The sequence below is a fragment of the Hordeum vulgare genome, chromosome 7H (assembly GCF_904849725.1).
Source record: "Hordeum vulgare subsp. vulgare chromosome 7H, MorexV3_pseudomolecules_assembly, whole genome shotgun sequence".
Lineage (NCBI taxonomy): Eukaryota > Viridiplantae > Streptophyta > Magnoliopsida > Poales > Poaceae > Hordeum > Hordeum vulgare.
In genome coordinates, this window is record NC_058524.1 from 334,674,696 (window position 1) to 334,818,874 (window position 144,179).

General features: G+C 45.3%; 1 pseudogene; it reads left to right on the forward strand.

Moving 5' to 3' along the window:
• Nucleotides 1–144,144: 144,144 nt before the first annotated feature.
• LOC123408842 overlaps nt 144,145–144,179 on the forward strand; it is an 888-nt pseudogene continuing 853 nt past the window's right edge.

The following is a 144,179-nucleotide window of genomic DNA, read 5'->3' on the forward strand; positions in this document are numbered from 1 at the left end:
AGTACTTGCTATACTAGATGCATCAATTTATATGCTCAAGTCATGGTCAAAGGGTTGATTGCCTTGGTCAGCTAGGTATCCGGGGTCTTCGAGGTCTTCCGCTCCAAATCCTTCGTCACTCGGTAATTCTATCGTCGAGAATAGAATAAATAAGAAATAGCTCACACAAAAACAGATCACAAATCACTTTTAAAAATGTTGCAAAACTTGGTTAAATTCAGGTTGTTAATTTGAAAAATATCTTCTCTTAGTTTTTACTAGCTAAGCATTTTTAATTATTACTAAAGAGGGGCAAACTATTGCCTTTAATGCCTTTATATTATTATAAAACAGATTCGGTTTTTCAAAAATGCCAACAATGGCAGAATCAAATACTACTCATTTTTAGAAAAATATCAGTGGAAGAATTATATTTTTCCACTGGGTAGTTATTTTTACAAAAATCATTTTAGTCACTATTTCAAAAATAAAAGAAAAAGGCCAAAGTCTGGCTTGGGAAGCAGGCCGGCCCAGCCAGCCAGCAGGCTGCCAGGCGCGTGCGCGCGCCAGGTTCGAACCTGACGTGCGGGCCCTTGGGGTCAGCGGGTGTGGCTGCGCGCGGGGGCTGCTCCAGGACGATGATAGGTGGAGCCCACCTGTCGGGTTCTTCCCCTACCACCGACCAGGGAGGAGGAGATGAACTCCGGCGAGGCTGCCGTCGTACTTGGGCCTAGCAAACGGCATGAATGGGTTCAGCGTGCCTCCGCCTACCTGCAGGTGGTTGGGACAGCACCGAAGAGGCTTGGAGTCACCGGCGACGAGGTGGCCTTGGCGGAGGGGTTTCGGGACGTGGTTGAACTGGTACCTAGGGGCATGGAATCGCTCGGGGCAGTTGGGAGAAAGGTTCCTGTTGTCGAGGGGAGTGCTATGGTGGGTCGAGTGTCGCAGGAGTCGGCGTGTAGCCGGAGATCGACCGGAGCTCCGAGGCGGAGGGGCCTCGGTCGATCTCGAGCACCGAGGCCCTACGAGCTTGATTGGGTGGCTAGGGAGGAGCTAGTGGTCATGCAGAGGCTACTGGAGGGGTGCTAAGGCGCCGGGGAGGCCTATTCATAGGCTCACGACGGTGAGCCGACTCGGTGCGCCGGTGACTCACCGTGGCGCACGTGCGTGCACAGTGAGGAGCTGGCTGCGAAACCACGGTCTCTCGACGTGGTTTGGGACGCTCTAAAGCATCGACCGCAGAGGGAGAGGGCGTGGGGTCGAGCTGCAGCGTATGTGGATGCTCGGCCGAGTCGGGTGCGCACGGGCACGCGTCGCCCGAGCTCTAGCGCGGGAGAGGAGGGTCCCTGGCGGCTTCTTTACACACACGGGTTGTCTGGGGAGGTCTTGGACACTTCGGGGGAGGTTTGGACCGGCCGGGAGCGTCGTCCCCTTCATGATGGCTCCCTGTAGCGCGTCCAGAGCGCAGTTTTGGCATGACACGGCATGCTGGCGCGCTCTGGGGCACTTTAGACGTGTCCCTCATGTCCTGGGTGTTGCTGGGAGTGTTTCTAGCCGTTGTATGCTAGTGAGAGCACTGGCTGGTCAAGGGGGACAAGTTTCACTAGTGCTGTCAGCCCTGATCTGTGGCATAAATTGGGGTTCTTGTCACTTGTGCTTTGAACTAGGGAGGGGCCAGTTGACTGGGTGTTTAGGTTAATCTGAGGCACTAATACACCAAGTTTGAGGCTTTGACATTGGGTAAAACAGTGGCTAGGTGGGTTTTTACCTTCCTGTCAGAAGGTGTTCGACAATGGTTTGGGGTGCTTCCACTCCACCACTGGAACTGCAACTTAACATGTTTGGTCTTGGGGTTAAAGTAGGGGTTTCCACCAATTTTGAGCTCCATTGAACAAGTTTAGCTTTGTAAACTTGAAAATGCATCAAAGTGGCCAGATCTGTCCTCTCCAAAGGGAGTGTGACTAAACAAAATCTTGCAAATCTCATTTTTGGTGTGGAGTCCTCATTTGAGGTGCCAAACACCCCAGCAAAGTTCCAGCCCCATTGGACAAACTTTTCTATTTAGAGTTGTTCCAACTCTATTCTGGACAAAGAGGGTTTTAGGCTCATTTGGTGACCCTTCCCCACCTTGGATCAAGATGAGATTTTATGTGGGCACCAAATATGGCTTGAAGAGGCTCCTGTAATTTAATGGGATTTTATTGAGAGTATTTCCTTTGGAAATATCTAAAAAGGTTAAAACAGACAGGAATGGTTTTCAGGGTTTTATTCAAATAATTATAATATAAAATAGGGTTGAAAATCTTATATATGGAAAATATATGTCCTTCTGAGTTTCCATGATTTTACTCAGAATTTTCTAAGGCAGAGAAGCATTTTTCCTTGTGGGAATATCATTCGTGGCCTTAGAAACAGACATGTATTTAAAATAGAAAAATAATGTTTTAAATCATTAATTAATGTTTTTGGTAAATAATAATAGTATTTGAGTTCAGATCACCAACTTTGGTTGGGAGTGCTACTAGGCATCATGAGCTAGTAGTGTAACCCAAGCAAGGTAGAGGTGATCTGGTGTCAAAGAAAAAGAGCTTTGGAAATTCATTTAAAAATAAATTTATCATGGGTTTTGGATCAACAAGCAAAAAAGCATACATTCATACAAGACATTCATAGCATTCACAACATCATTAGAAAAAGTTTTAACAAGCTCTCATTTTTGCAACTTAAAACATTGGTGGTGAAAAACAGGGTGTGACACCTTTGCATTTGATCTTCCTTTCCCTACCCTCTACTTACATTTGCATGCCTTTGCTTTCCGCTCATATACTCATAGATATGCATGTGTAGGGTGTACTTGACGAGTCACAAATTGCTAAAACTCGCCCACAACGAAAACTGGAAAAAGACTAAGTTTTTATTTGGTCAAGTAGTCTAATCACCCCCCCTCTAGACATATTTCGGATCCTACGGCCGCAATTCTAAGCGTAAAGCATGACACATGTTCACAACATCCAGAGACGATGTTTGAGGGGGTGGCGCATCGAGCGGTGCATCAAGGACATAAGCCTTTTGTGCAGCAATGAGGACAATCCTCAAATCATGGGCTCAATTCACATAAATTCTACCATCATCTTTCAACTTACTCTTCTCTATGAACTTATCAAAATATAGGTGAGCTACAACTCGAGCTATTGATCTACAACATGATTTGCAAAGACATTTTGACTATGTTCATGATAATTAGTTCAGTTAATCAAATTACTAATGAACTCCCACTCAAATTAACACCCCTTAGGTTGTCTAAGTGTGACATGATCCAAATCTAGCAACCTAAGTTTGATCATCATGCGAGATGAGGTGGTTTCAATGGTGAACATATCCATGTTGATCATACCTACTATGTGACTCATCTTCGACCATTCGGTCTCTGTGTTCCCAGGAAATGTCTCTACATGCTAGGCTCCTCAAGTTTAACCCAAATATTTCGCATGTGTAAAACTAGCTTACACCCGTTGTATGCGAATGAAGAGTCTATCACATCCAATCATCATGAGGTGCTTCGAAACGATGAACTTTCACAACGTTGCATACTTGGGGAGAACACAATTTTATCTTGAAATTTAGTGAGGGACATATTATAATGCTACTGTTATCCTAAGCGAAATAAGATGCATAAAAGGATAAACATCACATGCAAATCATATAAGTGACATGATATGGACATCATCATCTTCTGCTTTTGATCTCCATCTCCGAAGCACCGACATGATCTCCATCATCACTGGCATGACACCATGATCTCTATCATCATGATCTCCATCATCGTGTTGACATGTGGTTGTTGCGCCAACTATTGCTTCTACAACTATTGCTAACTCATAGCAATAAAGTAAATAAAATGAAAATAAATAAATTAAGACCACCCTATGGCTCATGCCGGTTGTCGTACTCATCGACATGCAAGTTGTGATAAACTACTACAAAACATGATCGTATCATACATCACACATATCAAATCATGTCTTGGCCATATCACATCACAACATGACGTGCAAAAACAAGTTAGACATTCTCTACTTTCTTGTTGCAAATTTTATGTGGATGTTATGGGCAACTAGCAAGAATCGTTCTTACCTACGCAAAGCCACAACAGTGATATTCAAGTTGCCTTTTAACCTTCTACAAGGACCACCTCTGTTGAATACGAGTCAACTAAAGTGGCAGAGACAAACACCCGCCAACCACCTTTATGCAAAACAAGTTGCATGTCAATTGGTGGAACCGGTCTCTTGTGCGAGGACAAGTAAGGTTGGTCTGAGCCGCTTCATCCCACAGTACCACTAATCAAAATAAGACTAAGGAGGTAAGCAATCTGAACATCAACGCCCACAAACACTTTTAATTCTACTCGTGCATATCATCTATGCATAAATCTAGCTCTAATACCACTATTGGGTAACATTTCATGGGAAACGAAAATTTACCTACGCACACGCAAGATATATCCATGGAGATGCATATCAATGAGAGGGAAGAGTGTGTATATGTACCCTCGTAGACCATTAAGTGGAAGTGTATATAATACTATTTGTGTAGTCGTACTCTTCACGATCCAATCATGAGCCAATCCAATCTAGCGCCGAACAAACGACACCTCCGCGTTCAACACATGCGCGGCTCAATAACGTATATGCCTCCTCGATCCAGCGAGGGAGGGTAGAGTAATAGATGGTTTCTTTGACAGCGCGATGGCGTGGTGGAGGTGGTGGAGGAGCTAGTCGAGCAGGGATTTTCCAAGCACTACTGGAACGAGGAACGGAGGAGTGATACTTCTCAAACGTATCTATAATTTTTGATGGTTTCACGCTGCTATCTTGCCTTCTTCGTATGTTTTATGTATCTTTTTATATCTTTTTTGGGACTAACTTATTGATTCAGTGCCAAGTGCCAGTTCCTGTTTTTCCGTTTTTTTGACTCTTCTCAGATCTGATTTTGGAATGGAGTCCAAACGGAAGAAAAACCCCGAAATGATTTTTTTCCCGAACGGAAGAAGTCCAAGGGGCTTTTGGGCAAAGCCAGGTGGGCTCCAGGGAGCCCACAAGCCCCACTCCGCCACCAGGGGGAGGCGGCAGTGGGCAGGCTTGTGGCCTCCCTAGCCGCCCCCTGACCTAGGTCTTGCGCCTATATATTCCCAAATATTCTGCAAAAAATCCGGGGAACCTCAAAAATACTTGTCTGCCGCCGCAAGCTTCCGTTTCCAAGAGATCTCATGTGGAGACCCTTCCCGGTGCCCTGCCGGAGGGGACTTTGGAGGTGGAGGGCTTCTTCATCATCGTCATCACCCCTCCAATGACTTGCGAGTAGTTCACTTCAGACCAACATGTCCGTAGTTAGTAGCTAGATGGCTTCTTCTCACTCTTGGATCTTCGATACAAAGTTCTCCATGATCTTCATGGAGATCTATCCGATATAATCTTCTTTGGCGGTGTGTTTGTCGAGATCCAATGAATTGTGGACTTGTGATCAGATTATCTATGATATATATTTGAGTTTTTGATGATTTCTTATATACATGATTTGTTATCCTTGTAAGTCTCTCCGAGTCTTGGGTTTTGTTTGGCCAACTAGATCTATGATTCTTGCAATGGGAGAAGTACTTGGTTTTGGGTTCTGCCATGTGGTGACCTTTCCCAGTGACAGTAGGGGCAGCAAGGCACACATCAAGAAGTTTCTATCAAGGGTAAAAAGGTGGGGTTTTTATCATTGGTTTGAGATTATCCATCTATATCATGTCATCTTGCTTAAGGCGTTACTCTGTTCTTATGGACTTAATACACTAGATGCAAAAAGTATCGGTCTACTTGTTTCGGACGTGATGCCTATAGAAGTAATCATTGCATAGATATCATCACGACTCTGGACAGTTCTATCAATTGCTCGACAGTAATTTGTTCACCCACCGTCTACTTGCTTTTATGAGAGAAGCCACTAGTAAACACTACGGCCCCCGGGTCTATTCACATCCATCGTTTACAACTCCGCTTTTACTTTGCTTTTTTACTTTGTTGCTTTCAGTTCTCACTTGGCAAACAATCTATAAGGGATTGACAACCCCTTCATAGCATTGGGTGCAAGCTTTTTGTGTTTGTGCAGGATCTTGAGATAATCTTCCACCGGATTGATACCTTGGTTCTCAAACTAAGGGAAATACTTACTGTCGCTGCGCTACATCACCCTTTCCGCTTCGAGGGAACACCAGCGCAAGGCTCCAAGGCCACGGGGAAAATCCTTTGCATACTTGCCTAGGAAGTCCCCTAAGGCGTAGCCGCAGCTGAAGGATTCCTGGTGCCGTCGACACAACTATTTCCGTCGCCGTTGCAAGGGATACACAGCAGCCATCAAGGAGCTACGGAGTAACACGAGAGTGAGGTGTGCCAAGGTCTTGGTATGTTCTTGGGGTTCCCCCTCCCCTCTATATATAGGTGGAGGGGTGTGTAGGACAGTCCCTACAATCCCTAGGGGTGTAGCCAAGGGGGAGGAGGTGGAATTCTAGTCCCCCTCCTTCCCTTTCATACAAGGTGGACTTTCCACCTTTCCGAGTTGCATGGGCATTGTGGGACTTGTGCGCCTGGACCAATAAGTCCATGTTGCCTCCGCTCAACCCATGCTGCCCCTTGGGACATGATGGAACTCTTAGTGGACTTTGGGACTCCTCCGAAAGTTTCTGGAACCATCTAGAAGCTTTTCGGTACAATACCGGCAAAACCCAAAACTTTTCCGCTAGAGAAAATATGACTTCCCATATATAAATCTTTACCTCTAGACCATTACGGAGCTCCTCGTGACATTGATATTATCCGTGACTCCAAACAACATTCGATCACCAAAATACATAACCCAAAAATACTATATCGTCACCGAACATTAAGCGGGTGTACCCTATGGGTTCGAGAATCATGTGGACATGACCGAGACACTTCTTCGGTAATTAACAAATAGTGGGACCTGGATGCCCGTATTAGTTCCCACATATTCCACGAAGATCTTTATTGATCAAACCATGATGCCAAAGCTTCAATTAATCTTGTATGCATTGCTTGCAAGCTTCTTGTGATGTTGTATTACCCAGACGGCCCGGAGATAGCTCTTCGTTCTACGGAGCGACAAATCCGAGTCTCGATCCATGCCAACCCAACAGACACCCTTGAAAAATACCTATAGAGCACCTTATGATCACGCAATTATAAAGTGACATTTGATACGCACGAGACATTCCTCTGATGTCAGGGGCTTGCATGATATCATGGTCTAAGGAATGCATACTTGACATGAAAAAACAATACCAACAAACTAAGTGATACGATGAAATGCTATGCTTACGGATGGGTGTTCTCAATCACATAATTCTACTAATGATGTGATCCCGCCATAAAATGACTACTCATTTCTATGGTTAGGAAACCTTAACCATCTTTGATCAACGAGCTAGTCTAGTAGAGGCTCACTAGTGACACGGTGTTGTTTATATATCCACACATGTATTTAAGTTTCCGTTCAATACCATTCTAGCATGTATAATACACGATGATCATGAATAGGTAAATATGATAATAACAAATTTATTATTGCCTCTAGGGTATATTTCCAACATTAAAGTATTGCTGAAGCAAAGCAATTCACTGGACGTCTCCGAAGGAAATGACTGCAGCCGAGAAGTTAAAGACGACATGAAGACGTAGTATTCATTTCGTTTTTGTTCTGTATCATTAAGTCATAGGATAAACATACTATTAAGAGGGGTACAAGTTCTCGAAGCTTAGGTTCATTGTGATTCTTAACCAGAACCCATCAGAGATCGAGAGAAATCTCTTCATGCTTCGAATGATTATAGGTAAGCACAAGATGATGTTCTTTGGTGCTTGGTACTTGTGATCTGCGTTGGGTTTTCTGTGAATAGGAATGGGTGATGGAGCATAATATACATAAATATTTCCCTAAGTAGAGAACCAAGGTTTATCGAACCAATAGGAGTAACAACTGACCCAGCCTTCAGCGACTACACACAAGAGAAACAAACGCTTGCACCCGATACGGCAAGAGGGTTGTCAATCCCCTTGTCTCATTATTTGCAAGAAAGTAGTGTAGTTGCAAGTTGCAAAGTCCAAAATAAATAAAAATTAAATGAAGGCAGTGAGGAAATCTTGCATTTGTAAACTTATAGTGAACAAACCCTAGGGACATAGTTTTCCCTAGTGGCATCTCTCATGAAAGCAAGCATACGATGGGTAAGCAAATTAATGTTGGGCAATTGATAGAAAAGCGCATAGTTATGTGATATTAACGCCATGATCATGTGTATATAGGCATCATGTCCTTAAGCAAAAAAGGCCGACTCCTGCCTGCACCTATTACTATTACTCCACCCATCGACCGCTATCCAACATGCATATAGACTATTAAGTAGAATAGAGTAATGCTTGGAGAACATTGACATGATGTAGAAAAAGAGAATTCAATTAATATGAACTAACCCCATCGTTTTATCCTTAGTGTCAGTAATACAAAGATGTATCTTGTCCCCTATTATGTCACTTGGATATAGAAATTCGTCACACTGGACCCACTATAACGCACCCCTCTCACTGAAGAAAGATCAATCTACTTGACCAAAGCAAATCAATAGATCGAAAAGATTTATGAAGCTATGATGATCATGCATAAGAATCATATTTAGAATTCAGAGAAGAATCAAATATTTGTCATGAACAATCTGAACATAAACCCACAATTCATCAGATCCCAACAAACGCATCACACAAAAGAGTTACATCGAATAGATCAAAGTGAAGATGCGATGATCATTGTATTGAAGATCAAGATAGAGAGAGATATCCATCTAGGTACTAACTGCAGACCCATAGGTCTATGGTGAACTAATAACACATCACCATGGGAGAATCTAGGATGATGTAGAGGACCTCCGTGATCGATCCCCCAACAGCAGGGCACCAAAAAAGGGCTCCAGATGGGCACACGGCGGAACAGAGACTTGTGGCGGCAAAAAAGTGTTTTGGGAGGATCTCTATGGTTTTGTGGATATAAGCAAATTTATAGGACGAAGAGGTACACCAGGAGGCAACCGAAGGGAGCAAGAGTCAACACGGCGCGCCCTAGGCCCTGGCCTCACCCTGTTGGCTCGTGCCTCGCTCATGAGGCTTCTGGCCTCCTCGTGAGGCTTCCTCGTCTTCTTTTAGTTCAAAAAAATAATAAAAAAGTTTTATGGCAATTGGACTTCATTTGGTACTGTAAATCTAAAAAGCCAAAAACATTCCAAAGACAGGAACTGGCACTGAGCACTGGGTCAATAGGTTAGTGCTCAAAAATAATAATAATTGGTGTATAAACTCCCAAAAGTAGAATGATAATATTATAGCATGGAGCAATAAAAAAATATAGATAAGTTGGATACGTATGAGTGACGCATGAGAGATCTTTCGGTCTGAGGAGTTATTATTTCTTTCTCAACAAGGAATGTTACCATTGTGCTCAATTTTCGACCGTTGGACTTGTAGCATTCGGCCATTGGAGGATATCCATGTCCAGTTTGGTCATTTCCCTTGAGGGAAGGTTGCAGCTATAAATAGCCACCCCGCTCCAGCGATGTTAGTTGGCTGCTCTGCTTAAATATTTTTGAGAAGATTGATTGAGCATCCCCTCTTTGATAGATTTGAGTTTAAAATCCACCGAAAGAAAATCAAGAGCCAAACTTAGAGAGTGGTTAAGCATCATAGTAGAGCCAAGTTGGTGTTCTTGTGCTTATTACTCTTGAGACCTGCACATTCTCTAGACGGATAGGCATCAGCCTCAATGACGAAGAGTAATTGTCATTTCAACGTTAGTCTTCGGAACCAAGAGTAGTTGTGGTTCGAAGTGTGACCAAGAGTGATTATGGTTGCCGAAGACAAAGTTTGTCGAAGGTTTGGAGATCACTGAAAAGTATTTACCATGAGTAAAATCAACTGAACTCTAATCAGCTTCGAGTCGAGGGAGAATAGAATGGAGAGAGTTTTGCTCTTGTATTATATCACAAGTCCCTCCAACCAAGCATAACTCTTTTGCAGAAGAGTGAACTCGTCTACCAAATCATCTGCCGCCATCAAGCACTATAGGATCGAAAGTATGTCTAGAGGGGGGGTTATTAGACTACTTGACAAGATAATTTTTTGCCTATTCCCAATTTTAGTTGAGGGGTGGTTTTGTCAGTTATAGCAAGTCAAGTACACCCTACACATGCAGTTCTAAGAGTGTAGAGAGGAAAGTAAAACATGCAAGGTAAAGTAAAGGAGTAAGGTAGGGAGATCAAATGCGTGAGGTTGACACGATGATTTTTGGCATGGTTCCGATAGGTTGTGCTATTGTACATGTTAGTGGAGAATTCAACCCGCGGAGGGTAACGGCTACGAGAGTCCATGAAGGGCTCCACCCACAAGGGGTCCACGAAGAAGCGGCCTTGTCTATTCCACCACGGCTTCCGCCCACCAAGGACTAGCTTTACTCACGGTAGATCTTCACGAAGTAGGAGATCTCCTTGCCCTTACAAACATCTTGGTTCAACTCCACAACACGAAGTAGGAGGCTCCCAAGTAACACCTAACCAATCTAGGAGGCACCACCCTCCAAAATGTAATAGATGTGGTAGATCAATGAAATCCTTGCTCTTGTGCTTCTAAAGATAGTCTCCTCAACACAAAATCACTCTCTCACAAAATAGGCATGGGTAGGAGAGATTGATTTGGTGGAAAGCAGTTTGGGGAGGCTAGAGATCAAGTTTCAAATGGTCGGATTGGAATATCTTGGTCTCAACACATGAGTAGATGGTTCTGTCTCAGAAAGTGGATCTGGCAATGAAGTGTGTGTTCTAAGTGCTTCTCCCACGAATGAGAGGTGGGTGAAGGGGTATATATAGGCAGCACACAAAATCCAACCGTTACACCTAAAGTGGCAAACTCGGTGACACCAAAGTCATAAACTCAGTGGTACCGATTCACACAAAAGGCGGTTACTTTTCAATCTCGGTGGGACCGATATACACAACTGATTGGCACCGAAAAGGTAGCTAACAGTGAGATGGACAAACTCGGTGGCACCGATACTCAAACTCGGAAATTCCGGTTTTGTGTATCGAGGCATAATAAAGTTGGTCACCATGAACTCGGTAGCACCGATATGGATTCGGTTGCATCGATTTGGTGGGCATGGCTAGGGTTTTTGTGTGAGGTCAAACTCGGTGGGTCCGAAATATGGAAGTTGGTGACACCGAATTGGAGTGTGTGGAATTGGATAGAATGGTTATACGGGAAAAATGACTGAGTACTTTGGTGGCAAACTTTGAGCACTTGAGCAACCAATTCATTTTACTACGTCACCCCCTTTTAATAGTATTGGCTTTCCTCTGGACTATGACTTCTCACAAATATAAAATGAAGAGTCTTCTAGCTTGAAGCTTGAGCCAATCTTATTCCCTTCTTGCATCAAGGGGCATCTCCGCATAAGCCTTTAGCCAAAGCATCTTTTGAACTTTTTTGTAATATACTTGGAAAACATATTAGTCCAATGATGCATATGTTATGATCAATTATCAAAACCACCCTAGGGAGCAATTGTTCTTTCAATCTCCCCCTTTTTGGTCATGGTTGACAACATATAGATCAAAACTTCGGCAAAAGATATAATCTATGATTAGCATCGATGCTTTGAGAAGTATGTGAAAAGCAAGAGCTCCCCCTAAATTTGTGCATTATCCTAGAATTTGTGTTTGAATGCAAATGCACAATCAATTAGGATCATGGGTCACTCTTCCATGTCACATACATCTTGGTGGTGCGCATACAAGATAAGAATGAATAGTAATGCACATGACACCAACAAGATAAGTGAATGATCATCACATAGATAGCTAAAAGGATAATAATGTAGCTTCAACCAATCAAAGTGTATGAACAAACACAGATAATGGGATAAAGTCATCCAAAAGACCAAAGTTTTAAAACCAAATGAGAGCAAATAAAGTCAAAAGCTCTCTCTCTCTCTCTCTCGAAGTCTACGATCTATACATTTCTCTCCCTTTGGAAACAAGTTACCAAAAAGTTCAAAACGTATAGAGCTACTCGTCTCTCTGGGCAGTTGATGACGGAGTCGACAGAAGAGCATCCACGAAGGCATGTGTTGAGTGTACTGGATCTGGAGGAGTAGATACTAGAGGTGCTTGAGCTGGAGCTGGTGCTAAAGGTGCAGACGCTTGAGCTCATGAAGTCTATCTTGTCTCCTAAGCAGGTACAATAGCTGATCTAGGTTGGGTGTTGAACTGTGTCGTAGTGAGAGGAGGTGACTCTTCGTCATCGTCATCATCATCATCTGAGTGTGGTATCTCCACTGAGTCAACTTCATGTTGAAGTTGTTTGACTATAGTGGTCAACTTCGTTACCTTCACATCCATGTCATGAAACTTCATTTCCACGACTCTCTCAAGGCTTTTCTAACTTTGCAGCATCTCCTGGATATTCCTCTCCATACCTTGGACAGAGCTAACTAGAAATGTCATTTGCTCAACTTGAGTTCTGAGTTGTGGAACTGGTGATGGCTCAATTTTAGCTGCCTCAGCTTCTGCTGCCTCTGCTGCCATTCTTGCTCCAGCTGAGCTGGGATCATTTTCATCCATCATAGCGACGTTGTCTTCAAATTCTGGCTAAAGGGGTAGATGGGGATGATCAAGGAGATATGCATGCTTGCCTAGCTTGGCATTGATAAGCATCTGAATGTAAGGGGCATATCCACATGATCGTTTCTGATTAGCAGCAGTCCTCCGGATAGTCTCTACTATCAAGTCCATCACTCTGAATCTAGTGTGAGAGCCCAAATGGTGCAGCAGATTATTGGAGTGTGCTCGGATCATCCTATCATCACCTGATTTAGGCATCAAGGTGTGTCTCAGAATGGTGTTAGTTTTGGGTATCCCTGCTTGCAAGACGTATACTGAGCCCATCTTGTGACTAGCCAAATACTTGTGAAAAACTGGCTTGTACATATTGGCAATGGTGTTGTGGATCATCTTTGCTTCAAAATACACATCCACATCACTCTCCTTCTGCTTGGGGGCACCAATGATAGTGGCCCACTTATCAATCATAAACTCATATTTGTGACCATCAGTCATCATGACAATAGAACCATCTCCATAAAAATGAATAGTTGAGTAAAATTGCATGATCAGCTCATCATTCCATGGGGTCATCTCTTTTCCAACAAAATCTTCAATATCCACTAGCCTAAAAATTTCTTGCACGTGGGTAAAGAAATTTCCATTGGCTTTGATGTAAGCCCAGTCGACATATATCATATTGACAGCTGGACTCTTCTCATACAAGACAGTCTCATAGAAATCTTGTTGTTCCATGGTGTGAAATCTTGGATCAACAACAGTTCTTCTCCTTATGGCATATGGATCTGCAGCTCTCCATTTCCTCAAACCTGCATCTTTCCTCTTTCTCATATCTTCAGCTACTGGGTGATCAGCATTGTGCACTGGCAGATTTGGTTGGAGCTTTCTCCTTGGCAGCTATAGGAATATCCTTTGTAGTCTTCCTATGAGCTACAAGCTTCTTTGCTTTGGAAGGAGGCTTAGGAGCAGATTTCCTAGGCATGGCATCAGCCATGAGCATCTTCTTCTTAGGAGGAGTTGGGATCTCATATTCGCCAGCATCATCTTCAACGTCCTCATACATAGAAGTTTGTCTCCCAGTAACATGAACTACCCTCTTCGTGGCTCTCTTCACACCAGCCTTCTAGTTCTTGGCAGGTTTATCAGTGGAGAGTGTTGTGCTCTGCCTTGCAGATGTAGGAGCTCTAAGATCAGTAGGTCTTGCATACTCTTTCCTGATAGTCTTCTTAGGAGCCTATGGAGGAGTTGAAGTTTTATCTGGCACAAAGTCTGAGACTTCTTCATCCGGTTTTAGTTTCTTCCTCTGCCTGGTGGCTGCCTTGGGCAAGCAATGGGAGCTGTAAGATCGAGTGTCAGAGTCAGTCTTCTCAGGAGTAATGCATGAGTCCATCTCAGCACTTTTCTGTGTGAAATCATTCTGGCTATCTTTAGATTCACACATCTTGGCACACAGGCAACAACTCAGCAGCAAACAGCAAACCTATGAAGTAGATATAGGAAAAGCAGAATGGTTGAGCATCACAAAACACAAAAGGATTTTTTTTTAATTTGAAGTCTAAAACTTAGGGTATGATCTTCTGCAGGATGTAAATCGGTGGCACCAAGTTGGCAATTTCGGAGTCACCGAGAAGGCTTACTCGAGTAACAGAAACTTGGCAATCTGTTTCGGTTGGACCAAAAGGATCTTCTCGGTCTCACCGAGTTGCTTCTCAGGAACCCTAAAAGGGAAATCGGTGGAACCAATACTACAAACTCGGTCTCACCGAGTTGCATGCTGCGGCAGATTAGATCCAAAATTTCATCTTTCTCTATGAGACGAGATACTCTCGTGGAAGGTAAGGGTTTGCACATGGTGGCTTGTAGATAAAAATTTCCAAATGCGTATGAGTTGGACAGGGGAACACAGAAGAAGATCGGATACGTACCCTAACTTGGTGGTGGTCCGGCTACGGCGGCGAGGATTCCGTCGATGGCGGCGATTCCCAACGGTGGAGGTGCTCGGGAAGGCAAAGGCGACGACCAGGGGTCCTCGAGGCAGCTTAGGGTTTTGTGGCGAAAGGTTATTGACGATCCGAGTTCAAAGACTCGTCCGTTGGAATATATAACCATTCGCTATCAGTGTCACCGAGATTACGAAATCGGTGTCATCGAGTTCCTAGGAATTGTGATGAAGCATGAATATAACTTGAGATGAGATAGCATAGATAGCTAGAGAAGGGTCCTAGGAATTCTTGTCCATCAAATTGGCAAAAGATAAATCAAGAGCCAAATAACAACAATTGGATGTCCTCGAACGAGCAAACACATGCAGACCAACATGCTCACACAATAAGATGATAGAAATAATATGGTGAACATGCAAAAACATCCTAGCAGTTATCAAGCACTTGGGTGATGACAAAGTCATCTATATATGAGTATATTGACTTAGGATCCAAGTAAGGATACATGATCATAGGTCATACTCATCGTTAAGCACAAGTGGGGTTACCACTTTTACATAAGCATTAATGTGCTCATATCCTTAGGAGATGCTTATACTCAAGATTTAGAGTAAAGATCCCCATTGATATGGCATCCCCCCTAAGAGGGATAAACTAACCTTGGGATTTGCCGTAGAAGACTTCAAGTAGGTGAAGTATGGTGGATGCTCAATGTTGATGAAGATCATCTTGAGTTGGGAACAATCCTTGTTGATTCTTACTCCTCACCTACATGGGTTAGTCCCAAAGCAAAAGGAACATATGCAAGAATATCTATGGACATGGAGTGAAACACACATGTGTTGATGTCCAAAGATGCATTAATTACCTTGTTCCTTGCTTACCTTTGAGGGAATGTGTGACTCCTTGAGCTGATGCATATGGTTGAGGTTGATTGCATATAGTTCTTGCCAAAATGAATAAGAGTGAATTTCATTGGTGCAGTCACCCCTCGAGAACTTTCTAGTTCTTCCTCTTGGGGATCCACATCAATTTGATGGGAATCCTTGGAGTTGTGGTAGCATTAGATGAGGTAGTGCTAGTAGTGTCCTTGGGAATCCACTTGACCTTGACTTGGGGTTCTTCTTCAAATAAGTCAATGTCATCTCGAAGCTTGCCCTTTTCCCTTCTGGTCTTGTGGTAGAAGGCCATCTTGTGAGATTGTTCCTTTGGGAGGAGTGGGATCATACTTCTCCTCTTGGGGAACAAACTTAGGAATGGGATATGGACCTTCTTCCCAATCATCTCTATTGACGTTGAAGTAACCAAGGCCTTGTTTATTCCGATGTCCTCCTTGCTTGCGCACAATTTCCTCAAATTGCTTACTTCCGGCAAGACTCTTGTAGACACCTCTCTCTATAATCCCTTTCAATAAATAGTTTTCTTGCCAAAGTGTAACTTGGCTAAGAGAATCACTAGTGGAATCAAGAGAGCTACTAGCAACAACATTATTGGATTTAGCTTTAGCATTGTTGTTACTAGATGAAGAAACTTTCTTGCCTTTGTTACTAGTGTTCCTAGGTTTAACTTGTGGAACAAAATTAGACAAGAGTAATCCTTTGGCTAGATAAGAAGAACTCTTCTTTCGAAGATCATCATTGACCGCTTTTAGGAACTCATGCTCTAGATCCAAATTGAGCTTCTCGAAGTGTAGCTTCTCATGAGTTCTTGCAAGCTCTCTATGATCTTCTAGAGTAGTCTCATGATCTAACTTAAGAGTTTTTAATTCTTGAGTTAGTCATTCAATCTCTTTCTTATCGTCATCACTTGATTTATCTTGACTAGCATTATAATTAGCAAGTTCATTTTCATTGCAATCACTAGTTTTCTCAAAGACCAAGTCATCTTGTCTTAACAAGTCATCCTCATCACTATTAAAATCAAGATACTCTGGGTGTGATACCTTGGGGCCTTTAGCCATGAAGCCGTTTTCGAACCCTCATTTGGTGAAGAAAATAGGTCGTAGGAATTGGAGGAAACAAGTGGAATGCAGGCAACACCTTCATCTTAACTATAGTTGGAGTTGGAGTGATAGCTTCTCTCGGAATGGTTGTCAAATTCGGAGACAGAAACCCATTCACCAACATGAGCTTGATGCCTCCTTCTTGAGCTGCTCTTGGTGTATTTGTCCTTCTTCTCTGATTCCTTGCCTCTCCGTGAGTGCCTTCGTTCATAACGATCTTCTCTACTCCTTCTCTCTTTGTGAGGTGACTCATCTCTTGAGCTTAGTGTTTGAGGTGACTCTTCTCTTTGTTTGTAGGGATCTGAGCACTCATTGGAGTACTGTCCGGGCTTCCCATGATTGTAGTAGTTTCGGTCATGACTTGATGAATGCTTCTCATCATGTCTTGATCTCGAGCTTCTCTCTTTGCCTCTACTCTTGTAGGACTTGTTGAATTTTATAACCATGAGGCTATCTCTTCATCGGTGACAAGATTATACTTTGAAGTAGCGGGAGCATCACATGAAGCTTTGTAAGCACCGCTTGACTTGTTGTGCGGCTCACCTTTGTCCTTGAGTGACATCTCATGAGCGACAATCCTACCAATGACCTCAGTTGGCTTGAGATCTTTGTAGTTTGGCATCATTTGGATCAATGTGCACATGGTGTCATACTTTCCATCAAGATCTCTAAGTATCTTCTTGATGATGAATTTGTTGGTCATATCTTCGCTTCCTAAGCCGACATTCTCATTGGTGATGAGAGCTAGCCTAGAGTACATTTCAGCGACACCTTCACCATCCTTCATCTTGAACTTGTCAAGTTGACTTGGGAGCACATCCAACTTAGATTCTCTAACAAAATCAGTACCTTCGTGCATATCGATCAAAGTATCCCAAATTTCTTATGCATTCTCAAGGCAGCTGATTTTGTTGAATTCTTCGGGGCATAGGCAGTTGAAGATGATGTTGCAGGCTTGAGCATTGAGTTGCAACATCTTCAGTTCATCAGCTGTCACATCGCGATACGGTTCATACCCTTCTCCAAAAAAGTTACCTTGCACACCAATACGAATAACAGCCCAACATGAGGATTAAAGCCAAGAATATGCATTTTCATCTTATGCTTCCAACAAGAAAAAATACTGCCATCAAAATATATACCTCTACGGTGATAATTTCCCTCACTAGACGCCATACTCTCCTAGGTTGTGAAACCAGTGCAATGGAGACCAAAGTTGTGATACCACATGTAGGATCGAAAGTATGTCTAGAGGGGGGTGGTTAGACTACTTCACAAGATAATTTTTTTGCCCTTCCCAATTTTAGTTGAGAGACAACTTTGGCAGTTATAGCAATTCAAGTAAACCCTACACATGCAGTTCTAAGAGTGTAGTAGCGGAAAGTAAAACATGCAAGTGTAAAGTAAAGAGTAAGGTAGGGAGATCAAATGCATGAGATTGACACGATGATTTTTGGGGTGGTTCCGATAGGTGGCGCTATCGTACGTCCATGTTAGTGGAGACTTCAACCCACGGAGGGTAATGGCTGCGAGAGTCCATGGAGGGCTCCACCCATTGGGGGTCCATGAAGTAGCGGCCTTGTCTATTCCACCATGGCTTCTGTCCACGATGGACTAGCCTTACTCATGGTAGATCTTCATGAAGTAGGCAATCTCCTTGCCCGTACAAACATCTTGGTTTAACTTTGCAACACGAAGTAGGAGGCTTCCAAGTGACACCTAACCAATCTAGGAGGCACCACCCTCCAAAAGGAAATAGATGTGGTAGATCAATGAACTCCTTGCTCTTGTGCTTCTAAAGATAGTCTCCTCAACACAAAATCAATCTCTCACATAATAGGTATGGGTAGGAGAGATTGATTTGGTGGAAAGAAGTTTGGGGAGGCTAGAGATCAAGTTTCAAATGGTTGGATTGGAATATCTTGGTCGCAACATATGAGTAGGTGGTTCTCTCTCAAAACATAAATGTGGCAATGAAGTGTGTGTCGTGAGTGCTTCTCCCACGAATGAGAGGTGGGTGAAGGGGTATATATACGGAACACACAAAATCCAACCATTACACCTAAAGTGGCAAATTCGGTGACACCAAAGTCATAAACTCGGTGGTACCGATTCACACAAAAGGCAATAACTTTTGAATCTCGGTGGGACCAATACACATAACTCGGTGGCACCGAAAAGGTGGCTAACGGTCATATGGCCAAACTCGGTGGCACCGATTCTCAAACTCGGAAATTCCGATTTTGTGTACCGAGGCAACAAAAAGTTGGTCACCCTGAACTCGGTAGCACCGATATGGATTCGGTTGCACCGATTTGGTGGGAATATCTAGGGTTTTTGTCTGAGGTCAAACTCGATGGGTCTGAAATATGAAAGTTGGTGACACCGAATTTGAGTATGTGAAATTGTACAAAATGGTTATGTGGGAAAAATGACTGAGTATTTTGGTGGCTAACTTTGAGCACTTGAGCAACCATTTCATTTTACTACCTCACCCCCTTCTAATAGTATTGGCTTTCCTATGAACTCAAAAGTGATTTCTCACAAATACAAAATGAAAAGTCTTCTAGCTTTAAGCTTGAGCCAATCTTATTCCTTTCTTGCATTAAGGGGCATCTCCACATAAGCCTTTAGCTAAAGCATCTTTTGAACTTTTCTGAAATATACTTGGAAAAACATATTAGTCCAATGATGCATATGTTGTGATCAATTATCATAATCACCCTAGGGAGCAATTGTGCTTTCAAGCACCACTGGTTCACTTTCTCCACTCATTTAGCTTTGCTAAGTATTACTTGCTATGTTTTGTGTGTAAGATCTATTAAGATTCATTGCTTGAATAGCTTTCGCTCTTCCTTGTTCTTCAGTCTTATATTGGCTCGGTAAAACTCTGTTATCCACCTTATCTCTCAGGCACTCATTGTAATGATAGCTAAAACATTGTACTAGTGTGTCACAATCATATATGTGAAAATTATTTGACGTTATGCTAAAGGAGTTATCAAGTATTTCCTTCATAAATTTTCTCCTCATCCACTTTAAGTTACATTTCACATATCATTTTATTTTGTCCCTGTCAATAGTTGTCCACTTTTGTGCTTCTTTACATTGCAGTGTTTGAGTCAAATTTTGAATCCCCCATTCACCCCCTCTAGTCGATATACTCTCCGTCCCTACATTTTCTATCATGTGGCGAAGTCGTTGGTGACCTTCACGAAGGCTACCATTGATGTAAGATTTCCTGCTCCTGTTTTCTTTCTGAGCTTGTGCCTAAACAGGGGGGTCTTGTGCGTTGTTCATGAATACTTTGATGGTTGTGTTGTCGGAGATGCTGGAGAGTGTATTTTTTCAGCCATTGTGCGACATAGTCACAGGCTAACTCCTTGTCGTCGTGGATGATATTGTGGAGGTCGGGCTTGCTCACTGTTGGTGGTTGGTTCCTTCAAAGTTGTTGAGGAAAATGTGCTCCAAAGCCGTCCACTTATGAATCGAATTCAGTGGGATCCTAGTGAGCTAGGAGCGTGCATGCCGTGGCAAGCACAAAGGTATGTGTATCAGGGCGTTGCATATGCCGCCGTTGGCAATCTTAGTTGTTGTCACGTAGTCGTTTAGCCAATGCTCTGTTTTGGTGTCGCGTGAGTACTTCTCGACGCCATGAATGATGATTGGGGAACATATGAGCTATTACTTATTTCCCGAAACATGCCAACACAATGCTTGATCTGAGCCCCGGAGTTTAGTCTGTGAGTCTCTGCTGCTCGTGTCCATATGTCGTGTTGATCGTCTGGCCGTCCTTCTAGGCTGGGATCGTTGGTGGCAAGGATGCTCGTTGTTGCAGAGCAATGGCTGATATGGGTTGTCACGGATTTGTGGCCCGGGCCATCGATACGGCCTCTCGTTATTATACTGATTCTCGTGCATGCTCGTGGGCTGGATGATTGGCAGTGGATATGGAGGTGTTAGTGCATGCGAGCCCGTCCCTCGAACGAGAGATGTTATCCTAAATTTTCACCATCCTGTGGAGTACGTGGGTTAGGTCAGCCAATAATTTGGTATCTTGTGGCGTGTCCTAGAGCCGGTGCGCCAGTGTCACCGTTGCTTGGAGGCCGCAAGATGGAGTTGGTAGTGGTGGGGCCTTCTTTGTTGGTTCAGTTAATCATGTGCCCTGCATTCGACCGCGGTTGACGAGATCGATGACGAGTTTCCACGGTCACCAGGGGCGCGACGTAGGCCTTTGCGTGTTACTCTCTTGTTCCAACACGCCATGCACATTGAGGACTCGAGTGACCATTGTTGGAGTTTGAGCGACGTGTTTAGTTGGGACACGTGAAAGGATCGATATGGTTCACTAGAGGGGGGTGAATAGGCAATTACCAATTTTTAGCTTTTCTTAACAAGTTAGGGTTAGCAACATAAAGGTTCTCTAAAATAATAACTAGGTGAGCAACCTATATGATGCTACCAACTATAACCGCTAAAGCAAGTAAGAAATACTCTACAACAATAACATACACAATGTAAAGGTAAGAGATAACCACAAGTGGAACCGATGAAGACGAGGATGTGTTACCGAAGTTCCTTCCCTTTGACAGGAAGTACGTCTCCGTTGGAGCGGTCTGTAGGTACAATGCTCCCCAATAAGCCACTAGGGCCACCGTATTCTCCTCACACCCTCACACAATGCAAGGTGCCGTGATTCCACTATAGGTGTCCTTGAAGGCGGCGACCAAACCTTTACAGACAAGGTTGGGGCTATCTCCACAAAAACCTTGGACGCTCCCAACAAGACCACGGAGCTTCACCACAATGGAATGTGGCTCCGAGGTGACCTCAACCGTCTAGGGTGCTCAAACACCCAAGACTAACAAGATCCACAAGGTATTAGTGGGGGAATCAATTTTCTCTTGGTGGAGGTCTAGATCTTGGCCTTCTCAACCAATCCCTAGGAAATCAACAAGTTTGATTGGCTAGGCAGAGAGATCGGGCACATATGAGCTTAGGGAGTAACAATGGAGTCTTGGAGGGTCAAAGGTAGGGTTCACGGAGTGTAAGAACCCTTTATATAGTGGGGGAACAAAACCAACCGTTACCCCCACTTACTGCACGAGCAGAGCGGTACTACAGCTCAGGGGTAGCGGTACTACCACTACCACCAGCGGTACTACTGCAAGCTCCAGCGGTACTACCAATAGGACAAGAGCGGTACTACCGCTTTACCCACGGTAGTGCAAGATCTACTACCGGGCCTACCACCGCTAAGGAAGTCTTCGCAAAAAGTCCGACGTAGCAAAACCGCTACGAGAGCGATACTACAGTCTTGGAGCGGTACTACCGCTAGCCAGGGGGCGGTACTACCGCTTACTAGCGGTACTACCGCTCACCTCTAGCGGTACTACCGCTAGAGCCTTTTTGCCAAGAGAGAGAGAAAGAACAAGGTGGGGGCTCCATAGCATCAAGGGAAAAGAGGTGGAGATAAAATGTGTGTGTGAGAGTTTGATTCCACCCAAACCTTTCCGACATGGATCCCCTCTTAATAGTATGGCTCCTACGACTCAAAACCACCAAAGAGAACCATAGAAGCCACCGTGCTTCTAATCCACGGAGGGGTTCCAAAACGTCTTGTACCTTTGTCATGTATTATCTGAAATGCTCAATGCACACGATTAGTCCGTTGAGGTACTATCATCAATCACCAAAATCACTTAGGGATAAATAGGCCCTAACAATCTCCCCCTTTTTGGTGAATTGATGACAATACCAGATTTACACAAAAAGAAAGTATACTGAATACAACTGCAAACCCAAAGTCTATGGTCTAGGGAGTGGCTCCCCCTAGATGAGTGCATGATTTAGGTTACTGCTATGAACAGCAGTGCACTCAGTCCAAGGGGAAAACTCCCCCTAGAAATCATAGGCTAGTACTCCTTGCAATGACCTGATACAACATTAAGTGAGGAAGCAAGGTAAAGCATGTGAGCATGAAGATAATTAATAAAGGTAATGTAAGGATGGCATATGACTAAAACAAAGTCTCACAACCATGAAAGGTAATCGAACATGATAAGACCAACCAAGTTCAACACAGAAAGACTTAGAAAATGATAAAGCAAAGAAAATCCAAATCCCTACACCTCTCCCCCTTTGGCATCAAGACACCAAAAAGGGCAGAGAGGACACCTAGGATAAAGGTGGTAGTCCAGGCATCCGCATCAGACTCATCCGTAGCATCCTCATCCTCATCCTCCTCAGTCGGCTCCTCCTCCTCAGCATCCTCGTCACATGCCTCCTCCTTAGCGTCGGACTCAACCCACTGGTAGTCTCGAGCCTGCATCCAGTCAGCCTCTAGAGTGATGATGTCCTCAGAGCCGCTCGAAATATGCACATAAAGCGTCCTCAAGACACGCTTGTGCCTATAATGGTTCTCCTTTTGGGCCACATGAGTCTGATACTGTCCCTTGGCATGCATGCAGAAGAGGGTCTTCATCTGGTCCTTCAGCTTCCTGGCACAAGATGGCACAGTAGAGGAGCGGGTATGCGAGTCAGGGCCTCCCTCAGCAGCAGCAGTCTCCCTGTCAGTCTCCATGCGTTGAGCAGAACTTGAAGTTGAGGTGTTGGCCCACTTCTCCTTATGGCGCAGCTTGATAGGATCATGGCTGACACACCCAGAGCCAGCAGGAAAGAGCACTTGCGGAAAGGACTCTGCCCACTTTTTCTTAATGAAAAAGAACAAGTAAGGCCCATAGATGGGGACCTTACGGTGAGAGATCGATCTCTTAAGCTCAGAGAACATCACATCAGATATGTCGAGTGGCACAGTGTTCTTTGTCCTTCCCTCCTCACACATCAGAAGCATGTCCACCAGATAGGAATGAACCTCGTCTTTGTTGCCAACACGAGGAAACAGCGTGTTGCGGAAGATCCGGTGCATGATATCCAAGAGAGGGGGAAGCACATTCTTCCTCACATAGAGATGTTGCAGCTTCTTCTTGGGGGTGGCACCAGGTTGGGCATGAGGGCGCAAGCCAACAATAGTCCACGGCCCCTCGTTAGGCACATTCAGAAGCTTCATGAACTCTATCCAAGTTCCAGTCATTCTCTGGCATTCGTCATCCAAGTCGTAGTACGATCCTCATCACTAGGAAAGTGGACAGTGACATAGAATTGAGCCACAATCTCCGGATCGAAGTCATGATGGAAGGTGATGACGTCCTCAATACCAAGTTGATTAATCAAAGAGAGGGCCTCTCCAAAATAATCAGGATACCTCTGGAGATGATGGAGATGATGGAGATCAATCCACTTCACAGGGACATAGATCTTCTTGAAGGACAGGATGACATCTTGATAAATCAGGGCTTGCTGCTTTGTCTAGAACAAATCACAGCCTTTGAGCTGAACTCTCTCATTGACATAAGGATTGATCCCACGGTGCCGCATAAAATCTTTAGGAGGCATAGTGTTGTAGTCAATGTTGGCCTCCTTTTCCTTTGATGCAGTCTTGTAGAAATGGCGCTTTGGAGGATTGGGATTGGAACTTACTGAACCTTCTGGGTGGTCGGGATTGCGGAACCTGTTCGACTGGGTGTCACGGACCGAGTTACAACGACGGCAACCACCACCTGTGACACACAACACAAACACGCAGAAAAAGCGACAAAAAGAGTCATGGCAAGGTCCAGAACACATAAGTAGAAGCACAAGATGCCAAAGTAAATAAGCCATAGATGGCACAGCGCTAGTACCGCTAGCCGAGGGGCGGTAGTACCACCAGGAAAGCGGTAGTACCGCTGCCCCGAGCGGAAGTACCGCCCTGGTGCAGCGGTAGTACCACGCGGTGCTGGATTTTTCGATGGGATCCACATCTAAACCACATTCATAACAATTTTGACAAGAACCAGCAGATTTTAAAACATGTAGAACTCTTGGGCATGTCAGATTGATTCAAGTAAAAACATTGGACCTAAAATCTCCTAAGATTTCTCCTCCATTCCATCCAAAAACTAAGCATACATCATAACAATGAATCTAGTACATCAAGCTCCTAACCCTAGAAGCAAGAACACCAACCAAGAGAGGAAGGAGAGGAGATGTACCGGAATCCATAGCACCCTAAGGAGGAAGGAGGAGGGGGAGCAATCCCTCCAACTGGAAAGGGAGGAGAAGCTCCGCGGAGGAAGATCAGATCTGGGGGATTACGGGATAGAGAGAGAGCTCCATGAAGAAGAAGCAAATGGGGCAGAGAAAACAGCGCCCTCCCTTTATATACCCCCTAGGTCACGGGCAGGGCAGTAGTACCGCTCGGGCCATAGGGGTAGTACCGATGGGCTGGCGGTAGTACCGCTGGGCTGGCGGTAGTACCGTTCGTGTCATGGGTTGTAGTACCGCTCCCCCTGGCAGTAGTACCACTTCCTCTGAACGGTAGTACCGTTCCAGAAAACACTCAGAGTTTTAGAACTTGCCAGAAAAGCGTGAAATCATCGTGGCCACCGACTAGTCAGTATGGGAGAAAAAAATCACAAGAAAAATATACTGACTAGCCATATTATAACCTTCCTTTATCGGGAGAGAAAGGGGGCGGTGGCCGGAGCCACCTATATTTGAGACAAACTGTATGACACCGTGAAGAAGTATCCTTGGATTCATGACCAATGCTCATCTTTGAAGCACAAGTGCCATCAATAATGGCGATGTGAAAGACTTGATCGATTTATGCATAATGGGGGGAGGGAAAGTTCATTGAGAGAACAACACTCCCCCTATGTCCATGCCTACACCTAGAACGAGATATAATATTGAATGAGGTGCAGAGTGCCTAGTTTCAATCCACATTACTTGAATCAATGATATTTAGCTCATGCCTTAACTCCCGGAACCTTGCTTCATCTAGGGGCTTAGTGAAAATATCTGCAAGTTGCTCTTCAGTGTTGATGAAGTGAACCTCAATATCACCATGCTTGATATCCTCACAACTGAAGTGATGGCAAATATCAATGTGCTTGGTCTTGCTATGTTGTACCGGATTGAGGGAAATCTTGATAGCACTTTGATTGTCACATAGAAGAGGCACTTTGTCACAAGTGACAATGTAATCCTTTAAAGTTTGCCTCATCCATAGCAACTGTGCACAGCAACTCGCAGCTGCAGCATACTCGGCTTTGGTGGAAGACAATGAGACACAGTTCTGCTTCTTTGAAGACCAACTTACCAGTGAACGACCAAGAAATTGACATCCTCCGGAAGTTGACTTCCTCTCCACACAGTCTCCTGCCCAATCTGAGTAAAAATAGCCCACTAGGTTGAAGCTTGCTCCTCTGGGATACCATAGGCCAAAGTTTGGGGTATGATCCAAATATCGAAAGATTCATTTGACAACCATAAAATGACTTTCCTTTGGTGCAGATTGAAACCGTGCACAAATCCCTACACTCAACATGATATCCGGTCTAGATGCACAAAGGTCAAGAAGGGATCCAATCATGGAGCGATATACCTTTTGATCCACTGCTTTACCATTGGGATCACTGTCAAGCTTGCATCTCGTTGGCATGGGAAACTTGACCGGCTTGACATCCTCTAGCTCGAACCTCTTGAGCATGTCTTCGGTGTACTTGGCTTGTTTGATGAAGATTCCTTCTAAACCTTGTTTAATCTCGAACCCGAGGAAGAACTTCAACTCACCCATCATTGACATCTCAAATTTCTCGGTCATTAGTGCGGCAAATTCTTCATTGAAAGATTCGTTAGGAGAACCAAAAATAATATCATCAACATATAGTTGGCATACGAACGAATCCCCTTTGACATTCTTGGTAAAAAGAGTGGGATCAATCTTCCCAATTTCAAACCCACGATCTTGTAGTAACTCGGTAAGGTACTCATACCACGCATGTGGGGCTTGTTTAAGGCCATAGAGTGCCTTATTAAGTTTATATACGTGATTGGGGAGCTTGGTATGTTTGAATCCCGGGGGTTGTTTGACATATACCAACTCATTTAAAGGACCATTAAGAAAAGCACTTTTCACAACCATTTGTTCTAATTTGAAATCATGATGAGATGCAAATGCAAGTAGCATGTGGACAGATTCTAAACGAGCAACACGGGCAAAAGTTTCACCGTAGTCAATACCCTCGACTTGATAGTAGCCTTGAGCCACCAATCTTGCCTTGTTTTGAACCACAATTCCATTGGCATCTTGCTTGTTTTTGAAGATCCATTTGGTCCCGATGACATTATGTTCCTCCTTTCGTCTTGGCACTAATTTCCAGACTTGATTTTGCCCAAAGTTGTTGAGTTCTTTATGCATGGCCATAAGCCAAACCTCATCATCGAGCGCTTCCTGTACCTGTTGAGGTTCACAATGCGAAACAAACGTGTGATGCTCACAATAATTTGAAATTTGTTGACGAGTGGATACTCCCCTTTTTAAACTTCCAAGCACGTTCTTCATAAGATGTGATTTGACTCTCAGCTTGGATGCAATCTTGGCTGCGCGACGCTCCTAGAGCTATGCGCTTGATAACTCGGGAGCATCAACTTGATCACGTTGCTTGGCCTTGAGTTTTGATCCTTCCTTGGCACCTCGACCCCTCTTAGGTGTTGCAGAAGGAAATTGAGAAGCAGCATCCTGATCGACTTGATTTTCGTCTTGAGCAGGCTCACTGGTTTGTTCTTGATCTTGTGGCTCCTCTTGATCTTGATCTTGTGGTTGCACTTGATCTTGATCTTGTGGTTGCACTTTATCTTGATCTTGAGCAGATTCGGAACCCTGTGTAAGCACTTGGACATCATGTGGTGCATCACTATCTTTGAGTGGTTGATCTTGCCCTTGATCCTGTTTAGCTGGTTGAGGGTTTTCTCTTTGTTCATCGGAAGCGTGTGGGGCTTGCGAGGGTGATGGCTCCACTTGATTAGACCATTGTCCTTCTCCTTCGGCCACAAGGGGTTCCTCAATGGGGCGTATTTGACCAATCCCCATTCTTCTTATGGCTTGGGGAGAAATTTCATCACCTACATCACAAAGACCACTTTGCTCCATGATACGTCTCCAACGTATCTATAATTTTTTATGGTTTCATGTTATTATCTTGTCAAACTTTGGATGTTTTGTATGCCTTTTATATCTTTTTTGAGACTAACTTATTAACTCAGTGCCAAGTGCCAATTCCTGTTTTTTCCGTGTGTTTGACCCCTTTCAGAGGAGGATTTTAAACAGAGTCCAAACGGAATAAAACTTCTGAAAAGATTCTTTGCGAAACAGAAGACGATCAGGAGACTTGAGAACCAAGGCAGAGGGCCACGAGGGACCCCAGAAGCCCCCTAGCCGCGGCCAGGGGGTGCGCCTCCCAGGCTTGTGGGCTCCCTGGGCCTCCTCTACCCTAGGTCTTTCGCCTATATATTCCCTAAAATCCCATAAAAAATCAGGAGATCCACGAAAATACTTTTCCGCCACCGCAAGCTTCTGTCTCCGCAAGATCCCATATGGGGCACGTTCTGGTGCCCTGCCGGAGGGGGGATTCGGATACGGAGGGCTTCTTCATCAACACCATGACCTCTCCGATGATGCGTGAGTAGTTCACCATAGACCTACGGGTCCATCGCTAGTATCTAGATGGCTTCTCTCTCTTGGATATTCAATACAAAGTTCTCCATGATCTTCATGGAGATCTATCCGATGTAATCTTCTTTCGCGGCGTGTTTGTCGAAATCCGATGAATTCTGGATTTATGATCAGATTATCTACGAATCTTATTTGAGTTTCTTCTGATCTCTTATATGCATGATTTCATATCCTTGTAATTCTCTTCGAGTTGTGGGTTTTGTTTGCCCAGCTTGATCTATGATTCTTGCAATGGGAGAAGTGCTTGGTTTTGGGTTCATACCGTGCGGTGACCTCAGCCAGTGATAGAAGGGGTAGTGAGGCACGCATCATGCTGTTGCCATCAAGGGTAAAAAGATGGGGTTTTCATCATTGGTTTGAGTTTATCCCTCTACATCATGTCATCTTGCTTAAGGCGTTACTCTGTTCTTCATGAACTCAATAACACTAGATGCATGCTGGATAGCGGTCGATGTGTGGAGTAATATTAGTGATATTACAATAGATTACCCTCTGATCCAGAGAGTAATACCAAAGAGTTTATCAACTCGCAAAAGATTTTCAATGCGTCCATAGAGGAAAAACTACGCAAAATTGATGATTTGGCTAGGAGCGTTGATAGAATGTCTAGTGATATTGATACTTTGAAAGTTAGATGTGTTCCTCCCAAGATCAATATGGATGAAACTTTGATAGCTATGCGTGTTTCCATGAGTGAGAGCAAAGAAAGAACCGCCCAAATTCCTGCTAGACATGAATGGCTTAAAAAGGCGTGTTCTCATGATAAGAATCACGAAGATCTTAAAGTGCTTGGTGTCACTCCCATTGAATCTTTGTTTTCTTGTGTCTAACCTAATGATTATGGGGCTGGATATGAATCCACCTTGGTTGAAAAACGCCTCAATGATTCGGAGTCCATCTATCTTGATGCTAAAAGCATTGAAAGTGGAGTAAAAGATATTAAAACTTTGAGTAGTAATGAAATTACTACTTTGGATTTCAAGGAATTCAATTATGATAGTTGCTCCTTGATTGAATGCATTTCCTTGATGCAATCCATGCTAAACTCTCCACACGCTTATAGCCAAAACAAGGCCTTTACCGATCATATCGACGAAGCTATGATAAAATCTCTTGAAGAGAAACTTGAATTGGAAGTTTCTATCCCTAGAAAGCTTCATGATGAGTGGGAACCTAATATCAAAATCAAAATCAAAAACTATGAAAGCAATGCTTTGTGAGATTTGGGTGCTAGTGTTTCCGCGATTCCAAAGTCTTTATGTGATGTTCTGGGTTTTAATGAGATTGAGGAGTGTTCTCTTAATTTGCATCTTGCGGATTCTACTGTCAAGAAACCCATGGGAAGGATCAATGATGTTATTATTATTGCAAATAGTAACTATGTACCCATGGATTTCATTGTGCTTGACATTGATTGCAATCCTACATTCCCTATCATTCTTGGTAGACCTTTCCTAAGGACTATCGGTGCTATCATCGATATGAAGGAAGGGAATATTAGATTTCAATTTCCTTTAAAGAAGGGCATGGAACACTTTCCTAGAAATAAAATAAGATTTCCCTATGAATCCATGATGAGGGATACTTATGGTTTGAGCACCAAAGACGACGATACGTGATTCTATCGCTTTATGCCTAGCTAAGGGCGTTAAACAATGGCGCTTGTTGGGGGGCAACCCAATGAATTTATCTTTTTATTTCTGTTTTGTTGCGTCCACACTATCATAATTCTGTTATGATTGTGTCTTTTTGTGTTTCTTTTTGTGTTTGAGCCAAGCAAAACCTTTATGACTAGTCTTGGTGATGGTTGTTTGATCGTGCTGGAAAAAGACAGAAACTTTTCGCTCACAAGATTATTTGTCATTTTTATTAAGAAAGATATTTTGAGTTGATTCTTTTTGCTGCTGGTTGATATAGCTTTTTCCCAGGCAGTCGTAATTTGTCAGAATTTTTGAGGTACCAGAAGTATACGAAGTATACATATTGCTTTAGACTGGTCTGCTTTTGAGAGATTCTGTTTTTGTTGAGTTGGTTGCTTGTTTTGATGAAACTATGGATATTATCGGGGGGTACTAGCCATGTAAAAGTGAGAATAAAGTAATCTAACACTAGTATGAATAGAATTCAAGTTTCCTAAAGTACCTAAAGAGGTGGTGGTTTGTTTTCTTGTGCTAATGATATCACGAGTTTCTGTTTAAGTTTTGTGTTGTGAAATTTTCAAGTTTTGGGTGATGTTCTTATGGACAAAGGGATAAAGAGTGGAAAGATCTCAAGCTTGGGGATGCCCAAGGCATCCCAAGCCAAATTCAAGGACACCAAAAAGCCTAAGCTTGGGGATGCCCCGGGAAGGAATCCCCTCTCTCGTCTTCAATCCATCGGTAACATTACTTGAAGCTATATTTTTATTCACCACATGATATTTGTTTTGCTTGGAGCGTCTTGTATCGTAGGAGTCTTTTCTTTTTGTTGTGTCACAATCATCCTTTCTGCACACCTTTTGAGAGAGACATGCACTCATCGTGATTTTGCTAGAATGCTCATCGTGCTTCACTTATATCTTTTCAACTAGATAATTTTGCTCTATGTGCTTCAGTTTGATCTTTTAGAGCACAGCGGTGCGTGACTTGGTAGTTGGCTTGTGCTATGAAAGTAGTCCCAAAGGTGATAGGTATCCAAAAAGGATACAAAAACCTCCATCTTCATGTACATTGAGTAGAAAGAGAAGTTTTGATTCCTCTCAATTAGTTTTGAGACGTGGATTTGGTAATATTAAGAGCTATGTTAGTAGGGTGTTGTGAATCTAGAAATACTTGTGTTGAAGTTAGTGATTCCCGTAGCATGCACGTATAGTGAACTGCTATGTTAGGAAGTTGGAGCATAATTTATCTATTGATTGTCATCCTTTGTGTTGAGGTCGGGATCGTGCGATGGTTAATACCTACCAACCCTTCCCCTAGGAGTATGCGTTTAGCACTTTGTTTTGATTACTAATAAAAACTTTCACAACAAGTATGTGAGTTCTTCATGACTAACGTGAGTCCATGGTATAGATGCACTTTCACCTTCCACCATTGCTAGCATCTCTAGTGTCGCGCAACTTTCACCGGTGCACAAACCCACCATATGCCTTCCTCAAAATAGCCACCATACCTACCTACTATGGCATTTTCATAGCCATTCCGAGATATATTGCCATGCAACTCCCACCGTTCCATCTCATGACTTGTGCCGTCACTCTCATATTGCTATTGCATGATCGTAAGATAGCTAGCGAGATGTTTCAACGTCATACACCAAGCTAGATCGTTGCACATCTCGGTACACTGCCGGAGGCATTTCCTATAGAGTCATCATCGTTCTGAGCTTTGAGCTGTGAGTAAATAAAAGTGTGATGATCATCATTATTAGAGCATTGTCCCATGTCAGGAAATAAAAAAAATAGGCCAAAGTTTCCCACATAAGAAAAAAGAGGCCAAAGAGCCCAAATAAAAAAAAGAGAAAAGAGAGAAGGGACAATGCTACTATCTTTTTCCACACTTGTGCTTCATAATAGCACCATGTTCTTCATGATTGAGAGCCTCTCATTTCGTCACCACCATATGCTAGTGGGAATCTTTATTATATAACTTGGCTTGTATATTCCAATGATGGGCTTCCTCAAATTGTCCTAGGTCTTCGTGAGCAAGCAAATTGGATGCACACCCACTAGTTCTCCTTTTGAGCTTTCACATACTTATAGCTCTAGTGCATCCTTTGTATGGCAATCCCTACTCATTCACATTGATATCTATTAATGGGCATCTCCATAACCCTTTGATAACTCGAGTCCATGTGACCATCTCCTCCTTTTTTGTCTAACAACCACCACCACATTCTATTCCACCTATAGTGTTATATCCATGGCTCACACTCATGTATTGCGTGATAGTTGAAAAAGTTTTGAGAAAGTAAGAGTGCGAAAACAATTACTTGGCCAATACCGGGGTTGTGCATGATTTAAATTAGTTGTGTGGGGATGATGGAGCATAGCCAGATTATACGATTTTGTAGGGATAACTTTCTTTGGACGTGTTATTTCGAAAGTTCATGATTACCTTGCTAGTTTGCTTGAAGTATTATTGTTTTCATGTCAATAGAAAACTAGTGTTTTGAATCTTACGGATCTGAACATCCATGTCACATGAAAGAAGTTACAAAGGACAACTATGCTAGGTAGCATTCCACATCAAAAATTCAGTCTTTATCACTTCCCTACTCGAGGACGAGCAGGAGTTAAGCTTGGGGATGCTTGATACGTCTCCAACGTATCTATAATTTTTTGATGGTTTCATGTTATTATCTTGTCAAACTTTGGATGTTTTGTATGCCTTTTATATCTTTCTTGAGACTAACTTATTAACTCAGTGCCAAGTGCCAGTTCCTGTTTCTTCCGTGTTTTTGACCCCTTTCAGAGGAGGATTTTAAACGGAGTCCAAACGGAATAAAACTTATGAAAATATTTTTCCCGAAACAGAACACGATCGGGAGACTTGAGAACCAAGCCAGAAGGCCACCAAGGACCCCACAAGCCCCCTAGCCGCGGCCAGGGGGGCCCGCGCCTCCTAGGCTTGTGGGCTCCCTCGTCCTCCTCTGCCCTAGGTCTTTCGCCTATATATTCCCTAAAATCCCAGAAAAAATCAGGAGATCCATGAAAATACTTTTCCGCCGCCGCAAGCTTCTGTCTCTGCAAGATCCCATCTGGGGCATGATCTGGTGCCCTGTCGGAGGGGGGATTCGGATACGGAGGGCTTCTTCGTCATCACCATGACCTCTCCGATGATGCGTGAGTAGTTCACCATAGACCTACGGGTCCATAGCTAGTAGCTAGATGGCTTCTTCTCTCTCTTGGATCTTCAATACAAAGTTCTCCATGATCTACATGGAGATTTATCCGATGTAATCTTCTTTTGCAGTGTGTTTGTCGAGATCCGATGAATTGTGGATTTATGATCAGATTATCTATGAATCTTATTTGAGTTTCTTCTGATCTCTTATATGCATGATTTCATATCCTTGTAATTCTCTTCGAGTTGTGGGTTTTGTTTGCCCAGCTTGATCTATGATTCTTGCAATGGGAGAAGTGCTTGGTTTTGGGTTCATACCGTGCGGTGACCTCACCCAGTGACAGAAGGGGTAGCGAGGCATGCATCGTGTTGTTGCCATCAAGGGTAAAAGGATGGGGGTTTTATCATTGGTTTCAGTTTATCCCTCTACATCATGTCATCTTGCTTAAGGCGTTACTCTGTTCGTCATGAACTCAATACACTAGATGCATGCTGGATAGCGATCGATGTGTGGAGTAATAGTAGGAGATGCAGAAAGTATCGGTCTACTTGTGTGGGACGTGATGCCTATATGTATGATCATTGCCTTAGATATCGTCATGGCTTTGCGCGGTTCTATCAATTGCTCGACAGTAATTTATTCACCCACTGTAATATTTGCTATTTTGAGAGAAGCCTCTAATGAACACTATGGCCCCTCGGTCTACTTCACATCATATTTTCAGCTTTACACTTTTACTTCATTGCACTTTCCGCCTTCAGATCTCACTTTGCAATCAATCTTGAAGGGATTGACAACCCCTTTATAGCGTTGGGTGCAAGCTCTTTTGTGTTTGTGCAGGTACTCTGGACTTGACACGATTCTCCTACTGGATTGATACCTTGGTTCTAAAACTGAGGGAAATACTTACTTCTCCTGTGCTGCATCGCCCTTTCCTCTTCAAGGGAAAAACCAAGGCAAGCTCAAGAGACGACAGAAGATTTCTGTCGCCGTTGCACTCCACTTGGGAGCCATTATTTTAATCAAACTCCACGTTACATGTTTCCTCAATGAGCCCGGTGGACTTGTTGAGGACACGGTAAGCATGAGAGTTTTTGGCATAACCAACAAAAATGCCCTCTTGAGCTCTACAAACAAATTTAGCTAAATATGCACCTTTCTTGAGAATGAAACACTTACACCCGAATACCCTGAAGTACTTGAGATTGGGTTTATTTCCGGTGAGAATCTCATATGGGGTCTTGTTCATGCCTTTGCGGATATAGAGCCGATTGGATGCATGACATGTTGTGTTGATGGCTTCGGCCCAAAAGTTATACGGAGATTAGAATTCCGCCATCATTGTTCTTGCCGCCTCCATGAATGTCCGGTTCTTCTTCTCCGCCACACCATTTTGTTGAGGGGTGTATGGTGTTGAATATTGATGCTTGATTCCCTCATCACTAAGAAACTCATCCAAGGTGTAGTTCTTGAACTCGGTGTCATTGTCACTTCTGATCATCAAAATCTTTGCTTCATGTTGACGTTGAGCTTCATTAGAAGAGTTGATGACGGTTTGTTGAGTCTCACTCTTCCTCTTGAAGAAATATACCCAAGTGTATCTTGAGTAATCATCAACAATCACCAAGTAGTACTTTCTTCCCCCAAGACTATCAAAAGATGGAGGGCCAAAGAGATCCATATGAAGGAGCTCCAAGGGCCTCTTAGTGTAAATGAGAGGCGTTGGACGATGAGCGGTTTCGTGAATCTTCCCTTCAATACAGGCACTACAAGCACGATCTCTGGCAAAACTCACATTCGTTAGTCCACGAACATGGTCCCCTTTGAGGAGACTTTGCAAAGATCTCATATTGACATGAGCTAGTCGGCGATGCCAAAGCCAGCCCACATAAACTTTAGCCATTAGACAAGTCGTAGTCTTAGTGGGTCGCTGTGAAAAGTTCACCACATAGAGACCATTTTCGACATATCCAACATAGGCTACTTTAAGATTCTTGCTCCACAAAAGGACCACGCTATCAAGATTAAAGAATGTGGCAAAGCCCATAATTGCAAGTTGATGAACAGAAAGTAAATTTTAAGCAAGGGACTCAACAAGCACGACCTTCTCAATAGATAACTCTTGAGAGATGAACGCCTTACAAATCCCAATACCTTGGACATTGAAGCATCAGCAAATTGGACATGGGTGGACATAGATGGGGAAGGATGCACGTCCACCACTAAGTCCTTGCTTCCGGTTATATGATTTGTTTCTCCACTATCGAGCAACCATGACACCCCACCGGAAGCAAACTCCTGCAATAGATCAAGGCTTGGTTTTAGGTACCCATTTTTGGATGGGTCCTTTTGATGTTAGAAACAAGGGTCTTAGGAACCCAAATAGCCCATTCAATGGACTTATAGTAAGAACCAACAAATCTGGCATAAACATGCCCATCACCAGCATGACATAAAACATAATATGGATTAAATTTGCCGGATGTGTTGGTAGGAATGGTTTTGCCCTTCTTGACGCTACCATCCTCAACCTTGTTCCTGTTCTCCTTCTGAGTCCCTTGGTAGGAAAGATGTCCATGAGGGTAGGAGATCGCTTGTTCTTGTTCTTCCTTTTCCTTTTCGACTTGGATGTAAGTCCAAGTCCCTCCTTTCCTACAACTCCCTTTTGATTACTCAAAAGGTCGTTTAGGTTCTTCTCGCCTTGGATGCATGACACAAGGCCCTTCTCAAGTTGATCCTTCAACTTAGCATTTTCCTCCACAAGATATACATGCTCACAACAAGGGTTAGTTGCACAAGCATTATCAATTATAACAAAAGGAGGACAGGTAGAGATCTCCTTGGTAAGCTTTGCTTGGAGTTGATCATGAGACTCTTTCAGGGAGAAATGAGCACCTTTCAAGACCTTGTGAGCCTTGTCAAGTGTATCAAACTCCTCCTTGAGTCTGTCATGGCCAACCCCAATTGCAGCCTTTTCAGACTTAAGGACACGTGTAAGTACAATAGTCTGATCTAGCTCTTTTTGTAATTTAGCACAATCATCGTTGTGTGACTCCTCAAGAGCCAAACGAATACTGCACTCTATTTCTAGAGCAATAGATAATTCAACAATCTCATCGGCATAGTCACGACCATGTCCTTGCAGCTCGGAGATAGTCTCCTCATGAGACTCGATGTGGTCATTAGCCTCACCGAGTTGTTCCAAAAGAGCAACAAAGTGCTTCTTGGATTCTCCTTTGATTATACACAGAAATTTGTCAAAATCATGCTCATTAAGTTCCACAACATCACTATCATCAACACAGTTTAACAATGAACGAGCAGTAGTGATAGTGGTATTAATGTTGGGTGTTACCTGATCGATACCTTTGTCCATAAGGCACTTGGCGATGCGGTTATCGTTGGGGCGCCGAAGAGAGACACCTTGGGAGAGGGGGTGGCAATGGCAACAGTAGCTGTTGCCACCATATCATCATCGTCATCATCATCGGAGGGGTACTCTTCAAGTGCCATCATACCCTTTGGATGGAGTTTCTTGAAAAAGTTGTTCTTGTTTGGGAAAGACTTGGCTTTTTCTTTGCGAATGAGCTTGCCCCCATTGTATTCCCTCTTCTCATAGGGACACTCTGCCACGAAGTGACTCACATTGTCGCAGTTATAGCACGTCCTCCCATGCTGCTTGGTCTTGACCCCACTTGAGTTATTCTTGGAGAAATTGGGCCTTGAGTTTCGCTTGCTTCCCCAGAATTGCCTTGATGCAAGAGCCATGTGCTCGTGATAAGCATACTTAGTGTATTCAGGGAAGCCTTCCTCTTCCTCCTCCTCTTCTTCTTCTTCCGAAGCAGCCTAGGCTTTTAAGGCAAGGTTGGGTGAAGCTGTCTTTGACCAAACGCGAGCAAGAGCATTATCACCGGTCTTGTTCATGATAGACATTGCAATGAATTCATCCAACACATCACTTGAGGACAAGGAGTAGAAATCTGGCCGTTGGCGAATGATGGATGACATGGTTTTGTTGAATGGCATGATGGCCTTGAGAAACTTGCGCTTGGTCCATGTGTCATCCACATCCTTGCTTCCATGATCCTTGAGTGCAACAACAATAGCAGTCACCCTTCGATAGAGATCTCGAGGGTCCTCATCTTCCTTCATCACATACTCATCGGTCGCATCAAGAACCACTTCATAGTTGGAGCGTTGAATGTTTGAGATTCCCTTGTACAGCACCATGATGTGATCCCAACAGTCCTTAGCCTGAGTGAAGGGGCGCAAGTGAGGAAGATCTTCAGGAGGCACTACGTACTGGAGAATGAATAATGCGGAGTGATTGCATTGATTGTCCGCTTCTTCTCTTCGAGTGAGGTTGCTTGGGTCATGCGGATAGTAGCCTTTCTCAATGATTCTCCATAAGTTTGTTGAGCTGTGATTCAAATGAGACTTAATGGAAAACACCAAGTTAGCAAAATCACCCTTAACAAGCTTAGGAGGAGGACTGACGGGATTGATACGCGGTGTAGGAACCGGTCCTCCATAGACCAGGGGAGGTGGAACTGAGAAATAGGTTACAGTCCCATTATTGTCGAGAGGGAAGAAGGTCGCATACCTTTAGCCGCTTCCTTGGAGGAATTGGCCTCTGAATCCGTGTTGGCGGGTTTAACCACCAACACTGGTTCGGGAGAACTTTTAATCCCCTCAATTAATTCTTTAAGCATGGTCTTGACTTCATTCATCAGGGACTGAGTTTGGCCATAGCCACATTCAAGTCGTCCCTTGTGACTGAAGTCAAGGCCACGGCCTCGATGGTCCATGGACTCCCCCTTCATCGTCATCCATACTCTTCGGGTGGTGAAACCATTAATAAAGAGACGTGGCTCGGATACCAATTGAAAGGATCGATATGGTTGACTAGAGGGGGGTGAATAGGCAACTACCATTTTTTAGCTTTTCTTAATAAGTTAGGTTAGCAACATAAAGGTTCTCTAAAATAAAAACTAGGTGAGCAACCTATATGATGCTACCAACTATAACCGCTAAAGCAAGTAAGAAATACTCTACAACAATAACATACACAATGTAAAGGTAAGAGATAACCACAAGTGGAACCGATGAAGACGAGGATGTGCTACCGAAGTTCCTTCCCTTTCACAGGAAGTACGTCTCTGTTGGAGCGGTGTGGAGGCACAATGCTTCCCAATAAGCCACTAGGGCCACCGTATTCTCCTCACGCCCTCACACAATGCAAGGTGTCGTGATTCCACTATAGGTGCCCTTGAAGGCGGCGGCCGAACCTATACAAACAAGGTTGGGGATATCTCCACACACAGCTTCGAGGCTCCCAACAAGACCACGGAGCTTCACCACAATGGAATGTGGCTTCGAGGTGACCTCAACCGTCTAGGGTGCTCAAACACCCAAGAGTAACAAGATCTAGAAGGGATTAGTGGGGGAAATCAATTTTCTCTTGGTGGAGGTGTAGATCTTGGCCTTGTCAACCAATCCCTAGGAAATCAACAAGTTTGATTGACTAGGGAGAGAGATCGGGCACATATGAGCTTAGGGAGCAACAATGGAGTCTTGGAGGGTCAAAGGTAGGGTTCACGGAGTGGAAGAACCTTTATATAGTGGGGGGACAAAACCAACCGTTACCCCCGCTTACTGCACGAGCAGAGCGGTACTACCGCTCAAGGGTAGCGGTACTACCGCTGCCACCCCCCTAACGATACTACCGCAAGCCCCAGCGGTACTACCGCTAGGACTAGAGCGGTACTACTGCTTTATCCACGGTAGTGCAAGAGCTACTACCGGGCCTACCACCGCTGAGAAAGTCTCCGCAAAAATTTCGACATAGCACAAACGCTATGAGAGCGGTACTACAGTCTTGGAGCAGTACTACCGCTAGCCAGGGGGCGGTACTACCGCTCACCTCTAGCGGTACTACCGCTAGAGCCTTTTTGCCAAGAGAGAGAGAAAGAACAAGGTGGGGGCTCCATAGCAGCAAGGGAAAAGAGGTGGAGATAAAATGTGTGTGTGAGAGTTTGATTCCACCCAAACCTTTCCGATACGGATCCCCTCTTAATAGTACGGAATTCCTACGACTCAAACCCACCAAAGAGAACCGTAGAAGCCACCGTGCTTCTAATCCACGGAGGGGTGCCGAGACGTCTTATGCCTTTGTCATGTATTATCTGAAATGCTCAATGCACACGATTAGTCCGTTAAGGTATTGTCATCAATCACCAAAATCACTTAGGGATAAATATGCCCTAAAAACACACTAATGGCCTCCAGTGTACTGGACGTCGGACCAGTGCTGGTGATGGTCGTCGTGAGGTAGTTCAGGGAGTATCATGGTATGGATGGCGACGTGGATGTCGCGCTCCTTAAGGCCGATGTAGTGTTGGGAAATCCTGCCGGTGAGCTTACTGGGAGGCCCGTGCTGACTTGATGTGAAGTAGCGCGACGGGTTTGGTGGGCGGTTGCCTCATGACGGCCACCGGCCCCGTCGTAGGCAGGTGTGAGGCAAAGGGCCATGTCACTACTGGCGCCTAAGGTACGCTCGTGATTAGTTCCAACATCATGACTTGATGGACGAGTATCATCGATGGAGCCATTGACTCAGATGTCTCCTTGTTGGTGGTGTCGCCGGCCTATGAGATCGGGGGCGGAGGATTTCAACTTCCCCTAGATGTCGGAGTAGGTCACTTAATTTATGGGTTGGAAGCCCGCATTTTCGTCCTTGTTGGCGAGGTAGAGTGGCCCCTTGTTCCTGCTTTCATTGTCAAAGGCTGAGATGACATCAACGAGATTGGTACCATCACTAGTGTTGAGCTCGGCGGAGAGACAGTCTTCTAGTGCGTGGGTGAGGCGACAATTGCCACCCACCATCGCCACGATTTGAAAGTTGGTGCAGGCTCCTGTGGGTATGTGTGGCTGAGGTGACATGTTGATCCTGATGCCAGTGTAGGCCCTTGAGATAAGGAGCAGCCAGTGTGGGCTCTTGCTGAAGATCGTGGTGTGAGATCGATAGAAGAGGTGTCTAGAGGGCATGAATAGACTACTTGCATAAATTTAAATCCTAGCCTTTTCCCAATTTAAAGGTTGGTAGATTTTAACGATTCTAACAAATCTAGTGCACCCTACACATGCTAGTCAACAAATATGGCAGCGAAAAGTAAAGACTTTGCACATGTAGAAAGGAGTAGAGTTTATGAAGATCAAACACGAAGAAGTTGACATGACGATTTTTGGCATGGTTCCGATAGGTGGCACTATCGTACATGCATGTTATTGGAGACTTCAACCCACACAGGGTAACAATTACAAGAGTCCGCGGAGGGCTCCACCCATAAAGGGTCCACGAAGAAGCGGCCTTGTCTATTCCACCACAGCTTTCGTCCACACAAGAGTAGCCTCACTCACAGTAGATCTTCACGAAGTAGGCGTTCTCCTTGCCCTTACAAACATCTTGGTTCAACTCCACAACACGAAGTAGGAGGCTCCCAAGCGACACCTAACCAATCTAGCAGGCACCACCCTCAAAAAGGTAATAAATGTGGTAGAACGATGAACTCCTTGCTCCTGGGCTTCTAAAGATAGTCTCCTCAACACTCAATCACTCTCTCTCATATTTGGTAGGGGTAGGAGAGATTGATCTTGTGCAAAGCAACTTGGGGAGGCTAGAAATCAAGGTTCAAATGGTTGTAATGGAATCTCTTGATCTCAACACATGAGTAGGTGGTTCTCTCTCAGAAAAATGGATCTCACAAGTGTGTGTGTGTGTTTGTGAGTGTTTCCTCTGCGAATGAGAGCTAGGTGGAGGGGTATATATAGGCACCAAAATGAATCTCGGTGGTACCGAGTTGCACTAAATATGAATCCAACCGTTACAACATTATTTCCTAACTCGGTGACACCAAAATGAATCTCGGTGGTACCGAGTTGCACTTAATGTGGCAACTTTTGAATTCTCGGTGAGACCGGTATAGGAATCTCGGTGGTACCAATACGATGACCTATACTAGTTTCCAAAACTCGGTGAGAGAAATTTCAAACTCGGAATTTCGATTCTTGAAATCTTCTCAACAGAAATGTTGGTCACTCAATCTCGGTAGCACCGATAGGACTGTTGGTGGTACCGAGATGGTAGGGTTTGCCATAGGTTCTCTCAAGTGTAAAATCAGTAGGGTCGAATGGAAATTGTTGGTGGCACCGATTTTGCTGGTTTGGGTTTGGATAGAGATATTTTGTGGGAGAATGACTGAGTATTTTTGGTGGTTACCTCTAAGCACTTGAGCAACCAAATTCATCATAATACCTCATCCCCTTTTAATAGTATTGGCTTTCCTATGAACTCAAAGTGATTTCTCATAAAGTATAAAATGTAGAGTCTTCTTTCTTGAAGCTTGAGACAATTCTATTCCTTCCTTCATCAAGGGGCTTCTCCTCACAATCCTATAGCTAAAGCTCTCTATGGACTATACCTGAAATATACTAGGTAATATTGTTAGTCAAAGAGACAATGTATGTTGTCATGAATTATCAAAACCTCCAAGGGAGCATATGTTCTTTCAATCACCCCCTCTTTGGTAATTGATGACAACATACAATCAAAGCTTCAAATAAAGATAAGCATTAGAATATGACAGCTTTGAAAGATATATTACTAGTACAAGCTCCCCCTAAAAGTGTGTAATCCCTATTAAAGGATAGTTGCTTTGGACTGCATGGGCACACACATGGTAGAAGGACAAGACAAGTCATAAAAATATTAGCTATATGCATCAAACATATGTGAATGAAGAACTTACATGTTCAAAACTCACTCTTGCAAACAATATGTGCAAGAGACAAGAGACCATCATGAACAAGGATATGATGCATATACTTACCTTGAGGTTCTTGAGCGTCTTAGGAGTAGGAGTACACTTGGGAAAATAAATGTTAGATAACACAAGAGTACTCTATTGTAAATATGCAAAGAGCTTCAAAGGTACCAAGATATTGAAGACATATGAGAAATCTGATTGGATGATAGATATGTCTCCAAGAGATTTAGAACTTTCTCCCCTAAGGATGAATATGTAAGAATCTCATCTCCCCCCCCCCCCCGAATCATAGCATGTAGATAATGGGAGTAGGTAGGGTAAGACAAGTTCAATCCAAAGATAGTGAAAAACAAATATATTTATCTCTCTCCCTTAATGGTGTTACTCCACATGAGTGTATAAGGTTTGATATATCTCCCCTTAGGTAGACCTTCCTTTAGGAACATGTATCTCCCCTTTTATGTAAGCTTATTGGTGATATTTCTTCCCTTTATGTAAGCTTATTGGAAGCTTTGATATTTCTCCCCCTTTGGCATTATTTTACAAAGATGTCAGAGGGTAAGCGCTCATTAGAGAAAGGGATCCTTGATTCTTCTCTCTTGATAAGAGTTCCTTGAATTTGACTTTTCTCCCCCTAAAGAATAGATAAGAGTTCCTTGAACTATCTCCCCCTGGGTTAGGGATCCTAGATGATTCTCCCTCTTATATTTTATGGGACCACTGAGGATTTCTCCCACTCAAGAATATCCTCCCCCCCCCCCTCGAAAATAACCCTAAAACTAATTTTGTTTCCCAAAATGTTCAATAAGATCTTAGAAGGTAATGAAACTTGGGATCATTGAAAATCTTTCTCCCCCTAAAACAAAAGTCTAGTAAATATCTAAAATATCTAAAAAATAGGCAGAGATAAATTTAAGAGTCACCGAGGCGATATGGTTCGATAAAACCGAGAATGACAGCACACCTGTGAGAGAAATTGGTTGGACCAAGTTTCCTAGATCGGTGAGACCGAGTTGCATTGAAAATCAACTCCTTAACTCAAAATAGACAGAAAATATCCACAAACTTTGAAAATGAATCTATGCATAGATAAAAGGAATAAGAGAAAACAATTTTGTTTGTGTTTTTGAGAATATATACATACATATAGATGAGAGTTGTATGGTTCCAAGAAGGCATGCAATGAAAAATGTGAATCATACAAGAATATCCATCTAGATGTGGGGCGGTGACTAGGTCACCTAACTTAGAGTATTTGACTTGAGGAATCAAGCATGATTGCTTGATCATAGGTCATGCTCATCGTTAAGCACAAAATGGGGTTACCATTTTTCGATTAAGCTTTTAATGTCTTCATATCACTTGAGTTGCTTTACCTCATGTATTGGTGCAATGCTTTATCAAGGATATGAGTTGATGGTGTGGCATGTAGGTGAACTTGTCGTGGATGCTCAACGTTGATGAAGATCATCTTGTGTTGGGCTCCATCCATGTTGTTTTGGTTCACTTTTCACCTACAATGGTTAGTCATGCAAGGAAGAACATAATATATCCAAGTGACATGAGTGAATTACGTCATCATATAATTGTCAAGGATATGATTTTTTTGTCTTCTTCCTCCATCTCTGGAGAAGGGGTTGTTGATACTTGGCTATGACAAGATTGCTCTTGATGTGAGTTGCCGGCAATCTTGTGAAGTGTATTTCTTACAAGTACCTACAAAAGGTTAGATGCAATACAAGGGAGCATAGTTTTCCAAGATATAAGATAGTGTCATATCAATAGCATCATGGAATAGACAATCAAGCTCATGCCCTTGCATGCATCCGAGTGAGTCTAGCTCAAGTTTGAAGCATCAATAATGTTCAACTCACTCCTCAAATGACAAAATACTTTCTCATCAAGTGGTTTGGTAAAGATATCAGCTAATTGTTTGTCGGTATGAACATGCTTAAGATCTATATCTCCTTTACCAACATGATCATGAATGAAATGATGTCGCACTTGAATATGTTTTGTTTGGGAATGTTGACAGGACTATAGGCAAATTTAATATCACTTTCATTGTCACACAATATCGGAACATTTTTAACATGAATGCCATAATCCTCAAGAGTTTGAGTCATCCATAGTAATTGTGCACAACATGGTCCGACGGCTATATATTCAGCTTCGGCAGTAGATAAAGATACCTAGTTTTGTTTGTTGGATGACCAAGACACAAGAGATCTCCCAAGAAATTGACATGTACCTGAGGTGGATTTTCTATCAACCTTGTGTCTCACCTAGTCCGAGTCGGAATAGCCAACAACATTAAAAGAAGATCCCTTGGGATACATATGCCAAAGTTTGGTGTATGTATTAGGTATCTCACGACTCTTTTAACACCCAATAGATATCACTCTTTAGGTGCCGCTTGGTATCGGACGCACATGCAAACACTCAACATGATGTTAGTGAAAGGATCGATATGGTTGGCTAGAGGGGGGGTGAATAGACAACGACCACTTTTTAATTAATCTTAGCAAGTTAAGGTAAACACTATACGGGTTCACAAATAATATGACAATGAGGTGAACCCTATAGAAGCTAACAACGAGAGCTATTAAGACAAGTAAGATATAGTCACAAGCATAAGCAAATACAAAGTAAAGGATAGAGATAACCACAAGTGGAACCGATGGAGACGAGGATGTGTTACCGAAGTTCCTTCCCTTTGACAGGAAGTACGTCTCCGTTGGAGCGGTGTGGAGGCACAATGCTCCCCAAAAAGCCACTAAGGCCACCGTATTCTCCTCACGCCCTCGCACGATGCAAGGTACCGTGATTCCACTATAGGTGCCCTTGAAGGCGGCGACCGAACCTTTACAAACAAGGTTGGGGCAACTCCACACAAAGCTTGGAGGCTCCCAACTAAACCACGAAGCTTCACCACAATGGAATATGGCTTCGAGGTGACCTCAACCGTCTAGGATGCTCAAGCACCCAAGAGTAACAAGATCCGCAAGGGATTGGTGGGGGAATCAACTTTTCTCTTGGTGGAAGTGTGGATCTAGGCCTTCTCAACCAATCCCTAAAGAATCAACAAGTTTGATTGGGTAGGGAGAGAGATCGGGCACTTTTGAGCTTGGGGAGCAACAATGGAGCTTAGAGAGGTAAGAGATAGGGTTCCTCAGCTAGAAGAACCCTTTATATAGTGGGGGGAAATTCAGACCGTTTTCCCACTCTCTGCCCGAGCTCCAGCGGTACTACCGCTGAACAGGAGCGGTACTACCGCTGGATGCAGCGGTACTACCGCTGCGCCTCCAGCGGTACTACCGCTGGCCCCTTGGTAGTGCACAAACACTACTACCGCCGAGAAAGTCTTCGCAAAGGGTCCGTCCACGAACTACCGCTAGGTAGGTGGAACAAGGCACCTGGAGCGGTATTACCGCTGACCAGGGGCGGTACAACCGCCAGCTAGCGGTACTACCGCTGGCTGCAGCGGTACTACCGCTAGCAGTCCAGCGGTACTACCGCTGGGGACCATTTTGCAGATATGCTCAAAACAAATAGGCGAGGGCCGCTCCAAAGATAAAGGAAAGGGAGAATGTGAAGAGTGCATGTGTAAAGATAGATTCCACCCAAACCTATCCACTACGGATCCCCTCTTAATAGTACGGCTTTCCTATGACTCAAATAAAGAGAATCGCAGAGAGCGTCGTGCTTCCGTTCCATGAGAGAGGAGACGAGTCGTCTTGTGCCGTTGACGTGTGTTATCTGAAACCTTAACACACACACGGTTAGTCCTGTATGGTACTGTCATCAATCACCAAAATTACTTAGGCATAAACTATGCCCCAACAATCTCCCCCTTTTTGGTGGATTGATGACAATACCGGATTTGCATAGAGAATAATATGAGAACAAAAAGATAGAGATATATGACAATACGGGGCATATGACTCACAGCATATGATGGAAATAAATCTCACATAAGATCATGTCTAACAAAAGATAGCAAACTAGAAGCAAACCAAGTTCGAAGCAAACCATACGAAATAAAGCAAAGCAATGCAAAGTTCGAATATGAAAGCAAATCCTAGACTCTCTCCCCCTTTGGCACAAGACACCAAAAAGGGGCACACCTAATGCCACAGGTAACTACTCCTCGTCTTCAGGATCACCAGACTCGTCTGTCCCCTCCTGGTCGGTCTGCTCCTCCTCTTCCGCCTCATCGCCAGACCACTGGTACCCCTGAGCCTGCATTCAAGTAGCCTCAGGAGTGATGTCATCCTCTGAGCCGCTGGAGATGTCCACATCCAAGGTCCTGAGAACACGCTTATGCCTCTGGCGGCTCTGCTTCTGAGCCACGTGTGTCTGGTACTGACCCTTGGCCTGCATACAGAAAAGCGTCTTCATCTTGTCCTGCAGTTTGATAGCCCAAGATGGCCTGGCAGACGAGCGGGACTGAGAGGTAGTTCCTCTGTCAGCAGCAGTCTCTGTATCAGTATCCATGTGCTGAGAGGATGTAGATGGGTTGGCCCACTTGTCCTTGACGCGAAGCCTGATCGGGTCATGCACAATGTAATCAGACTGAGCGTAGAGCAGCTCCTCCGGAAAAGCCTCTTGCCACTTATGGCGAATGTATGCGAACAGGTAAGGCCCGTAGATAGGAACCTTACGCATGATGATGCAGTTCCAGAGCTCTGTGAACATCACATCAGAAATATCCAGCAGAGCAGACTCCTGAGACATAGCCTCCTCACAAAGTAGCAGCATCTTAGCCAAGGAGCCATGGACCTCATCGAAGTTACCACTCTAAGGGAAGAGGGTGTTGCGAAAGATCCGATGCATGATGTCCAGGTGCTTGGGAAGCACCCCCTTCCTCAGATGCAGTTTCTGCAGTCTGTCCTTTGCGGGGGCCCTATCGGTGGGGGCTGCAGCATGAGGACGCAGCCCAAGAGGAGTGTCAGCACCCTGAAAGTCAATGTGAAGGAATTGCATGAACTCGGTCCAGGTACCGGTCATCTTCTTTGACCCAGTCATCCACACCATGGAACGTTGTTCATCAGGAGAAAAATGGACTGTGACATAAAACTGAGCAACTACAGTGGGATCAAAGTCCGTCTTGAAGGTGATGATGTCCTTGATGCCCAGTTTGTCAACCAGAGAGAGGGCATCACCAAAGTACTCCATGTTCCGCTGAAGATGTGCCAGATCAATCCACTGAACAGAGACATAGTTCTTCTTGAAATGAGCAACAACATCCCGGTAGATCATGCACTGGTCCTTTGCCCAGACATGGTCAACATCCTTGATCACATCCCTCTCGTTGAGATAGTGGTTCTTGGTGCGAAACTACAGAAAGTCCTTGGGGGACATTGTTCGGACATTTACCCGCTTATCCTTGTGAGCAACCTTCTTGAAGGACTTCTTCTTTGGTGGCAGACCTGAGGTAGCAGACCCCTCGGGCGCCTCTTGGTTGCGATACTGTTTGGACTAAATGTCCCGTGGGGGGTTCGAACGGCGAGAAGAGCCACCTGTGACACGGAACACATAGCGAAAAAGAGGCGACAAGAAGAGTCAAGGCAATGAATCTTGAAAACGCAAAACAAGTAAACACTCATTGCTAAGCAAAGACACAGAAAATACATAGTGAATGCCCATGGCGGTAGTACCGCCACCCCTGGCGATAGTACCGCTACCCCTGGCGGTAGTACCGCTGGGGGTCATAGCGGTAGTACCGCTACCCCTGGCGGTAGTACCGCTGGGGGTTTGACTTTCAGATCTGACATATAGGAATCGTTTTCGAGGGCATGGGCTGAATATGAACACTAAGACTTACACCCCAGCCCTACTGTCATGAGGAACACTTAGTAACACGAAATAAGTACATGCCTAGGCAAGAGAGAGCACGTTTTAGATCTAATCCAAAAGTTCAAGTGCTAGATCTAAAACGAGTAAATCCTAGGACATGGCAACAAACTCAACAACAAACCATAGGACCTATACTCCCCTCAAATATCTCCTTCATGCCATCCAAGAACTAGCCATAAGATCAAAGATATGGATCCAATCCCCATTGCTCCTAACCCTAGAACACGAACAACAACCAAATAGAAGAAGGGAGGAGCTTTACCGGGATTCATGGCTCTTGGAGGAGGAAGAGGAGATGAAGCAACCCTTCCAAACCAACGGGGAGAAGGAGCTCCACGAAGTGAGATCCAATCAGGGATTTTTTTGGGCTAGGGGAGGGAGGAGCCGCGAGGAAGAAGAAACAGATGAGAAAATCGGGCTCCCCCTCCCTTTATATAGCCCAAGGGGTACGGGCCAGCGGTAGTACCGCTGGGGTGCAGCGGTAGTACCGCTGGGGTGCAGCGGTAGTACCGCTGGCGTCCTGGCGGTAGTACCGCTCTTCCTGGCGGTAGTACCGCTCCCCCCTTGAAACCCTAGAAATTTTCTAGCCGGTCGTGTTAGGTTTTGAATCCTGGCGGTAGTACCGCTGGGGTCCTGGCGGTAGTACCGCTACCCCTGGCGGTAGTACCAATGGGGTCCTGGCGGTAGTATCGCTACCCTGGCGGTAGTACCGCTGTAAATGTTGCAACACGGCTAAGGAAAAAGGAGGAACTTGGGCACATGACAAGTGAGTAAAAAGAGATGGCAACCAAGAAAATGTATTGACTTGTCATTGTATATCCTTTCTTCTATACGCAAGAAAGGATGGAGGGGCGGTGGCCGAGGCCACCTATGTTTGAGACAATGGTATGACACCGCGAAGAATTATCCTTGGGTTCATGACCAATGCTCGTCTTTGAGGCACAAGTGCCATTTGACAATGGCTAAAGTGAAAGACTAGATTGATTTACGCATAATGGGGGGAGGGAAAGTTCATTGAGAGAACAACACTCCCCCTATGTCCATGCCTACATCTAGACCAAGATGGAATGCAAAGAGAGGTGCAATATGCCTAGTTTCAATCCACATTCCTTGAATCAATGATATTTAGCTCATGCCTTAACTCCCGGAACCTTGCTTCATCTAGAGGATTAGTGAAAATATCTGCAAGTTGCTCTTCAGTGTGGATGAAGTGAACCTCAATTTCACCTAGCTTGATATGTTCACGAATGAAGTGATGACGTATATCAATATGTTTGGTTTTGCTATGTTGCACTGGGTTGAGGGAAATCTTGATGGCGCTTTGATTGTCACATAGAAGAGGCACTTTGTCACAGTGACACCATAATCCTTTAAAGTTTGCCTCATCCATAGCAATTGTGCACAACAACTTGCAGCTGCCACATACTCAGCTTCGGTGGATGATAAGGAGACGCAGTTCTGCTTCTTTGAAGACCAACTTACCAAAGAGCGACCAAGTAATTGGCATCCTCCAGACGTTGACTTCCTCTCCACACAATCTCTAGCCCAATCTGAGTCAGAATAGCCAACTAGATTGAAGTTTGATCCTTTGGGATATCAGAGGCCAAAGTTTGGGGTATGAGCCAAATATCGAAAGATTCGTTTGACATCCATGTAATGACTTTCTTTTGGTGCGGATTGAAACCGTGCACATATCCCTACACTCAACATAATATCCGGTCTAGATGCACAGAGGTAAAGGAGGGATCCAATCATGGAGCGGTATACCTTTTGATCCATTGCTTTACCATTGGGATCACTGTCAAGCTTGCATCTGGTTGGCATGGGGAACTTGACCGGTTTGACATCTTCGAGCTCGAACCGTTTGAGCATGTCTTGAGTGTACTTGGCTTGTTTGATGAATGTCCCGTTTAGACCTTGTCTAATCTCGAACCCGAGGAAGAACTTCAACTCTCCCATCATGGACATCTCAAACTTCTCAGTCATTAGTGCAGCAAATTCTTCATTGAATGAAATGTTAGGGGAGCCAAAGATAATATCATCAACATATAGTTGGCATATGAACAAATCCCCTTTAACCCTCTTAGTAAAAAGAGTGGGATCAATCTTCCCAATTTCAAACCCACGATCTTGTAACAACTCAGTAAGATACTCATACCACGCGCGTGGGGCTTGTTTAAGGCCATAGAGTGCCTTATTGAGTTTGTGCACATGATTGGGGAGCTTGGGATGTTCCAATCCCGGGGGTTGTTTGACATAGACCAACTCATTCAAAGGATCATTAATAAATGCACTTTTCACATCCATTTGCTGTAATTTGAAGTTATGATGAGAAGCAAATGCAAGTAACATGTGAATAGATTCTAGACGAGCAACAGGGGCAAAGGTTTCACCGTAGTCGATACCCTCGACTTGGGAGTAGCCTTGAGCCACCAATCTTGCCTTGTTTCGAATCACAATTCCATTTGCATCTTGCTTGTTCTTGAATATCCATTTGGTCCCGATGACATTATGTTCCTCCGTTGGCCGAGGCACTAAATCCCAGACTTGGTTGCGCTCGAAGTGGTTAAGTTCTTCGTGCATGGCCATAAGCCAATCCTCATCATCGAGCGCTTCCTGTACCTGTTGAGGTTCACAATACGAGACAAATGAGTGATGCTCACAATAATTCCAAAGCTGTTGACGGGTGGATACTCCCTTTTTTAAACTGCCAAGAACATTCTTCATAAGATGTGACTTGACTCTCAGCTTGTTCGCATTCTTGGTTGCTCGACGCTCCAAGAGTTCTTCATTAGATAACGGGGGAGCATCGACTTGTTTCTTTTGTTTGCCCTTGTCTTGAGCCGGTTGTTGGAGCTCCAGACGGGAATTGTGAGACAGTTTCCTGGTCATCTTGTCCTTCGACTTGAGCAGGTTCACTAGTTTGATCTTGTATTAATGTTTGCTCTTGATCTTGATCTTGTGCTTCTACTTGTTCTGGATCTCGGGGTTGCACTTGATCTTGATCATGAGTAGGTTCGGGGTCTTGGGGTAGTGCTTGAATAACATGGGGCACATCACCATTGTTAGGCAATTGATCTTGACCGAGAGCTTGATCAACTTGTTGAGAGTCTTCTCTTTGTTCATCAGAAGCGTGTGGGGCTTGTGGGGGTGATGGCTCCACTTGAGTAGAGCATTGTCCTTCTCCTTCGGCCACAAGGGGTTCCTCAATGGGGAGTATTTGACCAATCCCCATTCTTCTTATGGCTTCGGGAGGAATTTCATCACCTATATCACAAAGACCACTTTGCTCCACTTGGGAGCCATTATTTTCGTCAAACTCTACGTTACACGTCTCCTCAATTAGTCCGGTGGACTTGTTGAGGACATGGTAAGCATGAGAGTTTGTAGCATAACCAACAAAGATACCCTCATGTACTCTAGAATCAAATTTAGCTAACCGAGCTCCCTTTTTGAGAATGAAACACTTACAACCGAATACCCGGAAGTACTTGAGATTGGGTTTGTTTCCAGTTAGAATCTCATACGGAGTCTTGTTCAAGCCTTTGCGGATGTAGAGCCGATTGGACGCATGACATGCTGTGTTGATGGCTTCTGCCCAGAAGTTGTATGGAGATTTGAATTCTGCCATCATTGTTCTTGCAGCGTCTATCAAGGTCCGGTTCTTCCTTTCTGCCATGCCGTTTTGCTGAGGGGTATATGGTGCAGAATATTGGTGCTTTATTCCCTCATCACCTAGAAACTCATCTAGGGTGTAGTTCTTGAACTCGGTGCCGTTGTCACTCCTAATCATCAAGATCTTTGCTTCATGTTGACGTTGCGCTTCATTAGCAAAGTTGATGACCGTTTGTTGAGTTTCACTCTTCCTTTTAAAGAAATATACCCAGGTATATCTTGAGTAGTCGTCAACAATCACTAAGCAATATTTTCTGCCTCCAAGACTATCAAATGTTGGAGGACCAAACAGATCCATATGGAGGAGTTCCAATGGCCTCTTAGTGTAGATAAGAGTCGTTGGACGATGATCAGTTTCATGAATCTTTCCTTCAATGCAAGCACTGCAAACACGATCTTTAGCAAAGCTCACATTTGTTAGTCCACGAACATGGTCCCCTGTCAGAAGACTTTGCAAAGATCTCATATTGACATGAGCTAAACAGCTATGCCAAAGCCAGCCCACGTCAACTTTAGCCATTAAACATGTCGCAGTCTTGGTGGGTCGCTTTGAGAAGTTCACCACATAGAGACCATTTTCGACATGTCCAACATAGGCTACTTTAAGAGTCTTGCTCCTTAGGAGGACCACAGTGTCAATATTAAAGAATGTGGAAAAACCCATGATTGCAAGTTGACGAACCGAAAGTAAATTGTAGGCAAGTGACTAAACAAGCATGACCTTCTCAATAGATAAATCTTGAGAGACGACCACCTTACCAAATCCTAATACCTTTGACGAGGATGCATCGGCGAATTGGACATGGGTGGGCATAGATGGAGAAGGATGCACATCCACCACTAAGTCCTTGCTCCCGGTCATATGATTTGTTGCTCCACTATCGAGCAACCATGACACCCCAGCGGAAGCAAACTCCTGCAATAGATCAAGGCTTGGTTTTAGGTACCCATTTTTTAATGGGTCCTTTCATGTTAGAGACAAGGGTCTTAGGAACCCAGATAGCCCATTCAATATCTTCATCGTAGGAACCAACAAATCTGGCATAAACATGCCCATCACTAGCACAACATAAAACATAAGAGGAGTTGAGTTTGCCGGCTGTGTTAGTAGGAACGGTTTTTCCCTTCTTGGGGTTCCCATAGTCCACCTTGTTCCTGTTCACCTTCTGAGTCCCCTCACCCTCTTTGACAAAGATGTCCATGAGGGTGAGAGATCGTTTGTTCTTGTTCTTCTTTTACCTTTTGACTTGGAGATAAGTCCAAGTCCTTCCTTTCCTACAACACCCTTTTGAGTGCTCGAGAGATCGTTCAGACTCTTCTCACCTTGTCTGCATGCCACAAGGCCCTTCTCAAGTTTCTCCTTTAACTTGGCATTTTCCTCCACAAGATTAACATGCTCACAACAGGGGTTAGTTGCACAAGTATTATCAATTAACACAAAGGGAGGACAAGTAGAGATCTCCTTGGTAAGCTTTGCTTGGAGTTGATCATGAGACTCTTTCAGAGAGAAATGAACACCTTTCAAGGCTTTGTGGGCCTTGTCAAGTATGTCAAACTCTTCTTTGAGTCTGTCACGGCCAACCTCAAGAGCATACTTTTCAGATTTAAGCATGCGAGTAAGAACAACATCATGATCTAGTTTCTTTTGCATTATAGCGCAGTCATCGTTATATGACTCCTCAAGAGCCAAACGAAGAGTGCGCTCTTCTTCTAGAGCACTAGATAATTCGGCAATTTCATCGGCATAGTCACGACTATGTCCCTGAAGCTCGGAGATGGTCTCCTCATTAGACTCAATGAGGTCAGTGGCCTCACCCAGTTGTTCCAAGAGAGCAACAAAGTGCTTCTTGGTTTCTCCCTTAATAGTGCACAGAAACTTATCAAGATCATGCTCATTAAGTTCTCCAACATCACTATCTTCAACACAATTTAACAATGAAGGAGCAGAAGCAATGTTGGTCTTAATGATGGGAGTTACCTGATTGGTACCTTTAGCCATGAGGCACTTGGTGATGTGGTTCTCGTTGGGGGCTTTGAAGAGAGACACTTTCTGGGAAGAGGTAGTGGCAATAGCGACAGTCGCCGTTGCCACTGTATCATCATCATCACCATCATCATCGGAAGGATACTCCTCCAGGGCCACCATCCCTTTTGGGTGAGGTTTCTTCACAAAGTTGTTCTTGATAGGAAATGATTTGGTTTTGTCTTTGCGAATGAGCTTGCCTCAGTTGTCTTCCCTTTTCTCAGAGGGACATTCTGCCACGAAGTGACTCACGTTGCCACAGTTATAACATGTCCTTACTCGTTGTTTGGGTTTGAATCCACTCGAGTTGTTCTTGGTGAAGGTGGGTCTTGAGTTCCTTTTATTTCCCCAGAATTGCCTTGATGCAAGAGCCATGTGCTCATGATAAGCATACTTTGTGTCTTCAGGGCAGCTCTCCTCTTCCTCATCTTCTTCTTCTTCTTCAAGCATTGCTCTTGCTTTCTATGCAAGTTTGGGTGAAGTTGTCTTTGATCGAACACGAGCAAGTGCATTGTCGGTTGTTTCATTCATGATTGACATTGCAATGAACTCATCCAACACTTCACTGGAAGACAAGGAGTGGAAGTCTGGCCGCTGACGAATGACAGATGAAATGGCTTTATTGAAAGGCATGATGGCTTTGAGAAACTTGCGCTTGACCCATGTATCATCCACATCCTTACTCCCATGATCCTTTAGTGCCATAGCAATAGCAGTCACCCTCCGATAGAGATCACGAGGGTCCTCGTCTTCCTTCATCACAAACTCATCGGCCTTATCAAGTATCACTTCATAGTTGGATCGTTGAATACTTGAGCTTCCCTTGTACAGCACCATAATATGCTCCCAACAATCCTTGGCCAATGTGAAGGGACGTAAGTGGGGAAGATCTTCAGGTGGCACAGCAGACTGGAGAATAAACAACGCAGAGTGATTATATTGATTGTCTGCATCTTCTCTTGGAGTGAGGTTGCTTGGGTCATGGGGATAATATCCTTGCTCGATAATTCTCCACAAGTTTGTTGAGCTGTGATTCAAATGAGACTTAATAGAAAAAAAAACCAGTTAGCAAAGTCACCTTTCACAAGTTTAGGAGGAGGACCAACAGGATTAAGACGAGGTGCGAGAACGGGTCCTCCATATGCCATGGGAGGTGGAACTGAGGCATATGTTCCAGTCCCATCCTTTTCGTGAGGTGAAGCAGGTCGCATACCTTTAGCCGCTTCCTTAGAGGAGTTGGCCTCTGAATCGGAAATGGTGGGTTTAACCACTAAAGCCGGTTCGGGTGAACTTTTAAGACCATCAATTAATTCTTTAAGCATGGTTTTGACTTCGCTCGTCAAGGACGTCTTGAGGGCTGCCATAGCCGTATTCAAGTCGTCCCTTGTGACCGAAGTCAAGTCCATGTCCTCGGGTTGCCCACGGTTAACTTCCTCTCCGCCTTCCATACTCTTCGGGTGGTTAAACCCTTAATAAAGAGACGTGGCTCTGATACCAATTGAAAGGATCGATATGGTTGGCTAGAGGGGGGGGTGAATAGATAACGACCACTTTTTAATTAATCTTAGCAAGTTAAGGTAAACACTATACGGGTTCACAAATAATATGACAATGAGGTGAACCCTATAGAAGCTAACATCGAGAGCTATTAAGACAAGTAAGATATAGTCACAAGCATAAGCAAATACAAAGTAAAGGATAGAGATAACCACAAGTGGAACCGATGGAGACGAGGATGTGTTACCGAAGTTCCTTCCCTTTGACAGGAAGTACGTCTCCGTTGGAGCGGTGTGGAGGCACAGTGCTCCCCAAAAAGCCACTAAGGCCACCGTATTCTCCTCACGCCCTCGCACGATGCAAGGTACCGTGATTCCACTATAGGTGCCCTTGAAGGCGGCGACCGAACCTTTACAAACAAGGTTGGGGCAACTCCACACAAAGCTTGGAGGCTCCCAACTAAACCACGAAGCTTCACCACAATGGAATATGGCTTCGAGGTGACCTCAACCGTCTAGGATGCTCAAGCACCCAAGAGTAACAAGATCCGCAAGGGATTGGTGGGGGAATCAACTTTTCTCTTGGTGGAAGTGTGGATCTAGGCCTTCTCAACCAATCCCTAAAGAATCAACAAGTTTGATTGGGTAGGGAGAGAGATCGGGCACTTTGGAGCTTGGGGAGCAACAATGGAGCTTAGAGAGGTAAGAGATAGGGTTCCTCAGCTAGGAGAACCCTTTATATAGTGGGGGGGGGGAATTCAGACCGTTTTCCCACTCTCTGCCCGAGCTCCAGCGGTACTACCGCTGAACAGGAGCGGTACTACCGCTGCGCCTCCAGCGGTACTACCGCTGACACCAGTGGTACTACCGATGGCCCCTTGGTAGTGCACAAACACTACTACCGCCGAGAAAGTCTTCGCAAAAGGGTCCGTCCATGAACTACCGCTAGGTAGGTGGAACAAGGCACCTGGAGCGGTATTACCGCTGACCAGGGGCGATACTACCGCCAGCTAGCGGTACTACCGCTGGCTGCAGCGGTACTACCGCTAGCAGTCCAGCGGTACTACCGCTGGGGACCATTTTGCAGATATGCTCAAAACAAATAGGCGAGGGCCACTCCAAAGATAAAGGAAAGGGAGAATGTGAAGAGTGCGTGTGTAAAGATAGATTCCACCCAAACCTTTCCACTACGGATCCCCTCTTAATAGTACGGCTTTCCTATGACTCAAATAAAGAGAATCGCAGAGAGCACCGTGCTTCCGTTCCATGAGAGAGGAGACGAGTCGTCTTGTGTCGTTGACGTGTGTTATCTGAAACCTTAACACACACACGGTTAGTCCTGTATGGTACTGTCATCAATCACCAAAATTACTTAGGCATAAACTATGCCCCAACAGTTAGGACGGGAGGCACATAGATATAGCAATCAACCAATCATTGATCGATAAATTCTTTGATCAACCGGTTTGTCCTCCTTAGTGAGGTCAATATGTCCACTAGTAGGCATGGGGGTTCTCATACCTTTGCACTCTTGCATATTGTAATTACTGATTAAGTCCTTGGTCTACTTGGTTTGAGAGATAAACGTACCATCTCTCCACTGTTTGATTTGCATTCCAAGGAAGAATTTCAGCTTGCACATCATTGACATCTCATATTTCTCTCACATCAACCTTCCAAATTTCTCACTAAAATGTGGGTTAGTAGAACCAAAGATAATATCATCCACATATATTTGGCACACAAATAGTTCTCCATTAACTCTTTTAGTGAATAAGTTTGCATCAATTTTACCAATCTCAAAACCCTTATCAATGAGAAACTTCGTTAGGCATTTGTACCAAGTTCTAGGGGCTTGTTTAAGACCATATAAAGCTTTATGAAGTTTGTAAACATGATTGGTTTCTTGGGATTCACAAAACCTGGAGGTTGTTTGACATAAACCTCCTCCTCAATTTCACCATTTAGAAAAGCACTTTTGATATCCATTTGGTAATGAGTGATATCATGGTGATTGGCATAAGCGAGAAGAATGCAAATGGCTTCAAGTCTAGCAACTGGGGCATAAGTCTCACCGTAGTCCATACCTTCAACTTGCATGCATCCTTGTACTACAAGACGGACCTTGTTGCGTACAACTTGTCCATCTTCATCTTGCTTGTTCCGAGACACCCATCTTGTACCGATGATGTTGTGCTCGTCTTCGAGCTTTTCAACAAGTGTCCACACTTGATTCCTCTCAAAGTTGTCTACCTCTTCGTGCATGTCATTCACCCAATATAGGTCTTGAAGGGCTTCTTCTACCTTAAAACCTCAATGCTAGAGATAAAAGAATAATGCTCGCAAAAATTTAGCTAAACGAGATTTAGAGCGAGTGATTCTCCCAGTTTGTATGTCACCGAAGATTTGATTCAGCGGATGATCTTTCTCCACTCTTGCTTGAACTCGTGACAGATTCTCCTTGTTCGATGGTGGAGCTTCTTCTTCATCATCTTGTATGGTATCATTAATGGTGTCATCTCCTTGACATGGTGGTGAGGAAGGTTGAGGTGGATCATCACGATGTACTTCTTCCTCTTCTTCATCATCTCGTGTACTGCTTGTGGATGCCTCCATGTCATTTTGTGGTTCGCCTTGACGCAAGGTAGGAGATTCCACTTGAATAGATGAAGTAATTTCCTTCACCTCCATGGGACCAATCTTGTCGATAGATAAATCTTGGATGGCTTCCTAAGGTTCCTCATCTCCTACATCAGTTGGCAATTGTTCGACTTGCGAACCATTAGATTCATCAAACTTCACATCTACCGTCTCTTCAACTTTTCAAGTGAATTTGTTGTAGACATGGTAAATGTGTGAGTTTGATCTATAACCAAGTAGGAAACATTCATGAGATTTAGGACCAAATTCAGTGCGACGATGCTTATCAAGAATGTAGCGATTTGAGCCGAATACTCGAAAGTATCCAACTTGGGGTTTGTTACCGATGAGTAGCTCCTATGTCGTTTTACCAAGAAGCTTGTGTAAGTAGAGTCAGTTTATGTCATGACAAGCTGTTTCCACGGATTCTGCCCAAAAGTGCCCTGGCATCTTGTATTCGTCAAGCATCGTTCTGGCCATCTCTATGAGAGTCCGGTTCTTTCTCACAACAACTCCATTTTGTTGAGGTGTGTACGTCGCCGAGAACTCATGTGATATACCTTCTTCGTCAAGAAAAGTATCCACATTTGTGTTCTTGAACTCTGTTCTGTTGTTGCTCCAAACTTTCTTGATCTTCACTTCAAACTGATTTTGGGCTTTCCGAGTGAAGTTCTTGAATATCTTTTGTACCTGTGACTTATCATCAAGAAATAATACCCACGTGAATTTGGAAAAATCATCAACAATGACTATACCATAAGAATTTCCAGCGAGGCTCTTGTAAGCATTGGGACCAAAAAGATCCATGTGAAGCAACTCGAGTGGCCTTCTTGTAGTCATGATGTTCTTCAGGGGATGACTTCCACCGACTTGCTTTCCTTCTTGACAAGCACTACAAAGTCTATCTTTGTCAAAGATAACATCTCTAACACCAAGAATATGATCACCTTTGATAAGCCTGTCAAGGTTACGCATACCTACATGTCCTAACCTTCTATGCCATAACCAACCTTTCGAACATTTTGCAATAAGGCATGTACGGGGTTTGGATTTTTTGGTGAAATTTCCAATGTATAGATAACCTCTATGGAAACGAGTAAAGACCAAGTTATGATTGTCACTACAAAACACTTGGCAGTCAACTTTCATAAAATAGCACATTGAAACCAAAGTCAGCTAGTCTAGATACGGAAAGAAGATTGTAGCCAAGGGATTCAACAAGCATAACATTTTGAATGGAACTATCTTGAGATATGGCCATCTTACCAAGACCAAGTACCTTACCCTTGGAGTTGTATCCAAAGGTCACATACCTTCGAGGTCCACGGTTCGGTGTGATCTCATGAAACATGTCTTTATCTCCGGTCATGTGATCGGTTCATCCACTGTCAAGAACCCACTCCTTTCATCCGACCATGTAGTCTCTAAGGTCCGCCATAAGACTAAGGTTCCTCATGGTCTTCTCATACACGATGTCAAACTCTTCATCTTTATTGTAGTAGCCATGCTCCACATTGTCATCGTCGAACGAAATATCCTCGCCATAGGAAACACGAATTTCATCAGAATTTTGACTATGACAATGCTCATATTTATGCATGCGAATGGCTTCAACAATGACATTGTTGATGGTAATGACATCTCCTTTGGCACGCATGAGGTCATAAATCTCAAATAGGCATTTATCAAAATTGGGATCGGTTGGCTTCATTTTGTGAAAGGCAATGCATTTATGGAAAATTATCTCAAGATTTTTTAGTGAATAGTCGGGATATCTTTTCCCTAAATTTTTCCACAAAGTGTGAGCACACTCAAAATTCTGTAATTGATTAAGCACATTTCTTGGCAAACCTCTAATGATTAGATTTATAGTTTTGAGATTACCAATCATATTAAGTTCCTCATCATGAGAAGGATGCAAAGGATTAATGGGAGGCTCATAGGGATATTCAACATACTTGCACAAATAGAATTTATCAAATATATCAAGCATTTCATCTTTCCATTGTATAAAATATTCCCGATAGAGAATAGGCACTCCACAACTAATATTCCCCAAACTAGGCACATCCATCTTCCTTCAATGGTGATTAAACCAAGGTTATGGGTACCTTCCTCTCATACCAATTGTGAGATCGATAGAAGAGGTGTCTAGAAGGTGGTGAATAGACTACTTGCATAAATTAAAATCCTAGCCTTTTCCCAATTTAATGGTTGGCAGATTTTAGCGATTCTAACAAGTCTAGTACACCCTACACATGCTAGTCAACAAATATGGCAGCGAAAAGTAGACTTTGCACATGTAGTAATGAGTAGAGTTTAAGAAGATTAAACGCGAAGAAGTTGACACAACGATTTTTGGCATGGTTCTGATAGGTGGCGCTGTCGTATGTCCATATTAGTGGAAAGCAACTTGGGGAAGCTAGAAATCAAGGTTCAAATGGTTGGGATGAAATCTCTTGATCTCAATACATGAGTGGGTGGTTCTCTCTCAAAAAATGGATCTGGCAAGTGTCTGTGTGTGTGTGTGTGTTGTGAGTGCTTACTCTACGAATGAGAGTTAGGTGGAGGGGTATATATAGGCATCCCCCAAAATCCAACCGTAACAACATTATTGCCCAACTTGATGACACCGAAATGAATCTCGGTGGTACCGAGTTGCACTAAATGTGGCAACTTTTGAATTCTCAGTGAGACCGATATAAGAATCTTGGTGGTACTGATACGATGACCTATACTAGTTTCCAAAATCGGTGAGACCGATTTCAAACTCGGAAATTTTGATTCTTGAAATCTTCTCAAAAGAATGTTGATCACTCAATTTCGGTGGCACCGATAGGGATGTTGGTGGTACAGAGATGGTAGGGTTTCGCATAGGTTCTGTCAAGCGTAAAATCGGTAGGGTCGAATGGAAATTGTTGGTGGCACCGATTTTCCTCGCTTGGGTTTGGACACAAATATTTTGTGGGAGAATGGATGAGTATTTTTGGTGGCTACCTCTGAGCACTTGAGCAACCAATTCATCATAATACCTTATCCCCTTTTAATAGTATTGGCTTTCCTATGGACTCAAAGTGATTTCTCACAAAGTATAAAATGTAGAGTCTTCTTGCTTGAAGCTTGAGCCAATTCTATTCCTTCCTTCATCAAGGGGCTCCTCCTCACAATCCTCTAGCCAAAGCTCTTTGTGGACTATACGTGAAATATACTGGGTAAAATGTTAGTTCAAGAGACAATGTATGTTGTCATGAATTATCAAAACCACCAATGGAGCATATGTGCTTTCACGAGGAATGTTAGGGTAGGTCGGTGGGTTGATGTTGACCCGGCCCATCTCCATGAAGACAAAGGCGAGCGAGCCGAAGACTAGGCCCTTTCCTGGCGAGAGATTGATACGGGGTGGAATAGATCCAACCCAAGATCGGTCCCCAACCAGCACCGCCTGGGTCTGGCCCGCCAACTGACAGTACAAAATAGCATCAGATCCCCAAATAGGGGTGCGAGCATAGATGGAAGTCTTAGATCGAAGTTCGCATAAAGGTTTTATCGAGGTTTGGCCCTCTGGAGAGTAATACCCTACATCGTGCTTGTTTTCGTTATTCATGTTAGATAGATACCTTGTGTAGGGGTTATAATGGCGTATGAGATTGCTAGCGAGAGTTTTCATATGTGGGAATATATGGATTAGAGGGGTCCCCGACCTTCCTTTATATAGTTAGGGAGGTCTAGGGTTTACATGACAGTAGATGCAATCTGGGCATCGCCACCCTTAGACTTGGAGGACGAGAAGGTCTCTGGCGCTCCCCTAGCGCTTCTCCCTTGGACCAGTCCGAGTGGGGCCCTTGTAGACATTGAGCCGAGCTCCCTTGAGTGGGCCACCACCTAGTGTAGGGCACCGTTAATAATAATAATATTTTTTTACTATACAAACAATAAACGATGGTTATCTAAAGGATGAATGAAGTTATAATCTCTTTTGTTGAAGATCATGCATATTAAAAATAAAACAGTCAAAGACATAAAGAGAAACGAAGAAGAGAATCCCATCATAAAATACACGCACAGTATTTTGACACAAAACATACCACCCCATGTATCTTTTTCTTAAAGCGAACACATGTTTCGTACTTCTTCATTTTGAAGCACGAAACATATGTTATATGCCATTAGAAGTATATCATTGAGTTCATCATCGGGTGAAGTTTACAAAGACATATTTTTTATGACATGTTAGGCGGCTAGAGTTTCCATGTAAATGGGACCACCATTGTTGGTTCGCCTCTCCTCCACGAGCCTTCCGGTAAGACAATAACATCGTCGATGACGTGGAATAATGTTTCCCCAACATATCCTCATTTCGGCGATGTTGATTGACATCGGTGGATGGCATATGGAGTTTTGGTCAAGGCCAGATCTCGGTCCCATGTTTTTCTGTCGGTGTTTCTTTAGGTGGTCTAGGGTGATGTAACCCGATGGAGTGAAGGCGATGGTTCGCATTTCTGTATTTTGACTTGTTCTATATTTGACGATGCACAATCAACTTTATCTTCATGGTGAAAGTAAGTGAGTGCGAGAAGGCCTCTCCGCTTTGTCTGGCTAAATCTAGGATGGTTGTCTGACCTCTTCCCAGCCTTTTCCTCTGCGATGATAACCTGGCCCTCATCTTGATATCATCGGCTCTTTCGGGTTCTCACCATCGACTCCATGGCGTGTGCATCAACATCATTACACTGTCTTGAGGGATGTTACGAGGATCGAGGGGAGGTATCGAGCTTTGCACATGCCTGCGAGTGTTGGAGGAAGATAACATCAATATTCACAAGGACATTTGTCAAGAAAACACAATGTCATGTTTTTATATTTTTGCTTCTATAAAGATGATCTTGTGAGGAGTGGACAATTTTGTGTTGTAAAAAAACTCGGAATGACTCGAGAACAATATTATTGTGATCCATTAATATAGTATCCTTTTAATATTAGTATAGTAGGTCAAAACACTAAAAATACAAAGGTGAACATGGTTCCATGCGCAACCACATGAGCAGTAAATTCGAAAACAAATACTAAAAACACTTAATTTTTCGAAACTTTGGTGTATCAAACTTAGTCAACTATTCTATCCGCATGCCAAGTTTCGTGAAGTATTGACTCCCATGGTATTATTGGTAAAGTAAATGCAACTGATGCCATACTATTCATCTACAATGTTTTTAAATATAACTTTGATTTTGTTATTTTTGTCCAGATTACTACAGATGTGATTTCTTTGTGAAACTTCATACGCGAGTATACGAGTTGATATCTATATTATAAAATAGATTTACTATTATTTTCGAATTTACTATTCATAAAGAATAAGCATGATAGTACATCAAATCCGTGTTCGTGAAAACTCATTCATCCATTAAGAAAGTACAATAGACGACGGTTGGTGGCAAGCCAGATCCTGCAGCCATATATATCCCCGAAACCTAGGGATCCTTGGCGGCGACTAGGGTTTTGACGTGGAACTTGCCGGTGCCCGCGGATCTCATCGGTGGGGCGCTCGAGGTGTGATCGAGGGTGAGCTGATGGCGACATCCGCTCCTGTCGGCGATGGCCAGGAAGAGACTTGAGGAGGGGGCTCCAGATCGGTGTGATCGCAGCTTGAAGAGGCATTGGGTAAATTGGATATCTCCGAGGAAGAAGCAACGCCCTTTGTGATTGACGATCGCGTCAAGGAGGGTCCGACGAAGTGCCTGTTGGCTGGTAAGATCTTGTACCGTAATCAATACCACATCCAAAACATTACCAATGCACTTCGGCCGGCGTGGGGGAACCCGATTGGACTACAGTTTCGATCGGTGGGCACCAATATGTTTGTGGCGGAAGTTGAGAATCTGAGACAGGGATACGGTTTGGGCAGGTTCGTCATGGAACTTGAACAAAAATGCTGCCATTTTGGCAGAGTTTGAAGATTGTATGAGACCAGAGGAGGTGAAGTTTAACCGACTCAAGGTGTGGGCTGGGATTCTGAATTTCCCATACAACTTGATAGATGATGCATGGGTTATGTCGGTCGCCAAACAGATTGACAACCAGGTACGGACAGCTACTTTCGATCATGTTGGAGGAAATATTCGAGGCAGGGTTACTATCAATGTGGACAAGCCACTTCATAGATGGATTTTGATTAACTCTGCTAGGACAAACACGATGGATCCTTACAACATCCAATACGAGAAAATTCCAGAGTTCTCCTTCTCGTGTGGGCGTCTAGGGCACCCTAAACTGTACTGCCCAACTCCAGGGACGCGGGATGCTAAGGGGGGATCAACCCTTCGGTTCATCTCTATGTGCTCTTAAGGAGTACATGAAGCCGATGACAAGTGAGAACTCATCTCGTAGTCAGTATGCCGAGTGTAGCAACAAGCAGGGGTTGAAGAACTCTAGCTCAAAGAAGAACGTCGGGGAAGAAGTTTCCTCTCCGGCCAAGAACAACAACAAGGGTTCTCAGAACAAGCAAAAGGACTCTCCAACCCAGGTCTATGTGCCAAAGAACACACTCATGATCACTGACTCACCTTTTGTTGAGCAGCAGTTTGGCCTTGAGGGGACTGCGGAGGATGAAAACCAGTTTGAGCGAGATCCTAAGAAGAAGAAACCTACACCTGACAATTTGGCATAGATCGCGACGTTGTTCTGCCAATCGCAATGAGTTGTATCAGTTGGAACTATCGGGGGCTTGGGAACCCCGAGGTAGTTCGTGAGCTTCATAGCATTGTGAAGCTAGAAGGCCCCTCTCTTGTCTTTGTTAGAGACAAAGATTCGAGGTAAAAGAGTGGAAGATCTGCAGCATAACATTGGTTTCGGTGGTCGCTTTGCAATAGATAGTGTTGGGTTGAGTGGTGGTATTGGCCTTTTTTGGTCTAAGGATGTTAATGTTGAGCTAAAGAACTATAGTACCTCGCATATAGATGTTATGGTGGAGAATAAAGACATGAATACGCCGGCTTGGAGGTTTACTGGTTTTTATGGAGCGCCTAGAGCAACAGATAGACATATCAGCTGGCAGTCTATGCATTCTCTGTATGCTTTGTCGCGTCAGGCATGGTTGTGCATGGGAGACTTTCAATGAAACGCTCTACGCTTGTGAGAACTTCAATAGATCCTCTCGACCAGAGTCACAAATGCGAATGTTTCGAGAAGTCATTGATGAAATTGCCTTCCAAGATTTAGGTTGGTCCGGCACTGCATATACTTGGGAAAACCAACAATCGGGAGATGCCAATGTAAAAGCAAGACTCGATAGAGCCTTCGCTAATGAGGACTTTCGGAAGAATTTCCAACATATCCGAGTGCGACACTTATGCTCGATCGACTCTAGTCATTGCTTTGTGGTTGATGAAATTTGACCAGTTCTATCCTCTCGGTCTAGGGCTGCTAAATAGTTCAGGTATGAGAATGTCTGGAAAACACATATTGACTATGATCGTATGGTGTTGGACACATGGGAAAGTTGAAGTTGTGCCCAAGGTCTCCAAGGACTCTCTCATTCTTTGAAACATCTACACGGGGTACTTGAACCGTGGGGCATTAAAAAGTTCGGGGGTTTAACTCGCGAAGTTAGATAGCTCCAGAAGAAGTTAGACAAGCTCCGACTACGGTCACTTGGTCGTGGTGCCAATGAAGAGGAACAGTGTACGACCCAAAAGCTACGGGAAGCACTATATCAAGAGGAAATCTAGATTCATCAGCGTTCACGGGTCCCTTGTCTTCGAGATGGGGATTCTAATACAAAATATTTCCATGCTCAAGCTACTCAAAGGAAGCGGGTGAACAAGATTCACAGCCTCAGGTGACTTGATGGTTCTATTTGTTTGGATCAGAGTGAGGATGAAGTTGAAGTGTAGTCCTTCTACCAAAACCTATATACCTCACAAGGATTTGTTGATCCCGGTGGATTGCTGCACTATGTTCCCGCCAAGATTTCTGAGGCGATGAATAAGGAACTTGTTGAACCTTTTTCGGTAGAGGAGGTTAAAAAACTTTATTTCAGATGGCACCTTCTAATGCTCTCGGAGTTCATGGATACACAGTCGGGTTTTTTCAGAGACACTGGGTACTTGTTGGCGACGAGGTAACCCAGGGTGTTCTTGATTTCCTGAAAGGGAGTGAATTACCAGCGGGACTTAATGATACTTCAGTTACACTGATACCTAAGGTAAAGCATCCTCGGTTCATCATGTAGTATCCTCTGATAGCTCTTTGTCCGATGCTATATAAAATTGCAACAAAGGCGCTTTCCTACCGAATGAGAGCTCATCTGGATGAGGTTATTAGTGAAGAACATAGTGCATTTGTACCGGGACGCCTTATTACTGATAATGTTCTGGTAGCTTATGAGACTGTCCATACTTTGAAGCGTCGGAAGAAAGGTAACAATTTCTCCTGCGTTGTCAAATTTGATATGATGAAAGCCTATGATCGAGTCGAGTGGAATTGTCTCGAAGCTATACTATTGAAGTTGGGATATTGTATCAGTTTCGTCCGGCTCATTATGAAATGTGTCACTTCCATCAGATTCTCTGAACGAGTAAATGGAGAACTTCTGCCGTATTTTACTCCCTCCAAAGGGCTTTGGCAGGGCGATCCGGTTTCTCCCTATCTGTCCCTCCTCTGTGCAGAAGGATTCTCCTCATTACTGAAATATAATAATGAGGGATACATCAATAGAGGGATCAGAATTAGTCATAGATCTCCTTGGGTAAGCCATCTTTTGTTTGCCGATGACAGCTTATTTTTTATCAGTGCAACTGAAGAGAGTGCAATGTGACTTAATTCCATTCTTCAAATATTTGTGGCTGCTTTGGGGAAATGTGTCAATCGATATAAAAGTGTCATATTATTCAGCTCTAACACCCCAGAACATTTGAGGATTGTTCTTAAAGGGATTCTGGATATTCAAGTGGAAGCTTTCAATGAGCGATATCTGGGCCTCCCCACGGCGGTGGGCGGATCACTAGTGGCACATTTGAATATATATATATATATATATATATATATATATATATATAAGTGAGAAGGCTAGAGGAAAGATTCAAGGGTGGTCTGAGAGACTCCTTGCTTGTGAGGGAAGAGAAACTTTGTTGAAATCCGTGGTGCAAGCACTCCCGACTTACCCGATGGGTACGTTCTTATTTACCAAGAAGGTCTGTAAGAGTTTGACTTCTCCTATGGCTAAATACTTTTGGAGTAGTTCTCTTGATAAGAAGTCTATGCACTCGGTTTCCTGGCAAGACCTTGCAACGCCAAAATGCAAGGGGGGACTAGGCTTCCGAGATTTGCATCTTTTTAACCTTGCGCTCTTTGGGAAACATGGGTGGCGTTTTTTGACAAAACCTAACTCCTTATGTGCAAGAGTGTTGAAGGGTAGGTACTTCCCTGATACATATTTCACACAAGCTACTTGCCCACAATCAGCTTTGGCAATCTGGCGGGCAATTATCGCGGGAAGAAATGATCTTGAGGCTGGGGTGATGAAACGAGTTGGTACTGGCAATTCCATCTTAGTCTGGGATGACAAATGGATCCCAAGAATTGCTTCCATGCAACCGATGGTGCGACCAGTCAGTAGTGATGTCAACCTTGTTGCGGATTTACTCGACCCAGAGATTGGCAAATGGAAGGAATAGTTGTTCTATAATACGTTCAGTGCAACCTCTGCGCATGTGATCTTAAATATTCTCCTTAGCATGAACGTTGGGAATGATTCCCTTACGTGGGCTTTTGAGCCAACAGGTGTCTACACTATAAAATCGGCGTACTGTGTTCTTATGACTCTAAAAGAGAGTGCACCTCTTGAGGAAGGAACGGTTACCGACACTGCAATTGATGAAAAATAGATGTGGAATGCTGGGTGGAAGCTCAATGTTGTTCCCAAAGTGTGTGTCTTCTCGTGGAGAGTTCTTCGGGGGTTCCTTCCTGACGAATCTACACTCAAGAGACGACACATTACTGAGATCAATAGATGTAAAATCTGTCGTGCAACCGGTGAAGATCTCAAACATGCTTTGATCCATTGCTCACATACAGCCGGCTTCTGGACTGCAGCAAGAGCTTGGTTTCATATTTCTCTGCCAAATATAAACCCTACTATTTGGGCTAAGGAGATCTTGTGTGATCAGCGGATCACAGATAAGAACATGGCTATCATTATCACTATCATGTGGAACATTTGGCACTCCTGAAACTGGGTGAAGCACTTGATCCGGTGACTACAACCAGGAGAACGCGTGAAGTGATGGCCATCCTTGAACTCCCAAGGAAGGAACCAGTGGTTCTACCAAGGCATGGCTGGCGACCTCTGGAGCAAGGCGTCATCCTGATATCCACTGATGGTGCTCTGAATTTTGATGAAGGACGAAGAGGAGGCGGGGTGTGGCATGGAATGACATGTCCCTACTTGCTGTTTGGTGCAAACCTCATCCAGGTATCTCGGATCCTTTTTTTGAGAGTATGCCAATGGCGTACCTTAGCTTTACAGAAGAGAGAATAATATGTAGAAGAGTTTACATGGTAGATCACCACAACTTAGTGATCCTACCCTACCACTCCACTACTCTAAGCCGCTACTCACAAAAATGTTGGAATCCTGCCACTCCAACTAACACCCATAGGTGAAGCTCCTAAAAAATATGATCAACCATAGCATACTCATTGTAAATCGCACCTGACTGGAATACCCTAGCATTCCATTGCTTCCATAACGTCCAACAAATCAACATGACGAAAGAATCGAAGCCCTTCTTGTCCGCTCTGCTGATCTTCTTGCGCCTGCTCATCCATCACTGGTGCAACCTTTCTTGCTGCACAGGAATCAGGTTCGGATTGATGCCAACTTTGGAGAAGCATCGGAACCAAACCTGTCTCGCGAACACACACTGGATCATGAGGTGATCAACTGTGTCTACCTCCTGCTCACATAGATAACAAGGAGAGGTCGTCTCTTGCAATCCATGTCTGAGTCTCCTATCAGATGTCCAAAGGCGATATTGTACAGCGAGCCACATAAAGATCTTGCAGGCTATAGGGGCACCGTTCTTGCAAATGGCAACTGTCGGTGGAAATCTGATTCCTCCAATACAAAACATCTGGTAGGCAGAGGTGGCGGTATAGACAGCCAAGGCATGCCAAGCCCAAATGGCCTTGTCTCCACTTCCTGGGGTAACATCGAACTGCATAAGGACCTCCAAAAGGTGAATAAACTGCGCCATCTCATCCGCCGATAGATTCTCAGGAATGTCATTGGTCCATTCGTGCTGATACAACCCCTCACTGGCCAGCCTTGTGTTGATCATCCTAGTCTTCACCTTAGCTACCAGTCCATGAGCAATCTCGGGAATCGTGTTTCCATGCACCCATCTGTCCTTCTAGAACAGAATCCTCTTGTTGTCGCCGATCTCCCACGTCATCAGGCTATTGAAAACGCACTAGACCTGCTTGTCCAGCGCCAAGTTTAGTCCTTGCCAAGGTCGACAGTCATCCAATCTGCGAAGCCACTCCCATCTAAACTGAAGAGCCAGACCATGATCCCTGAGATCCATAATGCCAATATCACCCAACATTTTTGGGCGACACACTTCCCACCACTGACAGCATCCGTTCCGGCCCAAAAAAAGCCCTACATCCTTGATCCACTTTCTCAATCGCCCACTTTGGTGCCTCAGCCACAATTAAGTGGTGCGTAGGCTGAGCCCTCATCACTTGATTCACCAGGATCAACCTCCCCGGTCGAGTTACTAGACCTCTTTGCTATCCCGGGAGGATTTTGAGCGCCCCGTCCACCATGAATTGCCATTCTGAGCGCGTCAACTGTTTGATGCCCAGCTAGAGACCCAGATACTTACAGGGGAAGTGATCAATCTTCCATGGCAAAGCATTCCTGACCACCTCCTCGTCATGCTCCTCTCCACGGATCAGAATCGCTAATGTTTTGACGAAGTTGACGTGTAAACCCGAAGCCTTTCCAAAGATCATGAAAACCTCCTTGACGAAAGTAATATCAGTCCGAGATGGTCTAATGAATAACACCACATCATCAGCATAAAGCGAGAGCCGCTGCAAAGGCTTGCACCCATTCAGCTTCTCCAAAATCTTGAGCTTGTGCGCCTTGACCTTGATGGTCGTAAGGGTCTCCATTGCAATAACAAACAACAACGGGGAAATAGAGTCCCCCTGCCGCAATCCGCACACATGCATGAACTTGTCGGTCACACACCCATTCACCACAATCCTCGAGGTGGCAGTAGTAAGCATAGTCGCCAACCAAGCAAGCCATCTCTCTGAGAAACCCTTTGCATGAAGCACCTCGAAAAAAAAGGCCATGACAGGGAACCAAATGCTCGAGCAATATCCAACTTGAGTAGGACTCCTTTAGCTTTCCTTTGGTGCAATCTCCTGGCCATTTGCCTCACAAGCAGAAAATTGTCATGAAGATTCCTACCATGAATGAAAGCAGATTGGTTAAGGCTCACCAACTCTCCCATCCACGGGCAAATCTTGTTTGCCATCAACTTGGAAGCCAGCTTTGGAATGCTATGAACTAAGCTGGTCAGCCTAAACTCATTGATGCGGCAAGCTTCCTGGTTCTTGGGAATTAGAGTGATCAAAGCTTGATTGAGTCTGCCAAACCCATGACCATTGTTGAGGACCAGCTTGTGCAAAGCTGCCATCACATCTCCTTTGATAATATTCCAAGCTTTTTGGAAGAAAACTCTAATAAAACCATCCGGCCCAGGGGCACGGTCAGAAGGCATGTCCTTAATAAGAGCCCAAACTTCCTCCTCCGTGAAAGGAATATCCAACTCCGAGAGGTCCACCTGCTGAATGTTAAGAGCCTCCAGCTCCAATGTGTGTTCTCTAGCCACATCCACCCAAGCAGATCTTTGTAAGCTTTGAGGAATGCCTCCTCTTTCCCTCTTTGATCCGTGATGACCTGGCCCTCCACTACAATGGCCGGGATGAAATTCTTGGTCTTCCTACCATTAGGCACCAAATGGAACAGCTATGTATTCGCATCCCCCTCCGAGAGCCAACGAATCCGGGAACGTTGTCTAGCAATTGTCCTCTCCAAAGATGACAAGCCCAACACCAACTGCTTGAGCATACCGCGCATCCACCTCTCCTCTGGGGTAAGAAGACACAAGTCTTGAGTACAATCTAATCTAAGGATGATCAACTTTGCTACCCCAATCTGAAGTTTGATATTTCCCACTTACCTTTGGCCCCAGGAGGTGAGAGCTCTTGCCGTGTTCCTTAGAAGAACATCCAGACGGTGAAACGGCTCCACAATCAAGGGATCACAGGTCCAAGCCTCCTGAACCACTTCCAAAAATCCCTCAAGCTTTGACCAGAACAATTCGAACCAAAATCTTCTCTTTGTTTCCATGCGCTCCTCCAACGAGTGGTACACAGGGAAGTGGTCGGATGAAGCAGTCGAGAGAGCTTGCAATATGCTGTCAAGATGGTCAAGCTCCTAGTCAACTGAAACAAAAGCCCTACCAATCTTAGTGAGGGTAGGCACCTCCCTCTCGTTACTCTACGTGTATTTACGACCATGAAGGAACAACTCCTTGAGCACATTTTCATCCACGAATCTCGTGAACCTCCCCATCATCCTATGGTTCATGAGTGTGTTGTTCTTGTCTGTCGCATGTAAAATCATGTTAAAATCGCCAATAACAAGCCACGACCCCGGGCAGAGCGTCCTCCTCTTCGATAACTCTTGGAGAAACTGAGTTTTCTGGCCATCCTCTTATGGCGCATACACCACCGGGAGCCACCACGGGCTCCCCTCCCTCGGTGCGAAATATCCAGATAGAGAAAAGGAATCAAGAGCGAAATTATAGAGCTGGACACGTGAAGAGTCCCAACCCACTAAGATCCCTCCTCTAGTCTCTGACGCTAGGAGGTATGCAAAACCATCATAAGATGGACCTAAGCAGTGCAAGATTACATACTAGTCGACATACTCCAGTTTAGATTCCACAATACAGACAATCACCACGCGCAACGAGTCCACGAACTCCCTCAACGCCTTATTCTTGGTCGGGCTATTCAAGCCCCTCACATTCCAACACACGACATCCATCTCTATCTACGACATAAAGAAACAAGATCATCCATGTCAGTACCATATCACAGACCTGACTACACAACCGCCATAGCCACGGCCTCCATCTGTGATGACAGGTTGGTAGACACGGTCTTCCCGAAGATCTCCGCAATGGCTTTTAGCTGATGTTCTAGCAGGGGAGAGTCGAACACGGAACGTAGCAAACCAAGCATGTCATCCGAAACTGCCAACTCGTCACAAGCAATCCCCAAAGTCTTTAGGAGCACTGTCTCGTCCACTATCGCTTGGTCTTCCTGCCACCATGTCACGCCCAAGATGTGACCCTATCCTCAATTTGGCACGAGGGCCTCGTCAGGGATAGAAGCGCATCTCGTCGTGTCACAAGAATGGATATCCTTACAAGTACATGTACTAAAAAGAAGAGATATATATATAGAATTGGCTTAAACTCGCCACAAGCTACATCAGAGTAACAACAATACATTACATAAACATCATGAAGAAGAGCACGGTCCAACTACGGACGGAAACAAACGAGAAAAGAAGAACAACGTCCATCCTTGCTATCCCAGGCTGCCGGCCTGGAACCCATCCTAGATCGATGAAGAAGAAGAAGAAGAAGCAACTACAAATGCACAATCAACACGCTCGCGTCAAGTAACCTTTACCTGTACCTGCAACTAGTGTTGTAGTAATATGTGAGCCACAGGGGACTCAGCGATCTCATTTCCAAAGGTATCAAGACTAGCAAAGCTTAATGGGTGAGGTAAGGTTAAGTCGTGAGGTTGCAGCAGCGGCTAAGCATATATTTGGTGGCTAAACTTACGAGTACAAGAAATAAGAGGGGGAGATCTACGCATAATGGACGTAACTACTTATGATCAAATGAATGATCCTGAACACCTACCTACGTCATACATAACCCCACCGTGTCCTCGATCAGAGAAAGAACTCACGAAAGAGACAGTCATGGTTACGCACACAGTTGGCATGTTTTAATTAAGTTAACTTCGAGTTATCTAGAACCAGTGTTAAACAAAGTTTCCACGGTGCCACATAACCGCGGGCATGGCTTTCCGAAAGATTTAACCCTGCAAGGGTGCTCCAACTAGTCCATCACAAATTACCACAAGCCGCATAGAAATCCTCGATCACGACACTCGCGATCTCGTCGGATTCCTTACTAGAAAACCTCAACTCTCATATTACCCAAAGCATCATCGGAATCCCGATGCATAAGATATCTCGTCCAAGGTAAAACTAATCCAGCAAGGCCGCCTGGCGTGTCGATGATCCCGATAGGAGCCGCGTATCTCGTTCTCAGGACACAATGGATGAGCGACGCCTACGGCGGCCTGATAGAAATCGCCCAAGTTTCCCTGGGTTGGCCCCGCACAGTGCTCTGTTTTGGACCAGCACCATCAGCACTGGCCCTCCCTGTATTATGTAGAATTACTCCTCGGGTAGCGCTAACTCCCTATGCATTTCAGTATTATCAAGATTATTATGTTGGGAAAATTTAGTACCAATGTTGGGCCTTGCCAGACCAGCTTTAATCTCAAACGAATTATCAAGGGGGTCCCCATAACAACCCCGATCGTGTTAGGAGCTCTCAAATATGGAACATAACACCGGTAGCCGAAAATAAGGGGGCAAAGGTTGAACAAAACACCAGGCTAGAAAGGTCGAGCCCTCCACCTTTTAGCAAGTACTAGGTGCACTAAATTAATTAGCATTTAATATGGTGATATATCAAGGGACCCATGATATTACATGGAAGCAACTGCACCTGTAACATAGCCAATCAGTGGTTTGCTAGGTTGAACGGGTTGAAGGTTTTCATGGCATTGTTGAGAGGCTGTTATTTAACATGTGGTAGGCAACGAGACATAATCGATAGAAACAGTAAACTAGCATGGCAATGATAGTAATGGTATCTGGGGAAATGGTCATCTTGCATGAGATCCCGCTTGGAAGAAGAATGACTCCAAGAAGCACACGAACCGATGTAGTCGAACGGGTCCTCACAATCTGACACGCTTGTGGAACTCTATCGAGACGAAGGAAACCGGAAACAAGAATCAACACACGATATTCACCACACGTTGCACAACACATATGATGCATGAATGGAGAATACATGCAAGTCACGGCATGACAATTCACACAATCAAACACTACACATTAAGTGAAGTTCAATATGCAACGAGTTGCATATTGCCGAGACTCCACATAGGGGTTATTTAGTTCTCTCCCGATTAGGTACACGACAATATTAAATGTCATTACACATGGCAAGAGGTGAAGCGCAATTAGACTACCTATCTAGGCATTTTAAATGAGGTCGGAAATGACATATAGCATCTCCGAAACGACCTCACAAGTTAATTTACAATTCTGTCTAGATCTAAACTAACGCATTTAATTAGTTGTTAAACAGCAAAAAAAAATATGTTCACGTGATTCTACACGTCGATACCAGCAATTTACACATAGAGAACATCTCCAACGGAGCTACGGATCAAAAGATGCGGACACCGCAAGATATGATGGCATGAATGCAATATGTGTGCAACGACGGTCACGAGCACTTCAAAACACACAACCAGCAAAATAAAATGAAACTACACGGGATTCTAAGCAAGTTTCATATAGGACACGAACAAAACGGAACTACGGTTCAAAAACTACGAGCTAAACAAGAACTCACTACAATCTGCCAAAATCAGCCACATAGCATTTTCTACACCCCTCAACTACTAGCTACTCAACTCCAATAAACTCAACCAAGGCATGACACGATAGAGGGCAAGAAGCACTACAACATACAACTAACAACAACTAGCATGGCAGCATGGATCACTAGGAAAAGAAGTCACAAAATGGCTTCTCACACACTGTTTCAGACTTAGTGAAAATAGCAGTTTATGAAGCTGCAGTTTTCGATCTGAAGGCATAATGACAGCAGCAAAACCATAAGCTACAGGACTCCAAATGGCATGAAAATACACTGCATGCTAGAGAAACCCAAAGTCTACAACTAACTCCATTGCACCAACCTCAAAAGAGCTACAGATCACAAGATAGAAGCAAGACAAGACAGCAACAAAATATAACAGAATCAGACTTAGAAATATTTCAGCATCTCTAAAACAACACTATTTCCTAGCAAGTAAACAACACTATTTCCTAGCAAGTAAACAACATCCAAACCACACCTGAACATGTATTTCTATTGCAACCAAGATTACCAGGGGCTAGACTAAACTTCAAAGGGCAAATCTCTAGTTGACCACTACCTCATATCAAGCACGGAATAAATCCTACGAAATAGACAAGAGGGCAACATGGCAAAATATCACGCGAACTAACTTGCTCTAAAGCTAAAACTAAATACACAAAAAAATCCTATTGATTTTTCTAAAACTAGATCCTATGGATTTTTCTACCCCGAAAACATATAAAATATGTCAGGTTGCACAACAATAATTTCACCACACGTAAATGCGAGATAAAGTCCTAACCACGGTAAAATAAACTAGCGACGGAATCCTACATGCAAAAATACCAACGTCTACTCTAAAATACATGGAAAAGTGGTTCCTAAAACATGAACATTTATCTACGGCATTCGAGCAATCCCGACTCGCGCGAAAAATAAATACGGGAGGGATCCTATTGGAACAGCACGTAAAACTATGCACTCGGCACGTCAAACAACGTCAAACAAATAAGCAAGTTAGAAATTCGTGATCTAGGTAAAAAGTTACACAGGTTACATATCTAATTCATCACGATCCGACTTACAGTTAAAAAGTTACACGCGTTCTAATATACGGTTTATCCCCTGGAAAAAATAACTAAACCGAAAATCCCTAAAAGAAAAATAATCTACCGGGCCTAACTCGGGCGTAGAGTAACTATACATTGCCCTAGGCGGGGAATAGAGGCAGGGAAAAGGGGATCTCACCAGAGGGCCTTCGGGTCGGATCTGGAGGAAGCGGAGTTGGGCCTCGCGGCCAACCGACCGAAGGAGGGAGGCCTGGGCGCTGGCTGTCCAGCTGGGCCTCGGTCGCACGGGTGGGCCGCGGCCTCGGAAGGATCTCAGTCGGTCAACGCTCGTCGAGCTCCCTCGGATCTGGATCCCGACCCAGGGGCTCGTGGCCTTGACGCGAGGCTGCTTCTGGCGGCTGAGGCGGCGACAGCTGGCCGGTGCTGCCGGTCCGACGCGGCGACTCCGGCAAGCTGCGACTGGCGGCGCGGGAGGGGCTGGCGAGATGGCGCGGGAGGCGAGCACGACAAGGCAGGGAGGTCAGGCCGAGGCGAGGTTCTCGTGGCTCCGGACGGCGCTCGAAGGGAGGCGGCGGTGGCGACCCGGGCAGGCGGCGGCAACCCGGAGGCGTGGGGCACCGGCGCAGGCGGCGGGGAATGCCATGGTGCTCGGCACGAGCTCAGGCGGGAAGAAGAGCCGGCGGCGACGGGGCGATGGGCTCAGTCGGGCCCGATCAGGGCCTGGCGGGCCCGCGGGGGGAGAGAGGAGGTGGGAGGCTGCTAGGGGTAGGTGGGGCGCAGTTTTCGAGGCGGCTAGGGTTTGCTCTCTCAAAATGCACGGGGTCTATATATAGACAAAAAGGGGGGCTAGGTTTACCGAAATTTCGTTCCGGATCCAACCGTGCGGTCGGATTCAAATAATTCCGAATGCGGGAATGGTTAAGTGGTCGTGTAGGGTAGTTTACCGAAGACGAGAGGGAAAACGGGCGGCGCGTCAACGATTTTTAAAACACCGAAAGACGTCCGACAATAGACCGAATACGGTGCCGCTACGGTCGACCGTTCGGGTACCAGACGGTCTCCGATTGCGACGAAATTCGACAGGCAGCCTAGCTATATTGAAATAAGACCGCACGTCAAACCTCAACCCAATCAGAGAAAGTTTTCAACACACTTTTAAAAACAGGATTTAAACGATGCTGCGGGCGCGTGCGTGTGTGGTCAGGCTCAGAACGAACAACGACGAGAACCGGCAACTACTAACGGATGCAAGTTTGAAAACTGGTGGCAACAGGATGCCGATGCAATGTTCATGATGCGCATGATGCGATGATGATGCGACAAATAAAAATAACCACACGCCGAAAACGGAATAGAAGGGGAATCTTCTGGAACATCGGCATCGGGCTGTCACACACCACCCACTGAGCTCACAACAGACCTGGTTGTATGTCTTGGCGTGAAAGGGCCCTGGCCAAGCCGGACGCCACGGGCACCCTCCTTGGGTAACGGGGGTGCGAAATTTTTGAGCAGACCGGTGCAGAACGATTTGATATTACCAAGTGCCACCAATTCCTTCGCCGTAAAATTTGCATGCTGCTCTTCCAACAACACACGCCGAGCCACCACAATAGCCTCATGCGCGTTGGTGCATGCCTCCTCCTCGTACGTAGTCACATCCGTGCATGGGATCTCCTGATCTTCGTGGGGAATCATGTCCAATGGAACCGGACCAAGCGCAGGGGCCCCACCCAGCGCTGAGATCGAAGCCGATCCGTCCGCTTGAGGGGCAGCCGAGTCCCCCACCTCAGGGCCCAGTGGCGGTCGGATCTGTTGCGCCGGCAGCTATGTAGCACCACCATCCAAAACACCTACAACCACCAGCGATAGTGCCGATGAGGGGAGCAGAGGATCCCGATCACCCTCCAACTGACCCACCGTGTGTCCCACCGACACAACAGCAGCATCCGAGGCCTTCAAGACCGCTGTAGGGCCGGCAATCACGTGCGCTCCATCCTAGTCCACCTGATTCAGCGTGCCAGCATTGATTGCAGCGGGAACATGATCGCATCCGGACAAACCAAGGGACCCGATGCCCCCGTCCTATCGGCAGACCCGACATGCCCCTCTCTACTTCTATCAGTCTGCGCCTTCTCTTTGTCATCCGATACGCCCAACTCACCACTTTTAACCAATTCAAACTCACCAGCTGGCGTCCTCTCCTCGGTCTGCACCACCACCTCAACCGACACCACAAACCTCCTCTGTGAACCGTTGGGGATCCGGTCCGGGTCACTCACCGCCACACGATTGGCTACCTGATGCTGCGGGGCCACCGAGACATGTGACATCATAGTAGGCAGTCTCCAATCAGATAGGCCCACACGCCCGTCGAGCACGTGCCTGTACGAACGGCCAGCCCCGCCCGCTGCCAGTCCAACCCCGCTCTAGCCAGAACCGCGGCCATCACGAACATCTCTCGTGTAACACCCAAGATGCGATCCTATCCTTATTTTGGCACGAGGGCCTCGACAGGGATATAAGTGCATCTCGTCGTTTCGCAAGAATGGATATCGTTACAAGTACATGTACTGAAAAGAAGTGATATATGGAATTGTCTTACACTCGCCACAAGCTACATCAGAGTCACATCAATACAATACATAAATATCACGAAGAAGAGCAGGGTCCGACTACGGACGGAAACAAACGAGAAAAGAACGACGTCCATCCTTGCTATCCCAGGCTGCCGGCCTGGAACCCATCCTAGATCGACGAAGAGGAAGAAGAAGAAACTCCAAATGAGCAATCAACGCGCTCACATCTTAATATCCTTACATGTACCTGCAACTTGTGTTGTAGTAATCTGTGAGTCACAGGGGACTCAGCAATCTCATTTCCAAAGGTATCAAGACTAGCAAAGCTTAGGGGTGAGGTATGGTTAAGTGGTGAGGCTGCAGCAAGCGACTAAGCATTTATTTGGGGTGGCTAACTTACAAGTACAATAATAAAAGAGGGGGATGATCTACGCATAGCGGATGTGAACTACTGACGATCAAATGAATGATCCTAAACACCTACTTACGTAAGACATAACCCCACCGTGTCCTCGATTGGAGAGGAGCTCACGAAAGAGACAATCACGGTTACGCACTCAGTTGGCAAGTTTTAGTTAAGATTATTTCAATTTATCTAGAACCGGATGTTAAACAAAGTTTCCACGTTGCCACATAACCGCGGACACGACTTTCTGAAATATTTAACCCTGCAGGGGTGCTCCAACTAGTCCATCACAAACTACCACACGGTGCGACAGAATGACCTCGATCAAGGAAACCCGTGATCTCCTCGGGTTCCTATTTGAAAACCTTAACCTCGAGATTACCCAAAGCATCCTCGGAATCCCTCGAACAAGACGTTCGAGAAAGGTAAAACAAGTCCAGCAAGGCCGCCCGGCGTGTCGACGATCCCGAGAGCAGCCGTGTATCTCGTTCTCAAGACACGACGGATGAGCGATGGTTACCACGCCAAACGCTGAGTTGCTCCGGGTAGCGTTAATAAGCTGCTCTGTTTTTTACGAGCACCAGCAGCACTGGCCCTCCCTGTATTATGTGGAATTACTCCTCGGGTTCATGACGCCTTATTTTTTTCAGTATTAACAGAATTATTATGTTGGGCAAATATAGTACCAATGTTGGGCCTTGCCAGACGAGCTTTATCCCAAAACGAGAATCTAGGAGGTCCCCATAACAACCCCAAGCATGTTAGGAGCGTTCATTTATGGAACATAACACCTGTAGACAAAACTAAGGCGGCAAAGGTGTAACAAAACACCAGGCTAAAAAGGCCAAGCCTTCCACCTTTTACCAAGTATATAGGTGCATTAATTATTTAACAATAATATGGTGATATAACAAAGAACCCATGTTATCACATGGAAGCAAGTTCACCTACAACTAGCAATGCTAACACATGGTTAAGCAAGCGGTAACATAGCCAATTACTGGTTTGCTATGTTGTGATCTAGTTGAAGGTATTCATGGCAATGTTGAGAGGCAACTATTTAATAGGTGGTACGCAGCGAGACATAGCGATAGAAACGATAAAACTAGCATGGCAATGATAGTAATGGTATCTAGGGAAATGGTCATATTGCCTAAGATCCCGCTTGGAAGAAGAATGACTCCGTGAAGCACACGAACCGATGTAGTCGAACGGGTCCTCCCTTTCTAACACACTTGTGGAACTCTATCGAGATGAAGCAAACCGGAAACAAGCATCGACACAGATATTCACCACGGCACATGCCCGACAAGATGCAATCCACATATGATGCATGATCAGCTGAATATATCCAAGACATGGCATGTCAATTCACAATAATCAAATACTACACATTAAGTGAAGTTCAATATGCAACGAATTGCATATTAACGAAACTCCACATACGAATTATTTAGTTCTATCCCGATTAGGTACACGACCATATTCAATGTTGGTTAAACATGGCAAGATGTGAAGCGTAATTAAGCTACCTATCTAGGCATTTTAAATGAGGCCTGAAACGACTTATAGCATCTCCGAACTGACCTCATACGTTAATTTATAATTCTGTCCAAATCTAAACTAACACGTTTTAATATTTGTTAAACGGCAAAATAAATAGGTTCACGTGATTCTACGTGTCGTTCCAATCAATTTACACATAGAGAACATCTCCAACGGAGCTACGGTTCAAAAGATATGATGGCATGAATGCAATATGTATGCAATGACAACCACAAGCAATCCAAAACATACAACAAGCAATATAATATGAAACTACACGATATTCTAAGCAAGTTCCATATAGGACATGTTCAAAACGGAGCAACGGTTCAACAATTACAAGCTAAACAAGAAATAGCTACAATCTGCCAAAAACAGCAACACGACATTTTCTACACCCCAAAACAACAAGCTACATAAATCCAAAATGCTCAAACAAGACATGAGGCAATAGTGGTCAAGATGCACTACAACACCCTACTAAAATACAACTAGCATGCAAGCATGGATCACTAGGAAAAAACTCACAAAATGGCATCTCACGCACAGTTTCAAACTTAGTGAAAATATCAGTTTTGACAGTGCAGTTTTCGATCTTAAGGCATATTGACAGAAGAAAAACCATATGCTACAGGGCACCAAATGGCATGAAAATCTACAACATGCTATAGAATCTTAAGGACTACAAATAACTCCATTGAACCAACCTCAAAGGAGCTATAGATCAATAGCAAAACTCATGGCAACACAGCAACAAAATATAACAGATTTCAGACTTAGAAATATTTCAGCATCTCCAAATCAGCACTATTTTCTAGCATGTTAACAACAAGCAAACAACACTTAAACATAGATTTCTATTGCAACCAAAATTATGAGAGGCTAGCCTACACATCCAAGGGCGTATCTCATGTTCAGAACTCATGTATGCACACACGGAATAAATCACACAAAATAGACATGAGGGCAACATGGCAAAACATCATGCACACTAAATTCTCAAAAGTTAGAACTAAATGCACAGTTAAATTCTATGGATTTTTCTACCCCGAAAACATATATAATATGTGGGGTTCGAAAAAAATAAACTGGCGCCACACGTATATGCGAGAATATGTCCTAAACACGACATAGCAAACAAGCGATGGAACCTACATGCAAAAATCCAAACAACTACTCTAAATACATGGCAAAGGGTCCCTAACAACATGAACATTTTATCTATGGTATTTGAACAATTTGTACACGCGCAAAAAATAGCTACAGAATAATTCCCTATTAGGACAACACACAAATCTAGGCATACGGCGGCTCAAACCACTTCAAACATGCATGCAAGATGCAAAATATGAATCTACGCGAAAAACTACAGAAGTTACATATATAATACGTTGTGATGCGATGCACGGTTAATTATCTACGATCGTTTGAAAATCAGCTAATCTCCTGAAATATTAAATCCAAGAAATTCTAAAAAAAAATACTACTGGGCCTAAACTGCTAATACTACTGGGCTACACGGGGCACAAGATTACTATGCATCGCCAGGGGCAGGGAATAGCTCGCAGGGGACGCTCACCTTGGGCCTGGGGCGGCTTGGAGGAGGAGGCGGCCTGGTCGGCTGGAGAGGTGGGCCGGCGCGACGAGGCCGGGTGGGCCTCACACGGGGAGGCAACCCAGGCCGGGGGCGGCGGCGGCCAACGCCTGGGAGCGAGGTGAGGCCGAGCCTCGATCTGATCTAGATCGAGGTGGCGGCGGCGGGTAGACGGGGAACGGTGCGGCGGCTTTCGGCACGGACTCCGGCCGGCGAAGGATGGCGGCATGGCGGCGAGGCATCATCCTGCGGCGCTAGGGTGACGCGGAACGACGGGATCCGGCGAGGAGAAGCATCTGGCGACGGGACTCCGGCGAGGCGCGCGGCGGGTGCGGCTCTGGCTGGCGGAGCATGGCAGCGGGAGGGGCAGGCAGCGCGATGGGCTCGGCGGGCCTCGCGCGGGCTCACGGGCCCAGCGGCGGCACTGAGGAGGGAGGGAGGAGAGAGAGGCTGAGGAGGTAGGTGGGCGCGGATCTCGAGGGCGATTAGGTTTGGCTTTCCAAAAATGGCATGGGAGGCCTATTTATAATAAGAGGGGCTAGGGTTAGCAGAATTTTGCCTCGGTTTCAACTGCGCGATCAAAATTAGACGGTCTCGAACTCGGGGACGGGCTAAGTGGCTGTGAAGAGTGGCTAGCCGGAGAAGAGGGCGAAAACGGGCACCCGGCAACGTGATTTACAAACACCAGAAAAAAAAACGTCTGATGAATAACCGAAGACGGTGCCGGTACGGTCGACCGTTCGGGTACCAGACGGACTCCTATTGCGATGAAAATTGGTAGGCGGCCTACCTATATTAAAATAAGACCGCACGCCAAGTTTCAACCCAACCAGAGGAAGTTTTATACACACTTTTAAAAACAAGGTTTTGACGATGTCGCGGGCGCGTGTGCGTGTGGTCGGGCTCAAAACAGACAATGACGAGAACGGAGAGAACCGTCAACTAGTAACGGATGAAAGTTTTGAAAACTGGCGGCAACGGGATGCCGATGCAATGCAGATGCGACAAATAAAATAATGACACAGTCACAACGGAAAATAGGGGAATCTTCTGGAGCGTCGGTCTCGGGCTGTTACAACTCTCCTACACTACAAGAGGATCTCGACCCAAGATCCAAGAATGAAAGGGGAAGAGGAAGAGAAAGAAGAGGTAAAACTTAGTTGCTTCTTTGACAAACGAGTGAAACCAACGATCCTTGAAGGTTGCGAAAAGATGAGGAATGATATGAGAAATAAGCACGAATTCAAACAAAATTTCAGCAGCACTTCGGTAGGAAAAAGGGACAAAATTTCGATAAGATAGGAGAACTGGACAAGATTCACAACAAACAACTAAATTAACAAGGGAACAATATGATCTTCAAAAGACAAAATGATAGATCGAAGATAGCAACATCACAAAGACTCCGTTACAAAGAATAGAAACTAAATCTTGGCAAGAAAAGAAGGAAGAAGAAAATTAATCTACTACCACAAGAATCTTGAAGAGCACCTTGAGAATGAAGAGATCTTGAGCCGCCTAATAGAAAACTTAACAAGGCACCGGGATAATTGAGAGACGAATGAAGAGACAACAATTGAGAAGAATTGAGAACGAAAGCTGAAAGCTGAGAACGAAGAAATCTTCAGAAATGATGGCCTTTAGAGGATCGAGAAATCGAAACAACTCTAAAATGCACCGGAAAGATATGGAAGGAATTATCATGATCAAGAGCAATTAAGAAGATAACAAAAGGCTGAGATGACAAACTTCAAAAGAATGGACAAGATTCAAGAGAAACACTTCTTCAATCTTCAATGGATAGAATGATGAGAAGAACACCAACAAGAATTACTAAGACACTCCAGAATACAAAATATGCCAGGTTAAGCCACTGACGAAAATAAAGTTGAAGCGACCTTGAAGAAGGAATATGACTGATGAAATTCATACTTTCGTCATAGTAGAAAAGAATTAGAGATCTCCAGAAAATATTAAAAGAGACAAATAAGATCCTGGGAAAAACCTGTGGGTTATGGGCCCACTCAAAGAATCCACCATTGAAAAGATTGCTCAGAAACAGAGATATTGCACCAGTAAAAATGAAAACTAGATGAGGTGAGGCCCTCGAAATAATTGAAAGGATTGAAAACAAGAAACTTTCTGAGATAACTTCAACACTCCAGATAGAACAAAGATTGATGAATAAATTAGAGAGGTTGAATAAGAATTTCCATCATGAGAAAGCATTGAACGAATTAAAAGAATATGATGAACACTGAGAGATTGAATTGAATTCACCGAAAAGAGAACAAGATTGCATAAAGATGAACATGAAACTCCTGAGAATCTTCACAATGAATCATTGGATACGACACGGAAGAGAAGAGAGCGGAAGCATTGATGAAACGAAAGGCACTTGGACGATAATTAAATCATTGAAAAAAAGTGCGGGAGGGCGGGGAAAAACAAAGACAACTTGGAACGGATGAGATGAACTCCGGACGGAAATTAGAATTGATCTTGCAAATATTGAAGAAGATTGAATAACTTGAAGAGAAGCGCGCCAGTTGAAAAAGAATTGACATAACAACTCCGATTGACAAGAATTGATAGGACAATTGATAGAGCAAAAGAATTTCCATTCCCATAAAATACGAGAACACCTCTTGGAAGGATATGAAATCACCATTTGACATCAAAGCAACTCGAATTACCATACCCCAACAAAACAAAGGGGTGAGGCTTATGAAACAAGCCAGAACAAATTCATGAGAGAGATTCCGCTCGATATTTTCGTGGATGAGGCTCCCATGGGCTCTATCCTACAGTAGCCATCATATACAAGGCAGCGCACGTGACATACGAAGCATCCCCGAGTCGTAGCAAGCTACAAGTCTCTTTAAGACACAACGAGAACCACTGTAAAACGACCGTGAACAAATGAATCCACTAGATGTCCAACCCAAACCTAACATCATGCATTTGTTGGAAGATTGTCCTATAAGTAACTACTTGAATTCCCACCTAAGAACCTCCGAAATTTCTGGTCATGCAATCTGGTCCACGGATACAAGGAATACTATATCACACAACTCCTATACTAACTCGTCCAGTGTATCACATCCGTCAACACATAACCAGAGATCTCGGAAACTCATCTATCTCAGACACTCGTAATCACAACGATACTAAGTGTGGCGATACATCTGGAACTCTATGCACCAGTAATGGGGAAGTCGGACGCCTCTCACCACTACTAGTGTTGAAGCAATTTCGAACATCCTTCGTCCTGAGATACTAAGAAATCTGAATGATAGCGATGTGTGCAAGAATCCCCTCGGTCTCAACTCCCCGGAAGAAATCAAGTCAGACAGGAGGCACCAAGACAAAACTCCGTCACATCGACATCATATAGATTCCAAAAATATCCGCCTGATCCTAAAAAAATTGAGTGAGAAGAGGAGTAGAATTAAAATATTACGTCAAGATTCCTCAACAGAGCATAGAAGAGGAGAAAAACAATCCTACTCTCTGATATATGACAAGACTCAAAGTAGTTTGTCACTAAACTCGACTCGGCCAAGTTCAATCAATCAAGGGGGCTCCTAGGTCGGTACTGCTCTAATACCAACTTGTAACGCCCAAGATGCGATCCTATCCTTATTTTGGCGAGGGCCTCGACAGGGATATAAGCGCATCTCGTCGTTTCGCAAGAATGGATATTGTTACAAGTACATGTACTTAAAAGAAGAGATATATGGAATTGGTTTACACTCGCCACAAGCTACATCAAAGTCACATCCGTACAATACATAAATATCACGAAGAAGAGCAGGGTCCGACTACGGACAAAAACAAACGAGAAAAGAACGACGTCCATCCTTGTTATCCCACGCTGTCGGCCTGGAACCCATCCTAGATCGACGAAGAGGAAGAAGAAGAAACTCCAAATGAGCAATCATCGTGCTCACGTCTTAATATCCTTACATGTACCTGCAACTGGTGTTGTAGTAATCTGTGAGTCACAGGGGACTCAGCAATCTCATTTCCAAAGGTATCAAGACTAGCAAAGCTTATGGGTGAGGTATGGTTAAGTGGTGAGGCTGCAGCAAGTGACTAAGCATTTATTTGGGGTGGCTAACTTACGAGTACAAGAATAAAAGAGGCGGATGATCTACGCATAGTGGACGTGAACTACTGATGATCAAATGAATGATCCTAAACACCTACTTACGTAAGACATAACCCCACCATGTCCTCGATCAAAGAGGATCTCACGAAAGAGACAGACACCGTCGTATCTACTTTTCCGAACTCTTTTGCCCTTGTTTTGGACTCTAATTTGCATGATTTGAATGGAACTAACCCGGACTAACGTTGTTTTCAGCAATTGCCATGGTGTTGTTTTTGTGCAGAAATAAAAGTTCTTGGAATGTCCTAAAAATTTACGGACAATTTTTCTAGAATAAAGGGAAAAATACCTGCGTGAAGATCCACCGGAGGGGGCGTGCCAGTGGGCCACAAGCCCGTGGGCCGCGGCCACCCCCCTAGGTCGCGCCGTGAGGGCTTGTGGGGCCCACGTGGCACCACCGCCCCCAAACTCAACTCTATATCTTCCGTCTCGCCCGGAAAAAATCAGAGAGAAGGTTTCATCGCGTTTTACGATACGGAGGCGCCGCCACCTCCTGTTCTTCATCTGGGGGCAGATCTGGAGTCCGTTTCGGGCTCCAGAGAGGGGAAATCGTCGCCATCGTCATCATCAACCTTCCTCCATCGACAATTCCATGATGCTCTTCACCGTTCGTGAGTAATCTCACCGTAGGCTTGCTGGACGGTGATGAGTTGGATGAGATCTATCATGTAATCGAGTTAGTTTTGACGGGGATTGATCCCTAGTATTCACTATGTTCTAGATTGATGTTGTTACTACTTGGCTATGCTTAATGCTTGTCACTAGGGCCTGAGTGCCATGATTTCAGATCTGAACCTATTATGTTGTCCCCAATATATGTTTGTTTTAGATCCTATCTTGCAAGTTGTAGTCACCTACTATGTGTTATGACCCGGCAACCCCGGAGTGACAATAGTCGGGACCACTCCCGGAGATGACCATAGTATGAGGAGTTCATGTATTCACCAAGTCTTAATGCGTTGGTCCGGTTCTTTATTAAAAGGAGAACCTTAATATCCCGTAGTTTCCATTAGGACCCCGTTGCACGGGAGGGATGGACAATAGATGGCATGCAAGTTCTTTTCCCTAAGCACGTATGACTACATACGGAATACATGCCTACATTAGATTAACGAACGGGAGCTAGTCACATATCTCTCCGTGTTATAGGTGTTCCATGATGAATCACATCCGTTATACTCATCCATCACCGATCCACTGCCTACGAGTATTTTACTACTCGTCCTTGCTACGTTACTTTGCTCCTACTGCTGTCGCTACTGCTGTTACTCTGTTGTTACTACTGCTGAAGCTACTGTTGTCACTACTGTTGTTCCTTGCTACTGCTGTCACTGCTATTATTACTTTGCTGCTACTTGTTGCAAGACTTTTCTGGATCCGTTCCCTGGGAAGAATAGTTCCCTGTCCACGTGATATTTACTGGCGCCATTGATACAACAGTTAGGAATAGTCTATCGTCAATAGATATGTTTCTGGCACTGTTGCTATCATACTACTTTGCTACTGATACTTTGCTTGCAGACACTAATCTTTCAGGTGTGGTTGAAATTGACAAACTCAGCTGCTAATACTTGAGAATGTTCTTTCACTTCCCTTTGTGTCGAATCAATAAATTTGGGTTGAATACTCTACCCTTGAAAACTGTTGCGATCCCCTACACTTGTGGGTTATCAAGACTATTTTCTGGCGCCGTTGCCGGGGAAGCACAACTATATTCTCCGAGTCACTTGGGATTTTCGTCTGCTGGTCACTATGAGGAATCCGAAAGATCCAAGAACTAAAATCTTGCCTTCCACTACAAGGAGAGGTAAGGAACTGCCATCTAGCTCTGCACTTGATTCACCTTCAGTTTTGAGTAAGTTTGCGACATCACCTCCTCCTAGAAATCTTGATATGTCGCTTGTGCTTGATGATGCTACTTCTGCTGCCCATGATGCTTATGATGCTATGCTTGATACTATGCCTGATGACTCTATGCTTGATACTATGCCTGATGATGCTATGATTGATACTGCTTTGGCTGATGATGCTATGCCTGATACTGCTTTGCCACTAGGTGCCCTTGATGCACAAATTGCTAGAATTGCTGCTAGATGTGATGATACTTCTGAAACTGTTGATGCTATTGAAGTAGAACCTGCTACTATGCCTGAATTGCGTGTTATGCCTGAACGCTATGTTATGGAGGAAGAGATAGTTGAGGACTTTCTTGCGTGTAAGGATAGCTATGATGTTGATAAATTAATGCGCAATTGGAAAGAACAATCTCTGAACGCTAGGACGAAATACGACTCGAAGTTTGCTACTTCGCCTATCTTTGTGACAGATAAGGATTATGACTTCTCTGTCGACCCTGAGTTAATCACTCTGGTCGAATCTGATCCTTTTCATGGTTATGAGTCTGAAACGGTTGTAGCCCATCTTACCAAACTGCACGATATAGCCACCCTATTCACTAATGAGGAAAAGATCTGCCACTACAATATCCTCAAGCTATTTCCTTTCTCGCTAAAGGATGATGCTAAGACCTGGTTCACTTCTCATGCTCCTGGTTGTGTGTGTAGCCCCCAGGATATGGTCTACTACTTCTCTGAAAAATATTTCCCTGCCCATAAGAAGCAAGCTGCCTTGCGGGAAATATACAACTTTGCTCAAGCTGAAGAAGAGAGTCTCCCACAAGCTTGGGGGAGGCTCATCCAGCCACTGAATTCTTTGCCTGATCACCCTCTTGAGAATAATGAAATACTTGATATCTTCTATAATGGACTTGCTGATGCTTCCAAAGACCACGTAGATAGTTGTGTCGGTTGTGTTTTTAGGGAACGAACTGTAGAACAAGCTGAGATTCTACTGAATAACATCTTGTGCAATGAGAATGCTTGGACTATTCCCAAACCAACTCCTAAGCCAACTCCTAAGAAAAGAGGTATTCTATTCCTCGGTCCTGAAGATATGCAAGAAGCCAAGAAATCTATGTGAGAGAAAGGCATTAAATCTGAAGATGTCAAAAATCTACCACCTATCGAAGAGATCTATGGTCTTGATAACCCGATAGAGGTAGTAGAAGTAAATTCTCTGCGTAGGTTTGATGAGAGTGATATTCCTTTTGATAAACCTTCTAGCTTATGCATGGATGAATTTGATAACTTCATTGCCAAACAACAAAGTTTCAATGATTATGTTAGCAGACAATTGGAACAAAATGCTCGTATGCTTAGTCATTTAAGTGCTTGTGTGGACAGTAATGTCAATGATCTTAAGCTTCTGAGTAAACATGCCTCTATGGTTACTACTCAGGTAGAACAAGTACTTAAAGCTCAAAATGACTTGCTCAATGAGTTGAATGAAAATTCCGTCAGAGTCGATACTAGAGGCGATAGAATGACTCAGGAACCTTTGTATCATGAGGGTCATCCGAAGAGAATTGAACAAGATTCTCAAGGAGTTAGCACTGATGCACCTAGTCATCCTAGAAAGAAGAAGAAAGATGATAGGAACCTGCACGCTAGCAACCTTGTTGCTGCTACACCTGAGAGTCCAAACGATGTCTCTGTCTCTGATGCTGAGACACAATCTCGTGATGAACATGAGCCTAATGATAATATCAATAGCGATGTTCATGAAGATCCTCAACCTAGCAATGATAAGGATGTGGAGATTGAACCTGTTGATCTTGATAACCCACAGCCTAAGACTAGGAGATACGATAAGAATGACTTTGCTGCTAGGAAGCATGGTAAAGAAAGGGAACCATGGGTTCAGAAACCCATGCCCTTTCCTCCCAAACTATCCAAGAAAAAGGATGATGAGGATTTTGAGCGATTCGTTGAGATGATCAGACCTGTCTTTCTGCAAATGCGTTTGACAGATATGCTCAAGATGTCTCCGTATGCTAAGTACATGAAAGATATTGTGACTAATAAGAGGAGGATACCTGAGGTTGAGATTTCCACCATGCTTGCTAACTATAACTTCAAGGGTGGAACTCCTAAGAAACTAGGTGATCCCGGTGTGCCCACTATACCTTGCTCCATTAAAGGCAACTACGTTAGAACTGCGTTATGCGACCTTGGAGCCGGTGTTAGTGTTATGCCTCTCTCTCTTTATTGTAGGCTTGAACTAGATAAGTTGACACCCACTGAAATCTCTCTGCAAATGGCCGACAAATCAACTGCTTTCCCTATCGGCATTTGCGAGGATGTGCCTGTTGTGGTTGCTAATGTCACTATATTAACAAACTTTGTTATCTTGGATATTCCCGAGGACGATGCCATGGCGGTCATCCTCGGAAGACCCTTTTTAAACACCGCAGGGGCTGTTATAGATTGCAACAAGGGCAATGTTAATTTCCATGTCAACGGTAATGAGCATACGATGCACTTTCCGAAGAAACAATATCTAGTACATTGCATCAGTGCTATCGAAAAAACTTCATCGATTCTTATTGGGAGCTTTGAATGCCCTATTCCTCGTGTCAAGATGAAGTATGACTTGCTTGTTGGGGAGATACACATCCCCATTGAGGTGACCTAGTGACTATTCGAAAATTCTCCTTCTTCTTTTGTGATTTGAAAAGGTTTGTCGAGAAGACTTGATCAACCCCATTGACGGATTTCTTTCGATGACCATGAGATGGATGAATCGAGGAGTCACAAACCTCTGTTCCAAGCTTTCACTTTAGGTTGCTTAGAAGAAAAATGATAGATTTAGTTTAGTTTTCCCTGTTTTCTGTTTTAGCGTCCGGTAGAAAAGTACCCCAAAAATAAAAGTTCTCCGAACGTCCTGAAAATCAAGTATGATTTTTTCTGGAATTTTTTTGACGGTGCGGGCACCCCCTGGCCACGCCACCTAGGCTTGTGGGGCCCACAGGCACCCCTCCACTCATTCTTTCTCTCATATGGTTCTCCTACCTCTAGAAAAAATCGTTTCGCAACTCAAACCCGTGTTCTTGCTCCTCTTGCTGGGATTTTCGATCTCTTTGCTCAAATCACCATTCTCCGAACTGTTTTGGGGAAATTACTCCTTGGTAAGTGACTCCTCCATTGGTCTAATTAGTTTTTGCTCTAGTGCCTTATACTCCACGTATTTTTGCTGCCTTGGTGACCATGTTCTTGAGCTTTGCATGCTAATTCTAGCTGGTCCCAAGTAGTTTTGATGCGTAATATGGCCTCTAGGCACTTTTTGGAGTAGTTTCTACTAGTTTAGTTGAGCCTTGTTCACTTTTCCTTTGGGTCACTAAATTTTTTAGAAAAGAAGATGTTCAGGAGAAACTTTCATGGTGGTTCCTCAAGCAAGAGAGGTCCCCGTCTTGCGATTCGGGAGCCTGATCCTTACGAGCCAAGGGACGCGCAGGTACAACCATGTGAATGGCCTTTTGATGAATTTATGATTGAGGCAGGTTTCAAAGATGGGTTTGATGCACTTGTTCACAACATCGTACTCGAAGAATTCATCTCCGATAAATGTGAACAGTATGTTGTTCTCACTTCCTCTTTTGTTCGTAGATTCAAATTTTCAGTTGTCGTGAAACATCGGTACTGTTTGATCTCTATGATAAATCTTATACCATGGATTTAGAGGATTTCAATAGAATTTGCAAAATACCTATTTGGGGTAGCCTCAATGATCCTCCTAAATCTTCGGTTAGAGATTTTTGCTCTGGTACTACTATTGGAGAAACTAGAGACATTACGCAAGCTACCATGGGGAGTATTCATTTTCCTGCCTTGCATTACTTTTCCCTCTTCATAGGCAGATGCATTAATGGCAAGATTGAGCATTATCACCTCTACGCACCCGACCTTATTATCCTTAAGAGCGCAGTGACGGGTGACAAAAGCTTCAACATGGGAGCTATAATAGCAAGGAGGCTGAATAAGAATGCTAATGAAGGGGATTTCTTTGGTGGAATCTATGCCACTCGCATAGAAAATTTTCTTGGAGTACCCATCCGCGAAAGAGATCCCCCGCTCCATGCAGCTTTCCTTGACCGCGTCGCTTTGACACGCTACCAGTTCCTTGAGAGGGATGACGAATCCCTCCTATACTGTTTGATATTTAACCGGCAGCGTGTTTTCCATATTACCCTTCCTGCTCCTTCCTTCTTTGACTTTCAGGTACAACGGAGATATTACATAACCAGAGGAGTGGCAGAGGAGTATAAGAGGGAGGCAAAGGCTGCTTGTCTCCGTGAGGCAGCTATTTAGGCAGTGGCTGCAGCGCTCCCATATAACCCCCATTATGATTTTGGGTTTCGCCAGGACCATCCTTGGGAGTAGACCAACTTAGGCCAAAAGCCTAAGCTTGGGGAAGTACATGTTCTCACCGACATTACATTCTTGCTTATGCTTTCACTTTGTTAGCCGGTGTTGACACTTTGCCACTGTATCATCCATGCAAGTTTATTTTCTTTTTCTCGTTTTCTTTTTGTGTGTCTGTCTAGTTTGAAGAAAACCCAAAAATATTTCCGTTTTCTTCTTTTGCTTGTTGGGAGCTTTCCCGTGTAAATAGTTTTCTTTTTCTTTGAGTCAAGGTAGAAGATATTGATTACAATGTTTAGTGGCTCTTGCATGCATACCTGTTTAGCTTTCAAAGAGCCATATTACTTTGTCTTCTCCTTTGTGTTTGCTTGTAGATTCCAGCTTTAGTCCAATGCATGAGCATGCTTATTATTGTTCACATTGTTCGGTCGTGCAAGTGAAGGCAATAATGACGATATATGATGAAGTGATTGAGCCTGGAAAAGCTGGTATGAACTCGATCTATTTTGTTTTTGTAAATATGACTAGCTCATCATGCCTGATTCAGCTTTGTTGTGAGAGAAACATGTTTGCAATGACAACTTAGAGATCATAGTTGCTGATGCCATGCTTATTTAGCTAGGAGCTTATAATGGTTTGTCTTGGATGCCCACATGAATTTTGAGATGATTGTGATGTAGTATGATAGGATGGTATCCTCCTTTGAATGATTCAAGTGGCTTGACTTGGCGCATGTTCACGCATGTAGTTGAAACAAAATCAACATAGACTCTATGATGTTCATGTTCATGGTGATTTATGTCCTACTCATGCTTGCACTCAATGTTAGTTAATCTCAATGCATTTTGATGACTGTTGTCGCTCTCTAGTTGGTCGCTTCCCAGTCTTTTGCTAGCCTTCACTTGTACTAAGCGGGAATACTGCTTGTGCATCCACCCCCATAAACCCAAAGTTGTTCCATATGAGTCCACCATACCTACCTATATGCGGTATCTACCTGTCGTTCCAAGTAAATTTGCATGTGCCACTATCTAAACCTTCAAGAAATAATTTGTTTTGCATGCCCGAACAGCTCATGTGGTGACAGGGGGCTATTGGTATCTTCCATGCTAGGCGTGTTATCCTTCATATGTGTTTATTCACTATCATTCACGAGAAAGGGGCGGTAATTGGAATTCCGAGTTCCATGCTCAAATCAAAAAGATAAATGCAAACAAAACTCCACCAGGATTGATGTTGGTATAGATCATATCCGAGGATTCGGCTAGCCGTGGAGTGTGATTGATTGGTGGTGGGGGAGTCAAAACTTTACTTTTCTATTTGGGAACCGCCTATAGCATGTGTAGCGTGGAAGATGTTGAGAACTCTTAGTCATTGCGTTGACAATGAAAGCATGCCACTCATGTTTCAAAAGGGATCCCCGGCAATGGCGCAGGAATGCTTCTGATGTCTGTTATGCTGTTGCACAAAAGACCTTCCAGTGGCGCCAGAAATGGGCACATTGACGACACCAGGAATCCTTCTGCGTTGGTGTTTCCTCGAAGCGGAGAGGATGATGTAGCACAGCGGAGGTAAGTATTTCCCTCAGTTTGATAACCAAGGTATGAATCCAGCGGAGGAGTATCTCAAGATCCTGCACAAACACAAAAGCTTACACCCAACGCTATGAAGGGGTTGTGAATCCCTTATAGATTGTTTGCCAAGTGAGAACTGAAAGCAACAAAGTAACAAAGCAAAGTAAAAGCGGAGTTGTAAACGATGGATGTGAATAGACCCGGGGGCCGTAGTGTTTACTAGTGGCTTCTCTCATGAAAGCAAGTAGACGGTGGGTGAACAAATTACTGTCGAGCAATTGATAGAACTGTGCAGAGTCGTGATGATATCTATGCAATGATTATTTCTATAGGCATCACGTCCGAAACAAGTAGACCGATACTTTCTGCATCTACTACTATTACTCCACACGTCGACCGCTATCCAGCATGCATCTAGTGTATTAAGTCTGTAAGAACAGAGTAACGCCTTAAGCAAGATGACATGATGTAGAGGGATAATCTCAAACCAATGACAAAAACTCCATCTTTTTACGCTTGATGGCAACTGCTTGATGTGTGCCTTGCTGCCCCTACTGTCACTGGGAAAGGTCACCACATGGCAGAACCCAAAACCAAGCACTTCTCTCATTGCAAGAATCATAGATCTAGTTGGCCAAACAAAACGCAAGACTCAGAGAGACTTACAAGGATATCAAATCATGCATATAAGAAATCAGCAAAGACTCAAATATATATCATAGATAATCTGATCACAAGTCCACAATTCATCAGATCTCGACAAACACACCGCCAAAGAAGATTACATCGGATAGATCTCCATGAAGATCATGGAGAACTTTGTATTGAAGATCCAAGAGAGAGAATAAGCCATCTAGCTACTAACTACGGACTCGTAGGTCTGAAGTGAACTACTCACGAGTCATTGGAGGGGCGATGATGATGATGAAGAAGCCCTCCAACTCCAAAGTCCCCTTCGGCAGGGCACCGGGAAGGGTCTCCAGATGAGATCTCGCGGAAACGGAAGCTTGCGGCGGCGGAAAAGTATTTTCGAGGCTCCCCCGATTTTTTGCGGAATATTTGGCAATTCATAGGCCAAAGACCTAGGTCAGGGGGCGGCCAGGGAGGCCACAAGCCTGCCCACCGCCGCCTCCCCCCTGGTGGCGGAGTGGGGGCTTGTGGGCTCCCTGGAGCCCACCTGGCTTGGCCCAAAAGCCCTGTGGACTTCTTTCGTTCGGGAAAAATCATTTCGGGGTTTTTCTTCCGTTTGGACTCCGTTCCAAAATCAGATCTGAAAAGAGTCAAAAACACGGAAAAAACAGGAACTAGCACTTGGCACTGAATTAATAATTTAGTCCCAAAAAGATATAAAAAGGTACATAAAACATACAAAGAAGGCAAGATAACAGCATGAAACCATCAAAAATTATAGATACGTTTGAGACGTATCAAGCATCCCCAAGCTTAACTCCTGCTCGTCCTCGAGTAGGAAAGTGATAAGAATGAATTTTTGATGCTTTCATGCTACCTAGCATAGGTGTCCTTTGTAATTCCTCTTATGTGACGTGAATGTTTAGATCCATTAGATTCCAAACAATAGTTTGCTATTGACGTGGAAACAATAATAATTCAAGCAAACTAGCAAAGTAATCATGAACTTTCAAAATAACAAGGGAAAAAGAAAGTTATCCCTACAAAAGCATATAGTCTCGCTATGCTCTATCATCATTGCACAACGAATTTAAATCATGCACAACCCCGGTATTGGCCAAGTAATTGTTTCACACCTTTACTTTCTCAAACATTTTCAACTCCCACGCAATACATGAGCGTGAGCCATGGTTATAGCACTATAGATGGTGTGGAATGTAGTGGAGGTTGCAAGACAAAAAAGGAGAATATAGTCACATTAACTAGGCATATCAATGAGCTGTGGAGATGCTCACCAATAGATATCAATGTGAATGAGTAGGGATTGCCATACAAATGATGCACTAGAGCTACGAGTATGTGAAAGCTCTTAAGGAAAACTAGTGGGTGTGCATCCAACTTGCTTGCTCACGAAGACCTAAGGCAATTTTGAGGAAGCCTATCATTGGAATATACAAGCCAAGTTATATAATGAAAAATTCCCACTAGCTATATGGTGGTGACAAAACGAGAGACTCTCAATCATGAAGATCATGGTGCTTAATATGCACAAGTGTGGAAAAAGTGGTAGCATTGTCCCTTCTCTATTTTTTTTGGTGGGCTCTTTGGCCTCTTTTTTAAAGCGCTTCTTTGGCCTCTTTTATTTCCTCACATGGGGCAATGCTCCAATAATGATGATCATCACACTTTCAACTCAAAACTTAGAGCAACTATGACTCTATATGGAATGCCTTCGATAGTGTACCGTGGTAATGATCTAGCATGGCATGGACATCAATGGAAACATCATGCTAGCTATCTTACGATCATGCAAAGGCAATGTAGACGTGGTGGCACATGTTATGGTGGTAGTTGCATGGCAATATATCTCGGAGTGACTTTTGAAAAAGCCATAGTAGGTAGGTATGGTGGCTGTTTTGAGGGAGGCTAATGGTGGGTTTTGTGCACCGACGAAAGTTGCGCTGCACTAAGAAGATAGTGATGGTGGAAGGTGAAAGTGCATCTAAAACATGGACTCAACATTAGTCATGAAGAACTCATATACTTGTTGCAAAATTTTTATTAGTAATCGAAACAAAGCATTCAACGCATACTCCTAGGGGAAGGGTTGGTAGGTATAAACCATCGCGCGATCCCGACCGCCACGCAAAGGATGACAAGCAATACGTGCATGCTACGGGAATCACTAATTTCAACACAAGTATTTCTAGATCCACAACACCTTACTAGCATGACTTCAATATTACCATAACCACAACTCAAAACTAATTGAGATGAATCAAACTTCTCTAACTATTCAATGCACATGAAGGTGGAAGTTTTCGTATCCCTTTGGATAACTACCCCTTTTGAGACTACTTTCAAAGCATAGATCAACTACCAAGCCATGCACCTCTGTGCTCTAAAATATATAAGTGAAGCACATAGAGCAAAAGTATCTAGCTCAAAAGATATAAGTGCAGCGCATGTGAGCTGAATTGTCTACCAAAAGATATAAGTGAAGCTCGACAAAATCACGGTGTGTGCATGTCTCTCTCTCTAGGTGTGCAGCAAGGATGATTGTGACACAACAAAAATAAAAGAATCCTACGATACAAGACAATCCAAGCAAAAACACATAACATGTGGTGAATAAAAATATAGCCCCAAGTAACGTTACCGATGGATTGAAGACGAGAGAGGGGATGTCTTCCCGGGGCATCCCCAAGCTTAGGCTTTTACGGCATCCTTGAATCTCTTGGGGTGCCTTGGGCATCCCCAAGCTTGATATCTTGCCACTCTTTATATTTTTGTCCATAAGAACTTCACCCAAAACTTGAAAACTTCACAACACGAAACCTAAACAGAAACTCGTGATAACATTAGTACAAGAAAGCAAACCACCACTTCCTTAGGTACTGTAGCAAACTTAAATTCTACTTGTGCTGATGTTGGGTTACTGTACTTTCAATCTTCCATGGCTAATACCCCCCCGATACTATCCATAGTTTCATCAAAATAAGCAACCAAGACAACAAAAACAGAATCTGTTAATAGCATACCAGTTTGTAGCAATCTATATATTTCGTATACCTCTGGTACTTCAAACATTCTGAACAATTACGACAGTCTGAAGAATTTGCGTAGCAATCAGCAGCAAAAAGTATCAACTCAAAAGCTCTTACAGAAAAAAAAATGAAAATTCTTTTCGTGAGCAGAAGTTTATGTCTTTCCCAGCATGACCAAACGATCATCCTCAAGACTAATCATAACGGTTTTGCTTGGCACAAACGCAAAAAGAAACACAAAAAACACAATCATAACAGAATTATGAAAGTGTGGAAAACAGAAAACAGAAATAAAAAGGATAGATTCGTTGGGTTGCCTCCCAACAAGCGCTTTTGTTTAACGCCCTTAGCTAGGCGAAAGTGATGGAATCACGTATAGTCATCTTTGGTACTCAAACCATAGGTAGCCCTCATCATAGATTCATAAGGCAATCTTATTTTCTTTCTAGGAAAGTGCTCCATGCCCTTCTTTAAAGGAAATTGAAATCTAATATTCCCTTCCTTCATATCGATGATAGCACCAATAGTCCTTAGGAAAGGTCTACCAAGAATAAAGGGACATGAAGGATTGCAATCTATGTCAAGTACAATGAAATCCACGGGTACATAGTTCTTATTTGCAACAATAAGAACATCATCGATCCTCCCCATGGGTTTCTTGATAGTAGAATCCGCAAGATGCAAATTAAGAGAACACTCTTCAATCTCATGAAAACCAAGAATATCACATAAAGACTTTGGAATCGTGGAAACACTAGCACCCAAATCACACAAAGCATTGCACTCATAGTTTTTTATCTTGATTTTGATAGTAGGTTCCCACTCATCACGAAGTTTTCTAGGTATAGAGACTTCTAGTTCGAGCTTCTCTTCGAGAGATTTCATCATAGCATCTACGATATGCGCGGTAAAGGCTTTGCTTTGGCTATAAGCATGTGGAGAGTTTGCAATGGATTGCATCAAAGAAATGCATTCAAACAAGGAGAAATTATCATAATTGAATTCCTTGAAATCCAAAGTGGGAGTTTCATTACTACCCAAAATTTTGACTTCTTCCACTCCACTCTCCACACCTTTATCATCAAGATAGGTGGACTCCGAATCATCGGGGCGTTTTTCAACCAAAGTGGATTCATATCCAGCCCCTCCATAAGTAGGTTTGACACGCGAAAACAAAGATTCAAGAGGAGACACACCAAGCACTTTATGATCTTCGTGATTTGCATCACTAGAACGCACCCTTTTAAACCATTCATGTCTAGCGCGAATTTGGGCGGTTCTTTCTTTGCTCTCATTCATGGAGATACGCATAGCTTTCAAAGTTTCATCCAAGTTGATCTTGGGAGGAGCGCATCTAACTTTCAAAGCATCAATATCACAAGACATCCTATCAACGCTCTTAGCCAAATCATCTATTTTGAGTAGTTTTTCCTCTATGGACGCATTGAAAATCTTTTGAGAGTTGATGAACTCTTTGATATTACTCTCTAGATCAGAGGGTAATTTGTTGTGATTTCCATAAGTGTTGCCGTAGGAATTGCCATAATTGTTAGAGGAGTTACTAGGAAAAGGCCTAGGGACATAGTTTCCTCTAAAAGCATTGTTGTTGCCAAAATTGTTCCTACCAACAAAATTTATGTCCAAACTAGCGTTGCTACTTTCATTCAAAGAAGATAGTGGCATGTCATTAGGATCTACGGTACCGCTTCTACTAGCAACCAAATTCATCAACTTGTCCATCTTAGCACTAAGCAAGTTAATCTCTTCTATAGCGTGCACCTTTTTGCTAGCAGGCGACCTTTCAGTGTGCCATTGAGAATAGTTGGTCATGATATTGTCTAGGAGTTTTGAAGTGTCTCCTAACGTGATTTCCATGAACGTTACACCTGAGGCGGAGCCCAAGATATTGCGAGAAGCGAAATTCAAGCCAACGTAAAAGATTTGTATAATCATCCATAAACTCAAGCCATGAGCGGGACAATTTCTAATCATAAGCTTCATCCTCTCCCAAGATTGTGCAACGTGTTCATGATCAAGTTGCTTGAAATTCATGATATCGTTACGTAAGGAGATGATCTTAGCCGGCAGAAAATACTTGGATATGTAAGCATCTTTGCACCTATCCCAAGAATCGATACTATTTTTAGGAAAAGAAGAAAACCAAGTTTTTGCGCGATCTCGCAACGAGAAAGGAAAAAGTTTCAACTTAATCACGTCATTATCCACATCTCTTTTCTTTTGCATATCGCAAAGCTCAATGAAGGTATTGAGATGGGATGCGGCATCTTCACTAGGAAGGACAGAGAATTGCTCTTTCATAACAAGATTCAGCAAAGTTGCGTTGATTTCATACGATTCAGCAAAGTGGCGGGAGCAATCGGAGTACCAATAAAATCATTATTATTAGTGCTCGAGAAGTCGCAAAGTTTGGTGTTTTAATACATGATGTCTTCAACAAACAAACAAGCACACAAGCAAGCAAGAAACCGGCAAAGGAAAACAGCAAGGGCAAGAGAAAACGGCAAAGGAGAAAGGCGAATGAAAACGGCAAATGTGAAGTGGGGGAGAGGAAAACGAGAGGCAACTGGCAACAAAAGTAAATGCAAGAGAAGAGTCTGTGACACCTACTTGGATAGATCTTGATTTCTCCTCCCCGGCAACGGCGCCAGAAATACTTCTGATGTTTCAAAAGGGATCCCCGGCAATGGCTCAGGAATGCCTCTGATGTCCGTTATGCTGCTGCACAAAAGACCTTCCAGTGGCGCTAGAAATGGGCACGTTGACGACATCAGGAATCCTTCTGCATTGGTGTTTCCTCGAAACGGAGAGGATGATGTAGCACAGCGGAGGTAAGTATTTCCCTCAGTTTGAGAACCAAGGTATCAATCCAGTAGAGGAGTATCTCAAGATCCTGCACAAACGCAAAAGCTTGCACCCAACGCTATGAAGGGGTTGTCAATCCCTTATAGATTGTTTGCCAAGTGAGAATTGAAAGCAACAAAGTAACAAAGCAAAGTAAAAGCAAAGTTGTAAATGATGGATGTGAATAGACCCGGGGGCCATAGTGTTTACTAGTGGCTTCTCTCATGAAAGAAAGTAAACGGTGGGTGAACAAATTACTGTCGAGCAATTGATAGAACTGTGCAGAGTCGTGACGATATCTACGCAATGATTATTTCTATAGGCATCACGTCCGAAACAAGTAGACCGATACTTTCTGCATCTACTACTATTACTGTCATGGGTATAAGCCTGACAGTAGATGTGTAGGGTACGAAAAGGATGGGCAGAGCCTTAGCTACGGCGAGGTTGTATGAGTTCAGGCCCCTCTGCGGTGGAGGTAATAGCCCTACGTCTCAGTGCTCGGGGAGCTTGTTGTCGAGTGGAAATATGGAATACAATGAGTTGCTAACCCCTCTACCAGCGGGGGAGGGTGGCTTATATAGAGTGCGCTGCCCTCCACAACGGTTTCGGTACAGGGGTGGAGTAGTGGCGATTGAATGCGTACGTTACAGGTAACGTACTCCCTAAATGCTAATAAATGCACCTGGAAACGTACGACCGTTTCCCTCCAGGGGGGTTATGATGTACCGAGTAGTATCCAGTCGGTTAGCTTGATATCCTCCGAATGCTAGTCTCCAACTGGATGATCGAGGACCTGTTACCGACTGGATGATGGGGACTCCTTAATTCAGTCGGAGCTGACTAAGGGCCTTGTCCTTTGTGAGGGGTAGTCCTCGGGTAGGACCTACAGGGCAGGCCTATGACCCTACCCTAGGACTATAACCCCATCATTAGTCCCCGAATGGATTGGGGTTGGAACGACGAAGCGATGTTTGAAGTTTGGATACGACTGGAGCAGACTTGGCTTGGGTGTTGCTTGCCTCGATCCATTTTATCTTTTCCGACCAACGATCCGAGTGCAAATCTCCGTGGAACAAACTGTTGGAAACCGAGTGTATTCAGGGTATCTCTTGACGCGACCCGTCAACTGACAGCAGCGGATTTTCTGGGATCTTCAAATTTTGGTTTCCACGCGCTCAGCGGGGATGACGCCAGCGCGCTCGATTAGCGTCTAACGCCTCGATTCTCGCGCCTTCAACTCCTCCACTGATATCGCCGCGGCCGGTCGGGGGATAAGGTTTCGGGGCCACCTGCCAGCGACCCAGTCGGAACCTTACTTAAATCCCGGCGGCAAGGGTTTTTCGTTACGCCCGCCGGATCTTTTGTCGTTGCTTCGTCCTCCTCGCCTCCTCCAGCGCACCTAACCTCCCCACTCCTCCTCTCTCTCCGCGAACTCGCAACTTCCACCATGACCAAGGGTCAAACCAGCAAGATGGAGGCAAGGAAGAAGAAGGGGAAGGCGGCGGCTCCTGCTCAGCGGCGGCAGCGGCCGTTGCCGGCGGGGTGGATTCAAGGCGACTTCCTCCCCTCTACGGTTATGGAGGGGGATCTGCTGCAGCTGGTGGAGGACGGGATGATCGTCCACAAGTCTTGGAGGCTGCCGGCTGAGAACGAGGTCGAGCCGGCACCCCGGGAGGGGGAGCGTGTCTTGCTGCTCAGCCATGTCTACCGAGGTTTCTCCCTGCCCCCGCATCCTTTCTTTAAGGGCATCATGAACCACTCCGGGGCACAGCTTCACCACTTTCCTCCGAATCCTATTGCCCATCTCTGTGCTTTCATCGTTATGTGCTAGTGTTTCATCGGCTGCCCCCCCCCATTGGGGGTTGTTCAAACATATATTATCTGCTAGATCTCAGACTATCAAACGACTCAGCCAGTCGGATGATAAAACACATCTTCTCCAACTCTGCGGAGGTTTAGGTTTCCAGAAAAAGAGTCGGAGTAGTTATCCTGCTCTTCAGCTGAGCGAGTCGGTCAGGAACTGGCAGTCGATGTGGTTCTATTGCCAAGACGTTGCCTGTCCGAACGCCTCTTCAGGGTTGCCCCCTTTTAGCCTTGATCGTCCCGCTCCACCTAAGCAGCTCGCGCTCACGAAGGCGGAGAAGCTCGACATCCAGCCCTTGGTCGACGCACTCGCAGACGTCGTCAGGAGGGGAGTCACCGGCATGGATTTGCTAGAGACTTTCCTTGCTCGGCGCATACAACCACTGCAGGCTCGCGACCACGCCATGTGGCACTACTCGGGGACCGAGGACTCCACTCGGACTAACATCTTGATCGTGACCGAGGAGAAGGTGGCGTCGTGGGTGCTCCAGATCACAGGCGCCTGCGAGAACCCCAGAGGGTCTCGGCAAGTGAGGGCTTTCAGCGCGGACAATCCTCCTCCGAATCAGGTGAGTACCATGTGTCGAGTGCACGTATCTGTTTTAGTTTTATCGTTTTCTTGAATCTCTGCTTGTCGCTTGATGTCGCCGACTGTATTTCACGCAGAAGTGGACCAACTGGTTTTCTCCTGTCTCGAACGGGAACCCGGACGAGGAGGAGGAAGAAGGTAGCCAAGAGGGCAGCGTGGAGAGTGGTGAGTACGTCTCCGACAGTGGGGAGACGAAGGAGGAGTCTGGTGAAGAAGGGGAGGATGATGAAGAGCAGGACTCGCCGCCTCCGCTGCCAGAGCACCGGACCAAGCGTCGACATGAACCTGTGGTTCCCTCAGCTCCTCCGACATCCTCGAGTGCTCCGCCTGCTGCTCCCGCGGTGCCGAGTGCTCGGAGCACCAAGAGGGCCAGGGACGCTGCTGTCGAGTCCGTGGGTCAACCTTCCAAGGTGGCCAAACCGAGTGGGTCTAAACCTCGGAAGGCTTTGCCGCGGATAAAGGTCGTCGTCCCTGTCACCTCGACGTAAGTGCTTTGAACTTCTAACTTCTTATGATATTCGGTTGAACTCCTGTTTGAAGGTCGAATGAATTTTACTCGACAGGGTTGCCACCTCCGCCACCTCTCCGGCGCGCCGGGAAGGTGATCCCATGGAAGCAGACAACATCGTCTCGTCCCAGCCAGGTGCGTTGTACCGACCGCGAGAGTGTTATACTATCGCGTCGCGAATTCTGTCTTCGGTCTTGTCCTTCTCTTTTTCTGAGATCTCGCGACATTCGGTCTAGCAGGGGCGATTTATGTGGGCGAGGGTGACCAGGAGGGGCCTTAGCCAGCCGCAGAGCCTATCCTTGAGGCCGTCCCGCCAGTTGCTGCTCCCGCCGCGGACGTGCCGCCTATTGAAGCGATGTCGCCGACTGAGGAGGCGCTGGTGGCGGCTGAGCCGACTGGAGCGGGCCTTGGGATGCCCAGGGAGCTTCCGACGAAGCCAGGCCCGTCCAATGTCGAGTTCAACATCCAGCACCTCTCGGAGGATCAGGTGGGAGCGGCCAAGGGGGCCATGGTGCAGGCCGAGCTGATGGCGGGAGAAGCCAAAAAGGCGTACGACTCCATCGCCTCCTTGTACCAGCGGAGCTTGGAGCTGCGGGACGATATCCGAGTAAGTGGGCTAGTAAGTAATTACTTTTCTCTTGTAACCCACCGGGTGTTCTCGGATATCAGATGATGTTTGCAATGGGTTCACTCTGGGTGAACCCAGTGGGTGTAGTCCCCGAGACTTTTGTCGAGTGCTTGCACAGGCAGTTGTCTTTATGCATATTGTCTTTGACTTGTTCATATTCGTGGATAATATAGTCGACTGCTAACAGTTGGGGTACTCGGAGTACACTTACTGTAAGAGTCCCCGAGAGTAAATTTACTCGGGTGGGGTAGTATTAGCTTCATAGGCTTAGGTGTTGTCATGTAGCTCAACAGGGCGGACCTATTTGAGTTTCATGCCAGTGGGGTCACTCTTAGTGAACCCACTGGGTGTAGTCCCCGAGACCGCTGTCGACTGCTTGCGTTGGCAGGGGTCTGAAGAACTTAGACTTGGTATTGTTGGATTTATCTGATCATCGCTTGGCGCTGACTAGCAGAAAACTTGCGAGATGGGGACAGCATATGATACTCTCAGGGCAGAAAAGGTGCAATTTGCTGGTGATCTAGATGCGGCCCTGCTTGCAATGGCTGGTATGAAGGAGGTTCTGGCAGAAAGAGAGAAGTCGCTGGAGCAGGCTCGTGAAGCGAACAAAATGCTGACTGAGGAAGTTGAAAAGATGGGGAAACAAAGGAGTGCTCTGATGGGGCAAATGAACGTGCTGAACAAACGGTGCAGAGCGCAGGAGAAATATGTCAGCGACTGGGCTCCGCAGATGATGACGCGTTTGGCTGGTAAGTCCTGCTTTTTCCGACTGCTTGTGTTATGCGCGTCACACTCGGTGCTTATTGTTTGCTTGTCCTGTTGTCGCAGATTTTTGCATTGACGCTGAAGCTGAAGCAGCTGATGTGGAGCGGTCGATTCTCGAGAACGTTCCACTCGACGAGGGTGCCAACCGAGATCTGCTCCGAGCGCACATCTGCGTGGGCAAAGTTGGTCCTTTCATCGGTCGACTTAGAGAAATCGTCGGCCGGATCAACAAGGAGCTTTGGCCTGAAGATGAGTCGCGGCAGGAGATGGAAAACTTGCTGAGTCGACTGGAGGAGGTCCCCGACCGACTGCAGTCATGGAAGAAATCTGCGGCTCGTTCTGGTGCAGATGTTGCTCTGTCCTTGGTCCGAGTTCATTGCAAGGAGGTGCGCGAGGAGAAGCTGAAAACGTTGAAGGTCGCCAACACGAAGAAACTTCAATTTGAAGACTTCATGGAAACCTTCCTTGAAAGTGCCACTCGCATCGCCGACGGAATCGACCTAGACACCTTCGTGGAGCCATCCAGTCCTGGCGCCGATCCAGACGACGCGTAAGAAAACTTTATCCTCGGTATGCCAAGTGTTGATTTGTAAGAAACTTTGGCCACTGCTGTTGGTCGTCACATTCTTGTTTCGGTGTGGGTAAGCTTGATCCACACTGAGCCACTATCTTTGGTTGAACTTTGAATCGAATCTTTTGCTCTTGTGTTGCAATTGTGACTCGAGTTTTTTGTTTGGCGTTTCTTGGTGAAGCCAAAGCCAAACATTCGGAAAATGTCAGTTGTCTCGACATCTGCATGAGCCTCATTGAGGGTCCGAGGAATTTCCGATTGGATCTGTATTGTCACGGAGTGGATCGGTAGGATCGCCGAGTGGGTCGGTAGGGCGTACTCGGAGGTTGAAGAGTACTTGGGCGATGCGGGATCGCAACTAGGTTGTCGAGTGCGACTATCAGGTCGCACTCGGGGCGAGTTGGTACTGATGTAGTTGTCAGTTGTTTTGACATCCACATGAGTCTCAATAAGGGTCTGCAACTCATGTAGTTGTCGGTTGTTTTGACATCCACATGAACCTCAATGAGGGTCTGCAACTCATGTAGATGTCAGTTGTTATGACCTCCACATGAGCCTCAATGAGGGTCTGCAACTCATGTAGTTGCAGTTGTTTTTACATCCACATGAGCCTCAATGAGGGGCTGCAACTCATGTAGTTGTCAGTTGTTTTGACATCCACACGAGCCTCAATGAGGGTCTGCAACTCATGTAGTTGTCAGTTGATTACCCGAGTGTAGCTGTAGGATACAGTCGAAGGCATGTGGATGCTTAGACGATTCTGCATCGCATCGAAGTCCCCGAGTGTGGCGATAAGTGCACACTCGAAGAAAGTTAAAACTTAGGCAATTCGTGATTGCAGCTAAGTTCCCGAGTGTGACGTTAAGTGCGCACTCAGAGAAACTTCATACTTAGGCGATTCTGGATCGCAGCTAAGTTCCCGAGTGTTATGCTAAGTGCACACTCGGAGGAAGTTCATACTTAGACGATTCTGGATCGCAACTAAGTCTCCGAGTGTGGCGTGAAGTGCACACTCGGAGGAAGTGAAAACTTAGGCGATTCTGGATCGCAGCTAAGTCCTCGAGTGTGGCGCTAAGTGCACACTCGGAGGAAGTTCATACTTAGGCGATTCTGGATCGTAGCTAAGTCCCCGAGTGTGACGTTAAGTGCACACTCGGAGAAAGTTCATACTTAGGCGATTTTGGATCGCAGCTAAGTCCCCGAGTGTGAAGTTAAGTGCACACTCGGAGAAAGTTCATACTTAGGCGATTCTGGATCGCAGCTAAGTCTCCGAGTGTGACGTTAAGTGCACACTCGGAGAAAGTTCATACTTAGGTGATTCTGGATCGCAGCTAAGTCCCCGAGTGTGACGTTAAGTGCACACTTGGAGAAAGTTCATACTTAGGCGATTCTGGATCGCAGCTAAGTCTCCGAGTGTGACGTTAAGTGCACACTCGGAGAAAGTTCATACTTAGGCGATTCTGGATCGCATCTAAGTCCCCGAGTGTGACGTTAAGTGCACACTCGGAGAAAGTTCATACTTAGGCGATTCTGGATCGCAGCTAAGTCCCCGAGTGTGACGTTAAGTGCACACTCAGAGAAAGTTCATACTTAGGCGATTCTGGATCGCAGTTAAGTCCCCGAGTGTGACGTTAAGTGCACACTCGGAGGAAGTTCATACTTAGGCGATTCTGGATCGCAGCTAAGTCCCCGAGTGTGACGTTAAGTGCACACTCAGAGAAAGTTCATACTCAGGCGATTCTGGATCGCAGCTAAGTCCCCGAGTGTGACGTTAAGTGCACACTCGGAGAAAGATCATACTTAGGCGATTCTGGATCGCAGCTAAGTCCCCGAATGTGACGTTAAGTGCACACTCGGAGAAAGTTCATACTTAGGCGATTCTGAATCGCAGCTAAGTCCCCGAGTGTGACGTTAAGTGCACACTCGGAGAAAGTTCATACTTAGGCGATTATGGATCGCAGTTAAGTCCCCGAGTGTGACGTTAAGTGCACACTCGGAGAAAGTTCATACTTAGGCGATTCTGGATCGCAGCTAAGTCCCCGAGTGTGACGTTAAGTGCACACTCGGAGAAAGTTCATACTTAGGCGATTCTGGATCGCAGCTAAGTCCCCGAGTGTGACGTTAAGTGCACACTCGAAGAAAGTTCATACTTAGGCGATTCTGGATCGCACCTAAGTTCCCGAGTGTGACGTTAAGTGCACACTCGGAGAAAGTTCATACTTAGGCGATTCTGGATCGCAGCTAAGTTTTTTTTTGAGACCGGAGTCTGCGACCGCGGAAGAACTTTGAACCTGCAAAAAACTCAATCTGCTTTATATTATTTCACCAATACTTGTTCTTTACATTGCTTCAGTCGACGGTCACGTGTAGAAGCGCTTCAGGAGATCTCCGTTCCATGCTCGCGGCTCGTCTATCTCCCTGTCGACGTTGTAGAGTCTGTATGCTCCATTGTTCAGCACCTTTGAGATGATGAAGGGTCTTTCCCAGGCCAGAGCCAACTTGTGAGGTCTTTGCTGATCCACTCGCAGCACCAAGTCGCCTGCTTGGAACGTACGATTCCTGACGTGTCGCACGTGAAAACGCCGCAGATCTTGTTGATAAATGGTTGAGCGAGTCAGTGCCATCTCGCGCTCCTCCTCTAGAAGATCCACTCCGTCTTGCCTTGCTTGTTCTGCTTCAGCTTCGGAGAAGAGTTCGACTGATGGAGCGTTGTAAAATAAGTCACTCAGAAGGACTGCTTCTGCTCCGTACACGAGGAAGAACGGTGATCGCCATGTAGATCTGTTCGGGGTTGTGCGAAGACCCCAAAGCACTGAAGGTAGCTCGGTGACCCAAGCGCCAGCGGCATGTCCTATCTCTCGCAGGAGTCGGGGCTTCAAACCTTGCAAAATAAGTCCGTTCGCCCGCTCTTCTTGTCCATTGGACTGCGGGTGCGCCACGGAAGCAAAGTCCACTCGGATACCTTGGCTTGTACAGAAACCTTTGAATCTGTCCGAGTCAAAGTTTGTCCCGTTGTCCGTGATTATGCTGTGAGGTACACCGAATCTGAAGATGATGTCCCTGACAAACTTGACGGCTGTTGAGGCGTCGAGCTTCTTGATGGGCTTGGCTTCGATCCATTTCGTGAACTTGTCGACTGCCACCAACAGATGTGTGTATCCACCTTGGCCTGTCCTGAATGGACCGACTGTATCTAGTCCCCATACTGCAAACGGCCACACAAGAGGGATTGTCTTCAACGCGGATGTCGGCTTGTGGGACTTGTTGGAGTAGAACTGACAGCCCTCACATCAGTCGACCATATCTTTATCCATCTCGTTTGCCTGCAGCCAGAAAAAACCAGCCCTGAATGCTTTTGCGACGATTGCTCTCGAAGAGGCGTAGGTCCCCGAGTGAATATCTTCCAGGATCAGCTGCCCCTCCTCTGGGGAGACGCATCGTTGAAAACCGCCTGAAACGCTTTCCTTGTACAATTGGCCATCAATGACAGTGAAAGACTTCGACCTGCGGACTATCTGCCTGGCCTGGACTTCGTCTTCTGGTAGTTCCTGCCTCAGGATATATGCAATGATCGGCACAGTCCAATCGGGGATGACAGCAAGAATCTCCATGACCAGATCAACCACAACAGGTACATCGACTTCAGTCGGATCTGTTGAACTCTTTGGTTGTATTGGTTCCTGTGTGAAAGGATCTTCTTTGACTGAGGGAAGGTGGAGGTGCTCGAGGCAGACGTCACTCGGGACTGGTCTCCGAGTGGATCCGAGTTTTGCCAACTCATCCGCTGCTTGGTTCTTCAGTCTCGGAACATGGTGAAGTTCTAGACCTTCAAACTTCTTCTCAAGCTTCCTCACTGCATTGCAGTATGTGGTCATGGTGGGTTTCCTGACGTCCCACTCTTTCATCACTTGATTGACCACCAAATCCGAATCGCCGTAGACCATCAGGCGACGGACGCCGAGTGAGATGGCCATACGCAACCCGTAGAGGAGAGCTTCATACTCTGCCTCGTTGTTGGAGGAATCGAAGTGTATCTGTAGCACGTACTTGAGCTTGTCGCCCTTTGGCGATATGATCACAACGCCAGCGCCGGAGCCATTCAACATCTTGGACCCATCGAAGAACATTGTCCAATGGGCCGAGTAGATGTGGGTCGGTTGCTGTTGTTCTACCCATTCTGCTATGAAGTCAGCCAGAGCTTGAGACTTAATCGCTTTCTTGGCCTCGAACTTGATATCGCAGTACAGCATCTCCATCGCCCACTTCGCCACTCGGCCTGGCGCGTCTCGATTGTGGAGAATTTCCGACAATGGAGCATCAGAAACGACAAACACCGAGTGGTCTTGGAAATAATGGGCCACCTTCTTCGCAGTCATGTAGATCCCGTAGATAAGTTTTTGATAGTGGGGATACCTCTGCTTGGAAGGAGTCAGGACCTCGGAGATGTAGTACACTGGCCGCTGAACTTTATATGCTTTGCCTTCTTCTTCTCGTTCGACTGTAAGAACAGTACTGACGACTTGATTTGTAGCCGCGATATACAGAAGAAGGGGCTCTTTACTGAGCGGAGCAGTAAGAACCGGCTGGGTGGAAAGTAGGACTTTGAGGTCGTCGAATGCGACTTGGGCTTCGTCTGTCCACTCGAAAGTATCTGATTTCTTCATGAGTCGGTACAGAGGAAGTGCTTTCTCGCCGAGTCGACTGATGAACCTGCTCAAAGCCGCTAGGCAACCTGTGAGCCGTTGAACATCGTGTATTCTGACCGGCCTCTCCATTCGGACGATGGTCCCGATCTTTTCGGGGTTGACATCGATCCCTCGTTCAGAAACAAAGAAACCGAGTAACTTTCCGCTGGGAACACCGAATGAACATTTGGCGGGGTTGAGCTTGATATCGTACCTACGAAGGTTGGCGAATGTTTCTGCCAAGTCAGTCAGCAGGTCGGAACCTTTGCGTGACTTGACTATGATATCATCCATATACGCCTCCACATTCCGACCGATCTGGTCGAGGAGACATTTTTGGATCATGCGCATAAAGGTAGATCCTGCATTCTTCAAACCGAATGGCATAGTGATGTAGCAGAAGCACCCGAATGGGGTGGTGAAGGCTGTTTTTAACTCGTCGGGACCATACAGACGGATCTGATGATAGCCCGAATAGGCATCAAGAAATGACAGACGCTCGCAACCCGCAGTCGAATCGACAATTTGATCTATCCGGGGGAGCGGAAAATGGTCTTTCGGGCAGACCTTATTGAGATGCTTGAAGTTGATGCACATTCAGAGCGACTTGTCCTTCTTGGGCACCATGACAACATTGGCGAGCCACTCAGAGTGGTGAACCTCGCGAATGAAGTTGGCTGCCAGCAGCTTGGCCACCTCCTCCCCGATTGCTTTCCTCTTGTGTGCGGCGGAACGGCGCAAGCGCTCTCGGACGGGCCGAGCGACGGGGTCCACATGCAGTCGGTGCTCAGCCAACTCCCTGGGTACACCTAGCATGTCAGATGGTTTCCATGCGAAGATGTCCCAGTTCTCACGGAGGAATTGGGTGAGCTCGGCTTCCTATTTAGGATCGAGGGTGGTGGAGATGTTCGTCGTGGCAGCAGTGTCGTCCGTCGGGTGAATGCTGACCTTCTTCGTCTCTCCCGCCGACTGGAATGCGGATTCAGAAGCTGGCTTCTTTGAGCGCATCAGGTCGGCGGGGTCGACTGTTTTCTTGTACTCGTCGAGCTCGAGGACGGCCATCTGCTGGTCGGCGATTCTTGATCCCTGCTGCAGGCACTCTTCGGCTCGCTGTCGATTGCCGTGATGGTGATCACGCCTTTCGGGCCTGGCATCTTCAGCTTCAAGTATACATAACATGGACGGGCCATGAAACGTGCATACGCTTGGCGGCCCAGAATTGCGTGATAAGTGCTCTGGAAGTCGACCACTTCGAACGTCAGCTTTTCCTTGCGGAAGTTCTTGTCGGAGCCGAAAACGACGTCCAACGTGATCTGACCGAGTGACTTGGCCTTCCGTCCAGGGACGACTCCATGGAACTGCATGCTGCTCTCGCTGAGTTTGGACATCGGAATGCCCATCCCCTTGAGAGTGTCGGCGTACATGATGTTCAAACCGCTGCCGCCGTCCATGAGGACTTTGCGCAGTCGGACTCCTTCTACCACCGGGTCGACGACCAGAGCTTGTCTTCCTGGGGTGGGTACATGTGCTGGATGATCTGACTGGTCAAAGGTGGTCGCAGTCTGAGACCATTTGAGGAACTTGGGGTTGGTGGGGGTGGCCATGTTCACCTCTCTGTTCACCAGCTTCAGTCGACTCTTGCTCTCAACGTCAGCAAAAATCATGAGAGTTGCATGGACTTGGGGGAACGGATCCTCCTTGTCCTCCTCATCCTGTTCGTTGTCCTTTTCACTCGGTTGCCCTTCGCCGAACCCCTGGATTAGGAGGCGACACTGTCGAGTGGTATGCTTCGCATATATGGGGTTGCCCTCTTCATCCATCTTCGTATGAACCGGGCATGGCTGGTCCAGGATGGGATTATTGAACTGCTTCTTCTTGGGGGTAAACTGCGCCTTCCCTTTGCCCTTGAACTTGGCATTGGTCACGACTGCAGCTTCAGCCTGCGGAGTGGATGGAGCTTTTTGCTTTTGCTTCCGAGTGTTGCTTCCATCTCTGTCGCCGACTGTCTTGTGCTTGCCGCTTCGGATGCGGTCCTCTTCTTCGCCATTTGCGTAGCGAGCTACTATCTCCATCATGTTGCTCATGAAGATGTCACCTGTTCGGCCGAACTTTAGGTACAGATCTCTGTACCGCACGCCTGCCTTGAAGGCGCAGACTGCTTGATGCTCGGTGACGTTCTCCACCGTGTGGTAGAGAGTTGTCCAACGCTGGATGAAGTCTCGCAGGGGCTCATTCTGCTTCTCGACGCAGTGCTGGAGCTCCACGAGGCCAGCAGGGCGCTTGCACGTCCCTTCGAAGGTCCTGATGAACACCCGGGCCAGATCTGCCCAGCTGTAGATGCTTGAGGGGGCCAACTGGTTCAGCCACGCTCGAGCCGAGCCGTCGAGCATCATAGGGAGGTGCTTCATGGCGACATGGTTGTCCCCTCCTCCGATCTGGACTGCCACTCGGTAGTCATCCAGCCACGTTTCTGGCTTGGACTCTCCTATAAACTTGTTGATTCCCGTCGCCAATCTGAAGTTTGGCAGGATGTCAGCCGAACGGATGGCTCGACTGAAACACTCGGGACCAGACACGATGGTCCTGCTTCCGCTCGGACGGTCCATATCATAACCCTCGCGGTGGGCTCAGCCCCTCTCGACCCTTCGCTGAGCGATACGCCCTCTTGCGTCAGGCCTTGGGTCATAAGTGTCACCGACTGAACGCCGATCATCATGATGTCGGGGCCCGTAGGGCCCACCCTGCGGAGGGGTGCGTGAACGGCGGCGATCTTCGTGATTTATGGAACGGCTGCCTCCTCTGTGCCGCTGATGGGAACCAGGGCTGTGAACAGACCGATGCATATTCGCATGAACGGAACTATTATGGATCCTGTTATGCGACTGGGAGACCGCCGAATTCTGTTGCTGCGCCGTGTGCAACAGGGCTCGGATCTGCTCGATCCCTCTACCAGCCTCTGAATCAGTCGGCTGGAGGGAATCGGCTATCTTGGTAGCCGCAGCCAAGTTGAGGAGGGGTGTGCGGAACAACTCCACGTTGCTCCGCCGAGTGTGCCGACTGGCAGAACGGCGAGGTGGACGGCGCGCGCCGGACGTTTCGCCGACCTCGCGCCCGCTCCGGCCAGCTTGACGAGGATCTTCATGGGAGTTGGCCATGTGTACTTCTGCTGCGGACCCGCGACCCGCATACTCGGAAGGAAACTCAGTCGAAACCGAGTCCGAGTGCTGGGACAGCGGGGCAACCACAACGGGCTCTAGAACCGCCACTTGCGAAGACGCGTTCTGACGCGCCTAGGCGTGTTGCACCCAATGCTGGAGCCGCGGACGGCGAGACCGCTTGCTACGGCGCGTGACGGCGGTGCAGGTCGACACCGGAGCCGACTGTTGGAGAAGAAGAATACCGCGGGCGCCGGCACGGAAGTGCGTAGCCCCACGACGGGGAAGCGCCTCGACATCGAGAGGAGCATCCCGAAGCCACGCCGAATCATCGATGATGAAGGAGAGAACGCCGAAGAAGATCTGGTGACCCATGCTCGAACCTCCACCGAACGACCTGACGAAAGTAAGTAGTCGCAAACTCGCCGGAAGTCGCTTAGACGCCTGCCCCACGGTGGGCACCAACTGTCGTGGGTATAAGCCTGACAGTAGATGTGTAGGGTACGAAAAGGATGGGCAGAGCCTTAGCTACGGCGAGGTTGTATGAGTTCAGGCCCCTCTGCGGTGGAGGTAATAGCCCTACATCTCAGTGCTCAGGGAGCTTGTTGTCGAGTCGAAATATGGAATACAATGAGTTGCTAACCCCTCTACCAGCGGGGGAGGGTGGCTTATATAGAGTGCGCTCCCCTCCACAACGGTTCCGGTACAGGGGTGGAGTAGTGGCGATTGAATGCGTACGTTACAGGTAACGTACTCCCTAAATGCTAATAAATGCACCTGGAAACGTACGACCGTTTCCCTCCACGGGGGTTACGATGTACCGAGTGGTATCCAGTCAGTTAGCTTGATATCCTCCGAATGCTCGTCTCCGACTGGATGATCGAGGACCTGTTACTGACTGGATGACGGGGACTCCTTAATTCAGTCGGAGCTGACTAAGGGCCTTGTCCTTTGTGAGGGGTAGTCCTTGGGTAGGACCTACAGGGCAGGCCTATGACCCTACCCTAGGACTATAACCCCATCAATTACTCCACACGTCGACCGCTATCCAGCATGCATCTAGTGTATTAAGTCCGTAAGAACAGAGTAACGCATTAAGCAAGATGACATGATGTAGAGGGATAATCTCAAACCAATGATAAAAACCCCATCTTTTACCCTTGATGGCAACTGCTTGATGTGTGCCTTGCTGCCCCTACTGTCAGTGGGAAAGGTCACCACATGGCAGAACCCAAAACCAAGCACTTCTCCCGTTGCAAGAATCATAGATCTGGTTGGCCAAACAAAACCCAAGACTCGGAGAGACTTACAAGGATATCAAATCATGCATATAAGAAATCAGCGAAGACTCAAATATATATCATAGATAATCTGATCACAAGTCCACAATTCATCGGATCTCAACAAACACACCACCAAAGAAGATTACATCGGATAGATCTCCATGAAGATCATGGAGAACTTTGTATTGAAGATCCAAGAGAGAGAAGAAGCCATCTAGCTACTAACTACGGACCCGTAGGTCTAAAGAGAACTACTCACGAGTCATTGGAGGGGCGATGATGATGATGAAGAAGCCCTCCAACTCCAAAGTCCCCTCCGGCAGGGCGCCGGGAAGGGTCTCCAGATGAGATCTCGCGGAAACAGAAGCTTGCGGCGGCGGAAAAGTATTTTCGAGACTTCCCCGATTTTTTGCGGAATATATGGGAATTTATAGGCGAAAGACCTAGGTCAGGGGGCGGCCAGGGAGGCCACAAGCCTTCCCACCGCCGCCTCCCCCTGGTGGCGAAGTGGGGGCTTGTGGTCTCCCTCGAGCCCACCTGGCTTGGCCCAAAAGCCCCCTGGACTTCTTCCGTTCGGGAAAAAATCATTTCAAGGTTTTTCTTCCATTTGGACTCCGTTCCAAAATAAGATCTGAAAAGAGTCAAAAACACGGAAAAAACAGGAACTGGCACTTGGCACTGAATTAATAAGTTAGTCCCAAAAAGATATAAAAAGGTACATAAAACATACAAGGAAGGCAAGATAACAGCGTGAAACCATCAAAAATTGTAGATACGTTTGAGACGTATCAACCACCCAAAATGATTATCTCTTTTTTCAAAGCTCGAGCTCTAGCACCTCTACAAATCAATGCTTCCCTCTGCAAAGGGCCTGTCTATTTATGTTCCTGTTGAGTCATCCTCCTCTTACAAAAGCACCAATTAGAGAGCACCTGTGTCATTTTTATGCTTTGCTTTTAACTGTGTTGAGTATGACTGTGACTGGATCTTCATTGCCTTGAATTACAATGTTTAGTCAGCCCTTGGTCTTTGATGGTGCTCTGCATTTATGTTTTGCGGTCTTAGAAAGAGCTAGCGAGATACCACCTATTCGTATTGCTTCATGTTGTTTTGATTGAAGTGTTGACGTTTGAGGCTTATTATTATTTGCTCGCTAGTTGATTATGTCATTGATATGAGTTTACCTTGAGACCTGGATGTCATTTGCTTATGTGGTTTGCTTGTGATCTTGCTGAAACTCTGGTTATGAGTTAGACATAGTTGCAACCACAAGATCAAACAGAGTTCGTCAAAGTTTTTCTTTTGTCTCTTTCAGTTTGTCAACTGGATTGCTTGAGGACAAGCAAGGCTTTAAGCTTGGGGGAGTTGATACGTCTCCGTCGTATCTACTTTTCCGAACTCTTTTGCCCTTGTTTTGGACTCTAATTTGCATGATTTGAATGGAACTAACCCGGACTAACGCTGTTTTCAGCAGAATTGTCATGGTGTTGTTTTTGTGCAGAAATAAAAGTTCTCGGAATGTCCTGAAAATTTACAGAGAATTTTTCTGGAATAAGAGAAAAATACATGCGCAAAGATCCACCGGAGGGGTGTTCCAGTGGGCCACAAGCCCCTGGGCCGCGGCCACCCCCCTAGGCCGCGCCGTGAGGGCTTGTGGGGCCCACGTGGCACCACCGCCCCCAAACTCAGCTCTATATCTTCCGTCTCGCTAGGAAAAAAATCAGAGAGAAGGTTTCATCGCGTTTTACGATACGGAGGCGCCGCCACCTCCTGTTCTTCATGTGGAGGGCAGATCTAGAGTCCGTTCCGGGCTCCAGATAGGGGAAATCGTCGCCATCGTCATCATCAACCTTCCTCCATCGGCAATTCCATGATGCTCTTCACCGTTTGTGAGTAATCTCATTGTAGGCTTGTTGGACGGTGATGAGTTGGATGAGATCTATCATGTAATCGAGTTAGTTTTGACGGGGATTGATCCCTAGTATCCACTATGTTCTGGATTGATGTTGCTACTACTTGGCTATGCTTAATGCTTGTCACTAGGGCCCGAGTACCATGATTTCAGATCTGAACCTATTATGGTGTCGCCAATATATGTGTGTTTTAGATCCTATCTTGCAAGTTGTAGTCACCTACTATGTGTTATGACCCGGCAACCCCGGAGTGACAATAGCCGGAACCACTCCCGGAGATGACCATAGTATGAGGAGTTCATGTATTCACCAAGTGTTAGTGCGTTGGTCCGGTTCTTTATTAAAAGGAGAACCTTAATATCCCGTAGTTTCCATTAGGACCCCACAGCCATGGGAGGGATGGACAACAGATGTCATGCAAGTTCTTTTCCCTAAGCACGTATGACTACATACGGAATACATGCCTACATTAGATTGACGAACGGGAGCTAGTCACATATCTCTCAGTGTTATAGTTGTTACATGATGAATCACATCCGTTATACTCATCCATCACCGATCCACCGCCTACGAGTCTTTTACTACTGGTCCTTGCTACGTTACTTTGCTGCTACTGTTGTCGCTACTGCTGTTACTCTGTTGTTACTACTGCTGCTGCTACTGCTGTCACTACTGTTGTTCCTTGCTACTGTTGTCACTACTGTTGTTACTTTGCTGCTACTTGTTGCAAGACTTTTCTAGAGCCGTTGCCTGGGAAGAATAGTTCCCCGTCCATGTGCTATTTACTGGCGCCATTGATACAACAGTTAGGAATAATCTGCCGTCAACAGATCTGTTTCTGGCACCGTTGCTATCATACTACTTTGCTACTGATACTTTGCTTGGAGACACTAATCTTTCAGGTGTGGTTGAAATTGACAAACTCAGCTGCTAATACTTGAGAACATTATTTCGCCTCCCTTTGTGTCGAATCAATAAATTTGGGTTGAATACTCTACCCTCAAAAACCGGTGTGATCCCCTACACTTGTGGGTTATCAACGCACTCACTTGGCAAGTTTTAATTAAGATTACTTCAAGTTATCTAGAACCGGATGTTAAACAAAGTTTCCACGTTGCCACATAACCGCAGGCATGGTTATCCGAAAGATTTAACCCTCCAAGGGTGCTCCAACTAGTCCATCACAAACTACCATACACTGCGACGGAATGACCTCGATCAGGGAAACCCGTGATCTCCTCAGGTTCCTATTGGAAAACCTGAACCTCGAGATTACCCAAAGCATCCTCGGAATCCCTCGCACAAGACGCTCAAGAAAGGTAAAACAAGTCCAGCAAGGTCGCCAGGTGTGTCGGCGATCCCGATAGGAGCCGCATATCTCGTTCTGAGGACACGACGGATGAGCGATGGTTACCACGCCAAACGCCGAGTTGCCCCAGGTAGCGTTAATAAGCTGCTCTGTTTTTGACCAGCATGAGCAGCACTGGCCCTCCCTGTATTATGCAGAATTACTCCTCGGGTTCATGACGCCCTATGTTTTTCAGTATTAAAAGAATTATTATGTTGGGCAAATATAGTACCAATGTTGTGCCTTGCCAGACGAGCTTTATCCCAAAACGAGAATCTAGGGGGTCCCAATAACAACCCCAAACATGTTAGGAGTGCTCATTTATGGAACATAACACCGGTAGCTGAAACTAAGGCGGCAAAGGTGGAACAAAACACCAGGCTAAAAAGGCCAAGCCTGTGACAGCCCAAGACCGATGTTCTAGAAGATTCCCCTTCTATTCCGTTTCCGTCTTGTGATTATTTTTAATTGTCGCATCATCATCGCATGATTCACATCATCCGCATTGCATCGGCATTCCGTTGCCACCAGTTTTCAAAGTTGCATCCGTTAGTAGTTGCCGGTTCTCGTCGTTGTCTGTGTTGCGCCCGACCACATTCGCACGTGCCCGCGGCATCATCAAAATCCTGTTTTTAAAAGTGTGTATAAAACTTCCTCTGATTGGGTTGAAACTTTGCGTGCGGTCTTAATTAGTTGTAGCTAGGCCGCCTGCAAATTTCGTCGCAATCGGGGTTCGTCTGCTACCCGAACGATCGACCGTAGCGGCACCGTATTCGGTCTATTGTCAGACGTTTTATGGGTGTTTTAAATTACGTAGCCGGGTGCCCGTTTCCCTCTCGTCATAGCCAACACCCCTCTTCACGGCCTAAACCTAACCCACCTAACCCTATGACGTTTCCAGTGCGTCCGATCTCAATCGGAGGGTCCAAAAACACCCGAAACTGCTAAACCTAGCATGTTTTTCTATAAAATAGGAGTCTCCCCTCCCTCTCCTCGTTTTTCACGCCTTAACCTAGCTAGCCGCCACCCAGCTTCTCTCCCACCTCCTCCTCCATCCGCAGGCCCGTAAGGACCCAGATCGGGGCCTAGGAAGCCCATCTGGGCCCAACTCCGAGCTCCCTGGCCGCTCCTCCCATGGCAGCCTCCTGCTCGCCCCTACCCTGCTCTTGCCGAGCTCATCCCGGTCGAGAGCTTCGAGCTCCCGTGCCGTTGGAGCCGTCCCTGTAGTCGGCCGCCACCGGAGTTCCCTGCCCGCGCCGTCCGCCGCTCGTCCCAGCTCAAACTCCGCCGCGTGCGCCTGCCATGGCCTGCTACCCGCCATGTTGGAGCTCCGAGGTGCCAGATCCCACCAGTTCCAAGGCCGGCCTCGCTGGATCCAACCTCCGCTGGCCCCCTCACCTTGCTGCCGGGTTCCTCGAGCGTTGCCGCTCGCGTGAGCATCGGGAGGCCACACCTCGACCGCCCACTCGCCAGCCTCCCGAGCCAGCTGCGTGGGCTGCCTCCCTTCACCGAGGCCCAGCTCGGACAGGCAGTCTCCTCCTCTTCACCGGGCCGGCCAGCGCGAGCAGCGCCCCAGGCCCAGTTGGTTGCCTTGGTCCGCCTCGCCTCTCCCTCCGCTCGCCTAGTTCGGCCTCCCCGCCGGCCCAAGCTCCCCACCAGGCCGATCCATTGACCCGAGGTGAGAACCTCTCTATCCAGCGTCGTGTGCACATATTAGTTATGTTGCGCATGCCCCTGTTCGGCCCGTGTATTAATTTAGCATATTCATGTGATTTATTTATTTTAGGAATATTGGATATTTCAAACGCCCGTATTAATTAACCGAGCGTCAGATTGAGATGATCTATATATGAGACTTGATTCGATTTTCGCGTAGAACATTAATTTGCAACTTGCATGCATGTTTGAAGTAGCTTGACCTGCCAAATGCCTAGAAACACGTGTTGTCCTATTATGTTTTTGTCCCGTATTAATTCTCGTGCGTGTCCGGATTGCTCAAACTCTGTAGATAAAATGCTCATGTTTTTAGGGACCTATTGCCATGTATTTTAGAGTAGTTGGTTGTATTTTTGCATGTAGGATTCCATCGCTAGTTTATTATATCGCGTTTAGGACATATTCCTGCATATACGTGTGGCGTTGTTTTTATTTTGCAACCCCTCATGTTATATATGTTTTCGGGTAGAAAAATCCATAGAATTTAACTGTGCCTTTAGTTTTAGCTTTAGAGCAAGTCAGTGCGCGTGATATTTTGACATGTTGCCCTTTTATTATTTTGTGGGATTTAAACCGTGCGTGATATGAATGAGTTGTCAACTAGAGATATGCCCTTGGATGTGTAGGCTAGCCTTTGGTATTTTTGGTTCCAATAGAAATCCATGTTTAGGTGTGGTTTTCTTGCTCTCAACTTGCTACTCCCTCCTTTCCTAAATAGAAGACCTTTTAGAGATTACACTACAAACTACATACGGATGTACATAGACATGTTTTATAATGTAAATTCACTCATTTTGCTCCGTATGTGGTCTTCTAGTGAAAACTCTAAAAGGTCTTATATTTAGGAACGGAGGGAGTAGAAAATAGTGATGTTTTAGAGATGTTGAAATATTTCTAAGTCTGAAATCTATTATATTTTGTTGTTGTATTTGCGTGGTTTTATCTGGTGTCCTATAGCTCTTTTGAGGTTGGTGTAATGGAGTTAGTTGTAGACTTTAAGGTTCTCTAGCATGCTATAAATTTTCATGCCATTTGGAGTCATGTAGCTTATGGTTTTGCTGCTATCAATATGCCTTCAGATCGAAAACTGCACTGTCATAAACTGTGTTTTTCACTAAGTCTGAAACTGTGTGAGAAGCCATTTTGTGACTTCTTTTCCTAGTGATCCATGCTTCCATGCTAGGTGTTATTAGTTGTATGTGGTGGTGCTTCTTGCCCTCTATCGTCTCATGCCTTGGTTGAGTATATTGGTTTTGTGTAGCTCGTAGTTGTGGGGTGTAGAAAATGCTATGTGGCAAGTTTTGGCAGATTGTAGTGATTTCTTGTTTAGCTCGTAGTTGTTGAACCGTTGCTCCGTTTTGATCGTGTCCTGCATGAAACTTGCTTAGAATCTCGTGTAGTTTCATATTATCTTGCTGGTTGTGTGTTTTGAAATGTTGTGAATGCCATTTGCACACATATTGCATTCATGCCATCATATCTTGCGGTGTTCGTATCTTTTGAACCGTAGGACCGTTGGAGATGTTATCTATGTGTAAATTGCTTCTAACGACGCGTAGAATCACGTGAACCTATTTATTTTGCTGTTTAACAAACATGTAAACGTGTTAGTTCAGATCTGCACAGAATTACAATTTAATGTATGAGGTCATCTCGGAGGTGCTATATGTCATTTCCGACCTCATTTAAAATGCCTAGATAGGTAGCTTAATTACGCTTCACCTCTTGCCAGGTTTAACCACATTTAATATTGTCGTGTACCTAATCAGGATAGAACTAAATAATTCGGATGTGGAGTTTCGTCAATATGCAACTCGTTGCATATTGAACTTCACTTAATGGTAGTGTTTGATTGTCGTGAATTGACATGCCATGTCTTGCATATATTTAGATGTTCATGCATCATATGTGGGTTGCATCTTGTCGTGCATATGCCATGGTGAATATCATTTGTTGATTCTTGTTTCCGGTTTCCTTCGTCTCGATAGAGTTCCGCAAGCGTGTCGGAAAGTGAGGACCCGTTCGACTACGTCGGTTCGACTGCTTCACGGAGTCATTCTTCTTCTCAGCGGGATCTCAGGCAAGATGATAATTTCCCCATATACCATTACTATCATTGCCATGCTAGTATTATCGTTTCTCTCGCTATGTCTTGTTGCTTACCACATGTTAAATGTCAGCCTCCCCAACACTACCATGAAAACCTTCAACCTGTTCACAACCTAGCAAACCACTGATTGGATATGTTACCGCTTGCCTAACCATGTGTTACGTTGCTAGTTGCAGGTGCAATTGTTTCCATGTGATAACATGGGTTCCTTGTTATATCACCATATTAATTGTTTTTAATTTAATGCACCTATATACTTGGTAAAAGGTGGAAGGCTCGGCCTTTCTAGCCTGGTGTTTTGTTCCACCTTTGCCCCCTTAGTTTCGGATACCGGTGTTATGTTCCATAATTGAGCGCTCCTAACACGATTGGGTTGTTATGGGGACCCATCGATAATTCGTTTTTGATTAAAGCTGGTCTGGCAAGGCCCAACTTTGGTACTACATTTGCCTAATAACCTAATAAAATTGCATAGGGACTTTTCGGGCCATGAGGATAATTAATCAACCCCCGGGCCAGTACTCCGCATGAGTGTTGGTCCCACCTGACCGATGTCCGGCGCCCCCTGGTCACACAGGGTTTAGCGATCCCGACGTCTAGCTCATCCGTCGTGTCCTGAGAACGAGATACGCTTCTCCTATCGGGTTCGTCGACACGTCGGGCGGCCTTGCTGGATTAGTTTTACCTTTTACGAGATATCTTGTGCATCAGGATTCCAATGATGCTTTGGATAATCTCAAAGTTGAGGTTTTCCACTAAGGAGTCCGACGAGATCGCGAGTTTCGTGATCGAGGATTTCTAGGCGGCTTGTGGTAATTTGTGATGGACTAGTTGGAGCACCCATGCAGGGTTAAATCGGAAAGCCGTGCCCGCGGTTATGTGGCAATGTGGAAACTTTGTTTAACACTGGTTCTAGATAACTTGAAGTTAACTTAATTAAAATATGCCAACTGAGTGCGTAACCGTGACTGTCTCTTTCGTGAGATCCTTCTCCGAACGAGGACACGGTGGGGCTATGTTTGACGTAAGTAGGTATTCTAGATCATTCCTTTGATCATCATTAGTTCGCGTCCATTATGCGTAGATCATCCCCCTCTTTATTCTTGTACTCGTAAGTTATCCACCTCATATAATGCTTAGACGTTTGCTGCAGCCTCACCACTTAACCTTACCTCACCCATTAAGCTTTGCTAGTCTTGATACCTTTGGAAATGAGATTGCTGAGTCCCCTGTGGCTCACAGATTACTACAACACCAGTTGCAGGTACATGTAAAGGTTACTTGACGCGAGCGTGTTGATTGTTCATTTGGAGTTGCTTCTTCTTCTTCTTCTTCGATCTACGATGGGTTCCAAGCCGACAACCTGGGATAGCAAGGATGGACGTTGTTTTCCTTTTCTCGTTTGTTTTCGTCCGTAGTCGGACCCTGCTCTTATTCATGATGTTTATGTATTGTCTGATGTGATGCTGATGTAGCTTGTGGCGAGTGTAAGCCAATTCCATATATCTCATCTTTTCAGTACATGTACTTGTAACGATATCCATTCTTATGAAACGACGAGATGCGCCTCTATCCCTGACGAGGCCCTCGTGCCAAATTAAGGATAGGATTGCATCTTGGGCGTTACAAGTTGATATCAGAGCAGTACCGACCTAGGAGCCCCCTTGATTGATCAAACTTTGCCGAGTCGAGTCTAGTGAGAAAACTGCTTTGAGTCTAGTTATGTATCGGAGAGTAGGATTCTTTTTTTCTCCTCTTCTATGCTCTGGTGAGGAATCTTGAAGTAATAGTTTATTCTACTCCTCTTCTCACTCAATTTTTTTTGAGTATCACGCAGATATTTTTAGAATCTATATGATGTTGATGTGACGGAGTTCTGTCTTGGTGCCTCCTGTCTAACTTGATTTCTTCCGGGGAGTTGAGCTCCAGGGGATTCTCGAGCACATCGTTATCATTCATATTTCATGGTATCTCAGGACGAAGGATGTTCGAAATTGCTTCAATACTAGTAGTGGCGAGTGGAGTCCGGCTTCCCTAGTACTGGTGCACAGAGTTCCGGATGTATCGTCGTCTTTGTATCGTTGTGATTACGAGGATATATAATGGATGAGGTTCCAAGAATCTGGTTATGTGTTGACGGATGTGATACACTGGACGTGTTAGTATAGGAGTTGAGTGATATATTACTCCTTGTATCCGTGGACCAGATTGCATGACCAGAAATTTCAGGAGTTCTTAGGTGGGAATTCAAGTAGTTACTTATAGGACAATCTTCCAACAAATGCATGATGTTAGGTTGGGTTCGACATCTAGTGGATTCGTTTGTTCACGGTCGACTTACAGCGGTTCTCGTTGTGTCTTAAAGAGTCCTTGTAGCTTGCTGCGACTCGGGGACACTTCGTATGTCGTGCGCACTGTCTTGCACTTGATGGCTACTGTAAGGTTCGAGCCCGTGCGATCCTGTCCACGAAAATATCAAACGGAAATCTCTCTCATGAAGTTGTTCTGGCTTATTTCATAAGCCTCACCCTTTTGTTTTGTTGGAATATGGTAATTCGAGTTGCTTCGATGTCAAATGGTGATTTCATATCTTTTTCTAAGACATGTTCTCATATTCTTATGAGAATGCAAATTCTTTTCCTCAATCAAGTTGTCTTATCAATTCTTGTCAACCGGAGTCGTCATAGCAATTATTTTCCAACCGGTGTGCTTCTCTTCAGTGGATTCACTCCTCCCCATTTTTGCAAGATCTATCTCTCTTTTCTTTCCGGAGTTGTCTCATCTATCCCAAGTTGTCTTTGTTTTCCCCGCCCTCCCACCCTTTTCTCCTCTCATTCAATCTTCATCCAAGTGTTTTCTTTTAATGGTTGCTTCCGCTATCTTTTTCTTTTCTCTCTCATCCGGTGATTCATTGTGAAGATTCTTAGGAGTTCGAGTTCATCATTTCTTCATGTTGTTTTCTACCCGGTGGATTCAATTCAAGCTTTCAGTGTTCATCATATCCTTTTCATTCTTGTAATTCTTACCATGTCGGAAATTCTAATCAAGTCTTCTTGTGGTCATATCTCTCTATTCTGTCCGGAGTGTTGAAGATATTTCAGAAGTTTCTTCTTGTCAATTCTTTCAATTATTTTGAGGTGCTAACCTCATCAACTTATCTTTATACCGGTGCAATAGATCTCCTTCTGAGCAATCTTTTCAATGGTGGTTTCTTTGAGTGGGCCCGTAACCCACAGGCTTTCCCAGGATCTTATCCGGCTCTTGTAATCTTTTCGAAGTTCTCTTATTCTTTTCAACTATGACGTAAGTATGAATTTCATCAGTCATATCTCTTCTCCAAGATCAATTTGAATTAATTCTCATGTTTGGCTCAACCTTTCATTCTTCATTATTTTGGAGTGGCTTAGTAGTTCATGTTGGTGTTCTTCTCATCATTCTCTCCTTTGAAGGCCGAAGGGGTGTTTCTCTCAAATCTTGGTCCATTCTCTTGGAGATTCAGCTTTAAGCGTTGTGGCATCATCTTGAATTGTTCCCAATCATGAGTAATCCCTTTCTTGCTATCCGGTGCATTTCCGAAATGTTTTCATTCTCGATCCTCCGAAGGCCATCATTTCAGAAGATTCTTCATTTTCAGCTTTCACCTTTCATCCTCAATTCTTCTCAATTGTTGTCCCTTCGTTCATCTCTCAATTATTCTGGTGCCTTGTTCAAGTTTTCTCTCAGGTGGCTTATGATCTATTCATTCTCATGTATCTCCATTCATTCTTGTTTTATCCCCATTCAATCCAATTCTTACCCGTGTCTCCTTCAAGACTTCTTCAAGTTTGTGCTCATGTCTCTCCTCAATCATTTCTAGAAGAATAAGTGCTACGCTAAATCCGTTGCTTGGCATCAATTAAACTTGAAGAAGGATAAGCATAACATAATTCTTATTCTTGTTCATAGTAATCTGAATTCTTCTTCCGGAGTGGCTCATGATATCAATTCTTTGTCTCAAGATGTCTTCAAGATTCTTGTGGTAGTAGTTCTCGTTTTCTTCTTCGTTCCCTCTTTCCAAGATCTAGTTTATATTCTCTTGTTCCAGAGTTGTGATGATGTTGCTCATTTGGGTCAATCATGTTGTTATATCAAGATCATTTTGTTCCCTTGTTCAATTTAGTTAGTTTGTTGTGAATTGTCTCAAGATCTGGCCATCTTATCGAATTTTTGTCCCCTTTTCCTACCGAAGTGCTGCCGAATTTTTTCGTGAATTCTTGCTTGTTTCTCATATCATTCCTCATCTCGTTGCAACCTTCAAGGATCGTTGGTTTCACTCGTTTGTCAAAGAAGCGATTAAGTTTTACATCTTGCTTTCTCTTCCTCTTCCCGTTTCATTCTTGGAACTCGGGTCGAGATCCTCTTGTAGTGTAGGAGAGTTGTGACAGCCCGAGACCGACGTTCCAGAAGATTCCCCTTCTATTCTGTTTCCGTCGTGTGATTATTTTTAATTGTCGCATCATCATCGCATTATTCGCATCATCCGCATTGCATCAGCATTTCGTTGCCGCCAGTTTTCAAAGTTGCATCCGTTAGTAGTTGCCGGTTCTCGTCGTTGTCCGTGTTGAGACCGACCACACTCGCACGTGCCCGCGGCATCGTCAACATCCTGTTTTTAAAAGTGTGTATAAAACTTCCTCCAATTGGGTTGAAACTTGGCGTGCGGTCTTAATTAGTTGTAGCTAGGCCGCCTGTAAAATTTCGTCGCAATCGGGGTTCGTCCGATACCCGAACGGTCAACCGTAGCGGCACCGTATTCGGTCTATCGTCGGACGTTTTATCGGTGTTTTAAATTACGTTGCCGGGTGCCCGTTTCCCTCTCGTCATAGCAAACACCCCTCTTCACGGCCTAAACCTAACCCACCTAACCCTAGGACGTTTCCGGTGCGTACGATCTCAATCGGAGGGTCCGAAAACGCCCGAAACTTCTAAATCTAGCCTGTTTTTCTAGAAATAGGAGTCTCCCCTCCCTCTCCTCGTTTTCCACGCCCTAACCTAGCCAGCCGCCACCCAGCTTCTCTCCCACCTCCTCCTCCAACCGTAGGCCCATCAGGACCCAGATCGGTCCCTAGGAAGCCCATCTGGGCCCGACCCCGAGCTCCCTGGCCACTCCTCCCATGGCAGCTTCCCGCTCGCCCCTACCCTACTCTTGTCGAGCTCATCCCGGTCGAGAGCCCGGAGCTCCAGTGCCGTTGGAGCCGTCCCTGTCGTCAGCCGCCGCAAGAGCGCCGCGACGCCTGCCGGAGTTCCTACCCGCACCGTCCGCCGCTCATCCTAGCTCTCCCTCCGCCGCGTGCGCCTGCCATGGCGAGCTGCCCGCCGCGTTGGGGCTCCCAGGCGCCAGATCCCGACGGTTCCAAGGACGGCCTCGCCGGATCCAACCTCCGCCGGCCCCCCTCGCCTCGCTGCCGGGTTCCTCGAGCACTGGCGCCCGCGTGAGCGTCGGGAGGACATGCCTCAACGGCCCGCTCGCCAGCCTCCCGAGCCAGCTGCGTGGGCCGCCTCCCTTCTCCGAGGCCCAGCTCGGCCAGGCAGCCTCCTCCTCTTCATCGGGCCGGCCAGTGCGAGCAGCGCCCCAGGCCCAGTTGGCCGCCTCGGTCCGCCTCGCCTCTCCCTCCGCTGGCCCAGTTCGGCCTCCCCGCCGGCCCAAGCTCCCCACCACGTCGGTCCGTAAAGTAGTCAAACCGACATAGTCAAACGGGTCCTCACTTTCCGACACGCTTGCGGAACTCTGTCGAGACGAAGGAAACCGGAAACAAGAATCAACACACAATATTCACCAGGCACATGCACGACAAGATGCAACCCACATATGATGCATGAACAACTGAATATATGCAATACATGGCATGTCAATTCACGACAATCAAACACTACACATTAAGTGAAGTTCAATATGCGAATTATTTAGTTCTATCCCGATTAGGTACACGGCCATATTAAATGTTGGTTAAACATGGCAAGATGTGAAGCGTAATTAAGCTACCTATCTAGGCATTTTAAATGAGGCCGGAAACGACTAATAGCATCTCCGAACTGACCTCATACGTTAATTTATAATTCTGTCCAGATCTGAACTAACACGTTTTAATAATTTTAAACAGCAAAATAAATAGGTCCACGTGAGTCTATGCGTCGTTCCAATCAATTTACACATAGAGAACATCTCCAACGGAGCTACGGTTCAAAAGATATGATCACCGCAAGATATGATGTCATGAATGCAATATGTATGCAATGACAGTCACAAGCAATCCAAAACATACAACCAGCAATATAATATGAAACTACGCGATATTCTAAGCAAGTTTCATATAGGACACGTTCAAAACGGAGCAACGGTTCAACAATTACAAGCTAAACAAGAAATAGCTGCAATCTGCCAAAAACAGCAACATGGCATTTTCTACACCCCAAAGCAACAAGGTACATAAATCCAAAATGCTCAAACAAGACATGAGGCAATAGTGGTCAAGATGCACTACAACACCCTACTAAAATACAACTAGCATGCAGGCATGGATCACTAGGAAAAGAACTCACAAAATGGCATCTCACGCACAGTTTCAGACTTAGTGAAAATATCAGTTTTGACAGTGCAGTTTTTGACCTGAAGGTATATTGAGAGCAGCAAAACCCTATGCTACAGGGCACAAGATGGCATCAAAATATACCGCATGCTAGAGAATAGTAAGCACTACAAATAACTCCATTGAACCAACCTCAAAGGAGTCGTAGATTACTAGCAAAACTCATGGCAAGACAGCAACAAAATATAACAGATTTGAGACATAAATATTTCAGCATCTCCAAATCAGCACTATTTTCTAGCATGGTGACAACAAGCAAACAACACCTAAACATGGATTTCTATTGCAACCAAAATTACCAGAGGCTAGCCTACACATCCAAGGGCATATCTCATGTTCACAACTCATGCATATCACGCACGGAATAAATCACACAAAATAGACAAGAGGGCAACATGGCAAAACATCATGCACACAAACTTGCTCAAAAGCTAAAACTAAATGCACAATTAAACTCTATGGATTTTTCTACCCCGAAAGCATATATAATATGTGGGGTTTGAAAAAATAAACTAGCGCCACACGTATATACGAGAATATGTCCTAAACACGACATAGCAAACAAGCGACGGAACCTACATGCAAAAATGCAAACAACTACTCTAAATACATGGCAAAAGGTACCGAACAACATGAACATTTTATCTATGGTATTTGAACAATCCGGACACGCGCAAAAAATAGCTACGGAATAATTCCCTACTAGGACAGCACGTAAATCTAGGCATACAGCGGTTCAAACCACTTCAAACATGCATGCAAATTGCAAAATATGAATCTACGCGAAAAATTACACAAGTTACATATATAATACGACGCGGTCCGATGCACGGTTAATTATCTACGGTCGTTTGAAAATCAGCTAATCTCCTAAAATATTAAATCCGAGAAATTCTTAAAAAATACTACCGGGCCTAAACTGCTAATACTACTCGGCTACACGGGGCGCAAGATTACTATGCATCGCTAGGGGCGGGGAATAGCTGGAGGGGGCTGCTCACCTTGGGCCTGGGGCGGCTTGGAGGAGGAGGAGGCCTGGTCGGCTGGAGAGGTGGGCCGGAGCGACGAGGCCGGCTGGGCCTCACACGGGGAGGCGGCCCAGGCCAGGCTCGGTGGCGGCCAACGTCTCGGAGCAAGGTGAGGCCGAGCCTCGATCTGATCTAGATCGAGGTGGCGGCGGCGGGCAGACAGGGAACGACGCGGCGGCTTTCGGCAGGGGCTCCGGCCGGCGAAGGATGGCGGCATGGCGGCGAGGCACCGGCCTGCGGCGCTAGGGCGACGGGGAACGGCGGGATCCAGCGAGGAGAAGCTTTTGGTGACGGGAGTCGAGCGAGGCGCGCGGCGGGGGCGGCTGTGGCTGGCAGCGCATGGCAGCGGGAGGGGCAGGCGGCGCGATAGGGCTCGGCGGGCTGATGACCCACAAGTATAGGGGATCAATCGTAGTCCTTTTGATAAGTAAGAGTGCCGAACCCAACGAGGAGCAGAAGGCTTTGATAAACGGATTTCAGCAAGGTAATAACTGCAAGCACTGAAAGTAGCGGTAACAAGTGATTGCGTAGCGAGGTGAAATGTAGCAAGCAAAAAGTAACAAGTAACAAGTAGTAGCAACGTTGCAGCAAGTGGCCCAATCCCTTTTGTAGCAAGGGACAAGCCTGAACAAAGTCTTATAGGAGAAAAAACGCTCCCGAGGACACACGGGAACTTCTGTCATGCTAGTTTCATTATGTTCATATGATTCGCGTTCGTTACTTTGATAGTTTGATATGTGGGTGGACCGGCGCTTGGGTACTGCCCTTACTTGGACAAGCATCCCACTTATGATTAACCTCTCTCGCAAGCATCGGCAATTACAAAAGAAGAATTAAGACAAAGTTTAACCATAGCATTAAACTAGTGGATCCAAATCAGCCCCTCACGAAGCAACGCATAGACTGGGGTTTAAGCTTCTGTCACTCCAGCAACCCATCGTCTACTTACTACTTCCCAATGCCTTCCTCTAGGCCCAAATATGGTGAAGTGTTATGTAGTCGACGTCCACATAACACCACTAGAGGAAAAGACAACATACAGCATATCAAAATACCGAACGAATATCAAATTCACATGACTATTATTAACATGACTTATCCCATGTCCTCACGAACAAAAGTAACTACTCACAAAACATAATCATAATCATGATCAGAGGTGTAATGAATAGCATCAAGGATCTGAACATAAACTCTTCCACCAAGTAATCCAACTAGCATCAACTACAAAGAGTAATCAACACTACTAGCAACCTTACAAGTACCAATCGGAGTTGCAAGACGGAGATTGGTTACAAGAGATGAACTAGGGATTGGAGAGGAGATGGTGCTGATGAAGATGTTGATGGAGATGCCTCCCCTCCAACGAGAGGAGTGTTGGTGATGACGATGGCGACGATTTCCCCCTCCGGGAGGGAAGTTTCCCAGGTAGGATCGTCCTGTCGGAGCTCTAGATTGGATCTGCTCAAGTTCCGCCTCGTGGCGGTGGCGAAACCACGAAAAAGCTCCCGTCTGATTTTTTGTGGACCAAGACGCTTCATATAGCAAAAGAGGGGGGCTAGTGGGCCGTCAGGGATCCCACAAGCCCCCACTCCGCCACCAGGGGGTGGCGGTGTCAGGGCTTGGGGCGCCCTGGCAGCCCCCCTCCGGTAGTTCTTCCGCCCAGTATTTTATATAATCCCAAAAAATCCACGTAACTTTTCAGGGCATTTGGAGATGTGCAGAATAGTGGACTAGGATTTGCTCCTTTTCCAGTCCAGAATTCCAGCTGTCTGAATTCTCCCTCTTCAAACCTTCCAAAATAAGAGAGAAAAAGCATAAATATGGTACCACAAGTAATATAACAGCCCAAAAAGCAATAAATAACAACATGAAAGCATGATGCAAAATGGACGTATCAACTCCCCCAAGCTTAGACCTCGCTCGTCCTCAAGCGAAAACCAAGTTCCATAAACATGTCCACATGTTGAGGGACGAAGGTGTCGAAAAAACATAATACGGACATGAGGGCATCATGATCACACATAGGACAGCAATACATCATAAAGATTCTTATGGGAAAGTAACAATTCCTTCACAAAGAAAAGCATGAAGCAAAAACCTTACCGAGAAGTAACCAACAATAAACCATAGTCATTGAAGCAATTGCAATTTATCACAACATCAGAAAGAGTCAAATAAGAGCTTGTAAGGCAAACCCACATACTCAATCATCTCTTTTGTTTTCCACAATTGTTACAACTCACGTGGTACTCATTGTGTCGAAGTTTCAGCTGGACACAGAGGAAGATAGGGGCTTATAGTTTTGCCTCCCAACGGTTTACCTCAAGGGTAAAGTCAACAACAATAAAGCATGAGTACTCAACTCCAAGTTGATATATGAATATAGATCTTTCCCAAGCATGTGACGGTAGCCAAGACAAAGGCAAAAATAGGGAATTGGTGATGATCACCATGACTCTTACAAGGGCAAAAAGTAAAGGTACAAGATAGGCCCTTTGCAGAGGGAAGCAGAGGTTGTCATGCACTTTTGAGGTTTGAATGCGTGTCCTCTTAGTGTGGAGGAATGTCACTTTATATTGCCTCCTGTGATAAAGAACTTTAGTATGCATCGTGTCGCTTTTATGTCTTCCTCATCACAGGTTCATACAAAGTTTATTTTTCACACACTAATAGATCATACATATTAGAGAGTAATTTTTATTGCTTGCATCGATGACAACTTACTTGAAGGATCTTATTCAATCCATAGGTAGGTATGGTGGACGCTCATGGCAAAACTGGTTGGAGATTTATGGATGCACAAGTAGTATCTCTACTTGGTGCGGGAGTTTTGGCTAATATGAGGTGGAAGCAATCGTCACATGCTAGGGTATCTCTAATCATATAACATTGTTTGGAACCAAGCAAACACAATTCATTACGTTGTCTTCCTTGTCCAACATCTACTCCTAAGCATGTAATAGTTTGGTGAGTGCTCACAATTGTAAACAGTGTCTAAGATGATATATTTATATGTGAACCTCTCTTTCCTTATTACTTCTTATTAGTTGCAACAATGACTAAGTTCTATGTTGATTTATTCTCAACAAGTTTCAATCATCATACGTGTCATACGTTAAGTTATCACTTTCCATAAGATCATCTCATGATCTTTCATGCTATCGTTCTTTTCATACTTTTGATCATGGCACAAAGCAAAGCCCTTGACTAAGACACTCTTTATTATATAGCTCGTAAGCTCGAATACATCGGGGGAGAGACAAAAGCAAAAGACTCAAACTAAAAACTAAAGACTTATTCCACTAATGGAAGAAATAAAAATTGGAAAGGAAAGAACCAAAACAAAGGTAAAAGCAAAAGATATAAAGGTGATACGATACCAGGACAACTCCCCCAAGCTTGGAAGAAGCCAAGGGGATTGCCCATACCAATGCTTAGTTGTTTTCCTTTGGTGGTGATGATGGTGGAGTTGTTGGAGTAGTCTTGAGCTTGTCTAATTTCCACTTGAGCAAAAAGTTTTGCTCCCTCAAATCGTCATTTTCCTCCTCAAGCTTCAACACTCTATGGCAAAGTTCCTGCTTACTCTCCTGCAAGAAACGAGAGGGGATAAATATGGTCTTAGGCTTCCTCCTGGAGTTGGGGAGGCTTGACTTCTTGAACTCCACATGGGTGTTTGCGGGTTGAGGTAGAGGAGCCTCCTCTCCATCGGAACTTGTTTGTTCCTTCCCTTTGGGCTCATAGTCCTCTTCCTCATCAGTGGTCCAGCCGTATGGTTCCAAGTCCCCATTAATCCTAGAGTTAGCACGATCATCGGCCACATAGATCTCTTCTTCTGAATCTTGAGAAGACATCTTGACTTAAATCTGCGGCAGACAACAAGCTCGAAACGAGAACAGAGGAAAACTGCGCGATACGAAGATCAAAACCTTCAGGCGACTATATATTGATTTTTTCTGGGCCAGAAGGAGTCCTCCGCAAGAAAACGGAGTCTGGGAGGCACACGAGGTGCCCACAAGCTTGCCCTCCGCCACCAGGGGGTAGGGGGCAGTGGCAGGGCTTGTGTCCGCCTTGTTCGCTCTCCGGACTTTCTTTTTATTTTTCTAATTTTCCAAAAATTCCAAAACGGAAGAAATTTCCTATTGGAAAAGCATCGGAGTCCAATTTCTTACCGAAACAGATACATGTTCGTTTTCAAGGTCTGAAACAGGCTGATAAACATCCCTTATGTACTCCTCTGGAGTTATGACATTGATGATATTGGTCTCAACATTTATGGGAGTACCAGAGATGTAATGCTTGATTCTTTGCCCATTTACCACTCTAGGAAAATTTCCTTCCGTGTTATTAATTTTGATGGCACCGGAATGATATACTTCCTCAATAACATAGGGACCTTCCCATTTAGAGAGAAGCTTGCCTGCAAAGAATCTCAAACGAGAATTGTATAGCAGGACATAATCACCTACATTGAACTCTCGCTTCTGTATTCGTTTGTCATGCCATCTCTTAACCTTTTCCTTGAACAACCTGGCATTCTCATATGCCTGGGCTCTCCATTCATCTAACGAGCTAATATCAAACAATCGCTTATCACCGGCAAGTTTGAAATCAAAGTTGAGTTCTTTGATTGCCCAATAAGCTTTGTGTTCCAACCCAAGAGGTAAATGACAGGCCTTACCGTAAACCATTTTATATGGTGACGTGCCTATGGGATTCTTATAACCGGTCCTATAAGCCCATAGTGCATCGTCAAGTTTGCTAGACCAATTCTTTCGAGATCTATTGACGGTCTTTTGTAGGATTAACTTGATCTCCCCATTACTCAACTCAACTTGACCACTAGACTCAGGATGATAAGGAGATGCGACTCTATGGTTGACATTATAGTTAGCGAGCATCTTGCGGAGAACACCATGAATGAAGTGTGAACCGCCATCAGTCATCAAGTATCTAGGGACTCCAAATCTTGGGAATATGACTTCTTTAAGCATCTTAGTAGAGGTGTGGTGATCAGCATTTTTAGTGGGGATAGCTTCTACCCACTTAGTAACGTAATCCACAGCAACTAAGATGTGAGTGTACCCATTGGAACTCGGGAAGGGTCCCATATAATCAAAGCCCCAGACATCAAATGGTTCAATGACAAGTGAATAGTTCATAGGCATCTCCTGACGCTTACTGATGTTCCCTATTCTTTGGCATTCGTCACAAGACAAGACAAACTTACGGGCATCCTTGAAGAGAGTGGGCCAATAGAAACCTGATTGCAATACCTTATGGGCAGTTCTATCTCCAGCGTGGTGTCCTCCGTAGGCTTCGGAATGGCACTTCTGCAAGATCTGTCCCTGTTCATGTTCAGGCACACAACGCCTAATAACACCATCTACTCCTTCCTTATAAAGGTGAGGATCATCCCAAAAGTAATATCTCAAATCAAAGAAGAACTTCTTCTTTTGCTGATAGGTGAAACTGGGTGGTATGTATTTGGCTATAATATAGTTTGCATAATCTACATACCATGATGCACTATATGAAGTGCGGATGACACTTAATTGCTCATCAGGAAAGCTATCATCAATAGGTAGTGGGTCATCAAGGACATTCTCTAGCCTAGACAAGTTATCTGCTACAGGGTTATCAGCACCCTTTCGGTCAACGACGTGCAAATCAAATTCCTGTAGCAGCAGAACCCATCTGATCAGCCTAGGCTTAGCGTCCTTCTTCTCCATGAGGTACTTCATAGCAGCATGATCAGAGTGAATAGTGACTTTGGAGTCAACTATGTAAGATCTGAACTTTTCACATGCAAACACAACTGCTAAAAATTTCTTCTTCGTAGTGGCATAGTTTCTTTGGGCACTGTCTAGAGTTTTACTAGCGTAGTGAATGACATTCAACTTCTTGTCAACTCTTTGTCCTAGAACAGCACCAACGGCATAATCATTAGCTCCGCACATGATTTCAAAGGGAAATTTCCAGTCAGGTGGTTGAACAATAGGTGCAGTTATCTAAGTCTTCTTAAGTATTTCGAAGGCTTCCTCACAATCCTCATCAAAAACTTCGTATACCTCTGATATGTGTGGGGCAAGGCATTTTCTCAATTGCATCAACCTTAGCCTTATCAACTTCAATGCCTCTTTCAGAGATTTTGTGTCCTAAGACGATACCTTCATTAACCATAAAGTGGCACTTCTCCCAATTCAAGACGAGGTTGGTTTCTTCGCATCTCTGTAAGACTCGATCAAGGTTGCTGAGGCAATCATCAAAGGAAGACCCGTAAATGGAGAAATCCATGAAAACTTCGACAATCTTTTCACAAACGTCAAAGAGTATAGCCATCATACATCTTTGAAAGGTGGCAGGTGCATTGCATAAGCCAAAAGGCATACGTCTATAGGCAAAGGTACCGAAAGGGCAGCTGAAAGTGGTTTTCTCTTGATCAGATTGTGCAACTGGTATTTGCGAGAAACCTGAATAACCGTCTAGAAAGCAGAAGTGTGTGTGTTTTGATAGTCTTTCTAGCATTTGGTCGATAAATGGCAAAGGATAATGATCTTTCCTGGTTGCCTTGTTCAGTTTTCGGAAGTCTATCACCATTCTATAGCCGATAATAATCCTTTGTGGGATTAGTTCATCCTTATCATTAGGAACGACGGTGATACCTCCCTTCTTAGGTACGCAATGTACTGGACTTACCCAATCACTACGAGCAACAGGATAAATGAGTCATGCTTCCAGAAGCTTTAATATTTCTTTTCTAATGACCTCTTTCATCTTAGGATTTAATATCCTTTGATGATCAGCGACTAGTTCAAAGTCGGGATCGGTTTTAATCTTGTGCTGACATAGACTAGGACTAATACCCTTAAGATCATCAAGAGTATATCCAATAGCAGCGCGTTGCTTCCTCAGAGTCCTTAGTAACTTGTTCTCTTCGTACTCTGAGAGGAGGGCACTAATAATGACAGGATATATCTCCTTCTCATCAAGATAGGCATACTTAAGAGTATCAGGCAATTGTTTAAGCTCGAACAAAGGATCACCCTTTGGTGGGGGAGGATCCCCAAGCAGTTCAACAAGAAGATTATTCTTGAGAATAGGATATTGTTCTAAGACAATTTTATCTATCTCATCTCTCTCCTCCATATGCATATCATTTTCATGCTCAAGAAGATATTGCTCTAAAGGATTCGTAGGAGGTACGGCAATAGAGGCAAGAGCAATGATTTCATCCCTACCATACGACTCTCTTTCATGGGGTTGTCTTCCAAACTTGGAGAAGTTAAATTCATGAGACACACCCTCGAAACTAACTGTGACAGTCTGCTTAATGCAATCAATGTGAGCATTGACAGTGTTGAGAAAGGGTCTACCGAATATGATGGGACAAAAGCTATCTTGTGCAGTACCAAGGACGAGGAAATCAGTAGGGTACTTCATCTTACCACACAGGACTTCTATGTCTCTCACAATTCCGAGAGGGCAGATAGTGTCTCTATTGGCTAGCGTAATAGTGACATCAATGGGTTCTAACTCAGCAGGTGCAATCTCATCTTCGATTTCATCATATAGAGAACGGGTATTGCACTGACACTAGCTCCCATATCACATAAACCATGGTAACAGTGATCTCCTATCTTGACAGAAACAACGGGCAGGCCAACTACAGGTCCGTGTTTGTCTTTTGCGTGAGGTTTAGCAATTCTAGCGGAGTCCTCACAGAATTTGATAACATGCCTGTCTACGTCTTCGGCTAAGAGATCTTTCATAATAACAACACTAGGTTCAACTCTAATCTCTTCAGGGGGTGCAAGTGGTCTAATGTAACCCCTACATATCATAGTTAGATCTTTAGAGTAATCTTTTATCCTAGCACGGTATCGTGGTCTCTCAGTGTAAGCACAAGGAACAACAGGATCACTAAAAGCAATGACTTTCTCCTCAACTAGATTGGTTTTGGCTATGTTGCTTTCTACAGGAGGATGATATTTAAACCAATTCTCTTTGGGAAGATCAACATGAGCAGCAAAAGATTCACATAGAGAAGCTACTATCTCAAAGTCAAGTCCATACTTAGCGCTAAAATCTCTAGAAGTGTTTGTCTCAACAAAAGATTTAACGCAATCAAACTGGAAATTCATACCTGACTCCTTACCTTCCTCCAGCTCCCAATCTTCAGAGTTGCATTTGATTCTTTCCAATAAATTCCACTTGTGAGCAATATCCTTCTTCATAAAAGAACCGGTACAAGAAGTGTCAAACATCGTACGATCTTCATGAGAAAGCCGAGCATAAAAGTTTTGAGTGATGATTTCTCTCGAGAGCTCATGATTGGGGCATGAATATAGCATTGGTTTAAGCCTCCCCCAATCTTGAGCTATGCTTTCCCTGTCACGAGGCCAAAAGTTATAAATAGAGTTCCGATCACGATGTACTAAATGCATAGGATAGAACTTTTGATGAAATTCCAATTTCAACCGATTGTAGCCCCATGATCCAGTATCATCACATAGCCTATACCATGTCAACGCCTTATCCTTCAAAGATAAAGGAAATACTTTATTCTTTACCTCATCCTCGGGCAAACCTGCAAGCTTAAATAAACCACAAACTTCATCTACATATATTAGATGCAAGTCTGGATGTGAAGATCCATCTCCTGTGAAAGGATTAGCCAGCAGTTTCTCAAGCATACCCGAAGGAATTTCATAAAAGATATTTTTAGTAGGTACCTCATGTTGAGGAACAACTCCTCGTGCTTCCGTTTGTGGTGAAGATACCCCGAACAAACTCCTCAAAGGAACAGTTTCCACAGTGACAAGTGACAATAAATTTCAGCACAGTATATAGATGTTTCCTTACCAATTTCCACTTACCAAAGGCGCTTCACTCCCTGGCAACGGCGCCAGAAAAGAGTCTTGATGACTCACAAGTATAGGGGATCAATCGTAGTCCTTTCGATAAGTAAGAGTGTTGAACCCAACGAGGAGCAGAAGGCTCTGATAAACGGATTTCAGCAAGGTAATAACTACAAGCACAGAAAGTAGCGGTAACAAGTGATTGTGTAGCGAGGTGAAACGTAGCAAGCAAAAATTAACAAGTAACAAGTAGTAGCAATGGTGCAGCAAGTGGCCCAATCCCTTTTGTAGCAAGGGACAAGCCTGAACAAAGTCTTATAGGAGGAAAAACGCTCCCGAGGACACACGGGAATTTCTGTCATGCTAGTTTCATCATGTTCATATGATTCGCGTTTGTTACTTTGATAGTTTGATATGTGGGTGGACCGGCGCTTGGATACTACCCTTACTTGGACAAGCATCCCACTTATGATTAACCTCTCTCGCAAGCATCCGCAACTACAAAAGAAGAATTAAGACAAAGTCTAACCATAGCATTAAACTAGTGGATCCAAATCAGCCCCTCACGAAGCAACGCATGGACTGGGGTTTAAGCTTCTGTCACTCCAGCTACCCATCATCTAGTTACTACTTCCCAATGCCTTCCTCTAGGCCCAAATATGGTGAAGTGTTATGTAGTCGACGTTCACATAACACCACTAGAGGAAAAGACAACATACGGCATATCAAAATACCGAACGAATATCAAATTCACATGACTATTATTAACATGACTTATCCCGTGTCCTGAGGAACAAAAGTAACTACTCACAAAACATAATCATAATCATGATCAGAGGTGTAATGAATAGCATCAAGGATCTGAACATAAACTCTTCCACCAAGTAATCCAACTAGCATCAACTACAAAGAGTAATCAACACTACTAGCAACCTTACAAGTACCAATCGGAGTTGTGAGATGGAGATTGGTTACAAGAGATGAACTAGGGATTGGAGAGAAGATGGTGCTGATGAAGATGTTGATGAACATGCCTCCCCTCCGACGAGAGGAGTGTTGGTGATGACGATGGCAACGATTTCCCCCTCCGGGAGGGAAGTTTCCCCGGCAGGATCGTCCTGCCGGAGCTCTAGATTGGATATGCTCAAGTTCCGCCTCGTGGCGGCGTTGAAACCACGAAAAAGCTCCCGTCTAATTTTTTCTGGACAAAGACGCTTCATATAGCAAAAGAGGGGGGCTAGTGGGCTATCATGGAGCCAACAAGCCCCCACTCCGCCACCAGGGGGTGGCGGTGTCAGTGCTTGTGGCGCCCTCGCAGCCCCCCTACGGTAGTTCTTTCGCCTAGTATTTTTTTATATAATCCCAAAAAAATCCACGTAACTTTTCAGGGCATTTGGAGATGTGCGGAATACTGGACTAGGATTTGCTCCTTTTCCAGTCCAAAATTCCAGCTGCCTGAATTCTCCCTCTTCAAATAAACCTTGCAAAATAAGAGAGAAAAGGCATAAATATGGTACCACAAGTAATATAACAGCCCAAAAAGCAATAAATAACAACATGAAAGCATGATGCAAAATGGACGTATCACGGGCCTCGCGTGGGCTCGCGGGCCCGACGGTGGCGCTGAGGAGGGAGGGAGGAGAGAGAAACTGAGGAGGTAGGTGGGCGCGGATCTCTAGGGCGATTAGGTTTGGCTGTCCAAAAATGGCATGGGAGGCCTATTTATAACAAGGGGGGCTAGGGTTAGCAGAATTTCGCCCCGGTTTCAACCACGCGATCAAAATCGGACGGTCTCGAACGCGGGGACGGGCTAAGTGGCTGTGGAGAGTCGCTAGCCGGAGACGAGAGAGAAAACGGGCACCCGGCAACATGATTTACAAACACCGAAAAAAAACGTTTGATGAATAACCGAAGACGGTGTCGCTACGGTCGACCGATCGGGTACCAGATGGACTCCGATTGCGACGAAAATTGGCAGGCGGCCTACCTATATTAAAATAAGACCGCACGACAAGTTTCAACCCAATCAGAGGAAGTTTTATACATACTTTTAAAAACAAGGTTTTGACGATGTCGCGGGCGCGTGCGTGTGTGGTCGGGCTCAAAATGGGCAACGACGAGAACGGAGAGAACCGTCAACTACCAACGGATGCAAGTTTTCAAAACTGGCAGCAATGGGATGCCGATGCAATGCAGATGATGCGCATGATGCGATGATGATGCGACAAATAAAATAATCACACGACGACAACGGAAAAGAGAGGAATCTTCTGGAGCGTCGGTCTCAGGTTGTCACATCTTGTCCATGGTTGCACCGTCCAATCACCTCCCGAGAACGAACCGTGCGAGCTATCACGCAAGCCACTCTGACCATTATCACTGTCCGCGTTCGAGTTCCGCCGCCAAAGGTCCCGCATCCAGAAATCTCTCATCCTCCCAATGTGGATCAGCGTGGGATACTCCAACAATTGTCGGAAGGAAGGACGCCGCTCCGCCGCCTCCGGGTCTAGTTCTGGCACCCATAGCAGGCGGGTGAGTCGCACCTCATCCGAATCAATGCACCAAGCCCTCAGCTTGAAGAGGGAGAAATCCTCACGATTCTCCGTCTCCGGCGCAAGGCTGTCAATCAGGCAGCAGCTCCGTTGCAGTGTCCTTGGTCCAAGCATGGTAAGGCACACCCTCAATGAAAATACCAGCTTGAACACGCATGGACCTCACCGTCGCATGTGCTTGGCGCAGCCATGTCTTCATATGGAGTGATAGGTCCATTTTGCATCATGCTTTTATGTTGATATTTATCACTTCTTGGGCTGTTATTTCACTACACGGTACAATACTTATGCCTTTTCTCTCTTATTTTGCAAGGTTTACATGAAGAGGGAGAATGCCGGCAACTGGAATTCTGGCCTGAAAAAGGAGCAAGTTTGAGATGCCTATTCTGCGCAACTCCAAAAGCCGTGAAAATCAACATGGATTGTTTTGGGAATATATAAAAAAATATTGGGCCGAACAAGTGCCACAGGAGCGCAACCACGGGGCCACAAGCCTCGTAGGCGCGGCCACCCCCCTAGCCGCGCCTAGGGGGCTTGTGGGTTCCCTGCTGGCCCACTCGCCCCCCTCTTTTTCTATATGAAGGGTTTCGTTCCGAAAAAAATAAGGAGGAGGCTTTTTCGAGAATTCGCCGCCGCCACGAGGCGGAACTTGAGCAGAACCAATCTAGAGCTCCGGCAGGACGATCCTGCCGGGGAACTTCCCTCCCGGAGGGGGAAATCGTCGCCATCGTCATCACCAACACTCCTCTCATCGGAGGGGACTCATCACCATCAACATCTTCATCAGCACCATCTCATCTCCAAACCCTAGTTCATCTCTTGTAACCAATTTCCGTCTCGCGACTCCGATTGGTACTTGTAAGGTTGCTAGTAGTGTTAATTACTCTTTGTAGTTGATGCTAGTTGGATTACTTGGTGGAAGAGTTTATGTTCAAATCCTTGAAGCTACTCATTACCTCTATGGTCATGAATATGATTATGCTTTGTGAGTAGTTACTTTTGTTCCTGAGGACATGGGATAAGTCATGCTAATAGTAGTCATGTGAATTTTGTATTCGTTCGATATTTTGATGTGTTGTATGTTGTTTTTCCTCTAGTGGTGTTATGTGAACGTCGAGTACATAACACTTCACCATTATTTGGGCCTAGAGGAAGGCATTGGGAAGTAGTAAGTAGATGATGGGTTGCTAGAGTGACAGAAGCTTAAACCCTAGTTTATGTGTTGCTTCGTAAGGGGCTGATTTGGATCCACTAGTTTAATGCTATAGTTAGAGTTTGTCTTAATTCTTCTTTCATAGTTGCGGATGCTTGCGAGAGGGGTTAATCATAAGTGGGATGCTTCTCCAAGTAAGGGCAGTACCCAAGCGCCGGTCCACCCACATATCAAACTATCAAAGTAACAAACGCGAATCATATGAACATGATGAAAACTAGCATGACAGAAATTACCGTGTGTCCTCGGGAGCGTTTTTTTCCTATAAGACTTTGTCCAGGCTCGTCCCTTGCTACAAAAGGGGTTGGGCCACTTTGTTGCACCGTTGCTACTTTTGTTACTTCTTGCTTGCTACGAATCATCTCACCACGCAACTACTTGTTACGGATAATTTCAGTGCTTGCAGATTTTACCTTGCTGAAAACCACTTGTCAGATCCTTCTGCTCCTCGTTGAGTTCGACACTCTTACTTATCGAAAGGACTAGTTGAGCGGCAAGCATCACCGTCGCATCCTCGCACGATACCGGCGGCCTGGCACCGCCCACATACACAACCACCGCTAGCTGTAGACGACGGTCGAGATCATCCAAACCTGCCGACCTCTATACAATGTAAACCTCCGATGGGGCCACCACCACCGGGAGGGAAGATGGCACGGGAAGGGGGATGGGCGCAACCGACGAGAGCGGCGCACAAGGTGCACTCTGCCTGGGTGCCAACAGCCTCCGTTCCTTGCCGCGGTCCAGCCGAGGCTCCGGCCTATCCCTGGAAGCCTTGGCGATGACCGCCTTGCGTAGTTCCTCTGTCGAGATAGGGTTGCGCGGCCTCGTGGACTGCAAGGAGACATGCCCCGAGAGCCCGCATCAGATGCAGAGAGAATCATTGGTGCACTCCTGGCGACGATGACCTTCCTCGAAACAACGGAAACAGAGCCCATGCAGGTCCGACAGGATCTGACGCCGCCCAGAGGAGGAAGACGACGCCGTACGGCCAACCTCCTGCTCACGGTGCAACGCCTTCCGACGACGCCACATAGATTTGTGGGGCTGGCCCTTCCCCCTCCAGGGGCCATCGTTCGTCGACAACTCCAACTCCTGCCTGACACCAGCGACCGACGAGGAGCGGGCAGACCCAGGTTAGCCGGACAGGCTGAGCCGAGACAACCGCTTACCATGGAACGGAGATGAGACAGGCGGTGGGCTCCGCGAGCCAGACGCCATGGGGTGGACGTATCGTCCGGGCGGAGCGCGACGGTGATGTTGAACAATGATACTAAGGCTTTCTTCCTGGATCCTTTCATCATGGAGGCTCTTGTAGTCCTTGAAGCTGTCAAGTTTGACAAGTGAGAGGCTTCACACATGTGATCATGGAAACTGATTGTGTGGAGGTTGCTACACTCTGGAACACTCGTCACCATACTCGTTCGATTGTGGCGCCTATCTTAGATGAAATTGGAGAGCTAGTTAGGGATTTTATCCTGTTTGAGATTTAACATGTAATGAGCACAACAAACGTTCCTACTCATCCCTCTGCTAAGCGTGCTTGTACTTTAAATGTGACGGAGTGTTGGTTTGATGATACTCGTAACTTCCTAGCGACCAGCTTATTGACTAACTGTCCGAGGAATGCGTTACAAGAATAAAGCTCCCTGAATTGCCCGCAATTTTTTTTAAAGTACAGTACAATTGTACTCCCTCCGTCCCAAAATAAGCTTGAAACAATTTTTTAGGACAGAGGGAGTAAGTGTAGAGGCCTGAAAATTTGGGCATCCTATACCGAGTGCGGCTACCTCAAGGCTGCGTGGCTGGCCCCGTTCATATTTCGAAATGCGGATGCGTGAGAGGAAGAAATGAATGAGTACGAGGAAGGATAAGGTGGTAGCGAACGAGAAATGGTTAACGGAAGTTTACCCCCTACCTGTGGCCGTGGGCACTAGGATAGGAGTTAACTACCCAATTTGCCCCTGTCGCTCGTCCTCGTCAGTGGCTGCCAAGTAATAGAGCAGCATGGTTGCGGGCTCTCATGTAAATCAGGTGGGGCTGTGTGGTTGGCTATATAAAGAGGGAGAAGGGGCGGAGTGGTTATAAAATGCGGCACCAAAAAACCAAAAGCAGACCACGAAAATAAATACTCCCAAAGAGAGACTGTTTTTGGAGAGAGAAAGCGAAGCGGAGAGAGAGAGAGATAAGAAAAGGCAAACCCGTCCGTCGGCTAGAGCCAAGGCAAGGGGAGAAGAAGGAAGCAGCAACAGACGACGGCGGCAGCCAAACCCTAACCTACGTGTTGCGCCGCCGAGGGAGCGTGCGTCGCCGGTTTTCACCGCTCGGTGCGAGTAGCTGCAGATCCGCCAGAATCGTGGGAGTTCCCGCCGGGATGGGTCCGCGTCGGTTGTGAGCTCGCTCCCGCCGTCTGTTTCGTCTCCAGGGTTTTCGTCCTGCTAGGGCTCTGCTCGTTGGGTGTTCGGTGCGTTTTCTTTGCCGGGGGTGGGTGGGTGCGTGGGGGGGCGGTGGGTCTGTTGGGGACCTCCGCGCTGCTTTCTATGGAGATTTGGGAGGGGATCTGCCGCGAAGGCGGGAGTCCT